Consider the following 108,624-nt stretch of genomic DNA (forward strand, 5'->3'; position numbering starts at 1 on the left):
CTCATTAAAAAAAAAATGGGAACAGATGACTTCACTACTGAATTCCACCAATTTATTTTTTTAATTCTACCAAACTTTAAAGGAAGAAATAACAGCAACCTCATATAAACTCTTCCAGAGAATAATAAAGGAGTAAATTCTTCCCAGTTTGTTTTATTACACCATGTAATATTGGAAAATTAAAACACATACTCATTAGAATGGAGCAAAAGTTCTAAAAAAGAAATTAAACCAAATTCTGCATTGTGTGAAAAAGGGACACAGCTAGCCTAATTACATTCTTAAAAATCAGTCAGTATGTACAACTACTTTAGGAAATAGTTTGGCAGTTTCTCTCTTTCTTTCTTTCTTTCCTTCTCTCTTTCTTTCTTCCTTTCTTTCTTTCTTTCTTTCTTTCTTTCTTTCTTTCTTTCTTTCCTTCTTTCTTATTATATTCAGTTAGCCACTGTATAGTACATAATTAGTCCTTGATGCAGTGTTCAGTGATCCATTACTTAAGCATAACACCCTAACACCCTGTGCTCATCACAGCTCTTGCCCTCCTCCCCTCCTCAATACCCATCACCCTGTTACCCCCCTCCCCACCTTGTTCCCTCTGAAACCTCCAGATTGTTTCTCAGGGTCCATAGGCTCTCATGGTTCATCTCCTTCTCTGATTTCTACCCCTTTGGATTTCCCTCCCTTCCCTTATAGCAATTTCTTTAAGAAGGTAAACATATACCTACTGTATTACCCATTTTACTCCTTCTTTGGGGTTAATTGATTCCTTTTATTAAATCCCATTTTATTTATTATTGGCTTGGCACAATTCCTTTGTGTTATTTTATAATGGTTGCTCTAGAGAATATCACATATATCCTTACATATATATATCACATACATCCTTAACTCTTCACAGTTATTACCAAGAGTAATATTATACCACTTCATGTAAAATGTAAGAACCTTACAATTGTACAGCCTCATTCATCTCTTTCTCATGTTTCATCATACATTCATCTACATACACTATAAGCCTCATAATATGTTATATAAATTTTGCTTTATTTTAAATAAGGGTTTTTTTTTTTTTTTAAGTAGTGTGTTGTAGGTGCCCACATTTACTACCTCTAGGGCTTGCATTCCTCCTTGAAGATCAGAGTTTTCATCTGTTACTTCTGTTATTTCACCTCTAGCTAAGGAACTTATTATTTCTTGCAATGATGATCTGCTTATCATTAATTATCTTAATTTTATTTTTCTGAAAATGTATTTTATTCTTTATTTATTTCTTTCAAAATTTTTACCACTTTTATTCTTGAAAGACATTTTTGCTGATATGGAATTCTGAGTTGACAGCTTCCCCTACCCTCAGCAATTCAAAGATATTGTTATACGTCTCTGTCCTCATGATGAGAAATCAACTGTCATTCAACTAGGTTCTGTCTAATTATGTTCCTATTTATACTACCTGGAGATCGCTGATGTCTTTGATCTGTACATTTACATCTTTACCAAATTTGTGAAATGTTTGGCTGTTATTTCTTAAGATTTTTTTCTGCCCCATTCACTTTCTCCTCATTTGATACTGTCCCATAAGCCACTGGTGCTCTTCACTATTGTCCAACATTTTTTAAGATTTTATTTATTTATTTGACAGACAGAGATCACAAGTAGGCAGACAGGCAGGCAGAGAGAGAGTAAGGGAAGCAGGCTTCCTGCTGAGCAGAGAGCCTGATGCTGGGCTCAATCCCAGGACCCTGGGATCATGACCTGAGCCAAAGACAGAGGCTTTAACCCACTGAGCCATCCAGGTGCCCCAATTGTCCAACACTTTAAAATCTCTTTTTCAGACTGGATCATTTCTCTGGTCCATATTCAAATTCACTGACTTTTCCTTCTGATATCTCCAATGTGCTATAAGCTTATCCAGTGAATATTTTTATTGAAGGTACTATACTTTCTAGTTCTAGAATGTCTATTTGATTCCTTGTTATGATTTCCATTTCTTTGCCATTTCTTATTTCTTCATTCATTAGAAACGTGTTTTTCTGTATATTTCTGAGCATTGTCACAATAACTTATTTGCTAATTTTGACATGTGACTGACTTCTCTCTTGAGAACTAGTCATAGAAAAGGAATATTCCTTTTCTTCAAGTGTCTAATAAATCTGAATTGTATATTGGTCATTGAATGATAAGTTGTAGAGTCTCTGTAATCTGTTTCTCTAAAGAGTATTGTGTGTGTGTGTGTGTGTGTGTGTGTGTGTGTGTGTTTGTTTGTTTGTTTGTTTTAAGCAGGAAATTAAGGTGACTGAATTAGAACTTCACATTCTTGCTCAGTTTTTTACCTTTAGCTAGATTTCTTAGTCTTCTCCATACCTTCCCATTTCAGGAGTCACCTAAAGATTTAGGCAGAGTTCCACCCAGAAATTATTTGTAGCGAACCCCCTTGAAGCTCTCTCCTTTCTAGGATTGTCTCCCTCATTCCAGCTTCTTTGATCACCCTGAATTCTATATTCTGATTCTTCCATCAGTGAGGCTGTGACTGAAGGTTCCTACCTGAGTTTTAGCCAGCTCTTGGAGCCTGCCCTAAGGCAAAACTCTAGGAAACTTACGCAGTGGTGTTCTGTTTTTCTCACCTCTAGTTTCTTTCTGGTTTGGGTCATTCTTTGGGGCCATCAGACTATTGACTTTTACATTTTTTCCGCTGTGTATAATTATGCATGGGAGAGTTTTTCTGATAGTAGTTATTCCACTATTAACTGGAAACCCTTGAGATAAAACTATCTTATTTATTGAGTAGTTGAGGGAGATATTTTAACATTCTCAAGTAAATTTTACTTGACCTTAAACACCTCTAAGTACAATAATTAAGGAGGGGTGAGTCACAGTGTTAATGTTGTAACTGAGATTAATTTATTTGCACTTTTGGCATATAATAAATGGAAGTTAACATCCTTACATAGCCCTATATTTTGTCATATTTCAGGGAACTTTTCATTGCAGAAATCAAATTCATTCATGTTTGTGGGTCTTTTTCATTTTTTCTTTTTTTTTTTTTTTATTAACATATAATGTATTATTAGCCCAAGGGGTACAGGGCTATAACCACCAGGTTTACACACTTCAGAGCATTTACCATAGCACATACCTTCCCCAAATTCCACAACCCAACCACCCTCTCCCTATCCCCCTCGCCCTGGCAGCCCTTAGGTTTTTTTTTTTTGGTTTTTTTTTTTTGGTTTTTTTTTTTTTGTGTGTGTGAGATTAAGAGTCTCTTATGGTTTGTCTCCGTCCCAATCCCATCTTGTTTCATTTATTCCTTTCCTACCCCCCCAAAACCACCCATATTGCCTCTCAACTTCCTCATATTAGAGAGGTCATATGATAGTTGCCTTTCTCTGATTGACTTATTTCGCTCAGCATAATACCCTCTAGTTCCATCCACATCATTGCAAATGGCAAGATTTCATTTCTTTTGATGGCTGCATAGTATTCCATTGTATGTATATATATACCACCCCATTCATCTGTTGATGGACATCTAGGTTCTTTCCATAGTTTGGCTATTGTGGACATTGCTGCTATAAACATTCGGGTGCAAATGACCCTTCAGATCACTACATTTGTATCTTTAGGGTAAATGCCCAGTAGTGTGATTCCTGGGTCATAGGTCTCTCTATTTTCAACATTTTGAGGAACCTCCATGCTGTTTTCCAGAGTGGTTGCACCAGCTTGCATTCCCATTAACAGTGTAGGAGGGTTCCCCTTTCTCTGCATCCTTGCCACCATCTGTCATTTCCTGACTTGTTAATTTTAGCCATTCTAACTGGTGTGAGGTGGTATCTCATTGTGGTTTTAATTTGTATTTCCCTGATGCCGAGTGATGTGGAGCACTTTTTCATGTGTCTGTTGGCCATCTGGATGTCTTCTTTGCAGGAATATCTGTTCGTATCTTCTGCCCATTTCTTGATTGGATTATTTGTTCTTAGAGTATTGAGCTTGATAAATTCTTTATAGATTTTGGATACTGGCCCTTTATTTGATAGGTTGTTTGCAAATATCTTGTCCCATTCTGTCAGTTGTCTTTTGGTTTTGTTAATTGTTTCCTTCGCTGTGCAAAAGTTTTTCATCTTGATGAAGTTCCAATAGTTCATTTTTGCCTTTTCTTCCCTTGCCTTTGGCATTGCTCCCAGGAAGAAGTTGCTGTGGCTGAAGTCGAAGAGGTTGCTGCCTGTGTTCTCCTCAAGGATTTTGATGGATTCCTTTCTCACATTGAGATCCTTCATCCATTTTGAGTCTATTTTCATGTGTGGTGTAAGGAAATGGTCCAGTTTCATTTTTCTGCATGTGGCTGTCCAATTTTCCCAACACCATCTGTTGAAGAGACTGTCTTTTTTCCATTGGACATTCTTTCCTGCTTTGTCAAAGATTAGTTGTCCATAGAATAGAGGGTCTATTTCTGGGCTCTCTTTTCTGTTCCATTGAAATATGTCTCTGTTTTTGGGGCAGTACTATACTGTCTTGATGATGACAGCTTTGTAATAGAACTTGAAGTCTGGAATTGTGATGCCACCAACTCTGGCTTTCTTCTTCAACATTCCTCTGGCTATTTGAGGTCTTTTCTGGTTCCATATAAATTTTATGATTATTTGTTCCATTTATTTGAGAAAAATTGATGGGATTTTGATAGGGATTGCATTAAATGTGTAGATTGCTTTAGGTAGCATAGACATTTTCACAATATTTGTTCTTCCAATCCATGAGCATGGAACATTTTCCATTTCTTTGTGTGTTCCTCAATTACTTTTCATGAGTACTTTATAGTTTTCTGAGTACAGATTCTTTGTCTCCTTGGTTAGGTTTATTCCTAGGTATCTTATGGTTTTGGGTGCAACTGTAAATGGGATCCACTCCTTAATTTCTCTTTCTTCTGTCTTGTTGGTGTATAAAAATGCAACAGATTTCTGTGCATTGGTTTTATATCCTGACACATTGCTGATTTACTGTACAAGTTCTAGCAGATTTGGAGTGGAGTCTTTTGGGTTTTCCACATAAAGTATCATATCATCTGCAAAGAGTGATAGTTTGAGTTCTTCTTTGCTGATTTGGATGCATTTATTTCTTTTTGTTGTCTGATTGCTGAGGATAGGACTTCTAGTACAATATTGAATAGCAGTGGTGATAATGGACATCCCTGCATGTTCCTGACCTTGATGGAAAAGCTCTCAGTTTTCCCCATTGAGAATGATATTTGCTGTGGGTTTTTCATAGATGGCTTTGATGATATTGAGGTCTGTGTCCTCTATCCCTACACACTGAAGAGTTTTGATCAAGAAAGGATGCTGTACTTTGTCAAAAGCTTTTTTAGCATCTATTGAGAGTGCCATGTGGTTCTTTTTCTTTCTTTTATTAATGTCTTGTATCACATTGATTGGTTTGTGGATGTTGAACCAACCTTGAAGCCCTGGAATAAATCCCATGTGGTCGTGGTAAATAATCCTTTCAATGTATTGTTGGATCCTATTGGCTAGTGTTTTGGTGAGAATTTTCACATCTGTGTTCATCAAGGATATTGGTCTATAATTCTCTTTTTTGATGGACTCTTTGTCTGGTTTTGGGATCAAGGTAATACTGGCCGAATAAATTGAGTTTGGAAATTTTCCTTCCATTTCTATTTTTTGGAACAGTTTCAGGAGAATAAGAATTAATTCTTCTTTAAATGTTTGGTAGAACTTCCCTGGGAAACCCTCTGGCCCTGAGCTCTTGTTTGTTTGTGAGATTTTTGAGGACTATTTCAGTCTCCTTGCTGGTTATGGGTTTGTTCAGGTTTTCTATTTCTTTCTGGTTCATTTGTGGTCATTTATATGTCTCTAAAAATGCATCCATTTCTTCCAGATCGTTAAATTTGCTGGTGTATAGTTGCTCATAATATGTTCTTAAAATTGTTTGTATTTCTTTGGTGTTGATTGTGACCTCTCCTCTTTCATTCATGATGTTATTTATTTGGGTCCTTTCTCTTTTCTTTTTGATAAGTCTGTCCAGGGGGTTATCAATCTCATTAATTCCTTCAAAGTACCAGCTCCTAGTTTCATTGATTTGTTCTACTGTTTTTTTTTTTTTTTTTTTTGGTTTCTGTTTCATTGATTTCTGCTCTGATTTTATTATTTCTCTTTTCCTGCTGGGTTTAGGCTTTCTTTGTTGTTCTTTCTCCCGCTCCTTTAGGTGTAGGATTAGGTTGTGTATTTGAGACCTTTCTTGTTTCTTCGTGTAAGTACCGCGCGCTAACCGATTGCACCACTGGAGCCCCTAGACCTTTCTTGTTTCTTAAGAAAGGTTTGTATCGCTATATATTTTCCTCTCAGTACTGCCTTTGCTGTGTCCCACAGATTTTGAACCATTGTGTTTTCATTATTGTTTGTTTCCATGATTTTTTCAATTCTTAATTTCCTGGTTGACCCCTTCATTCTTTAGAAGGATGCTCTTTAACCTCCATATATTTGGGTTCTTTTCAAATTTCGTCTTGTGATTGAGTTCTAGCTTCAAAGCATGGTGGTCTGAAAATGTGCAGGAAATGATCCTAATCTTTTGGTACTAGTCAAGATCTGATTTGTGCCCCAGGATGTGATCTATTCCGGAAAATGTTCCATGTGCACTAGAGAAGAATGTGTATTCTGTTGCTTTGGGATGAAATGTTCTGAATATATCTGTGAAGTCCATCTGGTCCAGTGTGTCATTTAAGGTCTTTATTTCCTTGTTGATCTTATGCTTGGATGATCTGTCCATTTCAGTGAGGGGGTTGTTAAAGTCCCCTACTATTACTGTATTATTGTCAATGTGTTTCTTTGATTTTGTTGTTAATTGGTTATATAGTTGGCTGCTCTTATATTAGAGGCATAGATATTTAAAATTGTTAGATCTTCTTGTTGGACAGACCCTTTGAATATGATATAGTGTCCTTCCTCATCTCTTATTATAGTCTTTGGCTTAAAATCTAATTGATCTGATATAAGGATTGCCACCCCATCTTTCCTTTGATGTCCTTTAGCATGGTAAATTATTTTCCACCCCCCTCAGTTTAAATCTGGAGGTTTCTTTGGGCCTAAAACGAGTTTCTTGTAGACAGCGTATTGATTTTTTTTTTAATCCATTCTGAAACCCTGTGTCTTTTGATTGGGGCATTTAGGCCATTTACATTCAGGGTTACTATCGAGAGATATGAATTTAGTGCCACTGTATTGCCTGTAAGGTGACTGTTACTATATATTGTCTCTGCTCCTTTCTGGTCTTTTAGGCTCTCTCTTTGCTTAGAGGACCCCTTTCAATATTTCCTGTAGAACTGGTTTGGTGTTTCCAAATTCTTTTAGTTTTTGTTTTTTCTGGAAGCTTTTTATCTCTCCTTCTATTTTCAATGATAGCCTAGCTGGATATAGTATTCTTGGCTGCATGTTTTCTCATTTAGTGCTCTGAATTTATCATGCCAGTTCTTTCTGGTCTGCCAGGTCTCTGTGGATAAGTCTGCTGCCAATCTAATATTTTTACCACTGTATTTTATAGACTTCTTGTCCTGGGCTGCTTTCAGGATTTTCTCTTTGTCACTAAGACTTGTAATGTTTACTGCTAGATTATGGGGTGTGGACCTATCCTTATTGATTTTGAGGGGGGTTCTCTGTGCCTCCTGGATTTTGATGCTTGTTCCCTTTGCCATATTAGGGAAATTCTCTACAATAATTCTCTCCATTATACCTTCTGCTCCCCTCTCTCTTTCTTCTTCTTCTGGAATCCCAATTATTCAAATGTTGTTTTGTCTTATGGTATCACTTATCTCTCGAATTTTCCCCTTGTGTTCCAATAGTTGTTTGTCTCTCTTTTGCTCAGTTTCTTTATTCTCTGTCATTTAATCTTTTTTATCACTAATTATCTCTTCTGCCTCATTTATCCTAGCATTTATCCTAGCAGTAAGGGCCTCCAATTTTTTATTGCACCTCATTAATAACTTTTTTGATTTCAGCTTGGTTATATTTTAGTTCTTTTATTTCCGCAGAAAGGGCTTTTATTTCTCCAGTCAGGGGTTTTTTGAGCCCAGCTAGCACCTTGAGAATAATCATTTGAACTCTAGACCTGACATATTACCAATGTCCATATTGATTACGTCCCTAGCCTTCAGTACTGCCTCTTGATCTTTCTTTTGTGGTGAATGTTTCTGCCTTGTCATTTTAATCCAGATAAGAATATATGAAGGAGAGAATAAAATACTTAAAGGGTGGCAAAGGCCCCAGAAAAATGTGCGCTAACCAAATCAGGAGAGACCCCAAATCGTGGGTGGAAGAAAAGGGGTAAAAAGAAGTTTTAAAAAAATTTTTTTAAGGAAAATAAGAGAACATATATATTAGACTGGTGAATAGAACAGAGCCACTCACTTAATTTTGGAAGTATTTTGGTCTCTTAGAAGAAACTACCTCCCAAAATTTTAAAGAAAGAAAAACTTAGAAGAAGTTGAATTCCAAAATTTTTTAGAAGAAAAAACCCTATGGTATTCAAAAAATAAAATTAGATACAATGAAGGATAAAATATGACTATAATAATTAAAGTTGAAAAAGATTTTTATTGAAAGTTATTGTTAAGATAAACTAGTTAAAAATGTTAAAAGAGGAAAGAATAAAGGTTTAAAAAATTAGAATAAGAAAAAATAAAATTAAAAAAATTAATCAACTTTCCAAGACTAAAGCATTATGGGGAGAAAGCCATGGGATGAGTTCCATGCTTTGCTTTCTCCTCAGGAATTCCGCTGTTCTCCTTGATAGGTGAGCTTGGTCTTGGCTGGATTTTTTGCTGATTTTCTGGGGGAGGAGCCTGTTGTAGTGATTCTGAAATGTCTTTGCCCAAGGCAGAATTGCACTGCCTTGCCAGGGGCCAGGCTAAGTAATCTGCTCCCGTTGGCTCTGGGGAGCTTTTGTTCCCTGAACACTTTCCATAGAGCTCTGGAAGACCGGCAAGAAAATGGCAGCCTCCCAGTCTCTAGCCGGGAGTTGTCAAGAGCTCAGGGCCCCACTCCTCAATGCACCCTTGGCGAAAAGTGCTCAATCACTCCTGTCTCCCTGGCCTCCAGCGGCACACTGAGCTCACCCCCTCTGTGACTGAGCCTCTCTGTCTCTGGCACACAACCCCACCTGGAGTCTCCAAACCCAGCAGATCCCTGCTTCTATTCCAGTGGGTCTCCCCAGATCTGCCACTTGTGGGGTACCTGCTCAAAGAGCAGCATCCTAACTGTGCCATGGATCACAGTTTAAGGTAACCCTGAGTTGAGAGCTTACTCCATAGCTCTGTCTCTCTAGCTGACTTTCTCCCTCTAATATCTTTGAGTTCTGCGTTATTCAGACACCCCCAATCCCTCTGTGATCTCGCAGGATCTGAGACCATGCTGTCCCCATAAGGGATCCACCCCTGCTTAGCCTCTGGAATGATGTCCCTCAGTGGGACAGACTTTTAAAAGTTCTGATTTTGTGCTCCATTGCTCTACTGCTTGCCAGGAGCTGGCCCCTTCCCCCACGGTCTATATTCCCTTCACTTCGGGTTCACTTCTCCACAGGTCCTACCTTTCAGGAAGTTGTCTATTTTCTGTTTCTAGAATTTGTTGTCTATTTCTGTTTGTCTATTTCTATTTGTTGTCTATTTTCTGTTTCTAGAATTTCTGTTTCTAGAATTCTGTTTCTGCTCTTTTCCTCCTTGATCTCCTGTTGGATTTTTAGGTGTTTGGAATGGTTTGATAAATAATCTAGCTGATCTCCTGCTACCTGATGTCATCTCAGCCTGCTACTACTCTACCAACTTGACTCTCATGTTTGTGTTTTAAAAACACATCCAGGGGCACCTACATGGCTCAGTCAGTTAAGCATCTGACTCTTGATTTCAGTTTAGGTCATGATCTTAGGGGTAATGAGATTGAGCCCCATCAGGCATCTGGCTCTGTGCTCAGCAGGAAGTCTGTTTCTCTCCCTCTACCTTTGGCCATCTCCTTCCACCACCATCCCCCACACTAATTCATGTTCTCTCTCTCTTTCTCTCAAATAAATAAATAAATATTTTTAAAATAATAATAAAGGAAGATCCAAAATGGACAGTGTCTGTAAGTTAATTCTGAACAGGTCTTCAGAAAAAGAAAAAACTAAAAAAACAACAGCCAGGTAAATTGATAGTGCAGAGGTATGAGTGTTAGTCTTGAAACAATTGGATTTGTTTGTTTGTCAATTCTACTGCTATTTTCTCCATGACCTGGTAAAGCCTCTCCAGGCTACAGCATTTCTCTTGTATAAAATGAAGACAAATAACTTAGCCCACATGGTAGAGATATAAGTGAAATATTTGCTAATTCTAAATCAGAAAGGTTTAGATTACACTTTCTTGATAATAAAACAAAATAAAACAAAATAGTTCAAGCATGTTAGCATGCTTTTACCTCTCTTTATCCCAACTTTAAATCCTTTACCCCACCCCCAAATTATTCTGTTTCACCAGTGTTCAAGCTCATGGCCAGGATTTTTATGATAAATATTTTGACAATGAGAGAAAAGTAGCCTTGAGCAAATTCATTTTATCTGTCTGAAAGAATATGATCATTTGAATAGACAGTGTCAGGATTGATAGGAAAAGAGATGGTATAGAGGAAAAGAAAAATGGAATTTCTAGGAAATCTGAATGATTCCAGCAAAATTTACCACTTTGAGCCTCAAATGTTAGGATGTTAAACTTATGCCTCTGTCTGTATCAACTACCTTGGCGAGCAGTATATGGTATTAATGACCACATTAGTGATTACTGGTAGTTTTCATCACAACTAGTTAATCCTCAGATTGGCCAGGAGCCCAGGGTAACTGGAGGTGGGGAGGGTAGAGAAAGGAAATGAGGCCAGGCAGGAAAACAGCTATGAGCACTATGGTAAAGACTTTGACTCTCACTGGAAAGTAAAGGAGAACATTTGCAGGTCTTAGGCAGAGAAGTGATGTGACCTGCCTGTATTTTAACAAGGAACACTCTGTCTGTGGTGTAGGAGATGTGGGCTCAAACAGGAAAACAGCCAGGAGACTCTCGGATCATGCAATGGAGGAGGGGACAGTGATGTGACCTGCACCACAGGTTAGTGGTAGAGGGATGAGAAATGGCTGGATTCTGGGGAATAAAGCAAAAGCAGAGCTGATAGATTTGGATGTGAATTATAAGAGAAAAGAGTCAAGGAGAACTCCAAGATTTTCATTCTGAGCAACTGCAAGAATGTAGTTGTCAGCTGTTGGGACAGGGATGTCAGTGAACTAAGCAGGTTTGGGTGGATGGTCAGTAGCTCTGGTTGGGGTACATGAACTTTGAGATTCTATCAGACCTCCAGGCAGAGGAGCCGACCAGGTTGGGTTTATGAGCCAGGAGTTGAAGACAAAGCTCCGGACTAGAGAACCAGAAGGAAGTGAAGCCTCTGGGAGAGGGCAGTGCTCTCCCAGCTTGAGGGGGAGGGGTAGGTGCTACCTCACCATTGCCTAGCACTGCCCTGAAAGAGCAGGTCATGGGAAAATGACCTAGGTCATGGGAACATGACCATGAACCTAGGCTTCAGAGCACATTTTCAAACCCCCATGAGAAACTGTTACAATGACTGCAGTACAGAAATGCCAATATCTGAATGTGAAGCCAAGTGTGGCTGTGGCAAGCAGAAAATAGCTCATGCTGACAATTACACATCCATAGACTTCAGAGCACAGAGTGGAAAACAACTTTCATTGTGAAACCACTTATCCATACAGCAAGAATCAAAGCATATTGTGAGAACACTCTATATTGACTATGGACAGACAATGGAAATGAAGTCTACCAATATTTCATTTACATGTAGAATGTGAGAGGTTTATATACAAATTATATCTTCAAGATCCAGGAAAAATCAGTCTGATTCAAATAACCATAATCACTACAAAAGGATTCATGTCAGTAGTTACCTGGGACTAATGACAAATATAATATTTTCAAATATTAAATGCTAAAATTGAAAAATCATCTATCTCAGAAGATGAAGGCATAAGGACACCAATAATAGCATTTATAGGGAAATGATCATCCAGATTAGTATAAAACTTAAGTTCCTCTAGGTCTCTGCAATCTAGCAATATGTTTATTTATATTTGTTATTTAAAATGTATAACTATATGTTAGGAAGGGTCTTTTTTTGGTAATAGGTTAAAGAAAGTCCATATGAATGTTTGATCTAAACTGAAAAGAGGTGCAGATCTTCCAAAGATGTCAGGTAGAATGACCACTGAAGGTAAAGCCCAGCTACACAGAAGGCTCCATTATGGATACGAAGACAGCAATATTTGAAAAGTTACCTCAACCTAATTACCCTAACCAAGTTACCCCAACTGGTACATGGCTTCGCCTTCTTTAAGGACAACCTCACAAACTTTCATTTTACTTTACTAAGAACATTTAACATGAGATATACCCTCTCAGCAAATTTTTGAGTGTACAATAAATTATTGTTGACTATAGGTGAAATGCTGTAGATCAAATCTCTAGAGCTTATGATCTTGCTTAACTGACACTTTATGACCATTTATTGGTAACTACCATACCCCATCTCCCCAGCCACTGGCAACTACCATTCAGTTCTTTGATTCTATGAATTTGATTATTTTTGATCCCTCATATGAGTGGAATCATGCAATATTTGTCTTTCTGTGACTGGCTTGTTTCACTTAGCATAATGTGCTCAAGTTTCATCCATGTTGCATATTGCAAAATTTCCTTCCTTTTTAATACTTAATCATACTCCAGTGTATGCGTGTACCACATTGTCTTTATCCATTCTTCTGTTGATGGACTTTTAAGTTGTTTCCACATTTTGACTATTGTGAACAGTGCTAAAACGAATGTGAGAATGCTAATATGTTGCTACAAAAGTTGGGTATTCATCCTTTCTGATGGAGGCATAATACTCCATAGTGTATATGGACCACATCTTCCTTATCCATTCGTCCATTGAAAGGCATCTTGGTTCTTTCCACAGTTTTTTTTTTTTTTAATAGCTTTCCTTTTTTTTTTTAAGAGTTTTTTTTTTTTAAGATTTTATTTATTTATTTGACAGACTGAGATCACAAGTAGGCAGAGAGGCAGGCAGAGAGAGAGGAGGAAGCAGGCTCTCCGCGGAGCAGAGAGCCCGATGCGGGGCTCAATCCCAGGACCCTGGGATCATGACCTGAACCGAAGGCAGAGGCTTTAACCCACTGAGCCAACCAGGCACCCCTCTTTCCACAGTTTGATGACCGTGGCCATTGCTGCTATAAACAGATGGGGTACAGATGGCCCTTCTTTTCACTACATCTGTATCTTTGGGGTAAATACTCAGTAGTGCAATTGTAGGGTCATAGGGAAGCTCTATTTTCAATTTCTTGAGGAATCTCCACACTGTTCTCCAAAGTGGCTTCACCAACTTGCATTCCCACCAACAGTGTAAGAAGGTTCCCCTTTCTCCACATCCTCTCCAACACACATTGTTTCCTGTCTTGCTAATTTTGGCCATTCTAACTGGTATAAGGTGGTATCTCAATGTGGTTTTAATTTGAATCTCCCTAATGGCTAGTGATGATGGACATTTTTTCATGTGTCTGATAGCCATTTGTATGTCTTCATTGGAGAAGTGTCTGTTAAAGTCTTCTGCCCATTTTTTGATATGATTATCTGTTTTGTGTGTGTTGAGTTTGAGAAGTTCTTTATCGATCCTGGATATCAGCCTTTTGTCTGTACTGTCATTTGCAAATATCTTCTCCCATTCCGTGGGTTGCCTCTTTGTTTTCTTGACTGTTTCCTTTGCTTTGCAGAAGCTTTTGATCTTGAAGAAGCCCCAAAAGTTCATTTTCGCTTTAGTTTCCTATGCCTTTGGAGACATATCTTGAAAGAAGTTGCTGTGGCTGATATCAAAGAGGTTACTGCCTATGTTCTCCTCTAGGATTCTGATGGATTCCTGTCTCATGTTGAGATCTTTTATCCATTTCAAGTTTATCTTTGTGTATGGTGTAAGAGAATGGTTGAGTTTCATTCTTCTACATATAGCTGTCCAATTTTCACAGCACCATTTATTGAAGAGATGTCTTTTTTCCACTGTATATTTTTTCTTGCTTTGTTGAAGATTATTTGACCATAGAGTTGAGGGTCTATATTGGGACTAGAAGAGATTATTCTGAGATAAATCAAGCAGAGAGAGTCAATTATCATATGTTTTCACTTATTTGTGGAGCATAACAAATAACATGGAGGACATGGGGAGATGGAGAGGAGAAGGGAGTTGAGGGAAATTGGAAGGGGAGGTGAACCATGAGAGACTATGGACTCTGAAAAACAACCTAAGCATTTTGAAGGGGTGGGGGCTGGGAGGCTGGACGAGCCAGGTGGTGGGTATTAAGTAGGCACATATTGCATGGAGCATTGGGTGTGGTGCAAAAAAACAATGAATTCTGTTACGCTGAAAAGAAGTTAAAAAAAAAAACAAAAGAATGCTAATATGTCTTTGAGATCCTGATTTTAGTTCTTTTGGATAAATAGTCAGAAATGAAGTTGCTAGATCACATGATAGTTTTTGTTTTTTGGTTTTTGTTTTTTTGTTTTTTTTGAAGAACCTCCATTCTGTTTTCCATAACAGCTGCAGCATTTTGCATTTCTACCAAGAGTATACACTGGTTCCAATTTCTCCACATGCTCTCTAACACTTGTCTTCCATTTTCTTGATACTAGCCATCCTGACAGGTGTGAAGTGATATCTCATGGTAGTTTTTATTTGCATTTCTCTGATGATTAGTGATGTTGAGCATCATTTTTATTACCTGTTGGTCATTTGTATGTCTTCATTGAAAAAATATCTATTCATGTCTTTAACATATTTTTTTAGAGATCGATTTATCTATTTTATAGAGACAGAACATGAGCGAGTGTGACATGGAGGGGCAGAGGGAGAGGAGATAGAAACTCAAGCAGACTCCACAGTGAGCATGGAGCCTGATGCAGGGCCCAATCTCATGACTCTGAGATCATGACTCTAGCCAAAACCAAGAGTCAGATGCTCAACTGAATGCACTACCCAGGTGCCCATAGCCCATTTTTTAATTGGGTTATTAGCTTTTCTGCTATTGAGTTATATGAGTTCCTTGTATAATTTGGAGATATCTTAGATAACACAGTTTAAATACTTTCTTCTCTTCCATAGGTTATCTTTTTACCCTGTTAATTGTTTCCTTTGCTGAACAGCAGCTTTTTAGCTTGATATACTCCCACTTGTTTGTTTTTGTTGCCTGTTCTTTTCGTGTCATACTCATTAAATCAGTGCCAAGACATATGTCCTAAGCTTTCCCCTGCATTTTCTTCTAGGAGTTTTACAGTTTCAGATCTTATATTTAAGTCTTTAATCCATTTTGAGTTGCTTTTGTATAAAGTGTAAGATAAAGGTCCAGTTTCATTCCTTCATTTATAGATATCCAGTTTTCCCAACCCCACCTGTTGAGGGGACTGCCTTGTCATCATTGTGTATTTTTGGCATCTTTGTCAAAGATCGGTTGACCATATATGCATGGATGTATTTCTAGGTTCCCTATCCTGCTGCATTGGTCTATATGTCTCTTTATGCCAGTACCATATTTTTTTAATTATTATAGCTTTATAATATAGATTAAATAAGGAAGTGTGATGCTTCCAGCTTGGTTCTTCTTTCTCAGAACTGATTTTGCTATTTATGGTCTTTTGTGCTTCCATATGAATTATACAATTTTTTCTATTTCTTAAAAAATGCCTTTTTGATTTTGATAAAGATTACATTGATCTGAAGATCACTTTGGGTAGTATGAACATTTCAATATTAGTGTTCCAATCCATGAACACAGGATGCCTTTCCATTTGTTTGTGTCTTTAATTTCTTTCTTCAGTGATTTGTAGTCTTCAGTAGACAAGTCCTTCATCTCATTAATTAGACTCATTTCTAAATATTTTATTCTTTATGGTACCACTTTAAATGGAATTGTTTTCCTTTCCTTTCCTTTTTTTGCCTTCTCTTTTTATTATTTATTTTTTTTTCAAGTTTTCACTTATTTATTTGAGAGAGAGACCGAGAGAGCACAGACGGGGAGCAGGGAGGAAGAGGGAGAAACAAGCTCTCTGCTGAGCAGATAACCCAAAGTGGGGCTTGATCCCACTACCCTGGAATCATGACTGGAGCTAAAGGCAGACATTTATCTGACTGAGCCACTGAGGTGCCCCTTCCTTTTCTTTTCAATCATTTTTGTTAGTCTATAGAAATACAACTGATTCTTATACTTGATTTTGCATATCCTTCAGCCTTACTGAATTCATTTATTAGTTCTAACAGTTTTTTTAATATAGAGTCTTTAGGGTCTTCTATATAAGTTTGTGTCATCTGCAAACAAAGACAGTTGTACTTCCTTTCCAATTTGGATGCATTTTTTCCCCTAATTACTCTAGCTAGAATGTCCAGTACTGTATTGAATAGATGTGGTGAGAGTGGGCATCCTCGCCTTATCCCTGATGTTAGAGGAAAAGCTTTCAGATTTTCACCATTGAATACAATGTCAGGATCTTCATACATGGTCCTTATTATGTGGAGGTACTTCTGTTTCTAGTTCGTTGTGATTTTTTATCATGAAAGGATATTTGATTTTGTCAAATACTTTTTCTGCATCTATTGAAATGATCGTGTGATTTTTATCCTTCATTTTGTTAATGTAATGCATCACATTCATTGATTATCATATGTTGAACCATCCTTGCATCCCAGGGATAAATCCTACTTGGTCATGGTGTATGACTCTTCTAACATGTTGTTGAATTTGCTTTGCTAGTATTTTGTTGATGACTTTTGCATCAATGTTCAACAGCATTATTGGTCTGCAGTATTCTTTTCATGTCATGTCTTTGGCTTTGGCATCAGGGTAATTATAGACTTACAAAATTAGTTTGGAAGTGTTCCCATTTCTTCAGTTTTTTTTTTTGGAAGAGTTTGAGAAGATTGTTGTTAATTCTTCTTTAAATGTTTATGCAGAGACAATTTCTAGATACATGAGATTGTCCTGTTGCATTTAACTTAGGCAGCTTACACACTAAAAGAAGAAAGTTGTATCATTTTAAAGGCTCAATCTACTTAAAATAACTGGCTCAGCTATAATCTGTCATGAACAATCATGATATTTTATATGATACTTAAAATTATTATTTCAGTCATGAATGTGATATTGTTTTATTATATTATGGAGTATTATATCATATTGATTTACCAAAACTTTACATAAAATTTGATAAAAGATACTGCCTTCTTTGGATTTGTACTCCAAAAGTCTATTATATTGTGGGCTGGTTAAACTAAATGAAAAATTAAAGTCATTACCTAAACTTTACAATAGTCTAAACATAAAGGAACAGTTGTTTACCTCCTTGGCACTTCATATTTGCCTAACATAAAATTTCCATGTGTCAAAAATCATGCTTCACCTCTTGTTAAAATATGATATGTCACATTTTTTAATGTAATTGCTTTTTGAAGTAATTGTGACCACAAAGCCTCTTTTATATGTGAAGACCTGTACTTTGACTGATTTCCCAGGTACTTAATTCTTTGAGTATTAGGGAACCATGGCACCAAAGAGGCAGGCACAGGAGGGTAGTTGATGGGCAAGAAGGCTAAGGGAAAGTAAGGGATTGTGTGCTCATGAAGGCCGGATGGCAAGGAGACCTTCAAGAGGTATGGGGGAAAATGTGGGCATTTGGGCAAGTTTTAAAAATTATTTATTTAAATTCAGTTTAATTAACATGTACTGTATTACTAGTTTCAAAGGTAGAATTTAGTGATTCTTCAATTTCAAATAATACCCAGTGCTCATTATATCAAGTGCCCTCCATAATGCCCACCACCCAGTTAACCCTTCCCCCCCAACCCACCTCTCCTCCAGCAACCCTTAGTTTGTTTCCTAGAGTGAAGAGGCTCTTATGGTTTGCCTCCATTTCTGTTTTCTTCTTATTTTATTTTTCCTTCCCTTCCCCTATGTTCATCTGTTTTGTTTCTTAAATTCCACATAGGAGTGAAATCATATGGTATTTGTCTTTCTCTGTCTGACTTATTTCGCTTAGCATAATACCCTCTAGCTCTATCCATATCATTGCAAATGGCAAGATTTCATTCTTCTTTATGGCGGAGTAATATTCCATGGTATATATAGCTAAACACATCTCCAAAGACAAGAGGAACAAAAGCAAAAATGAACTATTGGGGCTTCATCAAGATAAGAAGCTTTTCCACAGCAAAAGAAACCATGTGAACAAAACTAAAAGGCAGCCCACACAATGTGAGAAGATATTTGCAAATCTCTTATCAGATAAAGGGCTAGAATCCAAAACCTATAAAGAACTTCTCAAACTCAACACCCAAAAAAGCCAAAAATCCAGAAATGGGCATAGGATATGAATAGACATTTCTCCAAAGAAGACACACAAATGAACAACTTTTAATCCTGCCTCTGCTGTTGGCTATCTATGGAACAAGCAAGCATCTTAACCTCTGGGAGCCTTTTTATCAATGTGTGATGTGTCTAATAATACCTGTCTCCTGGGTCGGCTTGAATCTGATGTGTAAAGCAGTCAGAACATTGGAAATGCTCAGAAAAAGCTATTTTCTCCCAGCAATAAGAGGACAAGAAGATTAGCAGGGACAAAAGAAGTTCAAGTCTTTCCTATGAAAAAAACCCACAAATAGGCGGGACAGAGGGGATTTCAGGTTTGATGCTATAGATGCCATAGAGTTTTATTTGCCAAATGGACAAAGATCTCAGAAGCTTGAATAAGTGAGGCTTTGTGCAACCTGAATAAAAAATCTTGATCTGAGGAGATCACTAAATGTGATATGGGATCCTGAAACAGTAAAAGGGTATTAAGGAAACACTGAGGAAAAACTGAGGAGAGTATGGACTTTAGTTAATAGTAATGTATCAGTATTGGCTCATTCACTGTAACAAAAGTAGCTTAAGATTTTAATAATTAGGAAAACTGGGTATGGGGTATATGGGGACTCTCTGTACTATGTACTATATGTACTCTCTGTACTATCTACTCAGTTGTTCTATAAAGCTAAAACTTCTAACAAATAAAGCCTATTAACTGAAAAAAAAACTTTTTTTTTTTAAATCTGGAAGCTGGACAAGATTTAGGGCAGAAGGCAGATTCTAACTCATGAGCATAGCACCAGAAGAAATAAGAATGCATGAGGAGAGACAAGTCATGTCAGGACAGCCTGGCTTCCAGATCAGGGGGATCTGGCCCGTAAGAAGACACCCACCCTTTACACCCTAGGTCCACAACCCTGACTCCCCAGACGTGGCTTCAGAGCATGGTAAAGGGAGTGGCTGCTGTACCTAGTTACAGCTACAAGGGGATGCAGAGCCACAGATAGGTTATTAATGAGCAGATGGACATTGCCTATGCTGTGGGCTCCTCTAGCAGTAAGCACAGACTTTATGGACTCTTGTCCAACTTGCTATCAGCAGGAACCCTTCATGCAAAATAAATAAATATAAACAAACTCGGTCTGGTGAAAGCTGTTCAGAGATCTGGCTGGTGTCTGAGCTTTGACTCCTTGCCAGGTGGGTGATTTTTCTAAAGAAAGTTTAATTCTCTGTCTTCATCTGTAGAACAAAATGCATAATTTAAACTTCCCTGTCCATATCACTAGGATGTAGTGAGAAGCCCATGAGGTGACAGACCTGACAAATTACTCTACTTGTTCTGCAAGAGGCTGTCTAGGACAATAGTATTTGCATTAGCTGTCATTCCCAGGAAGTGACCATCAGACCCCGCTTCTTTCCTCTCTTTCCCCTTTCTCTATTCCTGGAATTCTGAGATTCTTCCATGTCCTTGGCCAACCCCACCTTCTTGTGGGGCCTGATGCTGCCTCCATTGCCTGGAATCCCCTTTGCCACCCCCTCTCATTTTCCCACAGGTCACTTCTATGTTGAGGTGTCTAGGACACCTCAGGCTTGGCCAGTATCCTGTGCTTGCCACTTCACAGTTCTGCCACCTGTCACCATTTAACTCCAGTGTTTCCTGCCAGACTCTAATCCCCACAGAGAGCAGGGAATGTGTCTGTTTTCTTCACACAATGTCCTCAGAACCCAGCATGTATCTGGTAGTACACACACAATGGGCACTAAGTACTTTTGAGTGAATTCAGAAAGAAAAAAACACATGCCTAGACGGAATAAATGGGAGCCACTGGTTAGTTGGTTAGTTAGCGCTGGGGGAAGCCAAGGCTGCCTGCGCCCCTCCAGATGTTCTGACATTCTGAAATTCCTGTTTCTACCCTGCAACTTTGTGCCAGGTTCTTAAAAGTTTTTTTTAACTTTTTAGAAAAAAAAGGCCCTTTTAGATCCCCTTGGATCTGTTGAAGCAGAAATTTCCTAGGAAGTAAGTCACTTTGTTAAGGACTCTTGACTGACAGCAGTAATCTCAGACTTTCAACTCTGGACCAGTGTCACCTGGGGGGCTATTAAACACAACCTGCCCCAGAAACTAGTTCCCAAGAAATGCTTCTGGTCTGAGGACAATACTTTGAGAACTACTAATTTCCAGGGCTCTAGGACAGCACAAAAAGATTCCCCTGGGACTCTCTCCCTTCATTGGTTGAGCCATGGCCTTTCCTTGTAAGTGGACACAAAGAATTGTTTGGTAAAAGGGTCTTGCTGAGCTTTTGTCTAGAACCCAAAATTCTTATCTGTCTAAATGTTACTGTCTAAATGTTCTAAATAGTTAGAATATCAGAACGGATCAGACAGCTGACTTGTTTTCCTACATGCAAATTAAAGATCTGGAGTTAAGACTGACTTTTTGTTGACCAGGCCATATTGTGCTCATGTATTTATTTACCCAGAGATGCTCATAGAGCACTTGTTCCACCCTTTAATGCCTTCGTATAAACTAACTGCATGTGAATCTTCCATTGGCCTTGTTTGGTAAGGAAGGAGCTTGGGCCACCTCTCAGAGGGCAAGTGACTATCTCTGCCCCGGCCATTCACACAGATCAGCTACACCAGGGCCTAGATTTCCTAACTTTAGTCTCAAGGTCATTCTCCCACTATGGGCTCCACTCACCCCCAGGAATTCCCCACCTTTCCTTTAATGAAAATACCACTTCTGTCCCAGATCCTGTGATAGAAACTGGGATATTAGATGATGAGTAAAAATATGGGGACACTCACATTGAAATGTGCTTTTCTTTTCTCCGGGGTCTAAGTTTGCTAGGTGAGCAATCATTCTGTGAGCTGTTGAGACCACAGGTGAGACTGCCTAAGGAAAAAAAAAAGAGGAAAGTAGTGACTCTTACAAAGAATCTATTTTATTACTCTCAAGACCTCTCTGAATCTTTTCATTTCTCTCAAGACCTTTAATGATTTTTAAATTCCCCAGAGAAAAAGGATGGCAGAGAGACTGTATCTTTTAAGACATGTTTTGTAGTATTTATAGATTAAATTATAGGATTCTGGGATTTGATTTAAAATAATGCAGTGCTGCAAGAAATCAAAGAAAATCTAAGTTATGGAGAGATATTTCATGTTCACAAACTGGAGGACTCAATAATTTTGTAAAGATGTCAGTTATCTCCAAATTGACACACAGTTTTAGTGCAATTTTTATCAAATCCCAGCAAATATGACTGTAGTTTTTAACTATAGACAAGATCATTCCAAAATGTATATAAAAGGCAAAGGAACGAGAATAACCAAAACAATTCTGAGAAAGAGTGATATATTAAGGAAGAACCGCCCTACCAAATTTCAAAAATTACTATGTAGTTGTGTTCGCTTCGGCAGCACATAAACAAAAATTACTATGTAGCTACAGAAAACTGTGTAGTCCAGACTGTATGGTATTGGAGGAATAAACAAATAGATCATTGGAACAGAAAAGAAAATTCAGAAACAGTGCTGAGCAAATAGAGCCAACCAATGTTTTAAACGGCCTTTTTGAGTTATAACCCACATACCATACAACTCACCCACTTGAAGTGTAAAATTCAGTGGGTTTTGGTATATATTATTAATTTTTAAAATTATGATAAAATGTATATTTTAAAATTTACCATTTTAACTGTATAATTCAGTGGCATTAATTATTTTCACATGTGCAACCATCACCACTATATATTGCTAAAGCTTTATCAACCCAAGTGGAAACTCTGTATTAAGCTGTAAATGATGTTCCTCTATCTCTACAGAGCCTGGTAACCTCTAATCTATTTTCTGTCACTATGAATTTGCCTATTCTAGGTACCTTATAGAAATGGAATCATGCAGTGTGTGTCCTTTGTGCCTGGCTCATTTTACTTAGCCTAGTGTTTTCAAAGGTCATCCATGTTGCAGAATGAAATAGAACTTTGTTCCTTTTTATGGCTGAATAATTATACCATTGTACATATATACCACATTTTGCTTACCCATTTATTTGTTGATGGACTTTTCAGTTGTTTCCAACTTTGGGCTATTGTAATTAATGCTACTGTGAATACTGGTGTATGAGTATCTTTTTGATTCCCTGATTTCACTTCTCTTGTGTACATACCTAGAAGTGGATTTGCTGAATCATATGGTAATTCTATGTTTTGCTTTTTGAGGACCTACCAACTGTTCTCTGCAGCAGCTGCACTGTTTATGTTCCTGCCAGCAGTGCCTGAGGGTCCTACTCCCTCCAATCCTCTCCAGTGATTGTTATTCCCATGTTTTTCATTTTTGGCATTTGTTTTAATAGTAGCTCAACCTAAAGGGTGTGAAGCAGTATATCACTGTTGTTTTGATTCATATTTTCCTAATCATCAGTGATGTTGAGCATCCTTTTATGTGTTTATTAACCATTTGTATATCTTCTTTGAAGAAATATTTATTCGAGACCTCTGCCTATTTTTTATTCAGTTTGTTGTTGTTATTGTTTTTCTTGTCCTTGAATTCTAACAGTTTTTTACATATTCTGGATATTAATCTCTTATCAGACACATGATTTGCAGTTATTTTCTCCCTTTCTGTGGGCTACCTTTTCACGTCTTGAAACTCTCCGTCAATGCACAAAACTTTCAAGTTTTGATGTATTACAGTTTACCTATTTTTTTGGTTGCCAATAGTTTTGATGTCATATGCAAGAAACTATTTCCCAACCCAATGTCATAAAGTCTTTCCTCTGTTTTCTTCTAAGAGTCTTTGAGTTCGGTTTTTATATTTATGTTTAGGTCTTTGATCCATTTTGAGTCTATGGTGTAAGGTAAGGATCCAGCTTCATTCTTTTGAATGCGAATATCTAGTTTCCCAACACTGTTGAGACTGTCTCTTCCTCCACTGGCCATCTTGGCATCTTTGTCAAAAATCATCTGACCATATGTATGACAGTTTATCTCTGGGATCTCTATTTTATTCTATTGGTTTACATGTCTATCCTTAGGATAGTACTACACTGTTTTGATTGCTGTGCGTTTGTAGTTAAGTTTTGAAATCAGGAAATGTGAGTCCTCCAACTTTTAGTTTTTTTGTTTCAGGATAATTTTGGCTATTCAGGGTGTCTTTATATTCCATATGAATTTTAGGGTAAGTTTTTTGTTTTTTTTTTGTAAAAATGCCATTGGGATTTTGATGGGGATTACATTGAATTTGTAGATTACTTTGGGTAGTAATGTCATCTTAACAGTATTAAATCTACCACTTCATGAACATGGAATGTCTTTCCATTTATCAATTTTCTGTAATACCTTATAGGAGGTTTAATAATTTTCAGTGTACATAATTTTTGCCTGCTTGGTTAAACTTATTTCCTATGTATTTTTGTTACTTCCAATATGACTATATGCAATTAATTTTTTCCCTTTTCAAATTGTTCTTTGCAAATATACAGAAATAAAATTGATTCTTATGTGTTGATTTGTACTCTGCAACTCTGCTGAATTTGTTAGCCTTAATGATTTATTGTGGATTCTTCAGGGTTTTCTATATGTAAGATCATGTCATCTCTGAAAAGAAATAACTACTTCTTCCTTCCATTTTAGATGTCTTTTTTTCTCTTTTTCTTGCCTAATTGGTCTGGCTAGAACCTCCAATACTGTTTTGAATAGAAGTGGTAAGTGAGCATCCTTGTCTTTCCTTATCTTAGAGGAAGAGCTTTCAGTTTCTCACTATTGAGTATATTAGCTGTGGCTTTTTCACATATGGCCTTTATCATATTGAGGACATTCCTTTATATTCTAATATGCTGAGTATTTTTTTATCATGGAAGGGTGCTGAATCTTGCCAGTGCTTTCTCTGCATCAATTGAGATGATTATGTAATTTTTCCCCTTCATTCAATTAATGTCATATATTGCATTGAACAGTTTTCATATGTTGAACTATTCTTGTATTCCAAAAATAAATCCTAGTAGGTAAAGATATATATAATCCTTTCAGTATCTTGTCGAATTCAATTTACTAGTAGTTTACTTATGGAATTCAGCTTACTAATCTTTTGTTGAGGATTTTTGCAATCTATATTCATAAGGGATATTTGTCTGTAGTTTTCTTGTGGTGTTTTGTCTGGTTTTAATGAGGAAGTATTTTCTCTTATTGAGTTTTTGGAAGATATTGAGAAAGATTGATGCCAATTCTTATTCACATGTTTGGTAGAATTCACTAGTGAATCCATCTACTCTTAGGCTTTATTTTGTTAAGTAGTTTTTGACTATTGCTTCAGTCTCCTTACAAATTTTATATATATTCAGATTTTCTGTTTCTTCTTGAGTCATTTTTGGTAGATGTGTGTTCCTAAGAATTTGTCCATATCATCTAGTTTATCTAGGGTTGACCCAAAAAAAAAAAAAAAAAAAAAAAAGAAGAAGAAGAAGAAGAAGAAGAAAGAAAGAAAAGAAAAGAAAAACACAACTCAAAATGGATCATAGATTTAAATGTAAAAGGTAAAACTATAAAGCTTTTAGGAGAAAACATAAGTGAAATTCTTTTGCAACTAGGGTTTGGTGATGAGTTCTTAGATATGATTCCAAAGGCATGTTCCATAAGAGGAAAAATCAAAAAATTGAACTTTATCAAAGATTTTAAACTTTAGCTCATGAAAACCCTTGTGAAGAGGATGAAAAAATAAGCTGCAGACTAAGAGAAAATATTTCCAAATCATGCATCTGACAAAGGACTCATAGCTAGAATATATAAAGAATTTTCAGAGGTACCTTGCTGGCTCAGCTAGTATTGTTCTTAGGGTTATGGGTTTGAGTCCCATGTTAGGTGTAGACTGTTTATTATATTAAAAATGAAATATAGGGGCACCTGGGTGGCTCAGTGGGTTAAAGTCTCTGCCTTTAGCTCAGGTCATGATCCCAGGGTCCTGGGATCAAGCCCTGCATCAGGCTCTCTGCTCAGCAGGGAGCCTGCCTCCCCCACATCTCTCTGCCTGCCTCTCTGCCTACTTACGATCTCTGTCAAATAAATTTTTTAAATCTTTAAAAAAATACAAAAATTAAATTTAAAAATTTAAATTTAAAAACTTTAAAAAAAGAATTTTCCAGGGTACCTGGCTGGCTCAGTTGGTAGAGCATGCAACTCTTGATCTCATGAGATTAAGCCCCACATTGAGGGTAGAGTTTACTTAATAAAAAAATTTAAAAAAAAAAAGAATTTTCAAATCTCAACAACAAAACAAAAAACAATCTAATTAGAAAAGGGCAAAAAAAAAAAAAAAAAGAAGAAATGCTTCACCAAAAAAAGTATATAGATTACAAATAAGCACATGAAAAAATGTTTAACAGCACCTGTCTTTGGGAAATGTAAATTAAGACCATGATACAATATCACTATACACTATACACTATACATCAAAATGTCTAAAATATAAAATTGTTAACAGGGTCACCTGGGTGGCTCAGTCAGTTGAGTATGCAACACTTGGTTTCAGCTCAGGTCATTACTGAGCCCTGCTCTGGGAGGTCAGATCTTATCTTAAGATTCTCTCTCTTCCTATCCCTCTGCCCCTCTCCCCACTTTTGCACTCTCTCTCTCTTTCTCAGATAAATTAATAAAACTTTTAAAAAATATATAAAATTGTGACAATACTGGATGCAAGTAAGGATTCTGAGAAATACACATTGTTGAGTATGAGAGTATAAAATGGTATAACTACTCTAGAAGATAGTTTGTAGGTTAAGCCTCTGCCTTCAGCTCAGGTCATGATCCCAGGGTCCTGGGATAGAGCCCCACATCGGGACCACTGCTCGGCGGGGAGCCTGCTTCACCCCTGCACCCCAACCCCTGCCTGTTTTTCTGCCTGCTTGTAATCTCTCTTTGTCAAATAAATAAATAAAATCTTAAAAAAAAAAGATTTAAGAAAATAGTTTGGCAGTTTCTTAGAAAACTGAACAATAAATTGCCATATGACCCAGCAATTTTACCCCTGGGCAATTACATTTATCCCAGAGAAATGAAAATTTAGGTCCACCCAAAAACCTGTCCACAGATGTTCATAGGACCTTTATTTACAACAGCCTGAAATCAGAAATCACTTGGATGTCTGTCAGTGGGTTGGAGGTGGAACAAACTAATATACCCATTGCATGGAAAACTAGTAAGCTACAAAAAGGATGTGGTAGAAATACACACATTTTGGCTGGATCTTAAGGCTATTCAGCTGAGAGAAAAAGTTATCCTCCAAAGCTTACATACTGGTTGCCATGGTGGTTACACAAATCTACACAGATGGTAAAATGATATAGAACCATAAACACACATTGTACTAAGGCCACTTTCCTGTCTGATATTTTATCAGAATTCCATAAGCTGTAACCACTGGGTGAAGGGTACACAGGACCTCTGCACTACAGTTACAATTCCCTAGAGAGTTATTTCAAAATAAAAGTTTTTTTGTGTTTTTTTTTTAAGATTTATCTATTTATTCGGGTGGGGGGAGGTGCAGAGAGAGAGAGAAAAATCCCACGCAGACTCTGCACTGAGTGCAAAGCCCCACACAGAACTCAATCTCACAACCCTGAGATCAAGACCAAAGCAGAAAACCAAGAGTCAGTCATTTAATCAACTGTGTCATGTAGATGCCCTTAAATTTTTTTTTTAATGAACTAGAGGAGAAGGTATACCACTAAGATAACCTCTGATGGATTATAGTTTGTTTTAGATATGTATTATAGCTATTTGTTTTTTATAAAGACCAAGTCCTCATCTCTTATATACTACAGTTTTTACAGATGGAATTGTATCATATCTAGGATCTGAAAGGGGAGGGGATATGGATGATGAAACAAAATTGCCTTCATGTTGAAAATTGCTGAAGCTGGATAATGGGAACACAATATTCATTCTCTCCCTTTGTACTTATTCAGAACTTTCCATAATAATCATTTAAAAACAATAAAATATGAAATAAAAATGATGAGGGTTCCTTGGGACTCTTGACTATGTGGGGTCAGGGGCAGGGCTTTTAGCTCCTGCCCCTAAGCTGGGCTCAGGCAATTGCTGCCAGGCTGGAACAGAGGACTTCTCCAGTCATTTCCAGGGACAGAGTGCTGCTTTCAAGTTCCGTGCTTCTGTGTCCATATTCAGCCATGGGCATGAAGCTTTAGCTGTATTCCAGGCATTGGCTCTGCCAGGCCCCAGAGGCTGTGCCTTCCATTACTTGCCATCATCCTCCAGGCCTCCCTACATTCACTTATTCGTCTCTCCATTTTTTTATTCATCTATTCAGTCATTCCCTCTGTCTACCATGCTCCCATTACTTTATCCATTCATTTCTTTAACACTTACTGAAGTCTACATCAAGGAATAAGGCATGGTTACTGCCTTTGGGGAGATAGTCAGACAGTGCAAGGTATAGGGGATGTATGATAAGCGCCATGACCATTGTCTGTACAAAGCTCCTTAGGAGTGAGATAGAAACCAATGTCAGTCCTTGGAGTGATATTAGATAAGACTTGCCCAGAGGAAATGCTTGAGATGAGTCTTCACAAAGTTAATATTTTTACCTATGTTTGGCTCACCCAGGGAATGTTGGATAATCCTCTTATGTTGATATCAGCTGATTTGTAGATTTAATTCCATTTGCAATCTTAATTCCTCTTTGTCATGTAAAATAACATATTCATGGGCTCCAGGGATTAGGACTTTGGCACTTTTTGGAGGCTATTACTTTACTCTGCCTCCCACAAGAATAGAGTCCAGAACTCAATTTAAGGCCAGAGCAGACATCATGGATCCATTGGAAAGCACTGTCTATTCCATAATGATGCTGAGAAAATTGCTTATCTTTACAGAAAAAAATGAAACTGGATTCTAAAAGTTCTGGACCCATTCTCATGTGTGTTCTCATTACCAAGCAATTTCTCAGACACCAGCAAGGTGTCCTGCAATTCAGCTCAATTCTCATACTCACCACCTGGAGATAATTTCAGATCCCACAGGTTAAGGGCTCAGTCCTATATGACCACCCTTGTTCTCCCAGTTCAGGTACTAGTCACAAGCCCCAGGTGTTTCTGATCCACAGGCTATAAATTGGAGGTTCCAACAAAGTCCTGCAATGAGTTCAATTAATTTGCTAGAGCGGCTCACAGACCTCAGAGAAACATTTTATTGACTAGATTACCAATTTATTACAAAAAGATAGAACTCAGGAACAACCAGATGGAAGAGTTTCCCAGGAAACTCTGAAGGAAGAGTCACAGAGCTTCCATGCCCTATCCCCAAATTTCCATGTGTTCACCAACTAAAAAACTCTCCAAATGCTGTCCTTAGGGGTTTTTTGGAGGCTTTATTATGTAGGTGTGATTGACTAAATCATTGGCACTGCCTATTGATCCAGCCCCTTTCCCCTCCCTAGAAGTAGGTTGGGGGGGGCAGCCCCATCCCTGTTACCTAGGGGCTTTCCCAAAGTATTCATTAACATAAGAAAAGAAACCTTTATCACTCTTATCATAGGATACCCCAGGAGCTCTGTGCCTGGAAAGGGTCAAAGTCCAAGTATATATTTCTTATTATAAATGATAATACCACAGATTTCAAACTACACAATACACAAAAATCATTCCCAAGTGCAATAAAAACTTAATGTCAAAAGAAAAACTACAAAACCTTGAAAGATAACATAGGAGGGTACCTTTGCAACTTTGAGGTGGGGAAGAGTTTATCAGCACGAAAAATATAAACCACACAGGACATGATTGACAAATTTGTCTATATGAAAATTAAGAACTTCTGTTCACCAAAAGCACCTTAAAGAGTTGGGACAAACTACAAAGTGGGAGATGATACTTGTGATACAAGTGGGTGAAAAAGATTTAGCATGCAGAATTGGGGCAGTGTATGTACATATACACATACATAGAAATATATTTTTTACATTATTGATTACATTAAAGACCTTATCTGTATCAATAGATATAGATTTTTCACATTAAGAAAATACCAATGACCCATAAACATGGATAAGGTGTTCACCTCATTAGTGATCATTAGTGGTCAGAGAAATGTAAATTCAAACTATAGTAAGATTCCATTCCACACCCATCAGCCTGTCAACTATGTCTGATGATGTCAGTCCTCAGAGCTGGCTAGGATGGGGTGTGGTGGGAACATTCATACATACTGTTGGACGTCTTTTTTTTTTTTTTTTTTTAATTGGAGAGAGAGAGGAGAAAGGGCATGTGTGCACGTCAGTGACAAGGACAGGGAGAGGGAAAGAGAGTCTTAAGCAAACTCCATGCAGAGTGTAGGGCCTGAGGTGGGGCTCTATCTCATGACCCTGAGATCATGACCTGAGCTGAATCCAAGAGTCAGACATTTAACCAACTGAGCCACCGAGGCAACACACTGTTGGAAATTTTAAGTGGTAGTGAAAGACCCGCGGATCCCCTTACCCAAGAATCCAACACTGCCACTGGATGCAATCAGCAAGAGGTTCTTTATTGTTACGCAGGCGCCTGCGGGTGGTCAGCGCGCGCCTGCGGGTGGTCAGCAGCTCCTGCTAGCTGAGCACACCAGGCTGGGGTAGTGCAGGATTTTTATGGACAAACAAGTTTCGGGAGGGGCTGAGCTGACTGATTGATAGTTTGAACAGGCATACTTGGCGTCAGTGGAGTGGATCAGGGGACCCACGTGCAAAAGCAGACAAAGCAATCTTACAGAAGCAGAACTGGCCGGTTAGCCCACGCATACGAATGAAAGCACTATCAAGATATTGAAGGCCTGGTTACTATCAAGCCAAGGCCATTTTCCCTTTAATGAGGTCCTAACATAAAGACAATTGGGAGTCTCTCCTGGTGAAATGTTACATTCCTGCTATCAAACGTAAGGTAACTTCTTTGTTGTAAATCTCAAGGACATTTGCAAACCAAGGGAGACTCCTACCCTGCAGGACTGTGATTTCTGCAAGTTAACTATTTATAATGCTACACATATGGAGGGGAGCGGGTGAAGGGGGGGGTGCAAGGCGCCAGCTTTTGCTTTGTCCTCAGCCAGCCTCTTGCTCCTTAGAGTTGAGGGTTTAAGCAATTTTTCATTTCTTAGCAAAGCATTAGAAGCATTATTATACAGAAGCCAGAAACAGCTGGGTTAAACACAGATTTTTGCTATTCGTTATCCTGTTATGCTGCTTGCTGACTCCCTTATCTATGGTCAGCTGGCCACAGTTTCTTAGTTAGCATAAGCTGGTTATAAAAAGAATGTTAAAACTTATAGGCTATACTATAGTTCTGACCTGGGGTCCTTCAGTAGAATAGCTTTGGGAAACAGTTTGGCACACCTAGGACCCAGGGATACCACACCTGGGACCCATCCACCTAGACTATCAATTCACATCAGAGGTAATGATTTTTGCCAAAGGGGGCAAAAATTTTAGGCATGACAATGGTTTGTGGCCTTCCAAAGAGCCATGGAACATAAACATACAGTATATTTGTGGTATTAAAATTTCGTTGGGACAATTAGGAAAACAATGTATAAAGGGCTCTTTAGGGGGTAGTAATGGAAAAGAGGTTGAAAACCACTGTCCAAGGGGAAACTCTGGAACATGTGCCCCAGAGGTGTGGAGGTATGTCTGCAGTACCGTCTTTCATACTAGCAGCAATACAGAAAAGCACCCGCTGCTCTCTAGCAGTGCAATGGATATGTAAAATTTGACATGTTCATGATAAGACTGTGCATCTGTGAGAATGAATCAATCACAGCTACATAAGCAGTTGAGCAAAAAAAAAAAAAAAAAAAGGCCAGCCAAAGCAGAAACAGTACTGGATGGTCTCATTTACATAAGGTCAAACCATAGAAGACTCAGCAGAAATAAATGCTAGAACACAGCACGGGTGTGATTTATAGAAATAATAGATAGCTCTAAAGGAAAGAAGGGAATGCAGTCAGAATAGAGCATGCAGAGAGTTGAATTCCGAGATTCTGGTATTTTCTTAAGCAGAGTAATTACTATGGAGATCATTTTATTAATTTCTAAACTATACTCAAATATATTACTTTATATTTCTTTGGATACATATGTATTTCAGAATAAATTGTTAGCATTATTCTTAGGAAATAATGGAGTCATTATTTAGTGGGTAGAAGGCTTTGAACTGAATTCAGCTGGAGGGGACTCTTGAGCATCATGCTCTGGCAGATATTTCTGTTTCCTTAGGGTGATGGTGGGGATTGAAGGCTAGGTGATCAAGAGCAATGGGGCAAAAGTCACCTTGTGCACTCTTTCAACCAGACCACATTTTGCAGAAAAAAGGATTTGAAAAACTAGTCCCCAGGTCTTCTCCCACCTCTCAAAGAAAGCTCATTTATCCTGCAAAGGTGCATTTCCTTCTCTGCTTGTCCCCCATCCTCAGCTCCTCTTTGCCACCTGGTGTCTCTCCTTCCAGCTATCCCTGATGGAGTTCTGGACACAGCCCTCCGTGCTGATGAGGTGGAGAGTGAGGAAGACCTGTTTGAGGACATGCACAGCTCCAGCCACCACTATAGCCACCCTGGAGGGGGTGGTGAGCAGCTGGCCATCAACGAGGTAGGGTCAAGGCTGCATGGATGAATGGATGGGAATGGGACAGATGGCCTGGATGTCAGGGTGAGTCCAGCATTCTCTTACAGGCCTAGATGTCCACAGTCTCTGTGTTCCAAGCAGATGGCAATGGCCCCCAGGTGTTTCAGCCTGTGGCTCTCATTTTAGGATGTGGTGTCCACCAGCAGAGCTTACCCCAATACAGGTCTTGCCCCTCTGCTCTCATGGCCTACAGAGAACCCAAGATGGCAGGCATGACCCACGACATATGATGAAAGAGTGCTGGTGTGTCCTTCCTTATAGCAGCCCCATAAGCCATCCTGGACAGAAGACACTCTGCTTGGTAGAAGGGAGGCCAGGGCTTTAGCCCCCTATCCCTCCAAGAAGTTGTCTGGGCAGGATGGAAAGCAAGGCAAGTGAAAATTGATTTCTCTCCTATTGACTACAAGAGCTCAAAGAGCTTTGTGGTTGTTATGACAACTGTGTGCAAGTTTGTTTGCTTTTCCTACCTAAACAGAAGAAATTAGTGACATACTTCCTCTAGGTAAAACTGGTTCCCCTATCAAGGACTCCTTTTGCATTCTCCAAGGACAGAGACATTTTGAGACCTTGACTCCTCTCTTTTTCTCACTTGTACTTCTATTTTCTCCTCATCTTCTTTTTTTACTTAGTTTGGCAGGTAGAGGACCCCTAAACATAATGTGGTCCATAACCCACATCCATAACACTGCATTCTCTTCCTGGTCATAAGCTATTGTGTATTTCTGTCTCATCAAAACCAGAATCTGACTACCCAGGATCTTGCAACACCTCAGGAGAGGATCAGTTTACAAACACTGTGAGTGAATAAATGGGCTGGTGGGCTTCTCAGAAACCCTCAAGGACTATCCTCATTACCTACTTGACAGATGGGTACAACCTATAGACGGAGGACAAACTCTTCTCTCATGCCCAGATCTGAATAATTTAAAAGTCATTAAATAATGCTTTATTCAAAATCCATGGTGTTTAAAGAACACATATCCAAGTTAAGTGGACATTTCCAATACATAAAGCCTTTCTTTAAGTACTTCTCATCGGCTATTTTGTTATCTTAAGCAGAATTTACAGATAATGGTTTTGCTTTTCCTTGAAGTCTCAGGCTGCCCTCTTCAGTCTTGGGCCCCAGCCCTGGTAGGGAGAAGCATGGTGCAGGGGGTAGAATCTGAGCACTGGGGCCTCCCAGACCTGGATGATAGTTTCTCCCTGCCCAGGGCCAGGTGTGGAGCTCTGAACGTTGGTTTACTTAACTGTAAAATAGGGTATCTATGAGGTTACCTGAGGACTGACTGAAATAACATAACTACCCTGGCATGTGGTGGGTTCTCAGTAAATTTCCAGCAATGCGAAATACTCACATACAGTTTTTAGGGACTCTGACAAGGTGTGTGGCCACTGGTGTTGTATTGTTAGAATTCCTGTGTCTGTTTTTCATAGCTGTGTGTGTCCTACCTGATGGCAAAATTCTGGTCTGTCAGATCTTGCTGCTGGGGTGGAGGTGTCTTCTGAGGCCCTTGACAAGTTTTTCATTCTTAGATGCTTTGGATGAGGGAAGTCAAGAGCCAGGGCCACTCTAAAAGAACAAATAGGCTCTGGCAGAGGGCATCTTTATGAGGGAAATGAAGGTAATTTATATTATGAATTGGATAGTGTCTATCTTGGCCACCTAGAAAATTTGTTTCCTATTCGGTTCAAAGGTCTTTATTGGTATTGGGGCTTCTGAGTAGACAGAGTGGTAATGTTGTTTCTTATGTTCAGAGCAGTCAGTGCTTTCCAGGTTACTTGTCTTTCCTGGATGTGCCTCTGCGGGGAAGGACATATCACATCCCAGAGGAGGGCAACCAGACCAAGGAGCCGTTCTCCAGGGATGCAGCAAGATCATGCCAGTTTGATGCTGGGCTGCTGACTTGGTTAGTGTCCACCAGGCTACTTACCTTTATGACACCCAGCAGCACTTCTAGATACTTCATGCTATACTGCTCTCCTAGGGCTTATGCTATACTCCTAGGGCAGTATAGCATAAAGGACAGGGCCTGCGTTTGGAGGCTGACAGCCTTGCACTTCCCTTCATCCTGCCACTGGCCAGCTGGGGACCTATGGCAAGTCATTCCCTCCTCAGGGCCTAAGTTTCCTCTGTGGAGTGGATGTGGCATCTGAGTCGCATGGACAGCTATAGGAGGGTCACTTATACAGGTTTATAAGATACTGTGTAAAGGCAGGCATTCATTATGATTTTTTTGCAGCATCAAATAAACCCACATAATCAGAAACTGAAGAGCTATGAAAGGTGATTCTCCAATAACAGGCTGGTTCCCTTGGCCTTCTAAGAGCTGCCGAGTCCCACTGTGCTTTCCCAAACCCTCTAGCACTCATTGCTGGCTCACAGGTACAGCAAGAAGATTTGCTAGGGTCAATGTGAGTTTCATACTTAGAGATTATAGACACAACAGGTGTCAAAGAAAAGTCCAGACTAAAGAATAGTTGTCTTGCTCTAAAATCACACATTCACTTGGATTTTTTGGACACATATGAATATCATGTTCTAAATTGTGACACTTTCTTGTTTGTGTTGACTTCAGAAGGAGAGACGACATCTCAATTTCCAAGCAGAAGGGAGCTCAAAAACCATTTCGCCCAAAGAGCGGTAGATACAGGTAGTGCAGAATAGTGAATTCTGGATACAGAAGTGAGTGCATGTGCCCACACTTGCATGCACAAGAAGGTTCTGAGTGTGTTGCGTGGATGTGTATGTTGCATGTATGTGACATATCTACTGAGTATTTAATTCGTGTCTGGTGATGTCCCAGGCCCTGGGATATAGGACTGGCAGGGGCCAAGGGCACAGGGCATTTATGTGAGAAAGTGAGAAAGGACACAGCATTATGCTCATTCTTTATTCTCTGCATCTCACATGGGCCTTGCCCTCATGATCGTCCACCCCTGCTATAGGCGTTCTCTTCAGTGCCCAGAAATATCCCTTTCTTTCTTCAGCATTGTCCCATCTAGTGTGTTGTCCAAATGTTCGAGAGCCAGGCCTGGGCCTATCTGCCCAATTCCTCACCCTCTTCCCATCCTCTCCCTACCTCACAAGACTCTGAGCCTGTCCTGCTGGGTTGGGCACTTATCACTGCAGTCAGGCCTGACAATATCCTTAGCCCGAGCATATTTTCTGGAGTTGAGGGCCGAAAGGAGGAGGAGTCTTGGGAAAACATCATTTTCTTTTCATTCCCACCCAGCTACCCGCCTTCTCCCCACCAAGTTGTGAGATGGGACCAGAAGAAGGGAGAGGACATGGCTCCTGGCTCAGAGGCCTACAATCTTCTGATGCCCACACTACTGCCCTATAGGTGACAGTGTCTCCCCTATTGGCCAGGTCACAACTGCATGAAAGGAGGGCACATGTGTGGAGCTGGTCTTCCTTCCAGTTCTGCTCACTGCCTGTAAGTCTCTGAGGGCCTTGTTGTGTCCAGGTCTACTCAGAGCACCTGTGCATAGGAGTGTTCTGATGTCCCTGCTCCAGGAGGGTATGGGGCGGGGACCAGGAATAGTTCCTGGAGCCTCCTACTGAGAAGAGATGAAGTTTGAACTAGAGGGCAGACAGATATAAATCTTGTCATCTACCCTGAGACTTAAAGCATAAAAGGAGCTCTACCAATAGTTAGGCCAGCAGAGTAGATGGGAAGCAGGACTATCCTGGCCCACCAGGCCACAGGGTCACCCAAGGATTGAAGACAGTCTTGTCATCCTTAAGCTCCCAGAAATTCCTTGTGGAATATTAAGAGGACACTGCAGGACACCATGCCAACTTGTACCCACCCCATCCATGGAGTTAGTCTGACCTTCTCTGCAGATCTTTCTGTCCTCCCCAGTACCTGTGAGCCTGGGTGTCCAGCCCAAGGCCTGACCTGGCTCTTGTACCCCCTTCTTGCACCGTCCCGGGAGAAGAGCCTGATACTGGCCAGTGTTCCAGTTACCTCTTTTATGCCCTGTCTGGGGACAATGACTACACTTAACTCTCCATGGGGTAGAGTAGTGTCAGCTTGAAAACACCCAGGGCCAGGACTGAAAGTTTTCTAGTGGCCAGCATACCAAGAGCAGCTTTCCTCTTCCCTCCCCAAGACATGGTCCTGGGGGCTTATCCCTCATCTGCCCTTCTCCCTGTCAGTCCTGCCACCTTGGCAGCCTGGGTGGGCCACTCCCTGCTGCCATCTCCACCTACTCTACCCTCCCTGGCTTAGCACCATCTAGCTTGAACCCCTCAAGGGTGAAGGCTTTCGCTTTCAAACTATTCTGGCTTTGTTTTTGGTCATGAAACATACACAAAAAAGATGTTGCCACTGTGTTCCCTGCTATACACCCAGTTCCCCAGGCAGGGCAGAGGGCACCCCTTAGTTCTTGGTCCCAGCCCAGGTTCAGAAATTCTTCTGCCCCAGGCTGGTCAGCTGTAGGGGAGATCTTACACCAGAACTGGGCCTTGGATGGAGCCTTAAAGTATGGTCCTCAGGCCAGTCCAGCAACAGGTAGTACAATAGACCCACAGCACTCAGCATGCACTGGCCAGTGGAGTCCCAGAACTTCCTTCTGTCCCTTCTTCCCTGGTGTTTAATGGTTCTGTAACTACAGGGGCACAATAGAACATCTGGCCCAAAGTCAGGGCTTCCAAGCTGCTCCCTACCAAAGGGCATGTCACACAGTATTACCACAGGAGCCCTGGGATTTGGGGTGGCAGAGAGCCTTTGATGCTTTCTCTTCCCCCACAATCCTCCTGAGAGCTTGAGGGAGCAAATCTTGAGCCTAGTTTCCTGAAGAACTGAAGAGATACAGAAATAAGAGAACCAGACAGACAACCAGACAACCAGACAGATGGGACCAGGCTGAACCATCAGCTCTGAGGCAGGCAGCCAGCCTCTATGGACACAATCCTGAACCACTCCTGGTACACACATCCCAGCATCTGCTTAGGGTGTTCAGCAGGATGGGAGTGTCCTCAGTGCACTCATCTGTACTCACTCACATGTATGTGGTACTGACCCACACATAGAAACCTGAACATACAGAAACAAAGTCACTCACATGTGAACACCCACCTCTGCACATATTCCATCACTCATACCCCCATGGAACCTGAAAATCTCTACTCACTTCTGACCTGCTTTTAAGTCTCCTCAGCCCCCACAGCTGCACCCCTCTGATGGCATGGTGACTGTGACAGAGCTCGCTGTTATAGATGGACTGACAGACACCTGCACATGACACCTATAGTGTTAAGTTTGCAGCCTCCATCAGGAAGAAAGTGTAAACTCCTGCATAGTTGACATAAGGTTTTGTTTTGTTTCACGATTTCATTTCTTTTAGAGAGTATGTGCACCAGAGGAGGGAGGAGCAGAGAAAAGGGAGAAGCAGACTCCCCACTGAGCAGGGATTCTGATGTGGGGCTACATCCCAGAACCCCGGGATCATGACCTGAGATGAAGGCAGATGTCCAACCAACTGGGAGCCACCCAGGCACCCTGACATAGGGTTTTTTTTTAAAAAAGCTGTTGAGCCACATGCAGAAGAATGAAACTGGGCCGCCCTTACCTCACAAGATACATAAAAAGCAACTCAAAATGGATTAAAGACTCAAACCAAAAACCTGAAACCATAAAGCTACTAGAAGAAAACAGGGGAAAGCTTCTTGACACTGGTCTGGGCAATGGTTTTTTGGGTATGATACCAAAAGCACAGGTAACAAAAAAAAAAATAGGTAAGTGGGACTACACTAAACTATAAGCTTCTGTACAGTGAAAGGAAACTGTCAACAGAGTGAAAAGGCAGTCTGTGGAATGGGAGAATACATTTGCAAACATGTACCTGATAAAGGATTAATATCCAGAATATATAAATAAGTAATGCATATCCAGAATATATAAGTAACTCATTAATATCCAGAATATATAAGTAACTCAGGAATAGTAGAAAAAACAAATAATTCATTTTAAAAATGGACAAAAGGCCTGAATAGACATTTTTCCAAAGAAGATACACAAATCGCCAACAGATATATGGACAAACACATGGAACATCATTAATCATCAGGGAAATGCTAATCAAAACCACAATGAAGTATCACTTTACATCTCTTAGAATGCCCATTATTAAAAAGACAAAAGATAAGTTTGGTGACAATGTAGAGAAAAGGAAACTTTTAAACTGTTGGTGGGGATATAGATTGGTAGAGCCAGTATGGAAAACAGTATCGAAGTTCCTCAAAAAATTTTAAATAGAATTATTATTTAATCCAGAAATCCTATTTCTGGACATTCCAAAAGAAATGAGATCAGATCTCAAAGAGATACCTGCATTCCCATCTTCACTGCAGCATTATTCATAGTAGTAAAGTCATGGAAGTAACCTAAGTGCCCATTGACAGATGAATGGACAAGGAAAATGTGGTATATATACTATGAAATACTATTCAGTCTTAAAAAAGGAAAGTCCACCATTTGCGACGACATGGATGAATGTGGAGGATATTATGCTAAGTGAAATAAGCCAGACACAGAAAGGCAAAAAATGCATGATCTTACTTATATATGTAATCTAAAAGTCAAACTCATAGAAGCAGAGAGAAGAACGATGATTGCCTGGAGTTGGGGGAGGGAGAAAGGGGGAAATGTCAGACAAAGGGATACAAAGTGTGTGTGAGATGAATAAATTCTGGAGATCTAAGGTGCAACATGATCATAGTTAACAATACCTTGTGCACTTTAAATTTGCGAAGAGGATATATCTTAAGAGTTGTCACCGCAATAGGGACACCTGGGTGGCTCAGTCCGTTAAAGGGCTGCCTTCGGCTCAGGTCATGATCCCAGGGTCCCAGGGTGGAGTCCGCATCAGGCTCCTTGCTGCGGGGGGAATCTGCTTTTCCCTCTCTCTCTGCCTGCAGCTCCCCCTGCTTGCTCTCTGTCTCTCTCTCCCTTTCTCTCTGAAAAATAAATAAACTTAAAAAAAAAAAAAAAGTTGTCACCACACATAGATAGGCAAATGGTAAGTGTGTGAGGTGACAGATATGGTAATTAGCCTGATTGTGGTGATTATTTCACAATGTATACCTCTTCAAAATACCAAATTGTGCACTTTAAATATATACAATTCGTATTTATCACTTACACCTCAATAAATCTGGGAGGGGATGACTAGCAGCTGAAGAAGCCAGCTGCTTTCCCAAAGGAACAAAATACTGCTCTGATGGGTCAGTAAGGAGAGGTCCTGAGTCAGGGCCTCAATGGAGCACCTCAATGTGGATGACCTTTAGTCTGCCCAGAGTTCAAATCCTGATTCCACCATCCATGTATACCCATGAGGTTTTATGAGTGCGTAAACTACCTGAACTTTTACAGCCACATTTACTCCTCTGAAGTGGAGGCCGCGATAGCTCTTGGTGTTAGGAATCAGAACTCCTGGTTGGTCCCCACAGCTGAGATGCCTCAGTATCTACGAACTCCCGCAGCACCCCAGAGCGCCTCCCTACCCCCGCCCCCCGCCCTCCGCCCTCCCCAGCGCCACCGCGGTCCTCTGCGTCTGGCCGGCCGAGGGCCAGAACCATCTAGTGGACCTTGAGAGGTTCCCCGGACATGTAGCCCGGAAAACGCCAAGGGCAGAGCGCCGCGCAAGCCCAAGCCTCCTTACCCCTCCCACCCGCCTCCTCCGCCCCTGCGGTTGCTCCGTTGCTATGGCTGCGGGGCCTGAGAGACAAGGCGCGCACAACGCGGGCTGAGCCAGAGGAGCCCCGGGCTGGGCGAGCGCAGGCGGCTCCGCCCCCTCCGAGAGCTCCCGGCTGCCGTGCTCCCGCCCTATCTCAGCGGGACCTCCGGGCCGCCAGGAGCCCGGAGGCTGGGCGCCATGGCCAGGGCCCCGCAGTCCCGGCGACGCCCCGCGGCGCCCGGGAGCGCCCTGCGCGCCTTGCTGCGCTGCAACCTGCCCCCCGGCGCCCAGCGCGTGGTGGTCTTCGCCGTGCTGGCGCTCCTGGTCCTCATCAACGTCGTACTGATATTCCTGCTGGCCTTCCGCTGACTGCCTGGGCAGGGCGCTGCGGGGAACCGCGCAGGGGTGAGTGGCGCCAGCGTTGGGCTCCTTCGGCAGCCGCGCGTCTTCCCTTTCAACCCTGTCCTTGGTGCCCGCCAAGGCTCCCAGCCCGCAGTGGCCGGAGGTGCGGCGATTGGCCCCCGTCTTGCCCCCGCGATTCCTGTACGGGACGCCACCAGGGGAGGCCTCCCCTTCCAGCCCCATGTGCCAAGGCCTGGTCTGTGTGCACGCCCCGCTGGGGATGCGACCTTGCAGGTGATTCAGTGGCTTAATGACACTTGTGCCACGGGTTCTTTCCATCTGTCCTTTGTACATGTATGCATGTGTATGTGTGTGTGTGTGTGCAGGCGTGTGTGCGTGTGTCTAAAATGGCGCATCTCTATGTGAAACTGAGGATGTGGATGCAGCTGTGACCACGGCTGTGTATGGTTGCCTGGAATTTGTACATGTGATTGCCTTGTGAGCGGAACTGGACCTGCGTTTCTGTGTGGGTTGAAGTGTCTAGGAAGTGATTGGGCTCCTCTTCATATGTCATCTGCCCTTGCTTTTCCTATTTTAGGTGTTAGTGGTCTCAGATAACCTGCTCCCACTTCAGGTAGAGCCCCTCCTGCATCCCCTCGAAGGTGGGCATTCTGAATACTCCTTAGCCCTTGCTGTACAGGGACCCAAAGTAGCTGAGCCACATTCTTTCCCAGACTGTCTGATTGGAATCCTCTGTTAGTCTGCATATGTGAGAGAGGAGGAGATGGGACAGGGTGAGAAACATAGTGGGTGGTCATCAGGGGGAGCTTTGAGGCAAAGCCTGGCTTCTTGAAGCCTGTCAGAATCTCTGGGGTACAGGAGTGGATCCTGCCCCCTGTCCCTTAACGGGAACAGTTCCCCCAGCTGGCCTCCGCACAAGTATTCCATGTCTCAGAGCCAGCTTCTTCTCCCCACTGCCAGGCCAAGAAAGAGCCTGCAACCCTTGCGGCTCAGCCTACTGGACTTGAATCTGGGCTTCCATGCAACTGCACCTCAGACAGGAAGCATCAGGAAGGACCTCTGCCCAGAAACCATGCAGTGTGGGCTCTGGTAGCCTCTGAGCTGTCCTGGAGTTAGAACGTATCTCTGATCTCTTGGAGCTACATTTTATCTTGGTGACATGGCTTAAATGGTTAATGTCCTTGCTCTCACTTGACAGAACGCCTCACATTTGTAGATATAGAGTTGCTTTGTGGCCCAGGGAGAGCACATCGTTACTTTGGTCATTGACCAATTTGGGCATTGGTCAGGACCAAAGCACAGGGAGATCAGGGGAATTACTCATGGCTGTGTGTCTGTCAAGTACCTCCTGTGCACAGCAAGGTAGGGACAAGGAAGTGACAAAGGTGACCATCCCCACCACCACCAAGGGCTTCTGGATGATTGGAAAATGCAGGCATAGGGGCTTGTCCATAAAGGTTTCAGGAACCATTGTCTCTCTGGGAAGCCCTGCCTCTTTGTCCCACACCTAGAGCCCTTCTCCTGCAGGTATATAGGAAACCACCTGTATAGGATCTGCACCTCTCTGCAAGGGCTGACAGAGGAAAACAGCAGGAGGACTGGCACATATAAAAGTGGCTTTTTCTCAGGGCTCATTTGAGAGAACCCAGGGTTAGGAAGAGACACCTGACCTGGTTAATATTAGTAGGGAATAGCCTTGGCAGGGAAATGGTGGGAAGCTGGGCTGTGTGGAGTGTGTCTGCATTATGTGTTCCCTGCCTGGGCTCCAGGAGTGAAAGGCAGCTTCTACACTGTCCTGGAAACCTGCATGTGCACCTGGTGTAAACTGAGGATTGGACAGCATTCACCTGCAGTGTCCTCAGGAGATCAAAGTGGAGCATCCCATTAAGCGACTGTATAAATGTGTTTTGCCAGGTGCATGTCGGGGTGTGTTCAGAAAGAGGGAGTCTCAGGACACTCACCTCTCAAAGGTCAAAACTACCCAGATACCCTGTAGTCATTTCCTCCATTGTGATGCATACACTTCCCTGAGGTCATACACACCCTCTGTCCTTATGCTTACAATCACCCTTGCTCACACACATCTTCTGTCCTGATGCATCAGCTCACCTGTGATCACTGTCCCTGAAAGAGGACATTCACCTGCAAACCACATTCTCATTGGCTCACACACACCACCCTTGAGTACGCTGCTTCTTCCTTGTCTTCAGGCAAGATCCTTCATGAGTAGGGGTGGTAGCCTGCTCATGTGGAGTGTGCCAGCTCTGGGATACTTAGTCCAGTACCTGCTCACTAGGTACAGCAGGCACTTTCATGTGGCCTCCCTGAGTCCTCTTGTCTGATCTTGTTCATATTGCAGCCAAGAGGTCTTGATCCTGGGGACCAGGCCTTCCTGCAGAAGAGGACATACCTGTAGTAGGTCTTTTTAGCTGGGGTGAGTTCAATGGTCCCTCGAGGAGGCATGCAGCCCCCCAGGAATAAATAACCCAGTGCTTGGTGCCCAGGGTCTCTGGGTGGGCATCAGGAATCTGCAGCCCCTGAATGGCTGTTGCATGGTAGAGTAGGTCTACAAGTTGGCTGTGGATCATTCGGGGGAGTGGTTTTATCAGGGTTTAGAGCAGGTTTCATCCCCCAGAGAACACGAACTGGAGGTTTCTGAATGTGCTTGCTAAGGCCCTACCCTGGAGGAAGGTTCCAACCTGAGTGGGCTCTGGTACCCAGGTGGCCTATCCCACCCTTCACCTTGCCCATTCAGGGCCTAGGGGAGACCTCCTAGCTACTGGAGCTCTCAGGTGAAGACTCAGACAGTCAGGCTGCTGCCCGGCTCCGGATCCCATTTCAGTCTGAGAAAAAGCACATACACTGAGCTGGGAGCACCCAGAGAAGGCACCACTGGACCTGAAGCCAAGGAAGGATTCAACTTACGAGTGGGGGCAGAGGCAAGCAGTTCAGAGGAAGAGATAGTTGGTGCAGAGGGCCTGGCTGGTGATGCTCTGAGGCCTTAATTGCCAAAGAGGCACCCTGAAGAGCCAACATTTGGTCCCACTAGAGAGAGGCATGTATCTCACCTCTTGTATAGCCCCCAACCTAACTCTCCCTCTTGTCCTAAGCCCCAGGGCCATTCATTATTCATGGAGAAGAAACTGAGCCCACTGTTACAGGAAAGCAGGCATCAGCACAACAGGAAATGGGGCTCTAAGCACAAGGGCTGCCTGGGGCACAAGGGGGAGGGAGGGAGTCCCACCTCCCTGCCTCTCAGGGTAAGGGAGCGTTCCTACTGATTTGAGGTCCATGACCATGTGGGAGGAAGGAAACACACTAAATTATTTCAGCAGAGAGAAGTCAAAGAATTGTGAGCCCCATAAAGAGTGCTGGATTCCATAACCAAGTGCATAAGAACAATCCTGAAGTATCTGTTACAGAAATAGCAGCTTCAAGATGTACCTACCTCCCCTAGACCTAGGGAATAAAGAAAAGAGGTTGAAATAATTAAAGATGAGGATTCCTTGGGCCTGGGACCTAGAAGTCTGAGGCTAGGTGCTGCTCAGCTAGTGCGGAGGGCTGGGGGAGATGGCAAGGGAGGGCCATGAGACTGGTTCTATAAATGTTCAAAAAACACTGAAAAGCAGATCCAGCTACTGTGATGGCTGGGTCCCCATGTACCTGAGAGGAGTGGCACTGCTGCTTGCCAGGGGACCTCACATAATGCAAGTCCACAAGAAGACAGTAGGAGGGAATAAGCCCCTTCTCCCTCCAGCCTTGTGGTCTCCTTCTAGTGCCACATTAGGAGGACCTAATGTGAGCAGAGATGGTAAATGAAGCTGAGGGTAATAATTAAATCACCGGTCTAGTGGGGTAGGTGGAAGATGTGCCCTATGCAGGGGGGTGAGCAACACACTTGCTTCTCAGATTCTGTGGCTCACCAGGATTCTGGTGGTCAAATTCACTTCAGGCTTCATCATGAGCCCTGCCAGTCTAGACATGCCCAAGACATAGTCCTGTCCCCTGAAGAATGACTGACTCAGAGGGACCCTCTGTTCACCCCTCTGTAACATGAGACAGGATCTCCTCTTTGCAGGGCTGCTAAGGGATGGAGGGCAGAGGGCAGAAACACTGTTCCCCATGAAGAGGTCTACGACAGCCTTCCCACTGATCTGCTATCTGTGGCTCTCTCCACAGCTCATCAGTGATGGCAGTGTGGTCTGTGCTGAGGCACTCTGGGACCATGTCACCATGGATGACCAAGAACTGGGCTTCAAAGCTGGGGATGTCATCGAAGTAATGGATGCCACCAACAGAGAGTGGTGGTGGGGTCGTGTTGCCGACGGCGAGGGCTGGTTTCCAGCCACCTTTGTGCGGGTATGGCACCAGCCTGTGCTGCTCCTATGCCCATAAGGAGTCAACTGGCTCTGTTCAGAAGTGCAGACCAGAAACTGCTCTGGTGTCCGAGGTCCTGGGCATAGACTTACCCCACCCCTGCCTCCCCCCACCCTCGGGACTGTGCTGAGACTGCAAGGCTGTGGGTTGGGGTGGGAAGTGAGGTGTCAAGAAGGCCAGCTATAGTGTGACACAGGCTTCCTCCTCCTGCAGAGCCATCACCAAATCCTGCCTGCTCCCTGCCTGAGGGCATTGAGGGGTGCCCTCAGTGTCAGAAAGGAATGGGTCAGAAATGATGGTGTGTGGATTCCTCCAGGGGGAATCTGCATATTAGAATTCCATCACCACAGACAACTCAACACCAGGCATTTACTAAATCAGGTGCAGAAAATTTGGACGGGCATCTCAGTTAACAACTTTCACAATGCCCTGGGATCTGGGAAAAGCTACTTACACCTGAGAAAATTGACACATGGACTAGTTAAGTCTTTAGCACAAGAGACCACAGGAAGGGGACCCAGAGCCTAACTGTGGCAGCCTTTGGTCTCCAAGGAAGGAATCATGGTGCCCTCTCAAAAGCCAGGTGGAGGGCAGTGGAGAGGAGATATCGCAGACCTTGGGGTTCACTGCTTCTCCTGCCCCAAACCCCGTGGATAAGCTGCCCACTCTCCACCTCCAGCCTGTCCTACTAACAGGTGGGAAAGCCAGAAAGGCCCCATCACCCATCCACTTCTGTCACAGCCCCTAAAGGGTCTGCCCCTTGTGAGCAGGCACTCGTTCCAAACCGTGAGAGAATGAGCATTTGCTTCGCTCCCAGGACTGAGTCCAGAAACAGCAGAGGAGGGAGAGTGGGTGCGGTCTCGGGTATTGGGGGTAAAAAGGCTGGTGGGTCTATGCATCTTCCGAGCCTCAGTTCCCTGCTGCCGCCGCGTGCCGGTCGCAGGGCACTGACCCTTGGCAGAGGCTGACTTGAGGCGGCGCTGACCAGCCGCGCGCTGCCTGCAGCTGCGGGTGAACCAGGACGAGCCCGCCGACGAGGAGGCTTTGCGGGCCGGAGACGGAGAGGCCGAGGATGGAGGGGCCGAGGCGCAGAGCAGCAAGGACCAGATGCGGACCAACGTCATCAACGAGATCCTCAGCACCGAGCGGGACTACATCAAGCACCTGCGCGACATCTGCGAGGTGAGGCCCGGCGAGGGGCGCGGAGGCCTGGCGTGGGCGGGTCCGGACAGAGACCTGATGGGTTGCGGGCCTCAGGGCTACATCAGGCAATGTCGCAAGCGCGCCGACATGTTCAGCGAAGAGCAGCTGCGCACCATTTTCGGGAACATTGAGGACATCTACCGGTGCCAGAAGGCGTTTGTGAAGGCGCTGGAGCAGAGGTTCAACAGGGAGCGCCCCCACCTGAGCGAACTGGGCGCCTGCTTCCTGGAGCACGTGAGCACTCCCCGCCCTAGACACCCTGCTCCCCAGGACCTACTCGCCCTGTCTCCCCACTAGGCAGGCCCCCTTCCCTGCCCATCTCTGCTGGGGGTACGCGGCCCACTACACACACACCCTGGCCCCAGCGCAAAGCCTCCCTTTGCCCTTGTCTCCCATGCCTGCCTCATCTCAGAAGTCCAACCTGCAGGCTAAAGCCCAGGAAACTTGCTGCTCTTTTCCCAGAAGCTTCCAGGCCTCACACCCTTACTGCCCAACAGCCCTCACGCTCCCACAGTTTTTGCAGCGTCTCTCCTTGTTTGGGAGGCAGACCAAGTCAGAGAAGGCTCCCTGGAGCAGGGGTGCCTGGGCATCTGTCTGAAAACATTTGCTTGGGCTAGAGTAAGTAGAAGGCAGAGCTGGGCTGGGCCACCTCTTGAGCATCTTCAGAGCTGTTCATAACAGATTCTGGGCTTCCTCACACAGCGAGAAAACTGTAATTTATGGAATGTACAGTGCTTACTTCCACTCTAAATGCCAACTGGCATTTAGCCAATGTTCATGGGACTAGTCTGGGCTAGATGGACTCCTTCTGGCCTCACCTGGTAAGGAATGCACTTGTTACTATCTCTCTCTTGTGGCAGTTATGTGGGGTTGAGCAGAGGATGCCAAGGCCAGCCCATGAAGGACAGTATGTGTTCTTTCCTGGTGTTGGAAGGGCTCTGGTACCTCACTCCAATGGCAGAAGGAAAGCTGGAAAGGGAGACCTTACAATCCCCAAGCAGGGACTAGTGGTGGGTCAGAGCACCTGAGTGAGTATGGGATTTGCAGCCAGTTATTCAACAGGCAGAGCTGTGATGGGGGCAGGAAGGGGAAGGCGGGCACTTTATTGATATTACCTAGTGTAACCATCCCAGCAACCCACCAGTCAGCCAACTGCTGTTACTCTCCTATCCCATCTAAGTCCATGAAATCCTAGTCACTATGGGGCACACCTAATCTTGCTGTCACTCTACATAGATGAAACTTAAAAAAAAAAAAAAAAGGCACCATGAGTCTCATACGATACACACAATATGGATGGTATCTGTCACGTTATGTTGAACAAAGTGGCAGTGTCTGTCTTTCATATATGAAGCCAGAGCTTTGTGAAGAAGCAAGACACTGGGCTGAGGATGAATACAATCCAGAGGACATAGCCATAGACCCTGACATCCATTTAATCTCTCATAATCTCTTTCCCCTCTCCCTCCTTTCCCCGTCTTTCCCTTTCCCTCTCGTTCATTCCTTCTTTCCCTCTCTTTATGCCTGTCCCTCCCCCTCTCTCCTCTCCTCTCTCTCTGGTTTTTGGCCTTGATAATGCATCCTTATTAGCATCATTGATTTCATCCAAAATACCAGACATGCAGTCAGAATATCTGCTTGAGGGCCCTGCTGAGAAAGCTGGGTGGCGACAGGGCACACACATGCCTCAGTTTTCAGATTGCTCACATCCTTGAGCCTGATTCCACATAGTTTGTGCCCAGTAAAGTAGGTAAGATAAAGCCTGAGCCCTGTAAACCCAGTTCCTGAAGGAAGTGCAGAGGCTCCCTCCTGATGCTGTGCCTGAGTTGCCTGGGTGGCCTGAGGGACAGGTCACCATCCTAATCTCCAGCTGTGCCCCTTAGCAAGCAGACTTCCAGATCTACTCAGAGTACTGCAACAACCACCCCAATGCCTGTGTGGAGCTGTCCCGGCTTACCAAGCTCAGCAAGTACGTGTACTTCTTTGAGGCCTGCCGGCTGCTGCAGAAGATGATAGACATCTCACTAGACGGCTTCCTGCTGACACCAGTGCAGAAGATCTGCAAGTACCCTCTGCAGCTGGCTGAGCTACTCAAATACACACCTCCCCAGCACAGGTAGGAGGCCTCTGGGAAGGCTGCTCGAGGCTCTTCCTGCCCCAAGTCAGCCGGTTAGTTGAGTCCTGGTAGTGTGTGCACACTGTTATAGGCACCGGCTGACAGCCCATGGTAAAACAGTCCCTGCTGTCACATGCTGTCCTTGTAGTGAGGAAAGAGGACAAAAATGGGATATTTAGTTCTGCTGCCTGGTCAGGTGTGCATTGACAAGTGAAGAACTGGCCAAGAGCAGAGCCCTGGAGGGAAGCAGCTTCACAGGGGGCCCTCTCTGCTCTCTGTAGTGCAGCCTTCTTCCATCTCACTTCTGCCCCAGGGATTTCAAGGACGTGGAAGCAGCCTTACATGCCATGAGGAATGTGGCCCAGCTCATCAACGAACGGAAACGAAGGCTTGAAAACATTGACAAGATTGCTCAGTGGCAGAGCTCCATAGAGGACTGGGAGGTGAGGGTCCCACACCCCAGAAAATACCATGGGGCTCTGCCCCTGAAAAATCTAGGAAGGAGCTGCAGCAGGGAGCCATGGTCTTGGGAGATGGTGAACAGGAACTAGTGGTAAGAAAGCTAGTCCTCTACCCAGGCCAACCCACCCAAGCACTGAGCTGCAGGCCTGTGGCCCCTTTCCTGGTCAAGAGTGTAGGGCATGTGTGAGATAGGATGTCGTTCCTGGTGCAGCTGGCCAGCCCAGCAGGACAGTAACTGTTGGGAGGAGTTCAGGCTTGCCACAGCAGAACCAAAAACTGGTTGCCATGGGTCAGAGCCTCCTGGTTCCATTCTTCTGGCTTACACATACCCCTTTTATCTGCCAGTCTTGCCTTCTAAAGCAGCCAGAGTCCTGAACTCATGGGGACATTCCCGTCCTCCAGAGGTCTTCCTGTCATCTCACCTCCACCCATTAGCCATAAAATGTTATGAAAATACAGATTATTGGGCCCCACCCAGAAAATAGAGACTTAGAATCCCTGGTGGGGATGTTGAGCAATGTGTTCTTTGTTTTGTTTGGGGTTTTTTATTTTCCTAGTGGCTGGTTCTGAGGCCCACCCCTGGCCAAGGACCCACACGAATTCACTTATTTCAAACTAAATAGCTGCCAAAAACTCCTGGCTGTGGTTTGCAATTCCCAGGAATGGGAAGAGGGCAGGGGTTAACCTGAAAGTTTGAAGTCTGATGATGGGGCTTCAGGTACTAACTACATTTAGATGAGAAAACTTCCTTAGCCCCTAAAAGACAAGGTTCACAGGTGACTTCTAGCCAGGTCTAATTATTTTCGAGCTCAGCACTGATTGAAATATCATGGGAGCCACATAGGTAATTGTGTATGTTATGGTAGTAATCTTAAAACAGAAAAAAAAGCAGGTGAAATTAATTTTAATAATGTTTTATTTAACTCCGTATACCCAAAGTATCATCTTAGTGTGTACTCAACATAAAATCATTAAATATTTCAGATTCTTTATTGTCTTCAAAATCGGTGTTACTTTACTTACATGACATCTCAGCAGGGATTAGCCATATTTCAAGTGCACATGCCACTGGCTGCCACTGGCCCCATTTTGAAGAGACAAGCAACTTGTCAGTCAGACAACCTTTCCACTCTCCACCCTCCCCAACAACCCCCACCACTTCCTTGGGCTTCAAGAGCAACCCCTCCTTCTGTGGCCTGCTGCTTGATACCTGTCAGTGGGGAGCCCGCCCAACCCATGATGGAGGCAGTACCCAGCGGAGAGGGCTTCCAATGTTGGGTGCATTCAGCTCACAGCTCTGCTTGGCGTTTCCCAGGGGGAAGATATCCTGGTCAGGAGCTCAGAACTCATCTACTCGGGGGAACTGACTCGTGTTACCCAGCCACAAGCTAAGAGCCAGCAGAGGATGTTTTTTCTCTTTGACCACCAGCTCATCTATTGCAAGAAGGTACCAGATTTGCTGTGCTCTGCTGGATGAGCCATTTAGAGCAGGAGTGGAGGGGTGAGGCTGAGGACTGGGAGTAACTGCCAAAGAAAAGGAGCCACACACAGGTGCCTTCTTTTTCTGGGGAACTTCAGTGGAGCAGGCCCTTCCCTGGTCCGGCTTCTAGGACTGGGATGAGGGTGATTCTCTGCAGAGGGAGCCAGATAGCAGTGGCCCTCACAGTCTAACCAGTGTTGTTAGTACTCTCTTGCCTAACCTAGGCCCTACTTGCTTCTAAACCCACCTCCCCTATCCCTGCAAACCTCAGTTCCCTGAGCCCTGGGGTCCTTGCTCATACTGCCTCTTCACTGTTCGCTTCTACTCTCAACATGTGGCCCAAGTGCCTGGCCACTGGCCCTGGACCCAGCCTGCTAGGCCTGGTACTCTTAGCTTCATGTGGGATGAGCCGTGGGCCATTGTTTCCATGACTTCCTCACCATGAAACTATGGGTACCCTAAAGATCCTCCAGGCCAGTCAGTAACTTCACTGAAGGAGTGAGGCTCCTCCATCATGTGTTCAGCACACAGGTGTGGGCCACACCACGTTCACTCTGCCGTCTTGAGCTCACTGTCTGCTGGGGAAGTGGGTGAGCAGCTCACTGGCCCTTCCCATTGCAGGATGTGGGGTGAGGCATAAACATGGTCAGGAAAGTGGTTCAGAGGCCTGGGAGGGACCCTGACAAGCAGAACAGACCAAGAGCTTACAGAGTCTCTGGCAGGACCTTCTCCGCCGGGATGTGCTGTACTATAAGGGCCGAGTGGATATGGATGGACAGGAGGTGGTGGATCTGGAGGATGGAAAAGACAGAGACCTCCACGTGAGTGTCAAGAATGCTTTCCGGCTGCTCTGCGGCACCACAGGAGAGAGCCACCTGCTGTGTGCCAGGAAGTCTGAGCAGAAACAGCGCTGGCTCAAGGCCTTCGCCAAGGAGAGGGAACAGGTGCGGCTGGACCAGGAGACAGGTGCGAGACCCCACCATCCTTGCTCCACTGTGAGGGCCCACTCCTACTAAACTCTGAATGCAAGGTCAGGAGAACCTTGAGACTGTGAGACAGCATGTCCCACAGCCCAAGGACCTCAGGTTTTGGTAAGGCTCCAGAACCTCTTCATTTCAGCCCCAGGGCATGGGTCTCCTGGTCTGTTTGGGGTTTGCTTCCAAAACAGTCACATATGTACGCACACTTTATAAGGTGGGGGCCCTCTGCTCAGTTGCAGAAACCTGGTGAGGCCCCTTTCTAGCATGGACCATTCAAGTAGGATTTGGGCACTGGCTTTGAGAAGACTCCACTCCAACATAAGCAAGGCACCTCCGCTACTGCATTCCTCTCCTCACCAGCATCAGGCTCAGAGTGATCTGATTGGATCTTGGTCTGGGAAAGCCATATGGAGAGAATGGACACTAGATGTTGGAGACATCAGAGATTGGGTCAGGGTGAGATGGGATAGGGCAAGATGTGGGGAGGGCCCTTGTGCATGTCCTCTGCCTGGTTGGCCAAGGTAGGCTGGCTGAGCAGGATGCTGAGCATCTGCAGCCTGATGGGACCCCAGACCCTGTGGGGAGGTGCAGGACCACAGAGGACCACAGGTTCCAGGAGGCACAGGACAAGAGAAATATTGGCTGGGGTGGTGGAACGGCAGCCAAGTCCTCAAAGTAAGCAAAGGTATTATTTGTGGCCCTCTCTCCCAGGCTTCTCCATCACCGAGCTGCAGAGAAAGCAAGCCATGCTGAATGCCAGCAAGCAGCAGGCCACTGGGAAGCCCAAAGGTAAGTGGATGGTACCCTAACTCCTCCCATAGCAGCCTGACCCTACCCATGATCAAACTTTTCTCTAATCCCCCAAAGCAAAGCCAGCTAGTACCTGAAGTTCCTCTGCTGCCCACTGCCCTTTCTATTTGTTCCTGAAGATGGGTGTTAAGAGGCCACTGGTAACAAAACTTCAGTCAGTGTGCAGTTGATTTTGCGCTCAATTCCCTTGGGCACCCCAGAGCAGCAGCATTAGTGACAGCACACCTCCCCAGGCAGGATTTCTGCAGGCCTTATACAGTCACCTGGCAAGAAGCTCATATCCCCATTCCTACAGATGTTGCCTGGCAACAATGCCTGGCATGGAGCCTGTTCCATGGAGGAGCTCCAGGGCCCCACCCCATCTCTGCAGACTAGAGGGTGGCCCAGGCCACTGGGTATGATGGGCCCCATAGGAAGGAAGTTCCCTTGCATGGGACAGGCCCTATTCTGTTCCCTACGGAACAGAGGCTGCTGCTATGCCCTGTGCCACTTGGCTCCCTAGGCACTTATGATCCCTGCTTCTGCTCAGCTCTCAGCCAGCCTTACTACCTGGCACGCCAGAAGCACCCAGTACTGCCCACCAGCCTGCCTCAGCAACAGGTCTTGGTATTGGCAGAACCCAAGCGGAAGCCGTCCACCTTCTGGCACAGCATTAGCCGACTGGCACCCTTCCGCAAGTGAGACAGCTCCCCATCCGACAGCACTGTCTGGACCTGCCTCACCACTGGGCCTCCAGCTTTTTCTCCCTGAGGCCCACCGCATGTGGCCTACTCTGCAGGTCACACCCAATGGAAGTTACAGGCTGAGTGAGGGACTGCTCGGCACCCCATTCATGGATTCTTCCCCACTACTGGTGCACTGAAGACACCAGCTGGAGGGGCAGGGGCCCATAGCAGTCAGCCTCCTGCCATCCTCTGGACCTCTACGGGGCCTCCTGGGAGCCACAGCTCAGAGCCACCAGCCAGGCCAATGTGGTGAGAGGACTGGCCGCTCTGAACCCTCTTCTCTGGACATCTGATCATCCCTCCTCCCGTTTCCGCTGGGCAGGAGACCATCTGCCTTTTTAGCCCCTGCAAAGTTGGGCTGCCCCTCTGCCCTCCAACTGTCTCTGAGGCCCCCAGTCCCCAGCTGGTGGTGCCAAGCAACTTGCATCCCTGGAGGTTGGTAGTCAGAATTCTGTGCACAAAAATGTCTGGCCCAGAGCCCACTCATTTTCGCCTTCTAGTCCCTCTAGACACTCCTGGCTGCTGGACAACCTTCCTCACTTGTGATGTGTTTACAGTGGAAAGAAAACAAAACCATAGTCACTACATACTTCTGTCAGGGTTTGTGATCAGTCCATGTGTAGCTGTGGGTTGACTCCAGAACCCGATCCTTTTTTTTTTTTTCGTTTGGATTGTGCTGTTTTTCTAGCAATGGGGAAAAAGAACTGTTACTAGTGACCTAGTGACACAGAAAGATTGCCTTACCCTAAGTGAGTGTGAGAAGCCATACGGACTGAATTCTGTGGCCCAGCATCCAGGACTGACCCACCAACCCAGAGGTTGATGGGCAAGCGAGCTAGAGGGAAGGAAGCCCAAGTCCCGCTGAGAAAGGTCACCCATGAGTACAGCCACGACCTGCCTTGTGGGTGTGGAACACTGAGCTTTCCCTCTGGCCCACAGGAATTCAGCAGCATGTACAGTCAGTCACTGTTGCACTATACCTTCTCGAAGCCACAAACTACATTTAATTTCATAAAGAAATTTATGAAAAATAACCTGGCTGCCAGCCCTTGTTTTTCCATTTTGTCTGTGTATTTTCTTCTTTGCATGCCCCATCCTTCCTGTATCTCTTATACCTGTCTCTGCCCTGGACCTTTCCTTCAACAGAAAGGATGAGACCAGCATCACCCACTGTGGTGGGAGCTCACTTATATGCAGACCATGCCCTCAGAGTTTTGATGGATAGAAGCAAAGGTGACAGGGAACTTCAGAGGCTCAGAAGGAGCTGGGAGGACAGTGTGTGGCCTGGGAGCTGTCCTGGTGTGGGATACAGCTGGCTCAGCTCCTCCAACCTATTTGGGCCTGGAAGCCTCCCTGTCTGCTCCAGAGTCAATTTTTAGCTAAAGTTGGCAAATGTCAATTTGGGGAACAGAAAGTCTGTAATCTTCCTTAGGTCTTAGCATCCTCCTCAGTGAAATGGAGCTAAGAATGTGTCCTCCAAGGAGGACCCAGGCCACAGGACCAGGAGAAGAGGAACAGGGCCAGCTTTCCTCCCCTCTCCCTGGGGCAACAGTCCCCACAACCTGCTGCCTCCACACACCCTTACACACTGTGATGTCGGTGCCATACAAGGTCACCAGGGCTGAGTACCACAAAGCCTCTGCACCCAAAACCTGGATTTCCTAACTTGAAACTCCTAACTTGGCCTCCCAGCCATGCCATACCATCTCAAGATAAAACCTGCAGGGAAAAAAAATTAAAATCACAATATGCAACACAAGTCAATCTTTATTGAAAACTGCAGTATTAATACATAACAATTCTTGTTACAATAAACGTGCTTTTAAGAATTTTAAATCTGAGCTCATCTACTCATCAGATTGCATAAAAAATTAAAATAGTATGAATTTACACATAATGGAACTGGCTCAGGATGGATGTTCCATTCCTTTGTATTGACTGACACCATAAGTTCAATGCAGAGGTGAGGGATGCCTTTAACACTGGAAGACAATGCTGACTTAAGCTTAAAAAAAGTACCAAGGGAATGGTCTAAAAAAACAGTATTTAAAAATCATTAAAAAGGAAGAAAAAAAAAAAAAGGAACCATTTCCTAGTCAGTCACAACCCATGTGGCTCCTTGGGGCCTCTCCTCCAACACAGCTACCTGTGATCACAGCCATCACAGCAACCCTGACAGGAGTACAGCACAGCCCAACTATTTTACTGACCACTAGTCTGCACAGGACCCATAGGAGAGTGACAAGGCTCAGGAGGCCCAAATGAGACACCTGTTCTAACACATCCACCCTGGGAGCACGGGTCTCCTGAAGCCTTCTGTAGGCTTCCTGAACAGACCCCTGCCTCTCTCTGTCTCCCTGTCCCAAGTAAGTAAACTTTAGTCCTGGGCATTCAGATAAGGTTACCCTATCGTTTTCTGTTCTTCAAATGAATTGGTCAGGGGGGAGTGCTGCATGGTAAGTGGGGGGAAACAATCCTCTGAAACATATAAGAACAACTTTGCGACTTTCTATCCAAAAAGATCAGACCCTTTTCTGCAGCAGTCATCTGCAAGTCTGTTCAAAAAAGTCTGATGCACTTTCAGAAAGCTCAGGTGAGTAATAAAGAGCTCAGGGAAAAAACACAAACATTTGAGATGTGCTAGAGAGAAGAGCTAAGCAGTCTGCCCTTCCCCTGAGCCAACCACACTCTTCAGTAGAGACACCCCACCCACCCTTAGAAAGCACCAGAGAAGAACCAGAAGCTAACCCCCCACCCTCAAGCCATTCACCCTTAAAACTGCCCATAAGTCTGCTGATAGGTCAGACAGGTAACCTGTCCTGTCTGGGCAATACTTAGATTGGCAATGACTAGGGAATCCAGTCATTAGCTGCCAGAAAGAGAGATGGTGGCCCAACTGTCAGAGAAACACTGTTCCAATTGTTTACAAGAACTGGTGAAGAAGCCTAGATTTCCTTTTGGATGTAGGCCCCAATGTTGATGTGGTTGGTGTATGCCACCTTTTCATTACCGACTGGCAGGCACACTCACAGAAACCCATATGCCAGGTAGCAGTATATCCAAAGTGCCTTAAGAATGTACTTTCTCTCCTTATAGAAGTGATGGTGCCACCAGATGGAGCAAAGCACTGTATGCTCAGTGTGCAAAAGGCAAGATGCTCACCAACCAGGTGCCCAGCCCAAGGCTCAAGACCTCCCTCATGTCCTGTAAATACTACATTTGCATAGCACTCAAGAAACATTCACAGAATAGCAACTGGTAGGCCTAATAACTATACCAACAAGAATGTTCTGAAAAGATTTAAAGATTTAAAGGTTCTGGAAGCGCCTTGTCTCTGTGCCTATCACTATGAATGGCCTTGGCCTGATGATGTTGGCCTCACTTCACAGAGGCAGCAAACTGATGGGACCAACACTCATCACTAAACACTCAAGTCACCTGGCCCAGATCGAAATAAAATTTCCATAAGCAAAAAAACGGACCTCCTAATAAGCCTCAGCAGAGAGGCTGTAGAACAATTTTTTTTTTTAAATACCCATGATGACGTTCATGTTTAGAGGAATTAGGTCCTTCACTTGCCTATCTCCACTTCTAAAAGAACCATAATTCAGCTGAAAGACTCTCAAATTAGGAATGTCACATACAAAAAGAAAAGTGAAGCTTCTCCGAATGTTCCATTATTATGCTTGGGATATCAAATTATGCAGCTCTTTAACAGAAGTCTATTCCTTAATTAATTTTACTGGAATTAAATGTTGTTAAAATTACAACCTATGATAGCATTGCTACTATTCATATGTCCAGATTCCTACCTGCTAGACAAGATCTACCTTTCATTATCATATTTGATAGCTCAAGCCCTATCAGTTCAAAACGGGAAAGATTTCCAGAGATGTAATCCATTATGCAAAAGTATTTGATAAAGTACTCACCTTCACAAAAGGGAAAAAAGATTAAAAAAAAAAAAACTATAAGGGGGAAAGTGTTTATGAAGCCGATATAAATGAAGGCAAAATGCAATCTACCCTTCTTGCTCTCAAAGACACCATTTAATTCGGTGCTTGTGAAAACACTCACCCTGTGTGTGCCAGGTCTCAAGCAAGCCCAATGAAGCATCATCTATAACTTCTATCTTTCTGCTCAATTCAAATGACCCCACCCCTTTACATATAATTTTGTGTGTGTGTGTGTGTATGTGCGTGTACGTGCCCATTTTGTGATATTCAGGGCTTTTCTAAAGCATACATTAAAACTCCTAATCTACTACCCTAAACTGGAGAAACTGGCTTTTCCTCTACTTGGGCAGTTCACCCCTGCAACCCTTAGAAATGATCAGATATTTATTACAAACCATTTACTATGGAATTACCAACAAAGAGTTGAAGAAGTGGACACAAATCGTGTGCCTGAAGTAAATGGTTCTCTCTCTCACACACACACGGGTTAAGTGCTAATAAAGCAATTTAAAGTACTTATCAGAGTAAGCACACTATGTTAACAGACATTAGGAATAAGGACTCTTCTGTTTACAATGATCCATGCAAAAATATTCCTAAACTTCTTATAAAATAAAATGTGAAAAAGAAAATTATGGGGTATTTACTATAAAAAAATAAGGTTACCAAAGGCTCAGGGGTCAGGTGTCCTACTCACCAAACGGGGCCGAATGCCAAACCAGTGCCAGAGTCCTGACCTAGCTGCCAGAGATGGAGGGGTAAGGTTCCCTCCCCAACCAAAGCCCACAACACTTAAAACAATGATGGGGGTGAATAGGAGCATACCCCACTCCCACCTGACAGCCTGCTGAAAGGGAACAAAACCCTCCCCCTCCCCCCCCTCTCTGAACAGACACATACTCCCATCAATACAAGTTGGTCACACTTAGGCAAAAAAATCCTCTTCATTTCTTATGTACAATATTCAGACTCTAAACACAAAACCATTTCCAAGTAAACCCTGGCAGGCAAATACATTCTGATGTTGCCTGGCCCTTTGCTGTCCATACCTGCTTTGTGCCAAGAGCCCTCAGCTTAAAGACACAGCAGACTAGGCTCACAGACAAGAGGCACCAGCTCTTCCCTCACACCTCCACAGACCCACCTCCAGAAGCAGCCTCCAAATGGTTTCGGATGACAAGTCCCCATCAGGTGGATAGGCCCAACATAGCCACAGCCCTGCCTCTCCACAAGAAACAACTTCAAATAAAGTTTGTTCCCTTTTACTAGTTCTTAAATATATAATTTTCTTCATAACAGACGGCTGAAATCTTTGCCCGTCGTGGAGATGGTGGTGAGAATAACAATGCCTACATTGGTTTTCAATGAACTGAAATATTTCTTGAGGGGAGGGCAGAAGGAATGGTTTCCTAAATTAAATAAAGGAGAGAAGCCAATACCTTCTCCAAGTGTGGCTATTTCTCCTTCACATATCTTCCATCCCAGGAAAATAATTTAGTTGTATATAGGACTTTTCCAGTAAAGATACAGAAAACCTCATCTCTATCTCTAAGAGGCTTGTCATAAAAACTTAGATGGCAGAGAAAATTGCTTTGCTGATGAAGACCACCTCTTGCCCCTAACTATACTGGCTACACAACTCTACACTTTCATGATGATTTTTAAGAATGTCCATACCACAATGCCCCGCAAGAATAAATGGCAAGAAAGGAATGCCCAGTAAGCTGTGTCCCAAGCAGTGGCAGCCCACCCTGCACTCTCCCCGTCCCTCCAACTCTCTCCCCACGCCATGCAGTAAGAATGAAAGAAACAGATGGCTGAAAACTCAAAGTCCACGTTACCAACTGGCAACCCACCTCAACCCCAAAGGCTGAAGAATCATCATCTAAGGGATTTCAGATATTCTATGAAGAAATTCACTTTAACACTTATAACTTTAAGACTCTGCATACATTACAACAGTGCATTAGTGATACAAGTTATAAAATGCTTTTCCATTCCTTTGGGTTTTGCATATGATGGTTTTGCATCAGTCACTGCAGGTAGATTGAGCAAGCTTTGTTTTTGTGTTTGTTTTTTAAACATGCATTCAACTAGATATGATTCAGAATAGATTAATACTCCCTTTTTATCATTACAGTTAGCTAAAAAATTGCCAGGCAGCCCACAGAACAGGATTTGCTTTAAGACCAACCCACAGAGTTAGTTGGAGACTAATGGTGCTGGGACCTGCTGGGCTGGGCCATAGTAGTGTTTAGCTAAGTGTAGAGAGCATTAAGAAGAAAGTCCAGGTTGGAGGCACGAGGCCTGCAGCACCAGCTGTGGAACCTCCATGATGTGACTGCACAGCTCCATCCTCAAACCTGGCAGGGGGAAAAAGACAGATAGACAGTCAACAAAGAGTACCTCTGACACCACTGTTCCAAAAAGGAGGGGTTTCATTCAACTCAAGGAAGACAGAATCCACTAGGACCAGAAAGGACAGCAAGGAGAGGCCACTGCTCCTGGTTCCTTTGGACCTCAGAGAGACTTCCAGTTACAACCAGAATCCTATTTTCTGCAAAACCAGTGGGAGATTACAGCATGGAACAGGAAAGGAACAAAGTCTATAGTGTAAACAGCAAGTACTCAATGATTCCCTTCCTTCTTCTACTTTATAGAGTCCCAGTAAGAACAAAAATTTAAATACCACACTGCTCTTGGATTAGTAAGTAGCATTTTTCTCATCAGTGTTTAAAATATGTTACATTGTCATTCTGTACCATAAAAAATGCACTTAGTTAAGAACTGACACAGGTTTCACCAGTCACTTACATTTGCAGGGTGATCACCACTGAGGGGGCACGTAGCTGTAGGTGGGTGTTCCTGGGGCCCGATACGTGGGCACAGTGACTGGGTGGGGGGCAACAGGAGTCGGGGAGTGAGCGGTCAGAAGGGTACCTGGAAGAAAGAGCAGATGTCTCAGTGGTAGGCAGCACCAGACACACACATGGCTAGCCTGTGTCACCACACAGCTACATGCTGCCTGACAAGAGAGCTCTGAGACCTGGCCTGCTTGGAAAAGAAGGAGGTACACAGGAAGAGGGGTAGTCTTGACCTAGAGTGCTGTCAGAACTCTGACCATACACAACTCAAAGTTGTACGAACACAGCAAGCTCATGTGATAATATCTATAGAAGGTTTTGTGTCTCCCCTTCACATGAGCATACTCAATGATTTTTGGAAATCAGACGACAACTGACGGAATAAAAAAATTATTATTCTCCCTTAAAAAGGAAGGAAATTTGTTACATGTTACAACATGGATGAACCTTAAGGACATTATGTTAAGTAAGCCAGTCACAAAAAGATACATCCAAAAGGACTACACTTAATGAGGTATCTCGAGTAGTCAAATGACAAAGTAAATGGTGATGGCCAGAAGCTCAGCTGGGGTCGGGGGACAACACAGGGGATAAAGGAAGTTGTTATTTAATGAGCAGACCTTCAGTTTTGCAAGGTGAAAAAACTGTTTTACAAAAACGTGACTATACTATATACAGTTAAAAATGGTTCAGACGGTAATAAATTGAAGAGAGGGAAGACACTAAACCACATGAGTTTCTGAATATGAATATAATTATATTTCCCTTATAGCTAGAGAAAACTCTCTAAGTCCATTTGTAGATAAGCAGAACCTCAAACCTAACAGCCTTACCTTGCTTCTCTTTACTTCCCATCTCCCTGCCCACAACCAGCACACAGTCTTTCATCCCTCCTTCCACATGCCTCAAACATGCAGTTTCTGTCTCTTCACAGGTAAGTATGGGAAACCCATATACAATGGAGATTCTGGGCAGAAAACATACACCTTTGGCACAATCTCCCTATGTTGAAGTTTAAGAGAGAGAGAGAGAGAGACAGAGAAGGAACACTGAAAAAAACAAAAACAAAACAAAACAAAAAGCCAGCGCAATCATATGCATCCTGTGTACCTGGCCAGCCTGCCATAGATAATTCATATGCCCACTGGAGGTAACCTAAACCCTAGACATTACATCAAGTCCCCAGGGGCTCCAGAGTCCAAGATGATGGGCACATCCTACCCAGGAGTCTCATATCTCTGTGATTTATCAAGGAAAGCCTTGGGAAATAAAGTTGACCAATGCCAAAGGATTTCTACAAGTAGCTGTTCTGTTAACACAAAGCTAGTTTTCTTAGATTTATGCAAACACCAACATTCACAGACTAAAGGGAGGTATCAGGAGGGCCAGAACACCTAGACACAAAGTAACCCCCTTCTGTTCAAGCTTGGTATGCTCCTCAGGAGGACCGGCCACTCCCTGGCCCTAATGCCAAGAGCTCAGCTCACCCGTCAAATACAGAGATCACTACCCAGTGATCACTACCATGCCCACAGGGAAGGTACTTAGTTCTTGGCTTATTACTCTAAACCCCAAACCCAGACTCCTCTCAAGTGAAAGGAGAAAAGGAGGAAATGAAGGGAAGGGAAAGAAAATGTTCCTTTCCTAAGAAAATGTCCTTCCATACAACTTGAAGCATGAAAAATCAAACCAAAGTTCAAAGAATTAGTGAGCCCTCCCTTTCCCCAGCTCTCATGCCATCATAAAACAGGCAACCCAGGGTCACGGACTCACCTGCCGACATGGCCATAGTGGTCCCAGCCACCATGCCCATGGTGACGCCGTTGCCTCTAGGTGGAGGAATGGGAGCAGGGTACACCGTCGCTGGCATGCCATTGGGCTGCACCACTGTAGTGTGGTGGATGACGTGAGGGGGTGCTGCATACAGGGGCTGTGTGTAGTACGTGCCTTGCTGTGGAGGAGAGGAGAGTCAACTGCCACAAGGCTGCACAGCCCATGGATCAGAGCCCAGAGAGAACCAACCCTTCCCATATGCACAGTGCCCATGAGCACCGTTAACAGACCCAAAGCACACCCCAGGCCTACCTGTGCGTAGGGGCTCTGCTGGGGGTAGGCACTTCGCACAGGGTACACAGCAGTCTGGTAGGGGTTGGGGGAGGAGGAGTATGGTGGCACTGCCCCGCTTGTGGGGGAACAGGACACTTTGTAAGGTGTGCCAGGAGTGTAACCTGAAACAAAGAAGCCAATGGCCATGAAAAACCCAGAGCTTTCCCTCTAAGGTCAGGAACAAGACAAGGATGCTCACTCTCACCACTGTTACTCAACAGAGTACTGGAAGTTCTAGTCACAGCAGTTACACAAGAAATACAGGTCCTCCAAAATCATAAGGAGGAAGTAAAACTGTCTCTATCTGCAGATGACATGACACTACACATAGAAAATGCTAAAGACTCCATCAAAAAACTATAAAATAAATGAATTAGGTAAAACTGCAGGACACAAATATATAGAAATCTGTTGCATTTCTGCACACTAGTAACAAAGCAGAAGAGAAATTAAGAAAACAGTCCCATTTCCAACTTTACCAAAAAGAATAAGGTACCTAGAAATACATCTCACCAAGGAGGTGGAAGACCTGTGCTCTGAGACCTGTAGAACACACTGATGCAAAAAAACTGAAGATGACACAAACAAATGGAAAGATACACCACACTCATGAACTGGAAGAATACCGCTAAAATGTCCATACTACCAAAAGCAATATATAGATTCAACGTAATTCCTATCAAAATACCAATAGCATGGGTGCCTGGGTGGGTCAATTGGTTAAGCAACTGCCTTCAGCTCAGGTCATGATCCCAGAGTCCTGGGACTGAGTCCCACACTGGGCTCCCAGTTCCATGGGGAGTCTACCTCTCCCTTTGAGCTTCTCCCCTCTCATGCTCTCACACTCTCTAATAAATAAATAAAATCTTTTTTTTTAAATAGCGTTTTTTACAGAACTAGAACTCACAATCCTAAAACTTTTTTATGGAACCACAAAAAAGACCCCAAATAGGCAAAGCAATCTTGAGAAAGAAGAACAAAGCTGGAGGTATACAAAGCTGACAATACAGTACTGGCAGAAAAACAGACACATAGATCAATGGAACAGAATAGATAGCCCAGAAGTAAACCCATGTTTTTATGGCCAATCAATGATCTACAACACAGGAGGCAAGAATATCCCATGGGGAAAAGATGGGGGTTTTTTTGATGAATGGTGTTGGGGAAAAATAGACAGCTACATGCAAAAATATGAAAATGGACCACTTTCTTATACCATACACAAAAAATAAAATGGATTAAAGATCTAAATGTGAGACCTGAAACCTTTAAAGTCCTAAAAGAAAACAGAGGCAATAATCTCTTGTACAATGGCCTTAGCAACATTATTTATGGATCTCTGAAGCAAGGGAAACCAAAGCAAAAATAAACTATTAGAACTACATCAAACTAAAAAGCTTCTGCACAGGGGCGCCTGGGTGGTACAACTGACTGAGTGTCTGACTCTTGGTTTCTGCCCAAGTCATGATCTCAGGGTCATGGAATCAAGCCCCCTGCCCACTTTTGGTCTCCACACTAAAGGAGTCTGCTTTGGTTTCTCCCTCTCTCTGCCCCTCCCTCCTGCACCCATTAGCTCTCTCTAAAAAAAAATTAAAAAATAAAAAGCTTCTGCATAGCAAAGTGATCCATAACAGAACAAAAAGACTATGTACTAAATGGGAGATAAGATCTGCAAATGAAAAATCTGATAAGATGTTAATATCCAAAATACATAAAGAACACCACCAAAGGGGCGCCTGGGTGGCTCAGTGGGTTAAAGCCTCTGCCTTCGGCTTGGGTCATGATCCCAGGGTCCTGGGATTGAGCCCCACGTCGGGCTCTCTACTCAGCAGGGAGCCTGCTTCCCTTCCTCTCTCTCTGCCTGCTTCTGCCTGCTTGTGATCTGTCTGTCAAATAAAAATAAATAAAAATCTTAAAAAAACAAACAAACAAAACACCACCAAAAAAACCAAATGATCCAGTTAACGAATGGGTAGAAGACCTGAATAGACATTTTTCCAAAGAAGATCTCAGATGGCTAACAGACATATGAAAAGATGCTCAAGATAACTCAACATGAGAGAAATGCAAATCAAAATCACAATGAGATCTATCTCACACCAGTCAGAATGGCTAGTATCAAAAAGACAAGAAATAACAAGTGCTGGCAAGGATGTGGAGAAAGGGGAACCCTGGTGAACTGTTGGTGGGAATGTAAATTGGTACAGCCACTATAGGAAAGTAATATGAACATTCCTCAAAAAGTTAAAAACTGGGGCGCCTGGGTGGCTCAGTGGGTTAGGCCACTGCCTTCGGCTCGGGTCATGATCTCAGGGTCCTGGGATCGAGCCCCGCATCGGGCTCTCTGCTCAGCAGGGAGCCTGCTTCCTCCTCTCTCTCTGCCTGCCTCTCTGCCTACTTGTGATCTCTGTCTGTCAAATAAATAAATAAAATCTTAAAAAAAAAAAAAAGTTAAAAACTAATATACCCCATGATCCAGTATTTCCTCTATTGGGTATTTAACCAAAGAAAATGAAAACACTACTTTGAAAGATACATATGCACCTGTTTTTACTGTCCCATTATTTACAACAGCCAAGATACAGAAGAAACCCAACTATCCAATGATAAAATGGATAAAGATGATATTATGTATATGATGCACCCCCCCACACACAGACACACAGGCACACAGTGGAATATTACTCAGCCATAAAAAAAGAATGAGATCTTGTCATTTGCGACAACATAGGATGGACCTACAGAATATTATGTTAAGTGAAATAAGTCAAGACTGAGAAAGACAAATACTATATGATCCAGCGATTTCACTTATATGTGCAATCCAAAAAACAAAACAAATCCACAAACAGGCTCAAAAATAGAGAACAAAAAGTAGTGGTTGCTGGGCTGGGGGGGTGGAGGGAATGGTGATGGGCCAAACAGATAAAGGGGATTATGTGGTACAAAGTCAGTCAGTCATGGAGATGAAAAGTAGAGTACAGGGAATACAGAGTACAGGGAATAACACTGCACTATGAGAGATGGTGAGCACTCACTGTGCTGAGCAATAAGCAATACAAAGAAATGTTATATCACTATGTTTGTATACCTAAAACTAACAAAAAATGTAAAAAGGAAAGAGAAAAAGGCCTTAATTCAAACCCACTTTCATGCCTGGCACAGGGAAGGAACAAAGCAGTGAGGAACAAAGCATTGTTACAGCCCTGACTGCAGTCAAGATCTGACACTACTGTGGACCTATCTTCCACAAATATCTGACTTCATTTCTAGACCTGATGTGCAAGTACATGTGTGCGAACTGGGGTAGGTGGCATTTTGGGGGAGAATGGAAAAAACAAAGGAGAAAGTTCTACTGAGAGTATACTCAATACAGGACTAGGAAAGTAATATCTATCCTGTGGGAATATAAATTGGTACATCTTTCTGGGGCACAATCTGACATCACAGTGTTCTTTATTATAGCAAAATAAAAGGGGTTGGGTGAGAAACTTGTTGAACACCAGGGCTAAGGTAAAAAGATTGAGTTAAGACAGCAAGTTGAAGACATGTATTTGCCTCTGTCCCCAAAGTGAGAATAAATCAGATTAATAAATTAAAGATGTAAAGCCACACAAAGAATGGGAGAAAAGACAACAGTTTGGAATCTAAAAGGCGGAAATGGAAAATGACTTGGGAGACTCAAAACAGCTACATCGTAGCCAACAGTGAAAAAGGCCAAGAAGCAGCCTACTACCAGGAACAGAAACACCTCTTCCAAAAACCTGGAAACTATCAGCATTTGCTTCCAGGAGTTGATAGAGGGCTGAAGTCTGGAAGAGTGGCTAGAGTCTGTCTGGTAAGTAGGAAGATGTCTGGCTCCCCTTCCTGACTCCCCATCCCAACACAGAACAGTGGCTTATTCTAAATGAGGGTATGCAAAGGTCTTTGAACTGCTATGTTCGTAGCAACTTTATTCATAATGACCGAATGTCCACCAGCAGACTGGTATATCCATATAATAAAATACTAGTTAGCAACCAAAAAGATACAACTGCTGATATATACAACATGGCATAAATTTCAAACTGTAAGATGCAAAGGAAACCAGATATAAGAATACATGCTGAGAGGTGTCTGGCTGGCTCAGCTGGTGGAGCATGTGACTCCTGATCTCAGGGTGTTGAGCTCAAACCTCTCACGCTGGGCATGAAGACTACTTAATAAAATTTTTTTTTAATTATAAAAAAAAAAAATACATGCTACATTCACTGAGAGGAAACTCTAGGATAAAGACCAACCTAGTATTCCATGATAGAAAACCAAATGGTGGTACTCAAGGGACAGAGGGTTTGAGGGAACTTTTCAGGGGAATGAAGTCACTTGAGTGTGGTGGTATTACACAACTAACTGTATACCTTCTATCTAAACACACCACACCATAGATTTAAAAGGATAACTTTTAGTGTATGTAAATTATACCTCAAAAGAACTGTTTTCTAAAAGTGAGGGGCCAATGGGCGGTGCACTCAGTCAAATGTCCAACTCTAGACTGACTCAGGTCATGATCTCAGGGTGGTGAGACTGAGTCTGCTTTGGGATCACCACTCAGGGTGGAGTCTGCTTGACAATTCGCGCTCTCTCCCTCTACCCCAACCTCTAAAATAAATAAATAAACCCACAAAAAATGAAAACAGAAATAAAAGTTTTTGAGATATTATTTCTCATTCATTTCAAGTGCTCACTCACTCATACTTAGTTCATGGGAATGTCAGACAGTAAAACTTCTCAAAAGCTAGAGAACTTTCCAAATGACCCAGGAATTCACGCTCAGATACCTGCCCTAGAAGAATGAAAACATGCATCCACAATAGGACTTATAAAAAACTGTTCACCAAACTTAATAGACAAAAGCTGGGAAATAATCCAAATGTTCATCAAAAGAAAGAATGGTTCAATTATGATACATCCAAATAAAAAATACTAAGTATCAAGAGGAAAAAACACAAGTAAGTCTCAAGCCATGTTGAACTTTTAAAACTCACCAAACACACATAAGAGCACACTGTATGATCTCTTTTTCAATACAAAGCATACAAATATACATATGGCGGGAGAAATGGGAGGGGTGGTTTGGAGAGGGCAGAATGAAAGCTATCTGGAATGATCAAAGTGCTTGGTATTTTCTTTCAGGTGTGATTACATGAATATATACAATTGTCAAAATTTGTCTAACTGAACACTTAATACTTATCAGTGTTTGTACATAAATTATACCTCAAGTTTAAAAAAACAAGCTAAGTGAGGCACCTTGGGTGGCTCAGTCAACTGAGTGTCTGATTCTTGATTTTGGCTCAGGTCATGATCTTAGGGTCCTGAGATCAAGCCCTGTGTTAGGTTCTGTGCTCACTGAGGAGTAGGCTTGAGATTTTCCAGTTATTCTCCCTCTGCCCCGCCAGGCCGTCACACATGGTTCTCTCTCAAATATATAAACCTTTAAAAAAAGAAAAAGCTATTAAAAAATTAAAATAAAAGAATTTACATTATTGGTGTGTGGTTAGAACTATATATATGTTATATATACATATTTTATATATATATATATATATATTAAATTTAAGGAAGAGAAAGAGAATGAATGACTCCCAGGAATTTCAGATTTATTTATTTATTGGGAAGGAGGGGCAGAGGGGAGAAAAATCTCAAGCACACTCCCTGCTGAGGGGTGTGGATACAAGGCTGGATATCATGATCTGAGCCAAAATCAAGAGTTAGATGCTTAAAAGACTGAGCCACCCAGGTACCCCAAAATGCACCAGTTTTTATTTCTTTAAAGTCCATTAGTAAACATACAGTATATCATTAGTTTCAGATGAAGTATTCAATAATTTATCAGTTTCATATAACACCCAGTGCTCACATCAACATTCCTCCTTAATGCCCATCACCCAGTTATCCATCCCCCTGCCCACCTTCCATCCAGCAACCCTGTTTGTTCCTACAGTTCAGTCTCTCAGTTTTCGTCTCTCTTTGAAGACTTCCTGTTCACTTTTCCCTCCTTTCCCCTATGATCCTCTGTGCTGTTTTTCCATATTCCACATGAGTGAAACCCTAACTGTCATTCTCTAATTTATTTCACTCCAGTTTCATGCACATCCATGTAATTAAACTATAGGAAGTATTCCTCTCTGATGACTAATATTCCACTGTGTAGTGTGTGTGTGTTTGTGTGTGTGTACCACATATTCGTCCTTTCACACCATCTGTCAGTGGACATCTTGGCTCTTTCCACAGTTTCACTATTGTGGACATTGCTGCTATAAAAATGGAGGTGCACAGGTGCCCCTTCAGATCACTACATTTGCATTTTTGGGGTAAATACTTAGTAGTGCAATTGCTGAATTATAGGGTAGCTATCTTTTTTTTTTTTTTTTAAAGATTTTATTTATTTATTTGACAGAGAGAAATCACAAGTAGACGGAGAGGCAGGCAGAGAGAGAGGAGGAAGCAGGCTCCCTGCTGAGCAGAGAGCCCGATGCGGGGCTCGATCCCAGGACCCTGAGATCATGACCTGAGCCGAAGGCAGCGGCTTAACCCACTGAGCCACCCAGGCACCCCGAGGGTAGCTATCTTTTTAATTTCTTGAGGAAATTGCTTTTTCTGCATCAACTGAAAAGATCATATGGTTCTTGTTCTTTCTTTTACTGATGTGATGTATATCACATTAATTGATTTGCAAATGCTGAACTACCCTTGCAGCACAGGAATAAATCCCACTAGGTCATAAAAAGTAATCCTATTTCATGTATGTTGGATCCTACTGGCTAGTATCTTGGTGAGAACTATGGCATCCATGTTCATCAAAGATACTGGTCTGTAATTCTAAAATTTTTAGTGGGGGTCTTTGCCTGGCTTTAGGATCAAGGTAATGCGCCTCGCCTCACAGAATGAGTATGGAACTTTCTTCCATTTCCATTTTTTAGAAAAGTTTCAGAAAAACAGGTACCAATTTTTCTTTAAATGTTTGGGAGAAGTCCCCTGGGAAGCCATTTAGCCTTGGACTCCTCTGTGTTGGCAGATTTTTGACTATTGACTCAATTTCCTTGCCAGTTATGGGTCTGTTCAGGTTTCCTATTTCTTCGTGCTTCAGTTTTGGTAATTTATATGTTTCTAGGAATGCATCCATTTCTTCCAGATTGCCTTATTTGTTGGCCATATAGTTGTTCATATGTTCTTAAAATTGTATTTTCTTGGCGTTGGTCATGATCTCTCCTCTTTCATTCATAATTTTATTAATTTGGATTCCTCCTCTTTTCTTTTTGTTAAGTTTGGCTAGGGGTTTATTGATCTTAGTAATACTTTCAAAAAACCAGCTCCTTTTTTCACTGATCTGTTCTACTGTTCCATTGGATTCTATTTCATTGAGTTCCACTCTAGTCTTTATTATTTCTCTTGTCCTGCATGGTTTAGGCTTTATTTGCTGTTCTTTCTCCAGCTCCTTTAGCTGTTAAGGTTAGCTTGCATATTTAAGACTTTTCAAATTTTTTGAGAACAGCTTGTGTTACTATGTACTACTTCCCTCTTAGACTGCCTTTGCTGCATCCCAAATTTTTGAACAGTTGTGTTTTCATTTTCATTTGTTTCCATGATTTTTAAAATTCTTTTTTTTCCTGGTTGATCCGTTCATTCTTTAACAGGATGCTCTTTAACCTCCAAGTGTTGAGTTCCTTCTAAATTTCCTTTTGTGACTGAGTTCAAGTTTCAAAGCATTGTGGTCTGAAAATATACACAGAGTAATTCCAATCTTCTGGTACCACCTGGGACTTCATTAGGGACCCAAAGTGTTAGTATGATCTCTCCTCTTTCATTCATGATTTTATTGATTTGGGTCCTTTCTCTTTTCTTTTGGATAAGTCTGGCTAGGGGGTTATCCCTTATCAATCCTTTCAAACAACCAGCTCCTAATTTCACTGATCTCTTCTATTGTTGGTTTTTTTTTCCATTTCTATATCATGATTTTTGTTCTGATCTTTATTATTTCTCGTCTCACTGGATTTAGGTGTTATCTATTTGCTGTGCTTTTTCCAGCTTCTTTAGGTATAAAGTTAGGTAGTACATTGGAGACTTTCCTTCTTTCTTGAGGAAGGCTTGCATTGGTATTACTTCCCTCTTACGAGCACCTTGCTGCATCCCAAAGGTTTTGGAATGTCATGTTTTCATTTTCATTTGCTTCTATGTATATTTTAATTCTTTAACTTCCTGGTTGATCCATTCATTCTTTAATGGGATGTTCCTTAACCTCCACGTATTTATGTTCCTTCCAAATTTCTTGTGGTTGACTTCAAATTTCATAGCATTGTAGTCTGAAAACATGCAGGGAGTAATCCCATTCTTTTGGTACCAGGTGAAACTTTATTTGTGACCCAGCATGTGATCTATTTTGGAGAATGTTCCATGTGGATTCAAGAAGAATGTATATCCTGTTGCTACAAGATGAAATGCTCCTTATCTGTGAAGTCCATCTGATTCAGTGTGTCATTTAAAGCCCTATTTCTTTACTGATCTTCGGCTTAGATGATCTGTCCATTGCTATGAGTGAGGTGTTGAAATATCCTAGTATTATTATCAATGAGTTTCTTTGATTATTAACTGATTTGTGTAATTGGCTGCTCCTAAGTTAGGAGGATAAATATTTGTAATTGTTAGATCTTGTTGGATAGACACTTTAAGTATGATACAGTGTCCCTCTTCATCCCTTACTACAATCTTTGCTTTAAAATCTAATTTGTCTGACAGAAAGATTGTTATCCCAGCTTACTTTTGAGGTCCATTAGCATGATAAATTGTTCTCCACCCCCTCACTTTCAATATGAAGGTATCTTTAGGTCTAAAATGAATCTCACCATATGGATGAATCTTGCTTTTTTATCTAATCTGATATCCTGTCTCTTCTGATTGGAGCATTAAGTCTATAGAATAACTATTGAAAGATACTAATTTAGTGCCAATGTATTATCTCTAAAGTTCCTGTTTCTGTAGACTGTCTCTATTTCTTTCTGGTGTATGTTACTTTGGGGTTTTCTCTTTGCTTACAGAATCCCCTTTAATCATGGCTGGTTTAGTGATCACAGATTCTTTCAGTTTCTGTTTCTCCTGGAAGCTCTTTCTCTCTCCTTCCATTCTGAATGGCAGCCTTGGTGGCTAAAGTATTGTTGGCTGTATTATTTTTCCCATTTAGTACTCTGAATAACCACACCAGCCCTTTCTTGCCTGCCAGATCTCCGTGGCTAGGTCTGCTGCTAGTCTGATGTTTCTACCATTGTAGGTTAAGGAGCTCTTGCCTCAAGCTGCTCTCAGGATTTTCTCTTCATCTCTAAAATTTGAAAGCTTCACTATTATATGTCAGGATGTTGATCCATTTTTACTGACCTTGAAGGGTGTTTTCTCTACCTCTTGGACACAAATACCTATTTTCTTTTCCAGATTAAGGAAGTTCTCAGCTGTGATTTTCTTAAATACCTTCTTTCCCTCTCTCTTCTTCATCTGGGATCCCAATAATTCTAATACTATTTCACTTGATGGTCTTGCTGATTTCTCGAAGCCTCCCCTCAGGAGCCATTTATTTGTTTTTCTCTCTTTTCTTCAACTTCCCTTCTTTACATCATCTTGTCTTCTATGCCACTTAACTCTTCTTCTGCCTCATTTACCCTAACTGTTAGAGCATCCATTTATAGATCAGACTGCATCTCAATTAAACCATTTTTAATTTCAGCGTGAATGGATTTTATTTCTGCTCTAAGAGATTTTCTATTGTCTTTTATGTTTTTTTCAAGAACCAGCTAATAAATGTATAACCATTATCCTGAATTTCACCTCTGACATTTTATTTATGTCCGTATTCATTAGATCTATGGCAGAGAATATTACCTCTGGATCTTTCCTTTGTTTTACATTTCTCTTTCTAGGCATTTTGCCTGGAGAAGAATGGATGAACAAGAGAACAAGACCAAAAATATCAATCACGACCCAAGCACAATACACAGTAGACAAATCCAAAGAGGTTAGAAATCAAAAAAGAAAAGAAACAGAAACAAAAGAAGGGGAAAAAAGAGAGAATATAATCCTCTAGGTGGACAAAACAGGGTGAGCCAGCAGGTCCTGGGTATATTTTATTTTATTCTTTTTGTTGTTGTTGTTAGAAGACACTAAATCCCAAAACTGTAAAGAAAGCAAAACTTTAAATATTTATATACAAAAATAAAATTGAATACAGTGCAAGGAAGCCAAAAATGAAGAATATATCTATAAAATATAAATGTAAAATGAAAGTTAAAAAGAAACCTTAAAAACAAAAAGTTGATAAAATAAGAAACTGAAAAGAAAAAAAAAGGGATAAATTTAAACTGAAAGATAAAAGAATTATGAGAAAAAACCCTCAAATTCTATATACTATTCTCCCCTGGTGCTTGAGTTTGACAGTTCTGTGTGCTTGGCATTCTGCTGATGTTGAACTGGTCTCCTGGGGGAGGAGGAGCCTACTATGCTGATTCTCAGGTGTCTTTGCCTGTGCAGAGTTGTACCTTCCCTTTCAAGGGGGCTGGGCTCAGTCAGTGTAAGCTGCTTTTGGTTGTTCTCTGTGGCTTTTGTTTGCTGAAGGCTTTCCCCCACTGCTTTAGGGGATGAAAATAAACAAGATTGCACCCCATCCCTAGCCCTGGAGGTAAAAGATCATTGTCCCCTCTCTTCAGTAAACCGTAAACCGTCAGGGAAAAGTAGTCTCCAATTTTGTGTGCCCCAAACTCTGCAGACTCCCATGGTATGCACCCATGTGGATCCTCACGTGGGTGGGAGGAGGGTCACCTTGGGCCTGCACTTTGCTGGGCACTCGAACAGAGAGCAGTAGCCCAACCGTGTCCCAATTTGCAGTTAATGGCAAACCAAACTAAGAGCCACTGCCAGGCTTGCTGACCCTAGCAGGCTTCCCCACTCCAATGCCTGGGAATTCTGCCAGCTCAGGCACCCCTGTTCCTTCTGTGATCCTGGGGATCCTAAGACCACAGTGTCCCACCTAGGATTCTGCCCTGCTTTGCCACTTGAGCACCACTGAAGCAGGGCTGTCCCTCAAAGAAGCAGATGTCTACAAGCTCTGATTTTGCACTCTGCTGCTATATCACTTTCTGGTAGCCAGCTTATGGAGGCTCTCTCTCCCGATCATTTATCATCTTCCAGTATATCCCCTCAGATTCACCTCTCCGCAACTCTACCTTGCAAAAATTGGTGAATTTTTGAAACTAAGCTTCTAAAAAGCCTATCACTATTCCTAATAAGAAAGTCTAAGACCATTTTGTCACTATTCAAACTGCAGAAAGAGCTTGGAGCTTGGACTGCATACAAAACGGAAGCTGTCAACCTGAATAAGCCTCCACAAACACAGTATAAAACCAAAACAAGGATGATCTAGGCACACAGTCCTCCACAGAGAGAGTCTCTGATTCAAAGCACTGTTTTGACCAACCAGATCCACTAAAAAAGGTGAAGCCCTTTACTCACAACCAATGAATGGTCAATCTACAATGAGTTTCATTTCTAATGGAGGCCCGAGGCCTACTGCTGCAGAAATCTCCAGCTGGTCCTAGGTGTCTTAATCATCTGAAGATGTCACGTAACACCTGCCTCATATGTATGCTTTATTGAAGATGATAATTCCAAGAAGATACTTTGTGCATGCACCTGTCAGAATGCAACTGAATGGCACACTTAAAATGTATGCATCTCACATGTAAATTTCACCTTAACAACAACAACAAAAAAAAACCTAAACTAAAATACAACTACAAATAGCAATGGTATGTACACTGAACCAAATGGGATGAAGTGTATTAGTGTCCGAACTTACTGTGGTTTCAAAGTAACCTCAAAAAACAATATGTGGGGCACCTGGGTGGCTCAGTGTGTTGGGGCCTCTGCCTTCAGCTCAGGCCATGATCCCAGAGTCCTGGGATCAAGCCCCGCATCGGGCTCTCTGCTCAGCGGAGATCCTGCTTCCTCCTCTCTCTGCTTGCCTCTCTGCCTACCTGTGATCTCTGTATGTCAAATAAATAAATGGAATCTTAAAAAAAATCTTAAAACAAACAAACAAACAAACCAAGATGTACTGCAGGTACACAAATGTGATACAAGTGAAAAAGTTAATTTTCAAAGTTGATTTTAGGGGTGACTGCCTGGCTGTTGGTGGAACACATTACTCGAGCTAGGGTCAAGAGCTGAAGCCCCACATGGGGGGGTGTAGAAATTAAATAAAACATTAAACAAATAAAATAAAAGATTTAAAAGGTTTAATTGTAGGGGAGCTCACAGGGCTAAGTCATTTAAGCATCTGACTCTTGATTTCAGCTCAGGTCATGAGCTCAAGGTTGAGATTGAGCCCTGTGTGGGGGCTCTGAACTAGGCATGGAGCCTGCTTAAGATTATCTTCTCTCTCCCTCCCCACCTGACTCTCGAGCATGCTCTTCCAAAAAAAAAAAAAAAAAAAGTTTAATTGTAGAATCTTGGCAGTCTACATGTAGATATTCACTGTGAATTTTTTTCAGTTTCTCTGTATACTGAAAATTTTCACAATAAAAATGTTGGAAAAACAGTAACCCATTATTTCTACTAATGACAGCAATGATTTTTAGATGAGATTTACTTATTTATTTTAGAGAGAGAGGGAGTATGAGGGCGGGGTGGGGAGAGAGGGAAAGGCAGGGAGAATCTTAAGCAGACTCAGCGCTAAGCACAGAGCCTACCTGACATGGAGCTCCATCTCGTGATCCTGAGATTACCAAGCTAACAGAAAACAAGAGTTCGCCACTCAATAGACTGCACCACCCACACTCCCCAGCAATGATTTTTAATAAATGCTATCTTACTGCCTATTTTTGTAACTTTGAGCTACATCCTAATACTAACCAGAAAATTTATTTTGTTTTCCTGTATAGGTACTTTCAAACCAACAAGATAAACCAGTTACAAGGAAACAAATGTGTTCCCGAATTACTTAAAACTGAGTGTGTTTGCCAGGCACCTTCTTTTTTTTTTTTTGTTTTGGATAGCACTAGCTCCAATGTATCACACAGGAGAACCTCAACAGGAAACTTAAAATACATACACATACCTCTCATAGTATCCAAAACTGACACGGCCTCTCTACAATAATTTGTAGGGGCGCCTGGGTGGCTCAGTGGCTTAAAGCCTCTGCCTTCGGCTTAGGTCATACTCCCAGGGTCCTGTATCAAGCCCCACATCAGGCTCTCTGCTCAGCAGGGAGCCTGCTTCCTCCCCTTTCTCTGTGCCTGCCCCTCTGCCTACTTGTCATCTGTCAAATAAATAAATAAAATCTTAAAAAAAAAAATTTTAGACTTATCAGCCATTCACCATACAAAAACAAATACAGGGGTGCCTGGGTGGCTCAAGTGGCTAAACGTCAGCCTTTGGCTCAGGTCATGATCTCTGGGTCCTGAGATAGAGCCCTACATTAGGATACCTAGTCACTGGGAAGTCTGCCTCTCCCCCAACTCATGCTCTTTCGCATGCTCTCTCAAATAATAAATAAATAAAGACATATCCACATACACACACACATACACATTCACTATATGGTCTTTTAAAAACAGTAATAGCTTTCCAGACTGTCCTTTCCTAAAAAGACCATTCACACCAATGCAACATAGACAACAAAATGATTAGAACCTTTCTCCTTTCCCTCCCACCAAAAAAGTGAGGCATCGCTGGTTGACTTCCTCTCAAGGAAAAATTCATGTCTAGGGCCACTGTTCTTTTTTTTTTTTTTTAAAGATTTTATTTGACAGAAAGAGAGATCACAAGTAGGCAAAGAGGCAGGCAGAGAGAGAGAGAAAGAAGGAAGCAGGCTCCCTGCTGAGCAAAGAGCCCGATGTGGGGCTTGATCCCTGAACTCTGGGATCATGACCTGAGCTGAAGGCAGAGGCTTTATCCCACTGAGCTACCTAGGCGCCCCTAAGGCCACTATTCTTAGACTGCTAATTATGTGATACCAAAAGCTTTTTATATTCAAATAGATAATTTCTTCCAAAAGTAATGCACAAGATTGTATTTAAGTTTCTCAGCATAAAAGACAAAAAAAAAAAAAAAAATCAGAACGCTAGGGGCACCTGGCATGCAATTCTTGATCTCAGGGTCACTATTTCAAGCCCCATGTTGGATGTAGAGACTACTTAAATAAAAACTTTAAAAATATACATTTAAAAATATTTAAAAAGAAAAAAGAGAAATCAGAACATAAAATGTATTTGAGAAGGAAAGACCTGCACCAAGACATGGCATCAAGAAATTTCAAAACACCAGAGACAAAAATGCCAAATTACCTAAAAGAAACCCAGGTTACAGTCAATCAAGCATCAGCAAGGTATCACAATTCTCAGCACCAACAATGGAAGCTGGAAAACAATTCAGCAATGTCCTCAAAACTCTGGAGGGAAGTAACTGCTACCCTAGACTTCTATAACTAAACTACAGAAGTATGAGTGCAAAACACAATGTTTCCACACATGAAATTATGACTCTCCCAAACTACTGGGAAACTACTGAAGGAGATCCTCCACAAAAACCAAAAGGTAAACTAAGAAAGACAAGGAATAGAACAGAAGGGAAAGATGTAAGAAATCCCTGAGATGTTGGAAAGAATGACCCCAAGGTAAGGTGTAATCTAGGATACTGGGTCCAGGGAAGACAAAGCAGTTGCAGAAGAAAATAGTCCCAAATTCACTAAAGGATGCTCACAGGGTCACAGTAACAGGGATGGGAAGGAGAGAGGTTACCTTTAAACTATATGTATGTGAACCCTTTATTTATTTATTTTTAAAGATTTTATTTATTTATTTGACAGAAAGAGAGAGATCATAAGTAGGCAGAGATGCAGGCAGAGAGAGAAGGAGAGGCAGGCTCCCTGCTGAGCAGAGAGCCCAATGTGACGCCTGATCCCAGGACCCTGGGATTATGACCTGAGCCGAAGGCAAAGGCTTAACCCACCGAGCCACCTAGGCGCCTCATGTAAACCCTTAATTTAAACAAGAGAAAGGAGATCCCATGACCCCACAAACTGGTAACATTCTAAAGCTTTTCTCTCCTACGTGGCTGCCATAAGTGTAGTTTATTTTTTAAACAAACCTGGGATCTTACTTCACGGACATAATTCAAATCTTCCCCAATTTATTCTCCATTCAGCCCTGCATGGCAAAAACCAAGGCTATTTTATCACTCTTAGCAACATTTTCTCCCTTTAAAAGGTATGCCGTGGGTAAGGGGGATAGGTTCAATAGTTCATGAGTCTGAAGGAAGGCACTTGCGTCCAAGCACTGGGTATTGTATGTAGGTGATGAATCACTAAATTCTACACCTGAAACTGGTATTACACTGTATGTTAACTGGAATTTTATAAATACCCACCCTCAAAAGCATGTTAATGTAGTGTTTAAGTCACTTCTTAAATAATTTACTACAAAGAACTGAATGTTTTCTTGAGGACTTCAGATGATAATTGTAAATATTACTATAGAGACCGTAAGTAAGAGTAGAAGAGAAAGAAGCCTGAATGTGCAGCCTCAGGACCATGGAAGCCTGACTGTGTGCATGCTGCCTGCCAGCATTCTCAATAACAGAGCCAGGGGGATATGTTAATTCATTATACAAATGCCAAAAATGAAATAAAATAACTTACCCAGGAGTGACACAGCCACGATTTGAGCCACATCTAGCAAACTCCACACCCCAAACTCTTTCCAACAGATTGTAGATTCCAAAAGGAGACAGCCAACTCTGGCTGAATAGGTACTCATCCTATTACGCTTGTTCATGAGGATGAAATGAAAGATACCTCCATCAGAGTAATGGAATCTTTCAGCAAAAGACATGACATCTCATCACAAGGTTCTGTGTCACACTTAGAAGAGTGGTGTGTTCATGGACATTGCCAAAGTACCTTAAAAGCTAACCTTCACGAACATACCATACCAGCTTTGTCCACAAATCTGGTGCTGAACCAGAAGGCAGATTGAGAAAGCAGCAGAAATGGAGACAAACTTTTTAACTTTTTTATAGTAACAACTCTGACTTGCTCATCAGAAAAATGAAAGGCCCATTAAAAAGGAAAATTTTAAAATTCACAATATGAAACATTGAAAAGATCCCAGAAAAAGATGGGGAGCACAGCTGTGGCTCAAATCAGATGGCTAAAAGAACTGGGGACGTTGGTGGAACCTTCAAAGTGCTCTCATTTTCTCATTTGCAAATTTTATATACATCTTATCCCCACCCTCTTCCCAGATTATTTTTTATTCTCAGCTTGTCATTTACAAATTTCACATACATCTTTATTATCAGCTTTCCCTAAAAATCAGAGGGTTTTGACAATCCTGGGCCAGCAGTCTCACAGTTGACAACTCTCTCTGCCATCTATCAGCAGATGCCCCTTTGAACAAGGCTGGCCCTCTTGGCAGCCACAATCCCCCAAAATCCTATTGCTCCCACCTGCCTGCCCTAGCTTCTTGGTTACAGCAGCAGCTGCTGAGCAGTCTTGGGAAAGTAGCAAGAAAGGACCCATCTCCCAAAGAGAAGATGGATGACATCAGTTCTTCAGGTTGGCCTGAGGTGCCCCAAAGTAGGAAGCTAACCAGACCTAAAAACCCCAAGCTTCCTCTTGGGAGAGCATTTACTTGAGAGAGAGAGAAAGAGAGAGAGAGAGAGAACATGTGAGCATGTGTAAGGGAGGACAGCAGAACACAGGAGGGTAGAGAATCACAAGCAGATCCTGTGCTGAGCACAGAGCCTGATGCAGGGCTTGATCCCACAATCCTGAGATCACAACCTGAGCCCAAACCAAAAGTTGGATGCTTAGCTGACTTGCCAACCCAGTACCCTGCTTTTCAGTACAATTCTGTTAACCTGTGTACTCCAAGAAGAAAAGGAATACAAATGAACTACTATGGAAAATTCTAGAATGTGCCATTTTATGGTGGTCTGCAACATGATAAGTACCAATTCTCAACCAAAAAAATGAACTTCAATTGAATTCCTCCCATCATATACAAAAACTAAACCAAAAAGGGCAACAGACTTAAATGTAAAATCTAAAATTATAAAACTTCTAGAAGAAAACAGGAGAACATCTTTGCGATTTGGGTTAGAAATGACACCAAACACACGACCCATAAATAAACAAAACAATAATGTGAAAACCATTAAATTTAAAAACTCTTGCTCTTGGGGCGCCTGGCTGGCTCAGGTGGTAGAGCAAATCACTCCTGATCTTAGAGTTGTAAGTTCAAGCCCTATGCTGGGTGTAGAGTTTACTTACAAATAATCTTATAAAAATATAGAATAAATTAAAAAATACAAACTCCTGCTCTTTTAAAGACACTGTTAAAAGAATGAAAAAAACCACAAACTAGGAGAAAATAGCTGCAAATCATATACCTGTAAAACAAGTCTCAAACGGAAAAATAAGAAGACAAACTCAAAAACTGACATACAATAAAGATGTACACACTTAACCAAAGACGTTACAGGTAGCAAATAAGCACATGAAAAGATGCTCAACATTATTAGTCATTAGGTAAGTTCAAATGGCTAAAATTAAACAGAACAACTATACCAAGTGTTGACAAGGAGGTAAAGGAACTGGAACTCTCATACTCTGTGGATGGGACCAGAAAACAGTACAACCATTTTGGAAGACAGTTTGGCAATTTTTTACAAAGTTAAATATTCACTTGCCTTGAGAACCAGCCGTTCTCCTCCTTTGTATTTACTCAAGAGAAACGAAGTATATATCTATACAGACTTGTACAGAGATATTCACAGCAGTTTCATCTTTAACAACCCCAAACTGCAAATAAACCATACGTTAACTGGAAAATGGGTAAGCAAACTGTGGTATTCCCAAACAATGGAATCCAACAATAAAAAGGAACCAATTACTGATAAACACTACAACATGGATGTTAATTACATTGAATGAAAGCAGTCCAAAGACTGGTATATATACAGTCCAAAGCAGTCCATATGATTCATTTATACAAAATTTTAGAAAATAAGGCAATCTATAGGAGAGAAAACCGATCAGTGATTTTCAGGATCCTGGTAGAAATCACAAAGGTGAAAACAAAACTTTTAGTGAGTTATATTCACTCCCAACTGTGAGAGTGATATACATTATATCAAAAATTATCAAACTATACACTTTAAACATGTATAATTTACTCTATGTCATCTAAGCCTCAGGAGAACTACTTTAAAGAAATTAAACCTGAGAAGTTTTACAAAAGGAGATGGGTGGTGCCATTTAGCTGTTAAGGAATCCAGTGAGTAGTAAAATAATATTGCTGATACCAGGGAAGGGATTTCCTTAATTGATCCCAAAACATAGGCAACAAAGTAGCAGGTACTCTCCGCCAGGTGGGAGAGAAAAAACATTAGTAAAAGCTAGCAAAAACACAAAACAAAAACCATTTTGGAAAGAACAGGCCAATGTGGCAAAGAACCAGAGATTTAAAGTTGAGAGTCTTGCCTTTATAGTCAGAGGAAACCTTCATCTGAGAACATTACTCTGGTATAAGCAAGCAGGGAACATGAATCAAAGGAGAAAAGCCTGGGAGCAGGATGAGCAAGCCAAGGTCTTTGTCTGGGTGTGAGCTATAAGCTGAACAAATGCAGTCAGAGTAGGAATAGAAACAGGAGTAAGGACAGAAGAGTCACAGAAGAATCTTATGATTAGCAGAACAGGGAGAATTCAGGGAAGGGACACTACTCTTATCTCCTTTTCCATCAAAGTTAACTATGTGAGGCTAGGGGTTCTAAGGTGAAAAAAGTGAAGCACGCCAGCAGATCTATGAGGCCAAGACTTCAGGTCACTGTGGACCACCACTGCTGCAGGAGAATCACAAAGTCCAGGTGAGTGAACCCTGGAACAAGCCCACACCAGAGTACAAGCTCACAAAGAAAAGCATCACCCCCTTTACAAACTTCAGACCCAAACCAAGTTAACTTTGAACTGTATCACTGATTTCTAAAATCTAAAAATTATTTTTATAATTTTTATAATTTCATGCATATGAAATAAGACTTTGTTTTAAAACTATAAAAGGGACAGTGTAGAGAACATAGTCAATGGTACTTTAATAGGGTCGTCAGGTGACAGATGGTAGCTACACTTGTGGTAAGAACAACATAAAGAACATTTGTAGGATCACTGTGTTGTACACCCAAAACTAACGTAACATTATTAACTACACTTGAAAGAAAAAATAGTAAAACTATAACCAGAGTGCTAAAACACTGGAGAGAAATCAGTCATCTCTAAAAATATTAGCAACATGGAAATTCCACCTATTAACTAGGCAAAATGATCTTTAGTTTCTAGTAATCAACACTGTTTCATGCATATATGCCCTGGCACTAGTTACCTATAAAGACATATGATTAGAATAAAGATCTGTTATGGAAGAACATCAGAAATGCAGTGTCTAAAGTTTTACACGCAGTAAGAATAAAAGTTTTTATCATATTCATCAACAAGGCTGAACTTACAAACCAAGAAATCAATTCAACCCAAATCCTAATTCTATAACCACACTTCTCAAAACCCACCCACTTTACATTCCCCTAAGCCACACGGACAAAGCACTTATGTCAGCCAGCACACATATGCTGCATACCTGTCTGGAAGGTAGGATTCGCTCCAGGGTACATGTTGGGGGAGTAGGCAGGAGCTGCAGCTGCATAGCCCATGGGGAAACCAGCTGGAGAAAAACAGAACAATGGGATATCACTACCTGAAGGAGTAACATAATTTTACAACCATGGCTCCTAAAGACCCAGTCGTTCTTACCTTTTCATCAAACTCCAGACTGACTGAAGGAGCCCAACAGTTTGTCACTAGTTTTCTCCTTTCCTCAGAACTGGAATGGGTCACACATGTCCATTTACAGATGAATGGATAAGGATGTGGTATATATACACAACGGAATAGTACTGAGCCATAAAAAAGAATGAAATCTTACCATTTGCAACAATGTGCATGGAACGTTGTAGCTGGTATTATGCTAAGGGAAGTAAGTCAGCCAGAGAAAGACAAACACCACATGATTTCATTCACATGTAGAATTAAGAAACAAAACAGATGAACATAAAGGGAAACAAAGGAAAAATAAAATAAGATAAAAACAGAGAGAGGCAAACCATAAGAGCCTCTTAACTATAGGGAACAAACTGAAGGTTGCTGGAGGGGATGTGCGTGGGAGGGTGGGGTAACTGGGTGATGGGCAATGAGGAGGGCGGGTGATGTAATGAGCACTGGGTGTTTTTTTGCAACCAATGAGTCACTAAACTCTACCCTGAAACTAATAATATACCATAGGATAACTAACTTGAATTTAAATTTTAAAAAATTGGAATGGGGGGCGCCTGGGTGGCTCAGTGGGTTAAAGCCTCTGCCTTCGGCTCAGGTCATGATCCCAGGGTCCTGGGATCGAGCCCCACATCGGGCTCTCTGCTCAGCAGGGAGCCTGCTTCCCTTCTCTCTGCCTGCCTCTCTGCCTACTTGTGATCTCTGTCTGTCAAATACATAAATAAAATCTTCAAAAAAACCTGGAATGGGACACAAACATAATTAAGTCTTTTAAACCTGTAAGTAAAGGCAATTGAAAAAATTTAGCAGAAAACTGAGTCAGAATGCCAAAAAACAGAATAAAACAAAAAAAACAAAACTAAGCTGAAGTCAGGAAACTCCTAATTTTCATCACAAAATTTATTACTTGGCAACAGTAGTAAGAATGCTAGGAAACTGTGTGATGAGAGAGCTGTTAACTGGCACACCGACACACGGAAATGGGAAAAATCCAATTTCACAAACCACTTGCAAGCAACCTAATCTTTATTAATATAAATGAGACTGCTTAGTAACACTAAACCATAAGCAACCATAAAACAAAAACATCAAATGTGTCTACAATAAAAACATCAAATAAGACAGCATTATAGTCAAAATCCTGGCTACCAGGCATCCACAAGCAAAGGGGCCACAATTACCTGTTTTTGGCCTCCTGAGAGCCTAAGGACCCCTGTAAGGTTCCCTAGACCTATCTGGGTGAACCTATCTGGTTCACAGTTCAAAATGCTCCATTCAAGTGACAGCTGGACCATTAAAATCTACTTCCTTATATTCAGGGCAAAGAACCAACAAAGATGACCCACATTTCTTAGTTTTTACTATTGTCACAAACTAGTTGTAAAAAGGTGTTAACTTCTCCATCCCTCTTTCCCCTCACCTGTAAATAAAGTTGAAATGGAAAGGCAGACTTCAAATGAAAGACACTGTTGAGACTCAGAGAAAAGTGTCTCCCAGGGATATCTAAGGCATTGTGGTGGTTGAGTAACCAAAGTGAAAAAAACATAAGGGTAGTAGGATAACATAAAGGAGAAAACTGAGTAGAGTTCAGAGTAGAATTCCAAAGGTAATCTTTGTGGATCTGAATGTCATTTATAAAGATTTTGGATAAAGTGCCTTACAGGAATTCCTGCAGTCTCCAGCACAGGTTGGATGCCCTTGCACTGCTGCACCTCCTGCTCCAGCTGTCCTGTAGTTTCCACGGGTCTCTTCCAAGGACAAGGACAGAAGTTCACTCCCACTGCCCCCAAGGAATCCCTACTTGCAAGTGCCCAGTTCTCACTTCATATACAAATCCTCTGCTTCAGAGCTGCTTTCTTCTTTCTCAAAACTGATCCTCCCCTACCTCAATAGAAGCTATTTGGAGTTTCCTTCCTAGATTATCATTTTCCTGTTTGTCCAATTACTTAGAAAACAGTTTTTTTTTTTTTAAAAGATTTTATTTATTTATTGGACAGACAGAGATCACAAGTAGGCAGAGAGGCAGACAGAGAGAGGAGGAAGCAGGCTCCCTGCTGAGCAGAGAGCCCGATGCGGGACTCGATCCCAGGACCCTGAGATCATGACCTGAGCCGAAGGCAGCGGCTTAACCCACTGAGCCACCCAGGCGCCCCTACTTAGAAAACAGTTTGAGGGGATCAAATGCTCATCAGATTCCCTTATTTTGGACATCAAGGACAGAGTCCACTTGATTCCACGGACCTAAGATGGCTTTTTTTAAAAGACCAGGAAGGTGGTTTTCAATCTGTGTTCAATGAATCCTAAGCATTTCCTTAGAAGCCTCAACTGTGAGCAGCAGGAGGATAAGCAGGCTCTGGAGCCTGCCTGAAACTCACCCTGGGAGATGCTGTAACTCATCTTAGTACTAAGGAACCACTTACAAATCTTTTCTAAGGTTTCATTGTTAAAAAACAAAGTTTAAAATACTATTGACCTAGATCATATCTTAGAGACTTCTCCAACAATTCCCACAAAATCCAAATGACCTCAACTCTCCACAAAGTCTACCAATAAATCCTCCATCAGCATTGTCTGCTTCTGTACTTGTCTCGTGTCTAAGAGTTCCTGGAACACTATTATTATGTTTGCTGGGCCCTTCCCATCTTCACCTTCTAACAGTGAGTTAAACATGCTCTAAAATGAAAGAGAAAAGCCACATAACAAGTATTTAAAACAGCATAATTAACCACCAAAAACAGGACAGGATGTTTTAAATGTTTTTTCTATTCCTACGCATAGAAGTATACCACCCTCACACACCACCATATCCCACACATACACTACCACACTGACCCAGAACCCCTGCACAGTTGACCTTCCACCTTGGCCATACAAAACCCCCACATGGAAACCCCTGAAAGAACTACCTCCCTGGAACCCCACAAACACTGTTTTAACTGGTCCTGGTTGTAGCATCTTCTGTTTCTTCATTTTTCTAGAAAATTCCAACCTGCAGGGCTCCAATCATCAAAGTTGAGAAGCACTGTTCCTTCCTATCCCTGTCAATCTTTCTGGCAACACCACCATGTTCCTATAAATGCCCCTCACTGCAAGTACTATGGACTGTTTCCTTCAACATCTGGTCTAGCTCCCTTCTGGGACAGAAACACTGGAATGCTAGAAACTATCCTGCCCAGACTTCCCTCTTGTAAAAGACTGTAAGTGACCCCAAATCTAACCACTTTTATGAGATTCATTACTTCATGAAAATAAAAACTTCAGAGCAAAAGATACCATATGCTAAGTAAAAAAAAAATAAACTAAGAAAAAATACTTGCAAATTACATTAACAAAAAAATACTATACAAAATATGAAAATTTAATAATACAAATAATTCTTAAAACTAAAAAAAAAAAAGAAAAAAATTCAGTAGAGATCTGGACAGAATTGCTAACTATCACTACATCTATCCCATTTCTAACATGAGACTGGTAAAACTCCCAAAAGCTGAAAACACACTTTGTTGGCAAGACTGTGGGGAAACCATCGCCTCACACACTTCTGGTAGGAATACAAAACAGTAAAAATACTATGGAGGAAAAATCAGAAGCATCTTAAAAATTACATATGTGGGGCACCTGGGTGGCTCAGTGTGTTGAAGCCTCTGCCTTCGGCTCAGGTCATGATCCCAGGGTCCTGGGATTGATCCCCACATCGGGCTCTCTGCTCAGCGGGGAGCCTGCTTCCTCCTCTCTCTCTCTCTCTCTCTCTGCCTGCCTCTCTGCCTACTTGTGATCTCTCTCTGTCAAATAAATAAATGAAATCTTTAAAAAAAAAAATTAAGTATGCATTTACACTCTCACCCAGCAATCCCATCTCAAGGAACCCACTCTGAAGATAACTTCCACAATCAACATATGCTGTAATATTACAGGAATATCAAAATACTTCAAACAATACATCTACCCAAGAATTGGTTGAATCTAACTATGGAAACCCCACAAGATGCAGGTGACACAGCAGTACTCTGCAAAATAAAAATAGAACAAGGCAAACCTTTGTAAACGGACATGGAATGATTTCTAGGATATACTGAGTTGACAAAGCAAAGTGAACATCTCCACCACCTGAATCTCCATTCCAGAAAAGAAGCCGTTATTCAGCCACGAGCAGTACATGGATTGCCAGCCTCTGGCAGCAGCGCCTCCAAAGGCCACTTCTACCTAATGAGGGCCTTCTTTAACTTCCAGTTCTTCCCTCACAGCTCCCCCATGAGCTGAGAATTCAGCAATGTGTAGCACAGTCCTGAGGCTCCCCACTACCTGATTCTGCATCCTCTTCATTAGACCTTTCACAAATGTTCCCCAAAAATGCCTACTACTCTAATTTCATCTCAGTGTCCATTACCAATTGCAGTGAGGGCATGATATGAACTGAGTATTTGTGTCTCCTTCAAAATTTATGTACTGAAATTCTAATTCCCAAATTTGACAGTATTTGAGTATACTCAATTGTGGTAATCATTTCACAGTGTATACATATATTAAATCATCACATACACCTTAAAAAAAAAACAAAAAAACAAAAAAAATATACTGGGACACCCGGCTGTCTCAGCAATTAAGTGTCTGCCTTCAGCTCAGATCATGATCCTGGGACTGAGTCCCACATCTGGCTCCCTGCTCAGTGGGGAGCGTGCTTCTTCCCCTACCTATTGCTCTGCTCCCCCTGCTTATGCTTGCTCTCTGACAAATATCTCTTAAAAACAAAACAAAAAAACATACTGTACAACCTAAATATATATAATTTTTACTTGTCAATCATACCTCAAAAAAGCTCAGTTAAAAAAAAAAGTTAATCAGCATGCTATCTACCTCAAAGGGAAGGCATCAACTGGAGCCACAATTTTTAATATACTGTATATTACATTCAATGAAAAAACACTAGGCATGACAAGAGACAGAACTGCATAACTGAAAAACAAAAGAAAAAGACAAATTGACAATAGAAACAAACCCACATGTAATTCACAGACAGCCTTCAACCAAGTCTTTAAAATAACTTAGTATGTTGGAGGAAAAAAATGGAGTAGATGAAAAGATTCAATAAATGGGTTTTTTAGCAAATCAAAGAAAAATTAGCAGGGTTGGTGAAATGGAAGCAGATCAGTGCAAAATATCCACATTAAAACTCACAGAAGAAAATAATGTAAAATACAAAAAAGGATGCAATAGATGTGAGATAGAGTAAAATGGTTTAACATACCTATAAATGGAGTCCCAAGAGAGAAGGGAGCAGAAAAAAAAGTATTTGAAAAGTCACTACTATTGCACTTTGGGGGAAAAAAAAATCAACTTACTGAGGTTATTTTCAATGTTAATACACACACACAGTATTATCTACAGCTGCTTCAGTTCTGGAAAAGCAGAACTGAGGAGTTGCAACAGAGACACTATGGCCCACAAAGCCTGAAATATATACTACACCTGGACCTTTATGTAAAGTTTGTCAACCCTGCTTCTGACCAATCAAAGAACTGGAACAAAATTTAGACAACCTGCATAGAACTGGAGTATGACAGTCACTGATTTATTAAACTATCAGGTAAAACTAATACCATTGAGTTCTGCCTATTTCCCTTGCTCTAGATCCACTCAGGATTCCCAGGAAGCTACCTGGCGTTCTGTTTAAACTGTCTTGATAATTTAAAGACAACAGGTCTCACTACTACATTATTCTGGAAAATTCTGTCACTCCTCTTCTGTCTCTCTATTCAGTCCTTCTGGAGCACTTAATTCTCCCCAATTCTTCTGACATCTCGATTTCTTAACTGGTCTCCTACTGCCCCCTCTTCCCTTATTCTGCAGCCCTGTTCTCCCATTTAGCAGTGTTTTACCTACAATTTAACCTGAATTTTGTTCAAATGATTTGCTTTTTCATTTCTTTAAATTCCAGTTCATTCTCTTTTCCCCCAGTGTCTTGTTCCCCTCTTAGAGTCTTATTTCTTCTAGATCTTCAATTACTCTAAACTTGTATGATGTGGTATCTGATATTCTATTCCTGAAATTGGTCATGACTGGTAACTCTTATGTGATAAAGAAGTCACATGTTTTATAATAATTTTGCGGGAAACCCACACAACCTGGAATGAGAACATGTGCCTCCACAGCAGATCTGCTTTTGCTGCTCTCAGGTGCTGGGGGTAATGCAGGCTGCAGACTACTTTTTATGTTCGTTTCTTAAAATTTATGGACTGCCCTCCACCACTCAGGTAAGTACAAGTAATACAAAGTACAGCCTCCAACATTCCTGACTGGGTACAAAGTTTTAGGAGAGATCTTCCCTTCCTATAGAGCCCAAGCAGAGACAAATTGCCTTGTGGAGCCAGTGAATGGATTTTTTTACTCTAACTCTTCCCTGGGAGTATCATCTGCTGGAGGAACCAGGTTGATGAGGGGTCCCACCTCCAAACCCCAGACTCACAAGGGCCTAAGGCCTCACTTTCCCCATGTGGGTTATTAAAACGCACGGAAAGCAAAAATCCACAATAAAACTTTAACATTACAAATAATTACTCCTTGTTAGATGTCACCAATAAGGATGTCCACTTGCTATTTTCAAACAACCAGTTCCTTTTCCCCCAAATTTTGCTTTACCACCTCCCTCACAGCCCATGTTCTACTAGCTGACTCCAATAAGGAGGAAAGTGGCTCAGGTCTAAATTAATTAGTAGAATCCCCTCCCTGGCCCTGGGATGGAAGCAGAGTGCAATCAGAACACGTCCCAGGATCGGTCTGATTAGAGAACAAGAAGCCCCAAGGAGACTTCCTATAGAGTAGAGATAGAGGCTCATAGCTAGGGTACTACTGGGTGGTGGTTGCTGAACACCACAAAGAGACCACAATGGAGAGACATGCAACCTGTGACCAACACTGAGCCAATCCCGAGGAAGTGAAGTTGAGCCTAGGAGGTAGAAACTAGATCCTAGTCCAACTGCTGGAGCCACCAGATCAAGCTTTGACCAAAGCCAGTCCTAGCTCTTGATTTTTCAGTTTCATGACCCAAAACATTTTCTTCTCTGTATAGATCACTTTGAGCTACATTTGTCAACTGAAAGCATTCTGAGCAACAAGGAAATTTACCAAGTGTTCTAACTTCAATAATGAAACAAAGTTTTACTTGCTTACCTGGATAACCAATTCCTTTGGCATTTGCATAGGGAACTCCGGAAGAACCAGGGCTATAAACAGGATTCATGATTTCAAGAACTAAAAAGGAAAAAAAAAGTAATTTAGCCAAGCACTTTTATTCTCTGGTTTTTCTCCAATATCACTTGCAGAAGAGCAGGCAGCAAGGGTCCCTTCTCTAGTTGATGAGAAACAAGGCATTTCATGCTGCTGCCAACCAACACAGAAAAGGCAGGCCAGAAGTCCTGATGAAAGCCCACCTAAATACTGTAATCTTTTCAACTTCTTCAGTCCATCAGAAGCTAAGGGAAAATGTGTTCTCTATGTCCCTGCTTAAAACAGTGAATAAAAGTTATGATCTAAATGTCCTTGTAACAAAGAATAGTTAAGGAAACCAGACCTATGCAGAATATGAAATATTACACAGATACTTTTTAAAGTGTTTAAAAACATGACTGATATGTGACAAAAGGAAAAGAACAATGCTGCATTATGCAGTATGATCCTAAATCTGCACCTACATGTAGTACAGGCATGTGCACTTCTAGCACAAACAGAAAAAATCTGGAAGAATATAAAAAAAAATGTGAACAGAGATGATCTCCAGATGGGATAGGTTTAGTGTTCTTTTTATACTTTTCTCTATTTATTAAATAACCTTTGTTAAATATATATCTGTTTTAAGAGACAAATCAGCTATAGTCTAGCAACTCTACTAATCCATTTGATGTTTTTTCATCCTTTTTATTTTTCCTGAAAAGTTCAAGAGCTTGCACAGCCACCAGCATCATTTTATCCCTTCCCCAATAGAAAAATATGATTCTCATCAGTATCTCCAGCAAGCTCCTCTGAATTCTGTCAACCAATGTATTACGAAAGTATGTTTAAGACTACTCTATATTCCTCACCTATATTCCTCACTGGTGTGGAATGGTGGTAGTAAGGATGAAGGGGATCTTAAATTTAAATATAAAAACAGTACAGGATAGGGCGATAGCAGGCAAGAGGTACATGGGAACTCTGTGCCTTCTGCTCATTTTTTCTGTGAACCTAAAACTGTTCTAAAAAAGTCTACTTAAAACTAAAAATAAAGAGGGGTGCCTGTGTAGCTCAGGTCTTGCTCTCACAGTCACAAGTTCAAGCTCCACAATGGGAACCTACTTTAAAAATAAATAAAATTAAAAATAAACAAAATGTACACATATATACTTATTTAGTGTCTGCCTCACCCACCACATCCCCCACCAGAAAGTAGCCTGTGGCAGACAGGAACAGGGACTTGTTCCTATTTACTGTAGTATCTCTAGCACCAGTAACAGTACCTGGGACAAAAAAGGTGCAAGTACCTGACTTCTTGTTTTTAAAAAAGATTTTATTTATTCATGAGAGCGAGCGAGAGAGAGAGAGTGAGAAGCAAGCTTGCTGCTTATACTCGACTCTAGGACCCCTGGATCATGACCTGAGCCAAAGGCAGACACCCAACCAACTGAGCCATCCAGGTGCCCGACCTGCTGACTTTCTAAAAACATATACACATTCAAACACTGCAGGTATCAAATTCCATTACAAAAACATATTGCAAAAATTAACCACTTCAAAGTCTCAGCTTACCTGACTCATTTAAAAATAATCACAATCAAGAAGTTCAGTACACATAAAAAAATACCCAGTCATATCCCTAGACTTTGTAACAAGTTCTAGTCTAAATTAGGAATAAGTCAGGAACATCAGTGATTAGGCCATTCTTACTTAAATAACTGTTTTTTTAAACTTCTAAGCCAAAGTTACTATGACATCCACAATTACAACTAAGAGATTAGTCTAGATCAGTGCTAACAAACAGTACTCTCTGCAACAATGAAGATGCTCTCTATCTGTGCCTTCCAATAAGGCAGCCACTAGCTAAAAGTTAACTACTGAGCACCCCAAAAACATGGCTAGTGAAGGATCTGATTTTTAAATTTTATCTGACTTCAACTTAATTTTTTAAAATTAATTTATTATGTAATCTCTACACCCAATGTGGGGCTTGAACTCATGACCCCGAAATCAAGAGTCCTCCAACTGAGCCTCAACCTAAATTAAATAGTCATATGTGCTGAGGGACTACCATATGGACAGCAGTCTACAATACAGATGAGAGAACACAAGGATAGAACGGCACAGAAAGCAAGCAGGAGAATCAATTACATATCTTACCACAGAGTTAAGAACAAACAAACTGGGAGGTGCCTAAGTGGCTCAATCGGTAGGTAAAGCGTGTCTGCTTTGGGCTCTGGGCATGATCCCAGCGTCCTGGGATTGAGCCCCATGTTGGGCTCCCTGCTCAGCAGGCTCCCTGCTGCTTCTTCCTCTCCTCCCCACTCATGCTCTCCTCTATCTCTGACACTCCCTCTCTCCAATAAATAAGATCTTAAAAAAAAAAAAAAAATAGAATAAACAAACTGGGGGCACCTGGTGGCTCAGTCAGTTAAGCATCTGACCTTTAATCTCAGGGTCATGAGTTCAAGCACTGCATTAAAAAAAGAATAAACAAATTGGCAATTGCCAATCCCTATTACCCTGTACTTTTAACCTATTCTTGGTGGATCTCCAACAGAACTGCATAAGCCCTAATCTCTGTCGTTCAACTATGATCTGCTGAGTAAGTATATAATTCTCAAAATTCTGTTTCTCTATTCTGTGCCAGAACCTAATTTTCTCAATTGAATTCAAGATAAGCAAAGCACTATGCAAAGGCCACAGAGAACACAAAAAGAGCAAGTCACAATCTTCGGAGTTTACAATCTAGAAAAGTGTTGTCCAATAGAACCTTCTGTGAAGATGAAAATGTATGATAACTGTACATGTAAAGTAGCCACTAATGGCTGGCTAGTGAACACCTCAAGTGTGGCTAGCACAACTAAGGAACTACATTTTAACTTAAACAGTCACAAGTAGGTGATAGAGATTATATTGGAGAACTCTGGCCTATAAGACAAAAGACATGAGGAGCACCTGGGTGGCTCAGTTACTAAGCTTCTGCCTTTGGCTCAGGTTATGGTCCCTGGATCCTAAGATCAAGCCCTGCATTGGGCTCCCTGCTCAGCGGGAGGGCTGCTTCTATTCCCTCTGTAAGTACCATAAAGGAATGAAATGTTCTGAAGGTTGAGAGAGCAAAAATTCAACAGGTGAGGGGAGGAACAGTCAGGAAAAACTTGATTATAGAAAGTAGTAGCTCTGAACAAGTATGATCCCAAGAAGCCACTGAAGAGAAAATGCAAGATGCACTTTAGGAATACGGGGCTATTGGGTTTGTAGAGAACTAACACAGATGATTATGAAAACACAGGTTAATTTCTTAGAACCATCATGTGTAGACCCTTAAATGTAGGGCTGAGCAGATGACATCTGGTAGGCAATGAAGCTCATTAGTAACATGGTAGACTAACACAGGTGACCTGGTAATTCTATTCCTTGGAATATACCTAAGAGTAATGAAAACATACATCCACACAAAAATCTGTACACGAATTTTTATTATTCATACAGCCAAAAAATCGTAAACAACCAAATGAAGCACTGAACACAAGGTTCTCCTGCCATAAGGATCTCAGTGTAAACCAATAATACAATTCCACTATACGCTTGTCACTACAAAGTACACAGAATTGCCTATGGATTCTCAATACCGTAAGTTTCAAACTACCCAGAGGTTTTATTTCCTAAAAGCATTTTTACCTCCCCAGAGGATAATGTTTCCTCAAGAGACCGAAAAATCTTTTTTTTTTGGAGATTTTTTTAATTTACTTATTTGACAGAGATCACAAGTAGGCAGAGAGGCAGGGGGGTGGAGGGGGTGGAAAGCAGGCTCCCTGCTGAGTAGAGAGTCAGATGCGGGGCTTGATCCCAGGACCCCGAGATCACGATCTGAGCCAAAGGTAGAGGCTCCAACCCACTGAGCCACCCAGGCACCCCAAGACCGAAAAATCTTAATGAACTGAAAATATTAGGCAAGAAAATATAAAAAGATTGATGAAAAATGTTGCGGGGTTCCCTCTCCTATCCAATAAAAGGGCTTGACTGAGGAATATAAAAACAGTCTGTGGGGGCACCTGGGTGGCTCCGTGGGTTGGGCCCCTGCTTTTGGCTCAGGTCGTGATCTCGGGGTCCTGGGATTGAGTCCCGTGTCGAGCTCTCTGCTCGGCGGGGAGCCTGCTTCCCCCTCTCTCTGCTGCCTCTCTGTCTACTTGTGAGCTCTCTGTCAAATAAATAAATAAATAAAATCTTAAAAAAAAAAAAAAAAGTCTGTGAACTAATGTCCAAAAAAAAAGCTTCTTAGGTTACTTGTTCAAATAATAAGAATACCCCAAGATTCTAAGCCTCAAGAGCAGAGAAAAATACTTTGTTCAGCTTTCTGTTTTTCACCAGTGCTAGGCACTCAGACAGCTTATATGTATCTTCTGAATGTTTTTGAAGAACTATGTGATAGAAATATAACTTTTCACAGCAATAAATATGAAGTTGAGCATGTGACTCTTCATCTCAGGATAGTTGAGTTCAAGTCCCATATGGGTATAGAGCTTACTTAAAAAAAAAAAAAAAATGAAGCTGAGACATTTATTTAAAATATAACTCTGCCTGTCAAATAATCTTTTAAAAAATAATTAAATAAAAAAAATAAAATATAACTCAGAATAGTTGAAACATCATATATTTATTGATTAGTGACTATGAAAGCAGAACCCAGTGGACAATCTTAACATTTCCAGAAAACAAACCATTTTTTTTTTAAAGATTTGTTTCTTTATTTATCTGACAAGAGATCACAAGTAGGCACAGAGGCAGGCAGAGAGAGAGGAGGAAGCAGGCTCCCTGCAGAGCAGAGAGCCCGATGTGGGGCTCGATCCCAGGACCCTGGGATCATGACCTGAGCTGAAGGCAGAGGCTTAACCTACTGAGCCACCCAGGTGCCCCAAGAAATCAAACTATTTAACATTAAATGCATGCTCATATGACAGAATTACTCTGCATCACCTAAGGTACTACTACAAAAACATTACAATATAAATCTAATGAATCCTATCTAATGCATTTTTGGTAGACAAAAATTTCCTTTTAAATTATAGAACCTATACCTATAGGGGTGCCTGGGTGGCTCAGTCTAGTTTACAGAAAAAGAAGTTGGAGGAATAGGATCAATAACACCATGAAGCAATCAGACACAACCAAAAGATGGGGCATCTTAGAGGACAAGTAACCCAGTTTTTTTCAGTAAGTCAATGGTCTGAAACCTGGTGGGGATGGGGGTGGTGGGAAGGCAGGGAGGGCAGTTCTAGATTAAAATAGATTTAGACATTAAAACCACTACGTAGTTTTGTTTGGATTTTGGTTTAGATTGAAAAAACTGTAAGAAGATATTTAAAGGATTTGGGGACACAAGTGAATATGGGCTAAGTATCAAATGGTATTCATTTTGCTAGGTATGGTCATAGCATTTTGGTTACATAAAGACAAGATTTTTCAGAAGTATATGCTGAGGCATACACTACAAAAAAAAAAAAAGAAATGATGTCTCTAAGTATTCTTACAAAAAAGGAAAACTACAGTAAAATACTAATGATTGTTATGCTGAGGTATTGGGTTATGCCTGCATATGGTATTGTTACTCATTTCAAGTTTGCGTAACAAAAAAAATAAAGAAAAAAACACATCATCATCATTCTGCCTCCTATCCTAGTGCCATTGGCAACCCAGAAACCAATTTTCCAGTCTGATTTACTGAGGACCAAAGACTCCAATTCCAACACTGGATCCAGAAGGTACCACTTTTTTTTTTTTTTTTAAACCCATGTGGAATGTCTCAACTGTCAGAATACCTATGGGTGGTCTGACACCTGCACCAGGAAACCCAATCTCAGATTTACCTTTAAAAAAGATGACAGCAAAAATTCTTGAATTTGAAAATCCAGTAATTATCAAAGATACATTTAAGACCCATCACTGTATTATTTTCTCTAGTTTCAAAAGATTCCATGATCTAAAGAAAGTTCCCACACACAACAGAAATTATAAAACTTTGAAGGCCTTTTAAATAGTATTTCATACCAACAAAACTAATTTCAAGAGGGTTAAATTTTATTTCTCTCAGAGACTAATATTAATATACAAGATATACCCTTTAGCACAACACTGGAAATTCTCAGCAATGTTTGATATTATAAAGAAGAGCATATAAGACGACAAAGTTCTTCTCAACTCCCTCAAAGTCTCCCTTCACTATTGAGGTTTGCAACCTACTGGGAGAAATTCATGTATTTCTCACAGGACTGGTCAGACTCCAAAGACAGAGATGTAGAGTGGAAAGCAGACATGAAAAAGTAACTATTACTTTATCACACTGGTGTACCACTGTTCTTACAGGTGTTTCAACTGATATTGGAAAAGAAGCTGTTTAAGTGAGACAAGTTTGGTGGACAAAAATTTCCCTTTAAACTACAGAACCTATACCTATAAGGGTCCTGGATGGCTCAGTCTGTTAAGACTCCAATTCTTGATTTCAGTTTGGGCCTTTACCTCAGGGTTGTAGGTTCAAGCCCCATGCTAGTCTCCACACTGGCTGCAGAGCCTACTTTAATTTTATTTATTCATTTGACAGAGAGAGATAAAGCACAAGCAGGCAAAGTAGCAGGCAGAGGGAGAAGCTCCCTACTGAGTAAGGAGCCTGACATCAGGCTCTATCCTAGGACCCTGGGACCATGACCTGAGCCAAAGGCAGTTGCTTAACCAACTGAGCTACCTAGGTGCCCCGTGGAGCCTACTTTAAATATATATATATATATTTTTTTCTACAGAACCTATAAAAAGTTAAGATATTTAAAATGCACTTAAATTTCAGGCACCTGAGTGAGCATACTGAGTTAAGCATCTAAGCCCTGCATCAGACACTCTGCTCAGTGGAAAGCCTGCTTCTACTGCTCCCACTCCCCGCCCCCGCTTGTGTTCCCTCTCTCTCTCTAATAAATAAATAATATCTTTTTTTAAAATCCACTTAATTTTTTTTCAATTCTAATCCTCTACCTCTGTGGCATTATACTAATTTTCCTGGTGTTCAAAAATTCCAATGATTTTGGTATCACAATTCTAAACTCAAAATGAAAATGAGTTGAAAGGCAGGTGTAGAGCAGAATAATCAATATCCTAACAAATATATCATGGCCTGATAAAAAGGCAGGGGGCAATAATAGCAACAGCAGCAGATGGTGCTTCCTCCTGAGATGCAGGCACTTGCCTCACAGGCACAACCCAATCTTCCCACTATTTACAAGGACAGGAACCAGGAAGAGGGGATGCTGCTACCTGCTCAGCATTTCTAGAGACTGCTGCCCAAGAACACCAGGCAGAACGCACAGGCCGCCAGCTGTCTCCAACTCAGAAGGCCTTCGGAGACCTCTAACAATCCTCAGCTTCCATTTAGTCACAAACACAACTAAACATAAGAAACATGCAAACACCCCAACCAAAGCAAGCTAGCTTTATTAATCTGAAGGAAAAAACAAAACAAAACAAAACAAAAAAAACCTTCACAATATGCACACACTAGCTTTGGCATTAAAAAAGAGAACTTGAAGTTATCCAACTGGATGTCAGCAAAAATAGTACACTACTTTACTTAACAAATTTGCAAAGTGTGTCCCTATTATTATCCACAGCAAAAACTTTTAAACATTTTCATGTAATATTTGAGAAAATCTCAAATTACACAAGGATGACTTGAGAATTTAAGGTGTGGGAACAAGACAAAATTCTTCCTGCAGGCAAAAACTCTCCAAAATATTTTTATGTATGACTTGAGTGAAACAATAACTCATACAATCCATTACATGCATTTACATATATTATGAAAGAAAAATACCGTTTGTTGACAGGTTGCAAAAGTACACCTTCTTTTCAAAGTTAACCCAGATTGGGCCACGAAACGTTCTTTCTGAAGAAATCATTAAAAGCCTTTCAAGCCGGAGGGCGAACACTAAGCTTCTGGCAGGCAAATGGAATAATTTTCACTTCGTGGGCAGACAAAGTGAATAGTTTACACATCGAAATGATTACAACCGTAAGAATCCTAAATCTAAGTTACAGAAAACAACACCCTGCTGCTTCTCATTTTTTCATACGTTTTCCTGACCGGATCTGAGTCGGACCTTAATAAGGCCAAGGGAACATTCTTGTGCACTGACTCCACCTCTCACGGGCCACCTGGGCAGCACCCCCCTCCCCCGCCGCCCACACCGCACCTGCCCGTGCGCGAGTCCGCGCCCAGCTCCGCCTCCCTTGGGCTCCCAGCTCCCTGGTTTACCCCACCCGGCAAAGCACAGCCGAGGTTCGGCCCAGGGGCCGACAGGCCGGACCCCGAACCCGGCGCCAGACAACCCCTAGCCGCGGGCCCGACCTTGGCGCCTTGGCGCCGCCCCAGGCCGGCCGCACAAAGCGCCGCACTTCCGGCCGGGCAGCGCCGCCCCCCGAGCCCGCCGCCCCGGCTCGCGCGCAGTCGGGGGCCCAAGAGGGCGCCGCGTCGCCCCTCCGCCCCGCCCCCACCCGGGGGCGCCCGCCCGCCCGCACTCACCGCGCCGCGACGGCGGCGGCGGCGGCGGCCTGGGCCTCAGTGACCAGCGCACGCCGGCCCGGGGCGGGCTCGGCGGTGGGGCTTGGCGAGAGGCGAGCGCCGCAGAGGAGTGCTCCGATGCGGGGGCTGAGCCTCGAAGTCCCCGGTCGCCGCCGCCGCCTCCCCGGCCCGCGCTTCCAGTCGCCCTGCTTCGCCTGGCCCGCCTCTCCGCAGCCCGCGCTACCAGCCGACGCTGCGCAGCCAACGAGCCACCGACCTCACTTCCGCCTGGTGCGCGCCGCTGCGAGGGCGCGCTGGCACGTGACTGGAAGACTCCGCTCAGACTAGGGTAGTGGCGTGCGCGCTCCCGCCGGCGTCTGAGAGGCCCCCGGATGGAGAGTTTCTGGAGCTGGTTAGCGTGCGACCCAAGGCTGGTCCGTCTACCCTAGGGCACCGCGTGCGGGTGGGAGAGTAACCCGCGGCGGCGGCGCCCGCGCCCACGCGGACGTCCGTGTGCGCTTTTCGGAATAGCTACTCAGATGGAGTTTTTCCTCACCCTGCTTTTGCCCTTCTAATGCAGCGTGGGAGGCACATATTGGAATATAGAGTTTTACTAAGATTTTTTATGAGAAATATGTCTTCGATTTTGTATTAAAACAGCTACCGTACTGCAGGAACCTTTGTGTAAATGAAGACGCAAAGGTGCGGTGGGGGTGTGTGACCCGGTCCTGGCTGTGATGCTCGATGGTGACAACTGAGGGCAAGGCTCAGCACCCCCCCAGCCAGGGCTAGTGTAGTGGCGGGCAGTCGAAGTGTTATCCCACCAAGTGGCACAGGGGTCCGGACTGGAATATCGCTGGGACACTCGCATGCCCCAGAGCACCAGGTAGAGGCTGCCAGCACCGACACTACGCTCACTCTGCCAATCACTATTTCCAAAGCTCCGCATTCATTAGGTCATGTAATATCCGTAATAAATCATTTTGCAAACGAGGGAATTAAGATGCAAGCTGATAAGCATTCACGCTATTAGGAAACCCACTCGCATTCAAACCCCAGCATCTGGCTTCAGAGTGTTTTGTTTGGTTTTGTTTTGTTTTAATTTATTTGACAAAGATCACAAGTAGGCAGAGAGGCCGGGTGGGGGGAAGGGGGGCGAGCAGGTTCCCCGCTGAACAGAGAGCCTGATGGAGGGCTCCATCCCACAACCCTGGGACCATGAGCTGAGCTGAAGGCAAAAGCTTAACCCACTGAGGCACCCAGGCGCGCCCAGAGTGCATGTTCTTAAAGGGAAGTCCTCGGATTTGGTTTTCCCAGAACAACCTTGTGTGACATTAGTAGGACCCACAGATTCCCTGCTTGAGCTGAGTCAGTCTGCCTTGAAAAGAGGTGGAGGAATCCTGTGATGCAGGCTGGGATGGGTCCTTCAGAAGGGCCTGGAGAAAGCAAGGGCCTGTACTCAGCACAAAGAGCCCAGGCAGTTTACCTATGGAGAGACATTCAGTACATACAGCTTCTAAAGACTCTTTATCTGGCACATCTGCAAGAATTCAGTGTAGGTTAAAGAGGTTGCAAAGGACAAGATTTCTGGCAAGGTGTAAATGTGGACTTTTTTTCTTTTTCTTTTTCTTTTTTTTTTTTTTTTTTCAAGTTTTTTTTATTGGTGGGGGGGTGGGAGGAGGGGCAGAGGGAGAGGAAGAAACATCCTCCAGTAGAGTCCCTGCTGAACTGAGCTGGATCCCAGAAAGCCCAGATCATGGCCTTAGCCCAAATCAAGAGTTGGCTGCTTAACTGACTGAGCCACCCAGGTGCTTCTGAAGATTTTATTTTTTAGTAATCTCTACACCCAACTTGGGGCTGAACTTACAAGTCCAAGATTAAGAGTAGCATGCTCCACTAACTGAGCCCGTCAGGAGCCCTAAATCTTGACAGTTTTAAATAAAATGATGTTACTCTTTAAAAATACCCATTAAGGGGTGCATGGGTGGCTCAGTGGGTTAAAACCTCTGCCTTTGGCTCAGGTCATGATCCCAGGGTCCTGGGATCGAGCCCCACATCCGGCTCTCTACTCAGTGGGGAGCCTGCTTCCTCATCTCTCTCTGCCTGCCTCTCTGCTTACTTGTGATCTCTGTCTGTCAAATAAATAAATAAAATCTTAAAATAAAATAAAATAAAATACCCAGAATATAAACACTATAGCTCTTCAATCCCCACCTTTTTCCATTTTAAAAATACATGAGTAAATTATATAACAAAAATTTTAATTGTTCCATTTTCTCCTTGACTGTTTCTATTTCACTGCCCCCACAGAATTTTACCCTAATATACTTGTGTGTTGAGTGTCTTTTTTTTCTTTTTTTAATCACTTTTATCTGTCAGGATAGCTAGGAAATGTTCTAGTAATAACAAACCCAAAATCTTGGTCTCTTGACACTACAGAATTTTATTTCCCACATATCCATCAGGTCAAAAACAGATGGAATTGTCTGAAAAACTACACAAACAAAATAATTCAGCAAACTGGAAAAGTGTACATATATATGTATATATATATACATATATATATAAATATATATATATAGCTATCATGCATCTAGTTAACAACCAGTTGGAAAATACAATGAAATTATGCAAAAGATCAATATTATACAAGGAATATATAAATATAACAATGTAATAACTAGAAATAAACTTTTATAAGAATTTAACAAGATCTATGTGAATAAAACTTTAAATAATCCCTGAATGGCACAAAACACTTAAACACATGGTGAAAAACATCATGTTCTTGGATGAGTAGATTTAACATCAAAAAGATGTCAATGCTTCCTAAATTAATTTATAAATTTAAATAAAATTCCTATGAAACACCAACAATTATTTTTAACTAGATGAACTGATTCTGATTTACATATGGGAAAATATCAGAAAGAATCGAAAGAATTGGCCAGGAAAACTTTGAAAACAAAGAGTTATAGGGTGGTGGCTGGCTACTAGATAAGAAAACATATTTGAAAGCCTCAGTGGGGTGCTTGGGTGGCTCAGTTGGTTAAGCATCTGCCACCATTCAGCTGAGGTCCTGATCCCTGGACTCTGAAATAGAGCCCTGAGTCCTCTCTGCTCAGTGGGGAGTCTGCTTCTCTTTCTCCCTCTACCCTTTGACCCCTGCTCTTGCTCTGGCTATCTCTCTCCCTCAAATAAATAAAATCTTAAAAAAAAAAAAAAAGCCTCAATAAGGAGCACTTGGGTGGCTCAGTCAGTTAAACATCTGCTTTTGGCTCAGGTTGTGATCCCAGGGTCCTGGGATTGAACCCTGCATCAGGCTCCCCACTCAGTGGAGAGTCTGCATCTTCCTCTTCCCTTCCCTCTACCCTGCTCATATGCCCTCTCTCTCTCAAATAAATAAATAAATACTTTTTAAAAAAAAAAGCCTCAATAAATAAAGCAGTGTGTCTCTGATACATGAATAGACAGACCAATGAAAACAGAAAATTCAGAAATACACCCAAATAATTTTGGGAAATCACCAAGGAAAAGATGGATAATTCAATAAATGGCATTAGGACAAAAATATAGCCATCTGAAAAAATATAAAGTTGGTTCCATACCTTACATCATACCAGAGTGAAATCCAAATCAAAAAAAGATACGAATGTATAACAGTGGAATCATAAAAGGACAAGAAGAAAACATGGGGAAAATCCTTTTTAATTTTGGGGTAAAGAAGGTCTTTTTTAAAAATATTTATTTATTTATTTAAGAGAAAGCAAGAACTAGCAAGTTTGAGCAGGGGAGAGGGGCAGAGGGAGAAGCCGACTCCCTGCTGAGCAGAGAGCTTGATGTTGGGTTCAATTCCAGGACACCAGGATCATGATCTGAATGGAAGGCAGACACTTAACCAAATAAGTCACCCAGGTGACCTAAAGAAGGCCTTTCTAACTCCTGCTCAAAATCCAGAAGCCATGACAATGAAAAACGTTAGTTTGGCAAAAATCACCATGAACATATGCAAAAGACAGATATTAACAAGGAATAAATAGTTCCAACAATTGTGATAGACAAAAGGCTAATAGAATAAAGGAATTTTAGAAGTTAGTATAAAGTACTACAAGCCAATAAAGAACAATGAGGAAAGGGGCCCCTGGGTGGCTCAGTCAGTTAAGCGGCTGCCTTCAGCTCAGCTCATGATCCCAGCATCCTCCGATCGAGCCCCGCCTCAGTCTCCTTGCTCAGCCAAGAGCCTGCTTCTCCCTCTCCCTCTCCCTCTGCCACTCCCTTGCTTGTGTGTTCTTTCTCTCTGTCAAATAAATTAAGAAAATCTTCGGGGGGAAAAAAAAAAAACAAACAGTGAGGAGAGTTCACAGAAAAAAAGTAAATGGCTCTTAATCATATAAAAAATTCAATCTTACTCATTAAGAGAAAAATGCAAGTTAAAACTCTTTGATATAGCATTTCCCTCCTATTTGATTGGCAAACATCAAAGAAATTGATAATACACTCTGCTGATGTAGTGTGGAGAAGCAGGCACATTGCTGTACTGGAGAAGGGACTATTTGATGATGCATCATGACAAGTATACACAAAACATTTGACCCAACAATTCCACCTCTGGGAATGTGTCTAGAGAGATGTTCTCTGGCATTTATATGAAGTAGGTGCAAGCTTACTTATTGCAACATTGTGAGTAGCAAAATATTGGAAACAACACTGGTTGGGCTGGCAGAAAGAAAGGGCTACTTAAGATGCCGAAAGTCCCCGCCACAAAACCTGAGCTCGGACAGGAGAACAAAGACCCAAGCAGGAATCTGAAAACCCTCCCGCCCCAGGATCCTGTGGACCAATGGGACCCCGGCCAGCAGGAGAAATATCCAAATAAGGGAAACTTGCCAAAAGACCCCTGAACTCCCCTGGAGGCCCCTTAAAACCCCCCTTCTCCCTGCCTTGGGCACGACTTCTGCCACTTTGCTTTCCAGGGTCCTGGAACCTTGCCCGAGGGTGCCCACCTCCTCCTGGTGCAACTTTCCTGGTTCCCCTTCTCCTGAGCCCTGAAACTTCGCTGGAGAGTGTTTTTAATAAATCTTGCCTTGCACCCACTTTGCCTGGTGTTGTGTTTATCTCGCCGGAAAAACTTTCCGACCCTAGTGTCCATCAATAGGGGACTGTTTACTGACCGGATTCGTACAGTAAATTACTCTCTAACTGAATAAACAAATAAGCAACCTTTCTGTATACTGAAATGGGAATATCATCAAGGGCAACTGGTAAGTGAACAAAGGATAGAACTGTTCTTATAGGCTAAATTGTGTTCCCCCACCTTTAATTCATATGTGGAAGCCCTAACTCCCAGTACCTCAGAATCTGTATTTGCAGATAGGGCCTTTAAAGGAATACTTAGGTTAAAATGAGGTCAATGGGGTGGGCCCTAATCCAATCTGATTTATGTCTTTATAAGAAGAAGAGGGGATTAGGACACAAACAACACAGATTACTGGAAAGCCATGTGAGGACACAATGAGAAGGTGATCATCCACAAGCCATGGAGAAAGACATCTGCAGGAGAATCTAACCCTGCTGGCATCATGATCTTGGACTTCCAGCCTCCAAAACTGGGAGAACATAAATTTTTGTTGTCCAAGCTGTTTTGTCTGAGGTATTTGTTATGGCAGTGCTAGTCAACTAATACAACTGTGTTAAAGTACATTGTATAAAAAGGGTAAATGAAAAGATATATTAGTATTTGCTTGTGTATAAATACAGATATAATTTCTGGGGTGCCTGGGTGGTACAGTTGGTTAAGCGTCAGACTCTTGGTTTTGGTTCAGGGCATGATCTCAGTGTCCTGGGATTGAGCCCCCATCAGGCTCCAAGTGTGGTGTAAGACTCTCTCTCCCTCTCTCTCTGCCCTTCCTGCTTGTGCGCTCTCTCAAAAATAAGTAAATAAAATCTTGAAAAAAATACATAATTAACTTCTAAAATCCAAGAAACTAATAGTTCTGATTACCTGTAATGAGGCCAGGGACAGAGTGGGTCCTGAACAAATGTGGGAGGGGTGAGAAGAATAATTTTCAAGGTTTCTTTTTCTTTTGAAATACATGAATGTATTACATATTCTAAAATTAAATTATAAAAAATAAAAATCCAATATATATAGGGATTTATCATCCCTATATATAATAGGAATAAATATAAATAAATCCCTATATATATTAGGAATGGTATAATATTTTGGGAAAGGGTCTGGTTGTTTCTTTTTTTTTTTTTTTTAAGATTTTATTTATTTATTTGAGAGAGAGACAGTGAGAGAGAGCATGAGCGAGTCAGAGAGCGAAGCAGACTCCCCATGGAGCTGGGAGCCCGATGTGGGACTCGATCCCGGGACTCCGGGACCATGACCTGAGCAAAGGCAGTCGTCCAACCAACTGAGCCACCCAGGCGTCCCATGTTTCTTAAAAAATTAAACACACACCTATCCTGTCATCTAATAAATTGCTGGTATCTGCCAAAGAGAGATGAAAACATACATCCATGCAAAAGAATTTTACACAAATGTTTATAGCAGTTTTATTGATAATAGCCAAAACTTGAAAAAGAGTGCAGACATCTATCTTCAGAATAGCTGAACAAGTTAAGTAGGGTGCCTGGGGTCTGTTTACAATGACCTGCACTGGCTCCTGAAAACCAAAGGATACATTTTCAGGAATTTGGAGAGACATTTGGTAAGCATAGTCATTATTAACAGTTATAGAGATTTAATATTAAAAACAAAAGAAATAAATATTCAAAAACTTATCCTTTCCTAATTCTTGTATTTTATTTTTGCCTTTGCCCTGAGGCTCTTTGCCACTATTAGACCAGCCTGGTGGAAATGTTTTATAACACTAGGGGTGGGGGTAGGGTGAGAGGGAGAAGCAGACTCCTTGCTGAGCAGGGACCCCAACACAGGGCTCATCCCAGGACCCTGGGACCATGACCTGAGCTGAAGGCAGACACTTAAACCACTGAGCAACCCAAGCACCCCTAATTTCTATTTCTTATACACCTGATATATATCCTTGTAAACTACGTTTGGCTGGCATTTCTGTATACTATGGGATTTTTGCATCAAAGAATCACTGACTTAAAGAGTATGAACTTAAACTTCTTGATAGTGTCAAATTTAACTCTGGAGGGGTTACAGACCAATCTACATTTGCACAAATACTGTATACCACTGACTGTCTCATCAACTCCTTATATTGAGCATTTCATTGAAAATCTTTTAAAATGTGATCACTAAAAAAAGATTTCATTTAATTTGCATTTGTTAGATTACAGGTAAAGTTCATCTAAAAATGTTTGTTGCAGGGCGCCTGAGTGGCTCAGTTAGTTAAACAACCAACTCTTGATTTCTACTCAGGTCATGATCTCAGGGTCATGAAATCAAGCTCAATGTCTGCATCTGTGTCAGGCTCTGCCCCAGATAGACATGGACCCTGCTTAAGATTCTCTCTCATGGGGTGCCTGGGTGGCTCAGTGGGTTAAAGCCTCTGCCTTTGGCTCAGGTCACAGTCCCAGGGTCCTGGGATCGAGCCCCACTCGGGCTCTCTGCTCAGCGGGGAGCCTGCTTCCTCCTCTCTCTCTGCCTGCTTCTCTGCCTACTTGCCATCTTTTTCGAATAAATAAATAAATAAAATCTTAAAAAAAAAAAAAAAAGATTCTCCCTCCCTCTGCCCCTCCCTAGCATTCTCATTTTCTCTCTCTAAAAAAAAGAAAGAAAAAAAATGCTTGTTACATTTGCTCTTTCCTTATGTGAATGATTTACTCATATATTTTTTTGCCTGTTTTTATACTGGAGTCTTAGCGTTTTTCTTGTCAATCTATTCGAATTCCTTTTACATGAAAATTGAAGGGTTATTAGGAAAACAGCACTGTTTTCTGTTCACTATCTAGCTGGAGGCAAAGTTATTGAGAATACAAAATTTTTGGTTTGGTTGTGGTTTAGCACATAGGATTGAACATAGATAGGGATCTACTTCCCTTCCCTTCCAGACCCTATTTAGGTAAAAGAAAAAGTATTTTTAGTTTTTGTTATTACTTATTTTTTTTTAAGTAGGCTCCATGTCCAGCATAGAGTCCAGTCAGTGTGGGACCCCAACTCATGATCAAGACCTGAGCTGAGATCAAGAGTCAGATGTTCAACGGACTGAGCCACCCAGACACCACCCCCCAAACACCCAAGTTTTTTAAAAGAATGAATCCTGAATAGTCCTGGAAAACAAGGTAAGGGGATTATTAGTTAACAAGACATTTAGAGACAGTTGAGCATGACAGAAAGGAGTTGGGGTTGGAGCCTTCTGACTCAAGATGGCAGACCAAGAACACATTTTGACTTTCTATTCTCTCCTTAGACTTCTATGAAACAATAGGTGTTTAAAAATAATAAGAGAGGCAGCGATGACTAAGTAGTAGAAGTTGTGGCGGGTGGGGGAGCAGAGGGACTCACTTTTACGTGGACAATTAAAGAGGCAGAGAAGGTGTGAGGTGAGGGAGGGGAAGGGTGTTTAGAAATAGGCCTGTAAACAAGGACAGTGACAGCAAGGCTGAATGTGCCACATCTGTGCCCCATCTCTCATCTTCATTCTTGTGTTCATGGACAGTTTCATGTTTATAGTGGGCGAAAACACAACTGTTCTCCTCAAAAGAAATGGGCTCAACTATCTGAAGAAAGTTAACACTTTTCAGTAGGTGTTGAGGGAAAAATAAAGTCAAATTTAAACATGCAAAAAATCTTTATTTTGTACCCAATAAAGTTTCAGAATTTCCTTTTAGGAAGAGCTAAGGTGCAGCAAGCAGAGTAGAAGAGCTTCCTAGTCCTGGACTAGATTTGGTTTTGACTTAGGATTCTCATTCCAGATCATAGGGTATGGCATGGAGAGGCATGACATAGTATTTCATATCCTATTAATTTTTTTAAAGTTTATTTATTTTAAATGATTTTTATTTTTTATTATGTTATGTTAGTCACCATACAGTTTTAAATGATTTTAAAAAGATTTATTTATTTATTTGAGAGAGTGAGAGCATGAGCAGGGGGGAGTGGGGAGGGGCAGAAGTGGGGGGAAAGAGAGAAGTACGAGGGAGAAGCAGACTCCCTGCCGACTCTGGGATCACAGCCTGAGCTGGATGCAGAAGCTTAACCAACCAGCCTGAGCTGGAGGCAGAAGCTTAACCACCCAGGCACCCCTATTTATTTATTTTAGTAATTTCTACACTCAGTATGGGGCTTGAACCCACAGCCATGAGATCACAAGTCACATGCTTTACTGATTGAGCCAGCCAGGTACCCGATGTCTTATTTAGATTTTCTTTTTCAAGAATACTCGTGGAATTTTGATCGGAATGGCATTAAAAGTATAGATTGCTCTAGGCAGTAGAGACATTTTAACAATGTTTATTCTTCCGATCCAAGAGCATGGAATGGTCTTCCATCTTTTTGTGTCTTCTTCGATTTCCTTCATGAGTGCTCTGTAGTTCCTCAAGTACAGATCCTTTACATCTTTGGTTAGGTTTATTCCCAGGTATCTTATGGTTCTCGGTGCTATAGTAAATGGAATTGATTCTCTAATTTTCCTTTCTGTATTTTCATTGTTAGTGTAAAAGAAATCCACTGATTTCTGCACATTGACTTTGTATCCTGCCACGTTGCTAAATTGCTGTATGAGTTCTAGTAGTTTGGGGGTGGAGTCTTTTGGGTTTTCCATATAAAGAATCATGTCATCTGCAACGAGAGAGATTTTGACTTCTTCATTGCCAATTTGGATACCTTTTATTTCTCTTTGTTGTCTGGTTGCTGTTGCTAGGACTTCTAATACTATGTTGAACAAGAGTGGTGAAAGTGGGCATCCTTGTCTTGTTCCTGATCTTAACGGGAAGGCTGCAAGCTTTCTGCATCAATTGAGAAGACCATGTGGTTCTTCTCTCTTCTCATACCACAAAAACCTTACACTTCCTTTTTTCAGTTTCAGTACTTATAATTGGGGCAAAAAGGGGAGCAGGGCTAATTAGCATAAAATTTTATTTGATTGAGTTGAGGACCACAAATTCTATGGAGCCATGGAGCCAGGGACTGATGAATGCAGAGTGCCAGTGTAGCTCTTTGAAACCCCATTTCAGTACTAGACCAGAGGCTACATACTCAGTATTGGCAGATAATGGGGCTGGAAATTAGGTGTTCTTAGCTGCAGTTGGCCTTCTTCTTCCTGTACTTTTATTATCAGCAGACTTGGACAGCAAGCCAATTTACTGGTGACTGCTCCTTGTGAGAGTGTCCTGAAACCTTTCTCTGATCCACTGGTGACTTGTGAGCATGTCAGAACACTCCAGAGAAGAATTTCATTTACCTCTATTTATGGAATCCGAGGAGTCCAGGATGATTAGGATCTGAGTGTTGCTGTTCTTCATATCACCAGGACTGGCACACTATGATTTTTCAATTGGTATTTATTGAATTGTGTTTTTAACTATGCACAAGGTATGGTGCTGGTGAGTTCTTATGTGCTTTGCCACATAAGGTGAAATAGTGTATTAATAGCCTAAGAAAACTGTTTTGACCTGAATTCACATTAAAGAGATTGGAGAATTAAAAAAAAAAAAAAAAAGAAAGAAAAGAAAGCCAATATTGCTAAACCAGAAAACTTACTAGGAGATATTTCCTGCTCCAGGTCCTGGATCACCTACATAAGCCAAACTAGATTCAAGTATTACTTTTTTCTGGGGCACCTGGGTGACTCAACTAGTTAAGTGGCCAACTCTTGATCTCAGCTCAGGTCTTGATCTCAGAGTTGTGAGTTTAAGCCTTGTGTTGGGCTACATGGTGGGCATGACGCCTACTTAAAAAAGTTACATATACACACACACATACACACACACATACATATATATATTTACACACATGTATTACTTTTTTCCTCTTGTCTAAATGATTTTATTTTATGTATTTTTTAAGAAAAAATTATTTACTTATTTTTTTATTTTACAGAGAGAGAGAGATAGATCACAAGTAGGCAGAGAGTGAGGCAGAGAGAGAGGGGGAAGCAGGCTCCCTGTGAGCAAAGAGCCCAATGCGGGGCTCAATTCCAGGACCCTGAGATCATGAGTGGGAGGCAGGGGCTTAACCCACTGAGCCATCCAGGTGCCCTTATCTAAATGATTTTTAAATTAAGTGTTAAGTGATTAATTGAGGAAAATCTGGAAAATACAGCAAAGAATGAGGAAGAAATAAGTCATCCCTATGGATCCCATCACTTAAAGACAATGTGTGTATTTTGAACACTCCAAATCCAAACCTTGCAAGATACCAAACTAACACAGAAGATAGGGTTAGCTTTATTGCTTTACTGAGAGAGGGTCAGGAACTTCAGTGATGTCACTCAGTTTGCTCAAGCTCATCCTCATCAAGTGGGAACCAGGAAAAATTCTAGATGATTCCAAACTCTGTTGTTGACTAAGTCATTCTATTTTGCAAAAGATTAGATTGGAAGGCATCACAGTATTCCCCATCCTGAATTTCTCCTCAGAGAGGAGCTGGGTTAAGACAGGAGCTCTTGCCATCAGAGTTTGGAGTTTTAAAGACCATTAACTGTAGGCCTTCCCAAAGGTGTGTGTGTGTGTGTGTGTGTGTGTGTGTGTGTGCGCACGTGTGTTTAAAGAGCGAGAGAGAGAAAGTTTACTGGTAGATGTTAAAAATGAGAAAGCAGTCCCAAAATG

At 42.1% G+C, this 108,624-nt stretch overlaps 2 protein-coding genes across 9 annotated transcripts; one reads left to right on the plus strand and one right to left on the minus strand.

The window, feature by feature from the left end:
* The first annotated feature begins 31,935 nt into the window (after positions 1 to 31,935).
* On the plus strand, positions 31,936 to 52,665 carry ARHGEF4 (Rho guanine nucleotide exchange factor 4). Of its 7 annotated transcripts, XM_059394512.1 has the most exons (11): positions 39,808 to 40,194; positions 42,512 to 42,586; positions 44,332 to 44,511; positions 45,535 to 45,711; positions 45,787 to 45,966; positions 47,616 to 47,848; positions 48,162 to 48,291; positions 49,626 to 49,757; positions 50,513 to 50,756; positions 51,482 to 51,559; positions 52,083 to 52,665. In XM_059394512.1, the coding sequence occupies exons 3-11, from the start codon at positions 44,386 to 44,388 to the stop codon at positions 52,259 to 52,261; spliced, it is 1,479 nt and encodes a 492-aa protein (XP_059250495.1). In that variant the 5' UTR covers positions 39,808 to 40,194; positions 42,512 to 42,586; positions 44,332 to 44,385; the 3' UTR covers positions 52,262 to 52,665. The 7 variants fall into 7 exon arrangements, with proteins under 7 accessions (XP_059250492.1, XP_059250493.1, XP_059250494.1 ...); XM_059394509.1 differs by lacking the exons at positions 39,808 to 40,194; positions 42,512 to 42,586 and adding an exon at positions 31,936 to 32,070; XM_059394510.1 differs by lacking the exons at positions 39,808 to 40,194; positions 42,512 to 42,586 and adding an exon at positions 31,936 to 32,070 and having other exon boundaries at positions 52,110 to 52,665.
* A 1,389-nt stretch (positions 52,666 to 54,054) lies between these two features.
* FAM168B (family with sequence similarity 168 member B) lies at positions 54,055 to 97,178 on the minus strand. Of its 2 annotated transcripts, none has more exons than XM_059394516.1 (7): positions 96,901 to 97,178; positions 88,299 to 88,379; positions 80,941 to 81,024; positions 61,211 to 61,353; positions 60,899 to 61,076; positions 59,076 to 59,201; positions 54,055 to 58,624 (listed from the first exon to the last, which is right to left on the minus strand). In XM_059394516.1, exons 2-6 carry the CDS (start codon positions 88,366 to 88,368, stop codon positions 59,089 to 59,091), a joined length of 588 nt encoding a protein of 195 aa, XP_059250499.1. In that variant the 5' UTR covers positions 88,369 to 88,379; positions 96,901 to 97,178; the 3' UTR covers positions 54,055 to 58,624; positions 59,076 to 59,088. The 2 variants fall into 2 exon arrangements, with proteins under 2 accessions (XP_059250499.1, XP_059250500.1); XM_059394517.1 differs by lacking the exon at positions 96,901 to 97,178 and adding an exon at positions 96,572 to 96,714.
* Positions 97,179 to 108,624: the final 11,446 nt, after the last annotated feature.

This window comes from Mustela nigripes, chromosome 3 (genome assembly GCF_022355385.1).
Source record: "Mustela nigripes isolate SB6536 chromosome 3, MUSNIG.SB6536, whole genome shotgun sequence".
Taxonomy (NCBI): Eukaryota; Metazoa; Chordata; class Mammalia; order Carnivora; family Mustelidae; genus Mustela; species Mustela nigripes.

Bases quoted from the DNA above. Each gene is read 5' to 3' on its own strand.
- ARHGEF4 (XM_059394509.1), top strand. From the start codon at position 32,005: ATGCACAGCTCCAGCCACCACTATAGCCACCCTGGAGGGGGTGGTGAG. The intron at 44,512-45,534 runs GTATGGCACCAG...CGCTGCCTGCAG, and splicing joins TTCCAGCCACCTTTGTGCGG to CTGCGGGTGAACCAGGACGA. The intron at 47,849-48,161 runs GTAGGAGGCCTC...CTTCTGCCCCAG, and splicing joins TACACACCTCCCCAGCACAG to GGATTTCAAGGACGTGGAAG.
- FAM168B (XM_059394516.1), bottom strand. From the start codon at position 88,368: ATGAATCCTGTTTATAGCCCTGGTTCTTCCGGAGTTCCCTATGCAAAT. The intron at 81,025-88,298 runs GTAAGCAAGTAA...GTTTTTCTCCAG, and splicing joins CAAAGGAATTGGTTATCCAG to CTGGTTTCCCCATGGGCTAT. The intron at 61,354-80,940 runs GTATGCAGCATA...TCTTTGTTTCAG, and splicing joins GAATCCTACCTTCCAGACAG to GTTACACTCCTGGCACACCT.